At 50.1% G+C, this 142,361-nt stretch overlaps 1 protein-coding gene and 1 non-coding gene across 3 annotated transcripts; one reads left to right on the forward strand and one right to left on the reverse strand.

Moving 5' to 3' along the window:
* Positions 1-23,305: 23,305 nt before the first annotated feature.
* On the reverse strand, positions 23,306-23,381 carry TRNAA-AGC (transfer RNA alanine (anticodon AGC)). Its single transcript has one exon. It is a non-coding gene; the product is annotated as a tRNA-Ala (tRNA).
* A 6,651-nt stretch (positions 23,382-30,032) lies between these two features.
* On the forward strand, positions 30,033-95,102 carry MGAT5B (alpha-1,6-mannosylglycoprotein 6-beta-N-acetylglucosaminyltransferase B). 2 transcript variants are annotated; one of them, XM_066237276.1, is made up of 17 exons: positions 30,033-30,619; positions 34,457-34,569; positions 41,601-41,748; positions 57,502-57,617; positions 58,122-58,225; positions 59,143-59,313; positions 60,032-60,196; positions 60,899-61,068; positions 69,870-70,001; positions 71,215-71,348; positions 75,343-75,473; positions 86,072-86,227; positions 87,476-87,622; positions 87,807-87,923; positions 91,499-91,573; positions 92,797-93,053; positions 93,517-95,102. In XM_066237276.1, exons 1-17 carry the CDS (start codon positions 30,552-30,554, stop codon positions 93,713-93,715), a joined length of 2,403 nt encoding a protein of 800 aa, XP_066093373.1. In that variant the 5' UTR covers positions 30,033-30,551; the 3' UTR covers positions 93,716-95,102. The 2 variants fall into 2 exon arrangements, with proteins under 2 accessions (XP_066093373.1, XP_066093374.1); XM_066237277.1 differs by having other exon boundaries at positions 58,152-58,225.
* Positions 95,103-142,361: the final 47,259 nt, after the last annotated feature.

Below are 142,361 nucleotides of genomic sequence, written 5' to 3' on the forward strand. Positions count from 1 at the left end.
GGGGATGGCTCTGTGGCCTCTGCCCCAGGCGCTAGAGTGGCTCTGGTCGCAACATGGCGACACCCAGGATGGGCAGAGCATCGCCCCCTGGTGGGCAGAGCGTCGCCCCTGGTGGGCGTGCCGGGTGGATCCCGGTCGGGCGCATGCGGGAGTCTGTCTGACTGTCTCTCCCTGTTTCCAGCTTCAGAAAAATGCAAAAAAAAAAAAAAAAAAAAACCAAGCTTACTCATCCCCATGGACTCTCCCTGCAATACCCCCATCTTTCCTGTTTGAAAACCTTCAGGGGCTATCACCTTGTACAAGACTTACACCTAATCAATGAGGCAATAGTTCCCCTCCGTCCAGTAGTCCCTAATCTCTACAAGTTACTATCACACATTCTCTCAAACACCACTCACTTTACGGTCCTAGACCTCAAGGATGCCTTCTTTTTTTTTTTTTTTTTTTTTTTTTCATTTTTCTGAAGCTGGAAACAGGGAGATGGAAACAGGCCCCCTATCCTCTGACTCCGCCATTTCTTTATCGCCTGCCCGAATCCAATGGGAACCTGCATGTGAATGGTCACGATGACGGTTCCTGGTCTTACAACTGGCGTAGTTTCCGGCAGGATTCAGAGATTGGTATGGAGCCACCACCCTTGATGGGTGGGATAGAGTACTGGTTGCTGCTCTGGCTCCCCATGGCTGTCCTTTTAGGGGCCATGGGCTACATGTTTTTTACTCAAGAGGAAACTGCCCGAGGTCAAAATCTTCAGCATAAATTGCAAACAGAACGGCAGAAAAGGCTGGAACTGGAGCGAGCACTGGAGAAGGAATTACGGGTTCGAGAGTTGCAGTTTACCCTGGAAGCTGAACGTCTTCACCGGGAGTTGTTGGAGAAACAACTCCGGATTCAAGAGCTCGAGTCTCAGCTTCTGGCCAAAAGCCAGCAGCCACAGGAGCCTAAACGGTCACCAAAGGAGCAGCAGCATCCGTTCCGGTGGATTGGCTTTGAGTCAGCGGGAGCAGGCGCTTGCGACTCCTCTTCTGAGGATGAGAAGGCTCAGGCTGAAGCTGCCATACGCACACTGAGAGCCCGACCAGTTGTCGCCAAGAAGGTAAAAACCCAGCAACAAAGAGTCCCTCAGGGGCAGCCACAGCCTCCTGCCCAGGTAATGGAACACTCTGTGGTCCGGCCCTATACCCAGGCAGAGCTGATGGAGTTGGGGGCACAATTTAGGCAGAAACCTACTGAATCCCTGGTAGCCTGGTTACTACGATTATGGGATATAGGGGTGGATGGCATCATGCTCTCCGGAACAGAGATGGAGAAATTGGCCGCCATTACCACACACTCTTCCTTGAGGCAGCGTCTTCAGAACTGCCATGGCAACCCAGGAGACCATACCCTATTAGAATGGGTGATGGCTGCCATTCGTATGGTCTGGCAGAATGCTGGAGAACTGCCGGGGGCAATGAGTCGGTGGCAGTGCTACAGTGAGTTAGTAAAGGTCCTTCGAGAACTAGGTATGAAGAATGCTGTTTTCAACCCTGGGTCTCGTGGGCCAGACGAAGAAGTGTTTACGGCCAAAATGAGGGAATTTGTCCTTGCTAGCGCCCCGTCAGCCCTTTTTGGGTCACTTGTGGCTATCTTGGGCCCCTATGTGGGGCAGCCCATCAATGCAGTTACACAGATGGTAGCAGATTTGGGAGAGCTGGAGGCCGCTCAGGATCATAAAGCAGTGAGGGCTGCTGCCTATGTTTCCCCCCCAACTAACAAGGGAAACGGGCCTGTAAAGGTTACCCGAACGCAGATGTGGGTAGACTTGATTGCGGCTGGAGCAGATAAGGGGAAATTGGATGGCCAGTCTAATAAAATTCTTTTGGAGCTTTGGCGGCAGCTTAAACCAGAACAGAAGTTCCAGCCACTGAGACGAAAGGCCCCAGCAGCTACCAATAAAACGTTTGGTGCGCGCACAGCTCGGTTACAAGATTATATGATAAAGACAGCCGAGGGAGAGGGGAACTCCCAAGACCCATTGTACCAGTTTGAATAGGAAAAAGGCCGAGGGACCTGTCTAACGGGGATGGGCGGGGACCGGAGGCCACATGTGGAACTGGCTATCCACTGGTCCCCTTCCAACGTACAACAGGTGTTGGCCTTGGTGGATACAGGTGCAGAATGTTCCCTTCTCTATGGAAACCCAGAGCGGTTTGCTGGGACCCCAGTGGCCATTGACGGTTATGGGGGCCAAACTGTCCAAGTGAAGCCAATAACTATTCCATTGGGGATAGGGAGACTGCCTCCTAAGCCATATAAGGTGTATGTATCTCCTATTCCTGAATATATTTTGGGGGTAGATGTCTTGCAAGGACTGTGGTTGGAAACTACAGCTGGGGAGTTCCGGCTGCGGATCAGGGTTGTGAAGGCAGTATTGCGGGGACATGCATCACATTCCCCTTTGCAATTACCCATCCCTCGACGTGTGACTAACACCAAGCAGTACCGCCTGCCAGGTGGTTATGAAGAAGTCACAGGGACAATCCTTGAACTAGAAAAGGTAGGGATCATCCGGCCAGCACACAGTCCTTACAACTCCCCAGTATGGCCTGTGCGCAAAGCAGATGGAACCTGGAGAATGACAGTAGATTACAGGGAACTTAATAAAGTTGTTCCCCCTTTGCACGCTGCTGTTCCCTCGATAGCTAACATGATGGATCGGCTAAGCCATGAGTTGGGGACATACCACTTTGTGGCAGACTTGGCCAATGCTTTTTTCTCTATTGATATAGCCGCAGAGAGTCAAGACCAATTTGCCTTCAGTTGGGAAGGGAGACAATGGACCTTTACAGTGTTACCCCAGGGCTATTTGCATAGCCCCACCTTGTGCCATGGGCTGGTGGCTGCTGACCTGGCTAAATGGAAACAGCCAGAGGTAGTCCGCATGTACCATTATATTGATGATATTATGCTAACTAGTGATTCTCTTTCAGAATTGGAGCAAGCAGTCCCTACCCTGCTATCCCATTTGAAAGCATGTGGCTGGGCAGTTAACGAGAACAAATTACAAGGACCTGGGTTATCTGTTAAATTCTTGGGAGTTGTCTGGTCGGGTAAGACAAAAGTTATCCCTGACGCAGTTATAGATAAGATTCAAGCATACCCCGTGCCCACTACGGTAAAACAGTTACAGGAATTCTTAGGTTTGTTGGGGTATTGGTGAGCATTTATACCGCATTTGGCTCAGTTACTATGCCCCTTGTACAACCTTATTCGAAAGGGGGTTCGCTGGGATTGGACTGAGCAGGCGCAAGGTTCATTTGCAGCTGCTAAGAGAGCTGTCAAGGTGGCACAGGCCTTGAATGTGTTTGATCCTGCCAGGCCCTGTGAGCTGGATGTTCATGTAACCTCGGAGGGGTTTGGATGGGGCTTGTGGCAGCGGACAGAGCGCCTACGGCAACCTATTGGATTTTGGTCCCAATTGTGGAAAGGTGCTGAAGTTCGTTACTCATTAGTAGAGAAGCAGCTGGCAGCTGTGTATGCTGCCCTCCTGGCAACTGAGAGTATTACAACCACAACACCAGTTACAGTCAAAACAACATACCCTATAGCTGGATGGGTGAGAGATTGGGCAACTAAACCACGTAGTGGTATGGCCCAAATGTCTACCCTGGCCAAGTGGGGTGCCTATCTGCAACAACGCTGTGCTCTTAGCACCAGCCCATTGAGGGCAGAACTGCAGGAGGTCTTGGGTCCAGTCACCTATGCGACCTTAGAGTCAGGTGCAACTGGGGCTCAGGAGGCAGAACCTGAGGTCAGTCCTTACCAGGAGGGGCGGGTGCCCATCCCCGAAGATGCCTGGTATACTGATGGTTCCAGCAGAGGCCAACCTGCCAAATGGACGGCTATCACCTTCCATCCGGCCACTGAGACTATTTGGATGGACACGGGTACAGGCCAAAGCAGCCAATGGGCAGAATTAAGAGCTGTTTGGCTAGTTGCCCATAATGAACCTTCACCTCTGGTGATCTGTACTGACAGTTGGGCTGTCTATCGTGGACTGACCCTTTGGATTGCTACTTGGCACATTAACCAGTGGATGGTAATGCACCGTCCATTATGGGGTCAGGCCATGTGGCAGGACTTATGGGAAATAGGACACCAGAAGCAGGTGACAGTATATCATGTCACAGGGCATGCCCCTCTAGCCCATCCTGGGAATGATGAGGCAGATACGTTGGCAAGGGTGCGATGGTTGGAGACTGTACCTGCAGGTGATGTGGCACAGTGGCTCCACCGGCGCCTGCTCCATGCAGGACAGAAAACTATGTGGGCTACGGTTAAGGCTTGGAACTTGCCTGTGTCCTATGCAGAGGTACTTGCAGCCTGTGAGCAATGTGCAGTATGTTCCAAGGAACACCCTCGGAGACCACTGGTGTCACCTGGACAGATCCAGAGGGGTCATGTCCCACTGACACGATGGCAGATAGACATCATTGGACCCTTACCAAAGTCAGAAGGGTACCAGTATGCAGTCACTTGTGTAGATACTGCCACCGGGCTGCTTGCTGCTTACCCCGCTCGTAACCCTGACCAGAGGGCAGTCATACAGGCTCTGGACCGCCTGAGTGCTGCATACGGGCGACCGCTGGTCCTTGAAAGTGACAATGGTACCCACTTCACTGGTTCAACGGTGAGGCAATGGGCTCAAAAGCTGGGGGTGGACTGGAAGTACCATGTTCTCTACCACCCCCAGGCTGCTGGCATCATTGAGCGTTATAATGGACTCTTAAAGCAGGGACTGCGACAGGAGGGGGGCACCGGCTCTCTTACTGGATGGACACGCCACTTATGGACAGTACTTCGGATCTTGAATGAGCGACCTCAACGGGGAAGCCCAGCTCCAGTAGAGGCCCTCCTGCATCGGACAGCTGCCCCTATTCAGTTGCAGATACGCACTAAGGACATTTTACTCAAGCCAGGTTTCGGACAGCAGGGCAACGTGCTCTTGCCTGCTCCAACAGCCCTTCTTAAAGGACAACGGCTTCAATGGACTTGGCCCTGGACTGTACAGGCCCCCCATCTGAGATGGGTGGCCTTGTTGGCACCATGGGGAAAGGGGTTAGAGGTGGACCTCCAGTTAATTCCTTGGGCAACCAGCACCTGGCCACCTAAGGTAGAAGTGTATTATCCCTTGAGTGCTCAAGGGGACAGCATTTTGAAGGGCACCTTTGTAATTTCTTTATGGCCAATAATGAGTTCCCCTATTTTACTACACATAGAACCAGCAGATGCTGGTGTATTGGCCAATAAGGTTTGGTACACCCGCTCAGGGCGGCCTCTGGTGCCAGCTACAGTGCTGTCTGCAGATAAAACTCTGGCCTGTATTCTGCCAGAGGGAAAAGATTTGCCTCTCTTGGTGCCACTGACAGCTCTCTCATTTCGCCCATAGTTTTTGATCTGTTAATCCTATTGCTGTAGTTGGTACTATTTCTGTTTATGCAATGTATCCTACTCTTTGCACAGTGACCATCATGGAAGATGCCTGTGGTTTAGATTGTAAAGCGAGCAAAAGGGGTGGAATGTTGGTCAAATAAGTTTGTAAACATGATATATATGTTTGCTCGCTTGTGACTTATAATGGGTGTGGGGGACAGGCTATAAGCAGGCCAGGCTGTTGTAGCCTGAGGTTTGGTTTTGGGACTAAGCTTTTCCCCACACCCTTGACTGATTGTATGATCTGGGTGGTGCACTCTCATGAGAAATCCAATTATGCCTTGGATAAGTGACTTTGTATTGGAGACTTCCTTGTTTGTATATTGGATTAAGGGATTTTGGTTTTCTACACTATAAAGTGGGACAGACCAGGAGCTCAGACACACAGTTCCTGCTATCACAATTGCAGGGGCTCCCCTGATCCCTTGCCCTTCATGGGAAGAGCTGGTTTTCTGCTTTTCCCTTGTCTTCTTTTGTGGTTTGCCTGTCTTGGTGAGACACCAATAAATAGGATGGCCCCTCATCCTCTGACTCCGCCATTTCTTTATCGCCTGCCCGAATCCAATGGGAACCTGCATGTGAATGGTCACGATGACGGCTCCTGGTCTTACAGTAAGCTGCCCCCTTTCTCCATGGAGGGAGGGTTCAGTCTCTTCTAACCCTGCTCCAGCTACCTGTGACCTGACCTCGCCCAGCGTGCTGGGAATTGCCACTGAAGGCCCAAGGACATCGTTCATGAGCCTAAGGTATTTCTTCCAAGTAGCAGATAAGCTAATCCCATTTCTTGTAAACACAAGGGCCATCTACTATGCCTTGCTTGAATATTTAAGTTTTATTTATCCCTCAAAGATCTCTACTGTGGGTATTAACAGTCTGATTTTGTTGCTTTATATAATGTATAGTATTTCCTTTATTCCTCTTGTCTCAATGCCCCATGCCTATTATAGGCTGGGACCTGCTGGTAATTCCAGCTAGAAGCAGTGGTCACTAGGACTTAAACTCTAACTGCAAAGTGTAGAAATGTAACACCCTTTCCCTAAGTACTTGCAGGTTTTATAGGTCACTGAGCAAACTGTTCAAACACTGTCCAAGAGGCACTTCCAGCATTACATCACCCAAGGACTGACTTTCACATGGATAGGTCCACACATCATGATCCTGACAACTCCCACTGCTGCTAAAATAGAAAAACGGAATGCCTTACTCCAATCACAAACCTGAAGCTGGTTGGTCTATGTATGGCAAATATATGAAAAAACTAAGGACTCTTTTAGTCAGGCTTTGGGAAAAGGGAAACTAGGATAAAAAGAAAGTCAACTTGATTGTCACTAGAGGTTAAAATTTTTTAAGTACCGAGAAAAAAGAATTTGTACAGTCAGAAAACTGTACAAATTTCAAAGAATGTTTAATCAGTTACCCTAGCTAACAATCCTCTACCCTCCCCACTTATTAGGATGACTCTTTCCTCCACCCTGACCATCTGGAGCTCAGAAACAGAGAAACAAAACCGACCCCTTGTCCTTCTATTCTCTATTCACCTCTCAGCCTGCCTCACCAAATCAGGAACTTTCTACTCGTGTGGGACCAACACCTATCTGTGTCTCCATACTAATTAGACAAAAACCTGTATCCTAATCTATCTCACCCTAAATATCAACCTAATCCCACCCCATGAGCCTCTTCCAGTTCCTAGTACACTATCCATCAATGTAAGGACCAAACAAGCTATACAGGTAATTTCTCTTCTTATTGCTTTAGAAATCTCTACAAAAGTAGATCTAGGGACAGGGGGACTAGCCACACTGCCCTGTCTTATTCCTATTTGCTCTCTCTCTCTCTCTCTCTCTCTCTCTCTCTCTGAAGCCCAGCGAATTCGTAAACATGGAATCAGTGGTTTCACACAAACTGGGCATCTTACTAGTGCCTTTCATTGGTCCACACACTCTCCTATTTACTTTTCTAACTTTTAAACCCTGCCTCTTACATTTGTTTACTAGTTTCTTACAGAACTGCATGCAGACCTTCACCAATCAGACACCTGGAAAATCTACCTAAACCTACATTCCAACCCTGAAACCTGCCCTTGCGAAACAGAAATATCTGAAACCCTATATCAGCAAACCTCCTAAATCCTATCTTTCAACCTCTACAGGTCCCCTAACCCTAAAGCTCTCCCATATTCCTGAAGAACTAGGAGAATAAATAGCAACACCTCTTAACGCTTCTCAGTCTTTTTCCCTTCACATAGTAAAAGGACAAGATCACTGGGTCTTCTTGGAGCCTACAAACGGACATGAAACATTTCTTTTAACTCAAGCTAACTACTCTCTCCAGGGCTGCCAGGAAAAAATATCTCTAACTTTACCATGGAAGAACTTTCACACACACACACCCCTATACAACCCTCCTTATCTGTGCATTGCTAATCTCCAAACTTGCCTCTTTCTTTATTAAGTTCCTACAGGCCGGGATGAGAGAAATCTCTAGGATTACCTACAATCAAATGCTCATACACTCCTATTCCCCAGTACCCCAAGGAGAACTTCATGAGGGAAATATCAAATAGGTAGGGATGACAGCAGGAAGAAGCTGCCCCTCAGCCCGAGAAGTTCCCTCCTGAATGTTCTCCAAACTCCCCCTTCTTTTTCAACCACACTTACGCAGTCCTTCTAAAAACTTATACCAACAGGTTCCCTGTCTCTAAAAATCTCCACATGTCCTCCCATTCAAGAGGAACCAGACCAGCACGTCTCATGAGACTCATCCAGGAGACCATGGATCATCACCATGTCACTCTGTCCACTCGGCACTAGCAGCAAGCAACTAACAATTATTACCCCGCAAAATTTTTTTACTTCCTCACTCAGGTTTTCAGAGACATCACCTGGTTCAGACCTCACAGCATGGAAATTGACGACCTTCTGAACTGGATGGAGGTCTTGGCTTGACAAGGTTCCCTTCTCGAGTTCTCTCCAGAAGAAGCAATAATTTTCCAATTGTTTCTCCTCTTTCTCCTCATCACCCCTCACCATATATTATAAAATTAATAACTACCTTTCTTTTATATGTGGCCACAGAGTCGAGAAATGATAGATACATGAATTCCAAACTGCCCTCTTGATGTTCCGCTTATCTGTCAGACCTCACCCTTACTGGACTATTGACCCTGAGACAGAGGAATTCCAAAAAGTTGACAACCCGCCCCAAGGAGGGGCTCCGGACACACCAGGACTTTTGATTCAACACCCACATGCTCAAAGCCCCCAAGGAGGAGCATTCTGGACATACCAGGACTTTTGCCTCAGTATCCCCTCAGGCTCTCCCAAACACTATATAACTCGCCCCTAGTCTGTAACCGGTGCTCTTCTCCCCCAGGAGGAGTGCCCGGCAGGGTTCCTTTCTTCCTTTCAATAAAGCCTGTTACTCTGGTCTTTCGGACTCCCATGGATTCCAACACTTAGATGAAGAGTTCTCTCCATTTCCACTGCAAGTCTCAGGTTAGGACAGACACTGTGAGATCCTGGCCTCATGGCCTCTGAGCTGTGAGACCTCGGTTTCCCCATCTGTGAAATGGGGATGATAATACCTCCAAACAGAGAGCCTTCCAAGCTGCCTCTCTGGAAGCTTCTGTCTTGCCCGGTGTCAGCTGCTATTCTGTGTAGTTACAGGCTGTCCCTTTCTGTTGGACGTGGTGACCCAGAGCCCTTGGATGAACAAGAAGCACCCATCTTAGGAAGAGGGGTCATAGTGCCTGACATTTGGTGGTCTCTCATGATTGAGAGGAAGGCACAGGGTCAATTTTGAGCCAGGACAAGGTGACATGTCTTTGGGCAGTCACTGGATTGTGTTCTTCTAATGGCCAGCTGCAAGTCTGGTTCTTGCAGAGTTCCTGAGGGCCTCTTGGAGGCTCAGTCAGGAGGATAGACACCCATCTCTGACCCAAGAAGGGTGCTCCTCAACCTGGGGGTGAACCTTGCCACTGATCCCTGTGGCTTTGGCAAGAACCACCAGAGAGTGGTCTCTCTGTCCAGTTGGTTGCCTTTAGGCACATCCATACCACGGAGCAGAGTTGGGACCCCCTCTCCCAGCCCAGCCCTGTCATTGCAGGGCCTTGAGGGATTCAGGAGGACATTGGTCCCCATCCCAGAGCTGCATAAGTTTTGCACCCCCCTAAAAGTTGGCCCCTTAGTTGCTAAACTGACTTTTGTCTTATGCGCACTGAATGATGCCTATTTTCATCCATTGCTTGTCTCTGACCCGGAGTGGAGAAGGGAACATAAATGGGAAACTGATTTGCTCTCATTGTGTTTAGAAAACACACGTTTTCTTTGTGCAATTGAAATGTCTGGAGTCTGGGTTTTGCAAGCTTGTCTTAAAAAAAACCTCATTGCCTGATATGAATCCTGGCTTGGTACTTTGCACTTGGCTTATCACAAATTTGAAATGGGTGGGGTTCTGGGAGGGGCACTTGCCTAACTGATGGATTTTTTCTAGCAAATCAAAGTTTGCTCTTTTGGGTCGAATCTGTCTACTCTCATTACTACCTTCCAACCTGTTGTTTCCAATCTTGTCACTTCCCATTGTGTCTGGGACCTTGTACAAACCATCCCTGTGCTGCTGAATTAGCAACAAGGCCAGCATAATCCCAACAGTGTCCCTGGAGGACCCAACCCAGGGGCACTGTCCAGCCTTGTCCACGAGGCAAAGATGCACATTTACTGGGAGCCTGTTTGTGCTGGAGACAGTGCCTGGGGCTTCCTGTAAGTCAGCAGTGCTCCAAGTAGGGTCCTGTGAGGCTCCAGGGGCTTTTCTTTATACGCTTCAGTGAAAACTGACCAAGTACAGAAACAGACATGAGACTCTAGCTGGTGTCACGTCAGCTAGACAGTAAAGAGACATGCACGGTATAAAACAGTATCTTCCTTCTCATGGACACTGTGTCTGTCTGTGTAGGAGGCTCTTTTCATCTCTACTGTTGGTTCTGCTCTCATTACCCCCAACACGCCCCTTTTCTTCTCCTGGCTCCCATCTTTTGGGTGAAGGGTCAAAGAAAGTTGGAAACCAGAATTCCTGAGCAAGAGAAACTGGCATCCCATCCTGGGGTGCTGTTGGGCAGATAAAATGTATTATGCTCACTTTGTTAAAAATGGCGCTGCCCACGTGAGGCCGTCACCCAGGTGATATTAATGTGTGTTGGGGATCATTGTAGCCTGGGGCTTGGTTTTGGGATTAAGCCTTTCCCATCCTTTTTGATGTGGGGTGGTACAATCCAATCATGCCTCAGAGAAGTGACTTTGTATTAGAGACTTCCCTATTTTGTATATTGGATTAAAGGTTGTGAAGCTACAGTATAAAATAGGGGCAGAACGGGAGCTTGTTCTCTTGGTTCCTGGGATGATTAGCATGAGAGAGCAGAGGGAGCAGAGCAGAGAGCAGAAGGAGGCCATGTGGCCAGGAGAAGCAGCCAAGATGGCAGAGTATTGAGTGAGAGGCCAGTTTGTGCAGTTTGACGCTGGAGAAGGAAGGAGATGGGGAACTGAGGAGAATAAGGCTGGTGAGCTAGAAACCTTTGATTCTAGGAAACTCGGATAAGTCAGTGGCTTTGTGAGCACTGAATGTGAGTGGGTTTTGGAGCCCAGTGTGTGTTTTTACTTGCCCGCCGGGTGCAAGCTAGAATTAAAGACTATGGCCCACCAGTTTGTGGCTCCGTTGTTTCTTTACCGACTGTCCGAATCCAATGCGAACCTGCATGGACCGGGCGGCTGTGATGGTGGCCCTGGCCGTGCCTTCTGGCTTTACAGGTGCCAAGCTGCAGTAGGGATTGGGTGCTCATGCTGAGGCAGAGGGTCTCCTCTGTGCTCCCTGACCTGGCCTGGCCCCACCCCCACCAGAGGCATCCTCAGTAATATTTCCTGTAGGACCCAGTGGGTCCAGAGTACCTGGATGGTCCTTGGTGCCTTTGGGTTCCAAACACCTGCTCTTGGAGTTTAGGGAGCAACTTAGGCTGTTCCTAAGGAGAGGGACCAACTGCACTCACCAGGTTGGGGGCTGGCAGCCCATGCTCCATGGTTACAGGATGGAGGGGGGACTTGGGGCTGTGCTTTGACAGAGGGCCATCAGGGGCTTCAGAATAGTCCCACCTTGACCCAGGTGTGTCCTGAGCCAGATGTGAGGATCTTGGCTGGAGCCTGCTGACTTCCTCTGTCCCTTCCCCTTATCACTGAACAGCAGCAGCAGCAAAGCCAAGCTTCCCCGCAGGCAGAGTGCAGCCCACCCTAATTACCAGGCAAGAGAGCGCTGCTTGCTCCCGTAGCTCTGGCTTTAATTTCTCTAATTATAGCTGAGGCTCCAAGCAGTCCTTCCGCTTTAATTTGCTTAGTGTAGATACACACTACCCCCCCCCCCCCACACACACATACCCTGCCTGCTATATTAACTCCATTGCTGCTGGGGGGGGGGTGTCAATTTTCTGAGTGGTCACCTGTTATGGGGTGAATTGTGACCTCTCCCCACATTCACACATTGAAGCCTTAACCCCAGGACCTCAGGATGTGATTATTCGGAGATAGGTCTTTAAAGAGGTAATGAAGTTAAAATGAGGTCACCAGGGTGGTCTCTGATCAAATAGCACTAGTGTCCTTATAAGAAGAAGGAATTAGGACACAAGCAGACACAGAGGGATGACAATGGGAAGATCCCACAAGCCACAGGGCTAGGAGTCAGAAGAAATCAACCCAGTTCACACCTTGATCTCAGACTTCTAGCATCCAGAACTGTGAGAAAAAAGATTTCTGTTGTTTAAGCCACCCAGGTGACAATACTTTGCTATGGCAGCCCTGGGAGACTGACCCAGCACCCTTGGCATGGCACAGCCTTGCGCCATTGCCTGACAAGCAGAATGAGCAACCCAGCCATCCCAGGAAGCCCACCCGGGAGGAGGGGAGGGCGGGCTCCAGAGCCCACCTGTGGCCAATCAGTCAAGTGCAGCTGGGCCTTCTCTGGCCTCAAAATATGGAAACATTAGGTGACATCCTGGAGGCTGGTCTGGCATGCAGGCGTGTGCCATTAGTATGTGTAGGCTTGTGTAAAGCCAGAAGCCAGGGTCACCATCACAGCTGCCCGGCCCATGTAGGTTCGCATTGGATTCAGACAGTCGGTAAAGAAACAACGGAGCCAAGAATTGGTGGGCCATTAGCTTTAATCCTAGCTTGCACCCGGCGGGCAAGTAAAAACACACACTGGGCTCCAAAACCCACTCACATTCAGCACTCACAAAGCCACTGACTTATTCGAGTTTTCTAGAATCAAAGGTTTCTACCTCACCAGACTTATTTTTATTTTTATTTAAATATTTTATTTATTGATTTTTAGAGAGAGGGAGGGGAAAGAGAGAGAGAGAAGGGGGAGGAGCAGGAAGCATCAACTCCCATATGTGCCTTGACCAGGCAAGCCCAGGGTTTTGAACCGGCAACCTCAGTGTCCCAGGTCGACGCTTTATCCCACTGCGCCACCACAGGTCAGGCGTCACCAGACTTATTCACCTCTGTTCCCCATCTCCTTTCTTCTCCCTGCACAAACTGCACAAACTAGCTTCTCACTCACTACTCCGCCATCTTGGCTGTTTCTCCTGGCCACATGGCCTCTTTTCTGCTCTCCTCTCTGCTCTCTCCTCTAATGATAATCTCAGGAACCAAGAGAGCAAGCTCCCGTTCTGCCCCTATTTTATAGTGTAGAAATCCAAACCTTTAATCCAATATACAGAATAGGGAAGTCTCTACTACAAAGTCACCTTCTGAGGCATGATAGGATTGTACCACCCCACATCAAAAAGGGTGGGAAAGGCTTAATCCCAAAACCAAGCCCCAGGCTACAAGGATTCTGCCTGCCCACAGCCAGTCGCCAACACACATTAATATCACCTGGGTGACTGCCTCCATGTGGGCAGTGTCATCTTTAACAAAGTGAGCATAATATATTTTATCCGCCCAACAGCGTGTCACATTAATGTGTGTCAGACTGATCAGGCTTAGTATTGAGGCTGAATTCTCCTCCACCCCATGGAGCATGCAGCATGCCCTTCCTTTCCTTAAAAACATCAACTTTATTGACGTATAGCTTTCAGAATTAAATGTACATGTTTTATGTGCGTCAACCAATATGTTCACACTGTCACTAACACCATAGTAAATATGTAAAGTATTCTTTTCTAGCCCTATTGAGGTATAATTGACAAATAAAATTGTAATTAAATTTTTAAAAAATGTATTGATTTGAGAGAAAGAGAAACATCAATTTGTTGTTTCACTCATTCATACCGTCATTGGTTGATTCTTGCATTTGCCCTGACCAGGGATTGAACCCACAACATTGGTGTTTCAGGGTGATGCTTTAACCAACTGAGCGACCCAACCAGGACCTAAAATTGTAATATTTTTAAAGTGTACATGTTGCTCAAATAAGTTTGTAAATATGATATATATGTTTGCTCGCTTATAGTTTGCATTGGGTGTGGGAGACAGGCTGTAAGCCAGCAAAATCATTATAATCTAAGGCTTAGTTTTAAGACTAAGCCTTTCGCTTGACCAGGAGGTGGCGCAGTAGATAGAGCGTCGGACTGGGATGCGGAAGACCCAGGTTTGAGACCCCGAGGTCACCAGCTTGAGCGTGGGCTCATCTGGTTTGAACAAAAATTCACCAGCTTGGACCCAAGGTCGCTGGCTCAAGCAAGGGGTTACTCGGTCTGCTGAAGGCCCATGGTCAAGGCACATATGAGAAAGCAATCAATGAACAACTAAGGTGTCACAATGCACAACGAAAAACTAATGATTGATGCTTCTCATCTCTCTCTGTTCCTCTTGTCTGTCTGTCCCTGTCTTTCCCTCACTCTGACTCTCTCGCTGTCTCTATAAAAAAAAAAAAAGACTAAGCCTTTCTCACTCTTTTAATACTAAGATCTTTTCAAAACTAAGCTTTTCCCCACACCCTTGACTGTTGCATGATGTGCGTTGGTGCACTCTTATGAGGAATCCCATTTATGCCTCAGATAAATGACTTTGTATCAGAGACTTCCTTGTTTGTATATTGGTTTAAAGGTTTTGATTTCTACACTATAAAATGAGACAGACCAAGGGCTTTCTCTCTTGGTTCCTGAAATTAGCATTGCAGAGGAGAAGTAGTCAAGATGGTGGAGTGCTGAAGAAGAAGCCAGTTTGTGCAGAGTTTGTGCAGAGAGGAGGAGATGGGGAACAGAAGTGAATAAGGCTGGTGAGGTAGAAACCTTTGATTCTAGGAAACTCGGATAAGTCAGTGGCTTTGGGAGCCCTGAATGGAAAGGACAGTGTTTTCCCACTGTGTGCATTTCTTGCCCACCGGTGCAAGCTAGGATTAAAGCTAATGGCCCACTAGTTCTTGGCTCCGTTGTTTTATTACCGTCTGTCTGAATCAAATGTGAACCTGCATGGGCCAGGTGGCCGTGATGGTGCCCAGGACTACTGGCTTTACAGTATATCATGGTGATTTGATATATGAACACATTGTGAAAGGCCTCCTATCATTGTAAGTGACATATCCATTACCTCACAGTTGCCTTTATTTTGTGAGAACACTGAACTCCTACTCTCAGGAAGTTTCAACCATGCAATGTAGTTACCAACCGTAGTCACCGTGAATGACCTTATTTATTGTATAACTGGAAGTTTGTACCCTTTTATCAACTTCTCCCTATTTTCCGCACCCACCTGACACCTGACAATCACATTTCTACTCTCTGCTTCTGAGAGTTTGACTCTTTTTTTAAATTGGGCACAAAAGTAATATCATGTAGTATCTGTCTTTTTCTGTCTGGCTTATTTCACTTGGCGTAATGTCTTCCAGTTTCATCCATGTTGTTGTAAATGGCAGGGTTTTCTTCATTTTAAAGGCTGAATGATATTTCACAGTGGATATATATATATATATATATATATATATGTATATGTATATATGTGTGTGTGTGTGTGTTTCTTTATCCATTCATTCATTGGCAGATACCTAGATTGTTTCCATACATTGGCTATTGTGATTTATGTTGAAATGAACACGGCAGTGCAGCTATCTCTTTGAGATAGTTGTAAGGTATTTTCCCTGCTGAGGAGGAAAGAACAGTGTAGCCACGAAGTGTGGAATAGCAAAAGCTTTATTTAGTAGAGCGCATCCTGGACGAGGTTCTCTGCTCCGCAAGATGGGGGCCAGAGAAATTGGACAAATTCTTCCGGGGTGGGGGTAATTTATAGCATTGGTAGGGTGGTCAGGTTGATATGACGTGGCAACATTTCATTGGCTGACAGACAGTCGTTCTCTTTCAAAGGGTTCCTGGGAAGTTTCTTTTGGCGGGCATGGGTGTGGGCAGTTCCTGCCAAAGTTCCCAGGCCTGGTTCTGCTCGTGACCCTCCCCCATTGACAACCGACCTCACATTCTGACTTTTTATGTTAGATAGGGGTGCTGCTATTTGTCTGGCTACTTCCTGCTGGTTAGGGGTATCATGGGGAGGGGAGGTTGGAAGGTGGTGGCTCTGAGGGGAGTCGCATATATGGGTGTATGAGCATCTGTTTGTGATTCAAGAAACTTTGCAGATGCAGTTCTGTAAGGATTTTTTAAAGAGAGGAGCCAATATGAGTAATATGCTGATAATTAGAAGAGGACCTAGGATAGGGGCAGCCCAGGTGAGGATGGGTGGCTGCCACCAGGAGTTAAGTGGGTTGTAGGAAGAAAGGTCCTTATGCAGTTTCTCTTGCAGACATTGGAGGTCCCCGTCTTCCATTGGGCCAGTCTCATTGAACAGCATTGCTTCTTACTTTAACTCACTCTGGCGGCAGGTTCCCAGTGGGAGGGACAGGAGCAACAGGAGGATCTTCAGGGCCCAACCTTTTGGTGAGCTAAAAACGGGTGGACCTAGTGGTTCCGACTGCCAGCAGTCCTGCATGGGGGCAAGCTTGAGGTGAGAGACATGGTACCAAGGTGTTTGCCCTAGGAGCTTGGCTGCAGTAGGAGTAGTCAATAGTACCATATGGGGTCCTGTCCACCTGGGCTGTAGGGAGCTGAGCTGGAGCTCCCTCAGAAGAACCCTGTCTCCTGGCTGGAGAGGGACCGTTAAGTGTGCTTCATCTGGACCCCCTGTGGGAGGAAGGGTCCGGTCTGCGTGTTCCCTGAGAAGATGGCAGAGTAAAGACAGAAAGGGGAGGTAGGTGGCAAGAGGAGGGGGGTTTGGCTAAGAGAGAAAATTGGGAATGCAGTGTTGAAAGAAGCCTGTTAGATTGAGGAAAGAAAGAATCTGAAGGAGTGCGAGAAGGGGATTCCGTCCAAACTGCATGTCAGGAGTGGTGCGCGAAGGGGAAAAGAAGGGGTCCCATCCACTCCCATAACCAAGACCTGTGAGGGAACTAGAGGTCCAGAGTGTGATGGAAAACAGAGAAGATAGTCACCGTGTCCACAAGAAATGAGATGGACTTACCTACTACCTGCAGCATTACCCTGGGCTTGGCAAGGGTGATGGGTGTCTCTGAGTCTGGGCCGCGTCAGTCGTCCATGAGGCCGAGGAGTTCAAGCAGTGGGCCCACCTGGCTGGCTTGGCCTCCCATTTGGGTGGCTTGTCCTCTGCGTGGAGGCGCTGAGGAAGAGCCTGTTGCCCAAAAGGGGCAATCGCTCCGCCAGTGACCGGGCTACTTGTAGTCAGGGCAGGGCTTAGTGGGTGGCCTCGGGCAGGGGCACTGCAAGGCCCAGTGACCCTCCCTGCAGTCCGGGCTTGTGTCAGGCACCTCCTATGCCTTGCCCCTGTTGCTCTGCTGGCCTCAGGGCTGCCACAAGAGCCTGGGTTTGGAGCTTTACCTTCTGCTGCATACGGGTCTGGTGAGCAGCCTCGGCCTTTTTCCACTAGCTGCGACCATTAAAAATGTAAATGCCATGTTCACAGGTCTCAGATAAGGGTTTGGGGGTTGAGAATAAGAGAAGGGGGCTCCTGGGGAGCCCGGCACCCAGATCCAGCCGGAAACGCCAGAGCCAGAGGCGGGACAGTGCCAGGCCTTCCTGCAAGAAGACCAAGGCTGAGCTGTGGGGTCAGGAGCCCTGCAAACCCGAGTGAGGGCCAATGGCCCATGGAGGAGGGCCTGACAGGGGAGGGGCTTAAGAACACAGCGGAGAAGGGAGGGGCTCCTGGCCGGCAGGGGAGGGGTCTTCCTGGAGGGAAGAGACCCAAGTGGAAGAGCTCCACAGAGGGACCAGAGAGGGGCACCCCCTTGGGGTCAGGCAGGGGGGGGAGAGTGTTGGGATTCGGAAAGGAGGAAAAATCAGGAGTGGAGGGTTTAGCTGAGGTTTCTCTGGCCAAAAAGGGCCTGAGCCATAGAACAAGTGGCACAGAGATTAAGATGGGAGCAAAAATACTAGAAGCCCTGGATGTAAGGGATCTCCAACCATTTTCCAGTTTTTTTGGCGATAGTTAAATTGGTGAGGATGTTAAAATAGAAAGTCCCTTCAGGAGGCCACCTGGTTCAATTATCCAGTGGGTTCTGTGGCCTGGTCACATTGGAGAAGATCAGTTTCTTCTTCTTTAGGGAGGGAGAGATTTCAGATAAGGTACGCCAGGAGTGTTTTTGAGTCAGGTTTAGATTCCTGTGCCTCCCATGGCCGCCCGCAGCCCTTGGGGTGATCAGAGATGAGAATTGGCGTCCCACAACTCAAGCTCTGGCCCCTGGATGGTCAGGTAGAGTGGGTGTGTCCGGGATGTCTCCACGGGCACAGACGCACTTGAAACGGATAAGAGGTCCCTGACACAGCTGCTATTATGGACAGGGAGTCTCAGCAGAAAGAACTAAGGGGAAGATGACAGCAGGGGACTTAACCGCATCACGTGCCGAAGTAGGTGGGAGGTTAGAGGTCCTGTTGATCCTGTTCTTCCTCAGAAGGGAAGGGGAGAGGAGCGGCCCCAGTGGGCTTCAAGCTCCTTCCAGGTTTTGGCACCAAATGTAAGGTATTTTCCCCGCCAAGGAAGAAGAAAGGGCATAGCCATGAATTGTGGACTAACAAAAGCTTTATTTAGTAGAGTGCATCCCGGACGAGGTTCTCTGGTTTGCGAGACAGGGGCCAGAGAAGTCGCATGGATTTTCCCACCTGGGGGGGTAATTTATAGCATCGGTAGGGTAGTCGGGTTGATATGACGTGGCAAAATTTCATTGGCTAAAAAAAAAAAATTTCATTGGCTGACAGACAGTTGTTCTCTTTCAAAGGGCTCCTGGGAAGTTTCTTTTGGCGTGCATGGGTGTGGACGGTTCCAGCTAAAGTTCCCGGGCCTGGTTCCTCACGTGACCCTCCCCCATTGATAACCGACCTCACAATAGTGATTTTGTTTCTTTTGGATATGTGCCCAGAAATGGGATCGCTACATCATATGAACTTCTATTTTTATTTTTCTGAGAAATCTTCACACTATGTTAACCATAGTGATTATAGCAATTTGCATTCCCAGCAAGAGTGAATCAGAGAGTTTCCTTTTCTCCACATCCTCATCAACACACTTACCTCTTATCTCTGTTGCAATTTATTTATTGATTTGAGAGAGAGAGGAAGGGGGCAGAGAGAAAGAGAGAGAGAGACATCAACATCAATCTCTTTCTGTATGTGCCCTGACTAGGGATCGAACTGGCAATCTTTGTGCATTGGGATGATGCTCCAACCAACCAAACTATCAAGCCAGGGCTTTTATCTTTTTTTTTTTTTTTTTACAGAGACAGAGAGGCATAGATAGGGACAGAGAGACAGGAACGAAGAGAGATGAGAAGCATCAATCATCAGTTTTTTTGTTGTGACACCTTAGTTTTTCATTGATTGCTTTCTCATATGTGCCTTGACCGTGGGCCTTCAGCAGACCGAGTAACCCCTTGCTCGAGCCAGCAACCTTGGGTCCAAGCTGGTGAGCTTTGCTCAAACCAGATGAGCCCGCGCTCAAGTTGGCAACCTCGGGGTCTCGAACTTGGGTCCTCTGAATCCCAGTTCGACGCTCTATCCACTGTGCCACTGCCTGCTCAGGCGGCTCTTATCTTTTTGATAATAGACAACCTAAGATGTAAGGTGACATCTTATTGTGGTTTTGACTTGCATTTCCCTGGTAATTAGTGATGCTGAATACCTTTTACACACCTGTTAGCCATTTGTATGTCTTCTCTGGGAAATTATCTATTCAGGTGTTTTGCCCAATTTTTATTTTTATTTTTTTAAATTTTTTTATTCATTTTAGAGAGGAGAGAGAAAGGGAGAGAGAGAAAAAGAGAGGGAGAGAGAAAGGAGAGAAAGACAGAGAGAGAAGGAGGGGAGGAGCTGGAAGCATCAACTCCCATATGTGCCTTGACCAGGCAAGCCCAGGGTTTCAAACCGGCGACCTCAGCATTTCCAGGTCGACGCTTTATCCACTGCGCCACCACAGGTCCTTTTAGCCCAATTTTTAATTGGGTTATTTGTGTGGGTTGTGTTGTTATCGAGTTGTATGAATTCCTTTTTTATTTTGGAAGTTAATTCCTTCTCCGATACGCGGTTTGCAAACGCTTTCTCCCATCCATTGGCTGCCTTTTCACTTTGTTGACAGTACTCTTTGCCATGCAGAAGCTTTCAGACACCATGGTCCCCTTGTTTATTCCTGCCTCCATTACCTTTGCTCTCACAGTGTGCCATTCCTGTGAAGATGTCAGAAAATCAATTGGCATCTGGTCAGGGCAGGAGCCCCTGAGCTCAGCTTGTGTTTCCTTGAGTGTTACTGTTCCAGTAATTCATCTTGTGATGAAAGAAACAGGGGCAGAGCCTGTATGGAGCTGAGGATGACTCCCAGCACCCAGCAGGCCACCATGCTCTCTGGGACTCTGAGTCACTCTGTTGCCACCATGCCCTGTGGTCACCATTGTGCCTGCTGGGTGCTTTCATTGTTGGAGACCTTTTGAGGGTCACTGCCACAGTGTGATGCCCTGAATGTATTGTGGGTCAAGGTGAGCCTTCCCCTGGACAAGAGGAAGCACGGGAGAAAGACTGTATTCTGTGGAGGAGAGGAGGGGTAGGATGCGGAGACAAATGACTGACTGACTGGGAGACCTCCCTGGGGCCAGCCTAGAAACTACTGACCTGGAACACAGTGGGGATATGAGCAGGAAAGGCCTGCAGAGGGGAGTATGGTCAGCCCACGTGGCCTGGAGCTGCCCGCAGTTACTGAGGGTGAGTGCGGAGTTCTGCCCTGCAATGCTCTTTTCCTAACAGTGGAAAATCGCCGGTGGCCCACTCCCAGCAGACCGTATGCCCCATGCCTGACTCATAAGTGGGGTGCTGGGCAGTTCTGTGAGGCTTGACTCCCTACAATAGTTCCCTGGGACCCCACTGTGCCTTCTGACATTGCAGACCTTCCCACGTTCCAAACTCTTGCCCATCTCCATGCCCTCTCTGCAAGGGGAAGCCAAGTTTTCAGACTGTTGTAACCAAGGAAATCCATAAATACAGGTAGGCTGATTCTGTTTTGGATGGAGACAGTTTTTATTAGATTTCCACTTGGCATCATATTTCTCCTGGGTCCCCCTCTTTCTCTTTGGTTCCCCTGGGCTTCAGGGTCCCTGAGACTGCCCTCACATTTGGTGAGTCTCACTAGAGAGACTCACAGAACTCAGCATGTAATTGTTCCCGTGGCTAAGATTTATTCCAGTGAAAGGACACAAAATAGTATCAACAAGAAGAAGACACAGCAGAGTCTGGAAATCCATGCACAGGCTTCTGCCGCTGCCTTGATCCTGAGAAGGATGAAAAATGCAGGACACCTGTGTGATGTGCCTGCCCAGGGCTGCCCATCAGAGACCAGCTTCCAAGGTTTTCCCTGCGGGCTGGTCATGTACCTGAGCAACTCTCCCAATTCCAGACTCCTTTAAGCAAAGCAGGTGTTCGTTGCCAACTGCACTGTATAGACAGTGCAGGCACAGTGAAGGGGAGGGAGAGGATGTGCCACATGCCCAGACACCTACACTGGGTCCCAGCCAGGCTTTCTCAGAGAGCTGGTCTCTCCTGTCCTAACCTTGTTTCTCCTAAACCACAAAATCATGATGGGCTCTTAAACTTCAGAGGCTTGGAGTTGTCCTTGTGGAGGCTTACAGTCTGTGAGGGATCTAAAAGCTCAGACAACTCAGGCCGAGCAGTTTGGGGACAGCACCCATGTGTCCAAGTGGTCCCTCCCTCTGTAGACTGCACTCTTTCCTCCAAAGCAACCTTGAAGGACAAACTTAGAAAATTCCACCACCAAGTTCATTGAGCCCCCTTTCTGGTCAAGGCTAAGGTTGGTCTGGCCACGGTCGTGAGACAGGAGTCATGGGTGGGGCTGAACTCAGCCCAGGAGCAGGGCTGGGGTTCTGAGACTTCCCAACATGGTCCTGGAAAGTTACACAAAATGCCTCCTACTCCATTAAGTGGGGGAAGAGGAGGGGGTGCAGTTCTGGAGCCCCCCAGGAGGTGGGAGAGAAACAGGCAGAGGGTGGAGTCAGGGGGACAGGTGGGTGCTGGGCCTCACAGGGGAAGGATGGGCACCCTGGGGTCCTGGAAGAGAGTTTATGCAAAGGTGACACGTCCCTGTCACTTTCTCCTTTTCCTCAATGTCACCTCCCCGAGCTGCCTCTTATGCTGACATTCCTGAACAAGACCCAATTCATTATCATCCTAAAAATTGATTAAAAAAAAAAAAAAGAGCCTCAGCTCAAGAACTGCTGAGATCTGGGGTGACGAATAGCTTTATTAGCATGCTTCCAATTTTATATTTATCAAATTAAAACAGCAGCCAAAGGGCACTTAATTAAGATTCTTTCTTGTCAGTGGGAGGAGAGAAGATAGGGAGAGAAGGGCTGGTGACCGGGTTCCAAGGGGAAAGTTTTAAATGCTTGAAATAATGTGCCAGAGGCCCTCTTGGGGGCTTGGTGGATTCCAGGCTGGAACAAGGCTTGTCTCATGCTAGGAATCCTGGGACCTGGTCCACATCTTGTGCTCCTTAGGCATTTGCCAGTCAGAAAAGCAACATTTATTCAGTGCCTGGCCCCCAGGGCATCCTTGGTGCTATGTGTGCAAAGATGTAAGAGCACAGAGCAACCAAGGAGGCCAAGCTTGGAGACCGAATCTGGGTTCAAATCCTGGCTCTTCTCTTTACTGATTGGGTACTTGTAAGCATGTTTCTTCATTTCTGAGATATAATTCACATTAAGTTTCCCCTTTTAGAGTGTACAGTTCAGTGGTTTTTTAGTCTGTTCATAAGAATGTGCACATATCACCATTCTCCAGTCTAGACATTTTCACCAACCCAGAAAGAAACCCCCTACCCATTAGCAGCCACTCCCCATTCCACTCCCTAGCCCCTGGCAACCATAATTCACTCCTGTCTGTGTGGAATTGCATTTCTGAACATCCCTTATAAATGGGATTACACCATGTGTGGTCTTTGTGACTGGTTACATTCACTGAGAATAACATCTTTTTTTTTTTTTTTTTTTCCATTTTTCTGAAGCTGGAAACAGGGAGAGGCAGTCAGACAGACTCCCGCATGCGCCCGACCGGGATCCACCCGGCACGCCCACCAGGGGCGATGCTCTGCCCACCAGGGGGCGATGCTCTGCCCATCCTGGGCGTCGCCATGTTGCGACCAGAGCCACTCTAGCGCCTGAGGCAGAGGCCACAGAGCCATCCCCAGCGCCCGGGCCATCTTTGCTCCAATGGAGCCTTGGCTGCGGGAGGGGAAGAGAGAGACAGAGAGGAAAGCGCGGCGGAGGGGTGGAGAAGCAAATGGGCGCTTCTCCTGTGTGCCCTGGCCGGGAATCGAACCCGGGTCCTCCGCACGCTAGGCGGACGCTCTACCGCTGAGCCAACCGGCCAGGGCCAAGAGAATAACATCTTTGAGGTTCATCCATGTTGTGGTGTATAGCGGCATTCCATTCCTTCTTTAAAATGTTTAATTATGGTAAAGTGCACATAATATAAACTTTACCGTCATCACCATTTCTTAAGTGGACAGCTCAGGAGTGTTAAGGACATTTGGATTGTTGTGCAACCATCGCCATCATCCACTGTCAGAAATCCTTTCATCTGGCAAAATGGAAACTCTCTACCCAATAAACAACTCCGCCTTCCCCTTTCCCTCCTCCAGCCCCTGACAACCTCCCTCTTACCTTCTGTCTCTGAATTTCACTCCTCTAGGAACCTTGTATAAGTAGAATCATACAGTCTTTGTCCTTTTGTGTGTCTCATGGATTTCATAATATCCATGTCAAGGTTCATTCATGTTATACACATGCTAGGCTTTTCTTCCTTTTTAAAAACTTTTTTCCACTGACTTGAGAGAGAGAAAGAGAGAAAGAAAGGAAGGAGAGAGAGAGAAGCATCAACTCGTCGTTCACTGAGTTGTCCCATTCAATTGTGAGCTCATTGGTTGCATTGAGCTGCACAGTGTCTGACAGTGGTAGCTCTAGAAAGATGATATGTGAGTTTTCTGTTGCTGCTGTGACAAACAGCCACACATTTAGTGGCTTAAAACAGCAGAAATGTATCATTTTATGCTTCTGGAGATCAGAAGTCTAAAAGGTGTCTTACAGGGCTAACATCAAGGTGGCAGGAAGGCTGTGTTCCTTCTGGAGGTTCCATGGGTCGGGGGAGAACCTGTCTTCTTGCCTCTAAGAGTCCACCTGCATTCCTTGGCTTGTGGCCTCTTCCCCTACTTTCAAAGCCGGCAATGGCTGGCTGACTTCTCACACAGCATCATCCTGACGCTCACTTTTCTCCTGCCTCCCTGTCTGTGTCTAAGGACCCTGTGATTACGTTAGGCCCACCGAGATTATCTAGGATGATCCCCCTTTTTAAAGGTCAGCTAGTTAACCACTTAATTTCATCTGCACCCTTAATCTCATTTGCCATGTAATGCAACATGTTCTCATATTCCGGGGCTTGGGGTGCGGTCGTCTCCCGGAGTCCAGGTGTCTACTCCCACTTCCCTGCAGTGTGACCTGTGATGCAACTAGGGGAACTGTCAAGCAAGGAAGGGGTCACGGTTTTCAAAGTTGCCCTGCTAAAGCAAACTTAAATAAAATAGCAATGTAAACATGGTAACATATTCAGAGTCCCTGGGTCACTCCCTGGCACGTAGGAGATGCTCCATAAACAGAATCTCACGACCTCGTTAAAGGATGAGCTTGCTTGTGCCCCCAGTGCTGGGATGGAATGAAGTCCACTTGGGAGGACCCCCTGTCTGTCCTGTCCCTGGCTTCCCTGCTCATCTCATGAACACACACATGCACACTCATACAGGAACACAAACCAGAAGCTCACTTCCCTACAGCTCAGAGAAAGTACAGTGGCTGTGCTCCCCGCGCTCGCAAGCTGTGCGGCAGTACAGCCTTCTGGTGTAAATAAAAATAAACCCCAGATGTGGCTTTTCAATCGAGGAATTAGCCTAGATGTTGTAAAACAGAAAAGCATGATATATGCATTGGAGAAACAGCTCTCCCCACCTCCCGGCCTCCCTGCCTGGCTCCAGTGGCTGGCGGCTGCATGGGGCTGCTTGTTCCTGCCCCACCAGGCTGTTGACGATTTGTGCACAGTGTCAGTAAATGCTGTTATGACATTATTAATGCGCGCACTCCAGCAAAGGACAATGGCCTATTGCCTCTTAATGTGCTGTCTGCTGCTGAAGTTGCAGCACATTAAATGGGGATTTCAAACAACACTGTGAATTGCTTGTTTCTTTCTTGCCTCTTCCCTCCCTCCCCTGCCCCCAGGCCCAGTCTATGAGCTCCAGAAGCAACCTAGATGGCTTGAGAAGGTGGGGGCGTGAGAGGGCAGCCAAGGTTCCCATTCCCCTGGGAGGTTAGGGGAGAGGGACAGCAAGGGGCAGGGAGGCCCCCGGGAAGGGACTTCCCTCTGTGGGCAGGGAGGTGTCGTTTCAGTGCAAGGATGAGGGGGGTAGACTTCAGGAAGACTGGATTTGCTGGGTGGGGCTGGCGGGCTTCCTGCTCTGCCCTCTGGGAACCCAGATGGTGGACTTGCCAATGGATTTTATTATCTTGCACAATGTTTTAAGAAAGAAAAAAATATTAAGTCTGTATTTTAAAATTACATGACTTCACATGAGAAGCCCATTTCTGACTCTTGAAATAACTGGGCTCACGTTCACTCAAAACATGTGGACTGGGCCACTTAACTATGCTTTGCCTGAATAGTCAGGTTTTTTATTCTTCCCTCGAAGATCTCTGTTGTGGGTGTTGATAGCCCTATGTTCTGCTGCTTTGCTTAATATATAGTGTTTCCTTTATCCCTCCTACCTCAATGTCCCACTCATATTTCAGGCTGGGACCTACTCCTAATTTAGAGCTCTCTTTCCCCCTTTTGCCAACTTCTATTATGAATCTACCTTTGCCACCCAGCTTAGTGTATCCCAAGGTTCTCTTTACCATGCCACAGTCGCAGAGCTTCAGGGAAAAGCTACCTGGTCTCATCTCTCCAGGCAGAGGAGAACAGAAGCTCCATATCCACGCATGCTGCAAATGGCTTCTCCAGTCTACCTGAATCATTACCAGCTAGAAGCAGCGGTCACTGGGACTTGGACATGAGCTGCAAAGTATAGAATGGTGACAACAATTCCAGTGCCATGTGGACTTTTCCTGGATGTGGACTTTTCCTGGACTCCTGCTCCCTGTGACAGATCCTACAGACTGAACTGTGGTTGGGTTGCATTTTTCAGGGATTTGATATGGTGATGGGGCCAACTTGGACTTGGTGAACATGTTAAGGACACTACTCTTTTATGGATTCTTGCTGTATTGGCCAAGAGTTGGCTTAAAGGCTTTAATCACTGTAAAAAAAAATAGAAGGCTGGATAAAGAAGATGGGGCACATATACACCATGGTATACTATTCAGCTAGAAGAAATGATGACATCGGATCACTTACAGCAGATTGGTGGAATCTTGATAACATTATGCGGAGTGAAATAAGCAAATCAGAAAAAAACAAGAACTGCAGGATTCCATACATTGGTGGGACATAAAAGTGAGACTATGAGACATGGACAGGAGTGTGGTGGTTACGGGAAATGGGGGGGAGGGACTGAGGGGGGGGAAGGGGAAGGGAGGGGGAGGGGTACAAAGAAAACTGGATAGAGGGTGACGGAGGACGATCTCTCTTTGGGTGATGGGTATGCAACAGAACTAAATGACAAAATAACCTGGAAATGTTTTCTTTGAATATATGTACCCTGATTTATTGATGTCACCCCATTTAAATAAAAATTTATTTATTAAAAAAAAACAAAAAAAAAACATGTGGACCTCCAGTTCTCACCCTTCTCTAACTACTCTGGCCCCTTTCCACTGGGCCCCTAGGTTGAACAATGCCCCCGCCACCCCAAAACTCACGTCTACCTGGAGCCTCAGAATGTGATCTTATTTGGAAATAGGGTCTTTGCAGATATAATTAATTAAGATGAAGTCATTCTAGATTTGGGTGGGGCTCATCTAATGACTGATGTCCTTAGAAAAGGAGGGGACACAGAGAGGTGCACACAGGGGAGAAGCCGTGTGTCACAAGCCAGGTCATGCTGAAGCTTACTAGCCCTTACCAGAAACTGGGAGAAGAGACATTGAATGGGTTCTCTTTCAGAGCCTCCAGGTGGAACCAACTCTGCTGACACTTTGATTTTGGATTTCTGGCCTCCAGACCTGGGAGAAAATAAATTTCTGTTGTCTGGAGCCCCTTGGTCTCTTGTAATTTCTTCTTCTTTTTTATTTTTAAAATTTATTGATTTTAGAGAAAAAGGGAAAGAAACAATTTGTTTCTTGGGCTGCTGCAGTCTGAATTCCGAATCCCCCACTCTATGAAGCCTGTGGTTCTGTTTATAGCCTCAAAAGAGAAAAGAAAGGAATAGGAGAGGGTTTGGAATATTGGATGACCTGACTTGTCAATCCTTGAATGTGTTCTCCAGCAGAAGTGACCCCCATGACTCCTGCTCCCCGTTTTCCTCTCCCTTGTTTAGGATCACTCTGCTTCCTTGTCAGAAAGCAATGGATGTTCATCTAGAACAGTGGGTGGGTCTCCACTCTGGCCATTTATGTTGACATAAACCGTGGCAGTAAAAAGCAAATGTGCCCAGGCCTCTCCTTAGTTACCAAGTGAAGGTAAAGACTCTGCTTTGTTACATTCTGCAGGTGGTTCGTGTGAGCCTGGGCTGAGGACCACTAGCCTGGAGGGTAGGGTGCTGATTTGGGTTCACCAGAACTACATTCTGAGATAATGATTTGGGCGCAGTAGTTTATTTGGGAGGTGACCCCAGGCACATGGCCAGAGGAGGGGAATGAGTCAGGGAAGGGAAGGAAGCCAGCCAGCAGGCAGTGTGCCACAGAGCTAGCATGGTACACATCTGAGTATCCTACCTGAGGAGGATGGGTATTTATTCAATCCTTGAGGGCTGCTTCTAGGTCATTAACTCCTCGCCCCTTTTGTCTTGCCCCTGCGTGTTTGAGCACATTCCTGCAGCCAGGAACACAAGCCTCAGGCATTGTCCCATGTGTGCTCAGTCATTCACCTTGGGCATATAGAGATGAATGCCCAGGGAGCAGGGCAGGCACCCACAGCATCTGCTGCAGGTAGACAAAAACAAGACAAACCACCACCACCATGCTGCAAGGGCTCAGGTGCAGGCAATAGACAATTTACCTGCATTGCTAGGCTCAGCTCTCCTAATGGCTCTGTGAGGCGGGCTAGAACTAGCCCGATTTACAGCCATGGAAAAAGAATCTTAGAGAGATTCTGTACCCACATGGTTGCATGACACAGGATTCACAAATTTTCTCCTAATACCTACAGCCCAGTGGAGAGTGAGCAGGTGTGCTGAGCTCTGCCGCAGACAGAGGCTGACTAAAGGAAGTGGACCAGAGAGCAAGAAGCTCAGAAAGTGGCTTCACTGTCCTAGGCCTCCCCTGCATGGCCTGAGCCTGTGCTCCCCGTGCTCACCTCAAATCCCATACCCAAGACTGCGAGCCCAGAGGGAATGGGGAGGCCCCTCTCTCTCTGAATTCTGGATCTGGCAAAGGGAAGGCTGCCTCCCGAGGAAGCCACACTGGACATGGCCATGCCTTCAGGGAGACCCGTTTTCTCCCCTCCTCTTTGGTCTAAAATGCCAACCATCCAGTGTAAATGTGACCCCCTGAGCTTGCATGAGAGACACACACATTTGGAAGGGCCATCTCATCCCTTAGGGTAGATGTGGCTTTTGCCTTGACATCCAGAGACTAAATTACAGCATGGCAGATGCAGGCACCCAAGCATGGGGTATGATTTAGAGCCCGGCAGACATCCCTGTCCTCTGATAGCTCCTTGGCCAGCCTGCTGCGATGCTCAATTTTCCCGCTACCACACATCAGTCTTCTGCACAAAGGCATGGTCAGCGTGTCCTTGTTCAATGCAAATTTGTTACCTCACTAGAGTAACACATTAGTCCGCCAGCACCAATTCATCATTGGTTTTCGCACTTGCAGAGAGCAAGGCGATGAGATCATGGAACATGGGACAGGTAAATTTTGATGAAGAATGAGCAGGAAAAGCAGGAGCATGAGTCACTACTAGTGAGAAATGGCTCAGAAGAGGGCTTGGGAGGTGGGCTAGACCTGCAGCAAAGGGGGTGGGGGTGGGGACAGGGCAAAAGCCAGGTAGACAAGAACAAAAAGGGCTTTCTCCTTTCCTAAGCCAGGCTGTAGAATCATTATCTGGGATGGAAAGGCCCTCAGGGTTATCCATGTCATGTTGCACAGGGCCTGAGGCCCCCTGTGCATGGGCGGGCACATAAATGTTTTATAGAGTTGAAGGGGCCTTGGAGAACTTCTGGTCACTCTCATTTCATAGTGGAGAAACCGAGGTGGAGGAGTCACCAGTCATCCACTGGTTATTGGAGGAGCTGAGTCTAGAACTCAGGCCCACACAGAGTGCCCCTGTTTCTGGGCTCAGTCAAGAACCAGCGGGGCACAGGCCAAGTCTGAGCGCAGATCATTAAGCAAAGGGGAACCGCGGCAGCCTCTGACCAGAGAGAGCCGGAGGATAGGTGAAGGTTGCAACGCGAAATCAGAGAGGGTGTGCAGGGGCTGGTGCAGGGCACAGGGGAACCAGAGGCCAGAGGCCGGAGGGAGGGCCCTGGCACCGAGCAAAAGCGGGGGTCTCTTCTCAGCGTTGACCTCCTCGGTGCTCTAGAGGAGCCCAAGCAGATCCTGGCTCTCAGCGCTGGTAGCACCCACGATGCTTCTGAAGACGGGGCCCGGTGAAGTTGCACAGCTGGAGGGAGGCACAGTGAACCCCGCCCGCCAGGCCCCAGAGACCCACCCCGGGCACAGAGGGTGCGCTTCTGGGCCTCTGCCACGAGGTGGCACCGACGGGCCGAGAAATCGCGGCCGCGGCTCCTGAGCCGCCCCAGCCGCGGCTCGCCGCCTCCTCTGAGGAAACAATGCGGCGCCTCCCCGCGTAGCGCGACGCGGCGCGGGCCGGACGCTGGACACCCGTGCGATCGCGCGGCAGGGCGGGCGCAGGGCGCCCTCGCCGAGAGCCATGGGCGCTGCGCGGCGCGGGGTCCGGGAGCGACGCGGGCCGGAGGCGCTGGCGGCCGGGCCGCGGGCCCGGGCCGCCTCTAGTCGGCACTGAGGGCGCGGGCCTGGGGATGAGGGCGCCCGCGGTGGGGAGCCCATTTGCGCGCAGTGGCGCCGTCCCGCCCAGCGAGCGAGCCGGAGCAGGCAGACCCGCGGCCGGCGGTCTGGGGGCGCGCCGCCTTCCGGCCCCCAAAATGTGAGGCGGGGAGGGCGGAAACGCAGAGACGGCCCGGCCGGGAGCCCTCGCCGCCCGCCGACAGCCGCGTCGCTCCCCTTCCTCAGTCCGCCGAAGCCGGAATAGCTAAGCCGCCGACCCCCGCTACCCCCGCTGAGCTTGGACCTAGTTTCCGATAGTAGCGGGTTCGCGGCCCCGACGCGGCGGGACAGGGCCCGGCCTCGCCTGAGGCTCCTCGCCCAGGCAAGTTTGAACAATGATCACAGTCAACCCCGATGGGAAGATAATGGTCAGAAGATGCCTGGTCACCCTGAGACCTTTTCGGTAAAGTTCTCTCCCGGTTGGCGCGGGGAGGTCTTTTTCCTCGAGGGGGCGCGGGTTAGGGGTGCGCGAGGTAGGTCCCTGCGAGGGTGCATGCCCAGTGGCCGAGGGGACGGCCGGTGAAGCTCGGGAAACATGGAACCAGGGGTTCGCGTTCGTGTGGGGCGGGGTCTGTAGTTCCGGAACGTGTCCCGAGTTGGTCCAGTTTGGAGAGGACTCCGGGTGCAAAGGTGGGAATGGGGGCAGGAAGCACCCATGTTATGGCCCTGGGCTCGGGAAGCTGCCCAGCCAGGGCGCCCCTTATCAGCGCTTCTAGGTCCTGCCCCTCTTCGCGGACGGCTCCACCTGTTAGCGGCGTCGCACCTCGAGGACCGGTCTAGCCCTGGGTCGGCCCGCCCACCCTCTCCTCCTGTGCCACCCCTTCCCTACTCCTTTTCTTTGAACACTCCTCTTCTCGCAGCGGGGTGCGGGCCGTCTCCAACGGCAGTGTCCCGAGATTGAGGCAAGGACCCCCTCTGCTGGGGATTCACCCCTGATGGCGGGCGGGGGCGTTGCGGGGTGGAAGGGTGGCGGAAGCCGGGAACGTGCCAAGCGCATGGAGGCAGGATGCAAGCGAAGACCGATCCCCCCACCCCAATCTCAGGCAGCCAAGACCGGGGACAGCTGGGGCCGTACGGGGGCCCTCGGGCTTTGCTGGTTCACCCGAGAGGCCTCCAGATCTGGGCAGGGTTGGGCAGCTCCCTCCTTTCCCAAGAGCCCGTGGAGTCCGGCCTGCGGTTGGAGGAGGTGCCAGGCGAAGGGAGCCCCGCGGGGTCCGAGCGCCTCCTCACCCGGGAGTGGGGGACAGAGGGTGCAGAGGGAGTGTTGGAGGATAGGGTGGGGGCAGCACTCCGGATGCGGCCACAGGTGAGGGTCCAGTAGCTTTTAGGAGCCCACGAGGGCATGAACTGGACTAGCGGGGCTTGGACTGTGGGAGGGGCCGACTTTGAGCCCCTCCCCTCGAGGCCCCTGACCGGATCTCCCCTTTGCCCTGCCCAGCTGGTGTCCCTCCCTTCTCCTGACTTGGAGAACACGGCGCCCAGGCTTGTTGTGCGGGCCTGGGGAGACAGCCTCTCTGACAGCTGGAGTCATGCTGTACCACACCGTCTGGAGGATGCGGGAGGACCTTAGGGCTGGGGGACTCGGAGGGCAGGACCCTGAGCTGGTGAATGGGAGGGATTCAAGAGCCCTGACATAAGGTTCCCAGGGGAAGCGAGCATCTTTGGAAGGAGTCTTGCTCCTCCAGGAAATCTTCTATCTCTAGCTGACCAGTAGGTTGGGAAGGTCCTTACCCTGTCTCATCTGCCCTATGTCCCACCTGCCCCTATGTCCCACCTGCCGTCCAGGCTGCAGGAAGCCCAGCCGCTTACATTTCCCAGTGCAATTTGACTGTAGGGGTGGGGTAGGAGTGGTGGGGACTCCAGCACCATGGACAGCGCCTCCTGTTCTCCCCCCCCCCCCCCCCCAATCCCTCTGGGGTCCTGCCCTGGGTCTTTCAGGCTCTGGGGTTGCATAGGTTCCCCTCCCCCAGCCCCCTGAGTTATGTATCTTCACCTCAGGGTCTCCCTAGACCAGAGACTCACAGCCTGAAAGTGGAGTCTTTGTGTCCCATTCAGACCAGGGGGACAGCCCTCCAACCATATCATCCTTTCTTGTAATTCTCAAGGGCAAGCTGGAATGGCCCCTTGTGGGCGTCTGGTAAAGAGAGTGCAAACAAGGTATGTTGGAAACTTCAGCTCCTGGGCTAAAGGCTTAGATACACTTTCACAGCAGGTCTTTGGGCCCCACAGCAGAGTGGAGGTTCCCATCTCTAAGTACAACCCCATAGCTGGGGAAGGGAGTGGGGGAAGGGAAGGATGAGAAGGTTGAGGGGTCCATCCTTGTCCTCAGGCTGGGAGGACGAACAGCTGATTTCCCCAGGACCCTCCTGGGTGTACAACCACCTCCTCTCACAACAGTCCTGAGACCAGCCTGACTGCATCTTGGGGGTCCCAGGGCCTGAGCCCCACTCTGGGCTTGGTGGGATTCTGTGAGAGGTCCGTGGGGGGGGATGTGAGGGAGCAGTGTCTTTGTGCCATCCTGCCTGCCTTCCCTGTCATCTCCTGGAGGAAGCTTTCAGTCCTCTCTCTGTTTTTGGGCTCTATCCTAGCCCCCCCTTCAATCTCTAACAGCTTCCTTTAAATAGGGGTTGGGAATTTTGTTGCGCTTTTATTTTCTTCCGCAATTATGTGTTTTCTTTAATGCAGTGGTCCCCAACCTTTTTTGGGCCACGGACCAGTTTAATGTCAGAAAATATTTTCATGGACCGGCTTTTAGGGTGGGACGGATAAATGTATCACATGACCGAGACAAGTGTCAAGAGTGAGTCTTAGACGGATGGAACAGAGGGAATCTGGTCATTAAAAAAAAATAAAACATCATTCAGACTTAAATATAAATAAAATGGAAATAATGTAAGTTATTTATTCTTTCTCTGCGGACCGGTACCAAATGGCCCACAGACCGGTACTGGTCCGCGGCCCAGGGGTTGGGGACCACTGCTTTAATGGATCAAATCTTAATTAAATACTGCTTTCCAGTTTCAAATAATGAAGATTAAAATGCATAAAGCACGTCTTTTCTGGAGAGACAGACATGTGTGGGGTTTGTGGATGGGGTGGGGTGAGAGGTCTGGAGGTCCCTGGTGTGACTTGGGCTCCCCGTGGTAAGCCTGGCTCCATGCAAGATGGAGCCCCTCACTCTGACTTGTGAGGGGAGAGGGATCCCCTTTCATCGCTGTAGCTCATCAAGTTCTCCGATTGATTTAAAGTCCCAGAAGAGCTGCTACCTCTGCCCACCCCAGGGCTATGCCAGGGAGCTCGGTTCTCCTGTTTGGGGCCCAGGATCTAGTAATAGAAGCAGCAGGAATCTGTGGCTGGGGACTTGAGGGTGGGTTCCCTATTGTCCGCCTGGGACTACTTTAGTGCCTGGCACCTGGTAAATAAGCAGTGCCTCTGTGTTGAAGCAATGAACAGCAGTCGTCATATTTTGGCCAGCTCTCCAGAGCACCGTGACAGCACACACCCGTATAACCCCCACAAACAGGTGTTGACTCTGACCAGTCCATGGCACTGGTGGACAATCTTCTGTATGCCTGCCTGGTGAAGATATGGGTTAGGGAGAGTTTGGGCACTGAAGGCGGCCACAGGGCCCTACACTTCTAGATCTTACTGTCTGGTAGCGAACCCCTTGAATATGATAAGGAGGTGTCCAAGCACACCCATGACTGCTGCAGCAAGGCCTGTGTGCACAGGTGCTGAGCAGACCCGGATGACTGATGGGATCCACGTGGGTGTCGTTTTACTCTGGCTGGAATCGAGTCATGCTGATTCTGTACTAACTGGTTCTCAAATTCTGGCATGTGCCAGGATCACCTGGAGAGCCCATGAAAACAGTGCTTGTCCCTGCCCCAAAGTGTCTGATTCAGTAACCTGTGTGGAGTCAAGAGTTTACACTTCCAGCATTTCCAAAGTGATGCTGCTGCTGCTGGTCTGGGATTAGGAGAGCTCTGCCAATGAGGCTGGAACCTCACGCCCACGTGTGCAGCCTTGTCCCTTGTGATCTTGTCGCAGTTTGTGGCCAGTTTCTTGTCATGGAGCGGTCTGTCTTCTGTGCTGATGGAAGACCTGGCCCAGTCCCTGACCCTTCATTCTCCTGTCCATGCTCCCACCCACCCCTTGTTCACTCAGTTGTGTCCCAGCCCTCACTGGGTAGGCATGTGTGTCACTGACTGCCCCTGACCCGCCCTGTCGCTCTTTGCAGGCTTTTTGTCCTGGGCATCGGTTTCTTCTCACTCTGCTTCCTGATGACATCTCTGGGAGGCCAGTTCTTGTCCCGGCGTCCAGGGGACTCCCCTTTCACCATCCGCACAGAAGGTATCTCTCTGGAGAAAGGGGAGTTAGAAGTGGTGCAGGCAGGTGTCTTTGGGCAGGGGAGGGAGGGCTTTGACCCGGGCACCGCAGACAGCTTTCTGGGGCCTTGTTCCAGGCACCGGCCCCCTCATCAGTGGATGTGTGAGTGGAGAGGGGCCTTGGCGTGGGCTGCATGACCTTGCCTGCTGCTTTGACTTTGGTCCTGGTCATGATCATCAGGATCCCTCCCTCTAGGCTGGGGAAGGGTCTTTGAGCCATCAGAAAATGCTGCCTGAGTTGCTTCTTTAGTGTGGGGGGGGTCCTGAATATGAAACCGGTCTCTTAAATTCATGCATTCTCTGTCTTTGGTCCAGGCTGTGGCCACAGCAGGGTGCAGAGGGCAGCCCTATCTGTGGGCTGATGTGCCTTATCTCTGGGCTCTTGGGACACAGCCTGGATCTTTACAGTTTTTTTATGTACATGGTACTTACAAGGGCATGGAATGGAGGTTCAGAGCATGGGCTTTGGGAACCAGATGGCCCTGGTTTGTACCCTGGCTCACCATGTACCAGCTGTGTACTGTTGGCCAAGTCACCTACAGGGAAGGAAGTAATAATCATCTTCAGGGGTTGGGTTGGATGAGCTCACATGGCATGGGGGTGTGATGGGGTGATGACCTGGGCACCTTCCTCCTTTATCCAGCTCAGTGTGTCACAGAGGGGAACATAGGACAGTGGGGAAACTGAGGCAAATGGGGTTTCTGGAACTGTCCAGGAGCTGGCTCTGTGGGCTTTCCCTGCCCCTCTGGGAAGTCTGTCTTTGAAGTCCACCCTCTTGGACCCTGTGGGTTCCACTGACTGGCTCCCTGCTCCAGATGACGACAACTACACCCTCTAGTTATAGTAGAATGGTTGTCATCCAGCGGGGTGCTCTGAGGGATACTTACTATGCCATCTGTGTCTCATTATTAGAGTCATTCCTGTGTTTCACATACACTTCTTTAAACTTGCAAGGGCTCCCAGAAGGAGCTTCACATTTATTAGTCATTCAAGCCTGAGTGTAAGTTAATTTATTCCCTGTCTGTCTTGCAGAGACCGTGTGGGCTCTGAGCCTCTGTTTTCTCCTCTGATAAATGGGGATGATAGTGTCTGCGTCATGGGGAGGTATTTAGAGAACATGTACACAGGGCCCAGCATCTGGCAACTAGCATAAGCACATTCATATTTACTGGAGGTGTCAAGTGTGAGATAGGGATGTTGCAAGAAAGGGAAAGGGAAAGGGGCCAAGGTGGTGCCGGAATTTCTACATAGGAGACACCTGAGGATGGAGGTTGGAGGAGCAGTTGGGCCTGTTGTGAAGGTGCTGCGGAGGGAAGCTTGGTGGGGGAACTGGAGGGGGTGTAGGGAGTGATGCTCTAGCTCCCTGGGTAACATCCCTGGGGAGGGGTGTGTCTGTCTGGGTGGGCTGCTATAAGGAGCTTGAGGAAACTGGGCCTCCAGAAGGGTCAGGGATCCAAGAGATGGAAGTCCGAGAACCAGAGAGAAGGGTGTCAGGTTTCTCTTCAGCTCCCAGAGGGGTGGGGAGTGGCCCCTTGGCAGGGGTGGGCCCAGTGGCCCAGATTACCAGGGCCGTGTGGGAGCCCTGCTGAGCACTGCACTCTGCACTTCTGCCTGCTAGATGGGGTAGGAGCCCAACTCCAACCTAGATGTGTGTCTTAGGGGTGGACCAAACCATAGAGGGGACTTGGCCAACATCATGCGGTTAGAGTAGAGGCATTTGTGTGTGTGAACTTTCCACTAGAGTATAACATGCACAGACAAAACACGTCCATGCAACCAGTGACCCAGATCAAGAAACAAAATGTGATCAGCCCCTAAAACTGCCCTCGTGCCTCCTCCCTCTCTCCAGTTCCCTAAGAGCACCAGGATCCTGACTCGAGCAGGATCTAGCGCAGAGGAGTTTTGCCTAACTTTGGGCGTTATGAGAACGGAACTATTCAGCATGTGTCCTTTGTGGGTGCCCTTTGCTCTCGGTGTCACGTCTGTGAGCCTTGTTTTCTCAGGTGTGTGGTTGGCATGGTTTTCACCACCGTGTGGCATTCCATGCTAAGAACGCACCGCGGGGTAGTTACCCTTTCTACTGTTGGGGGGCTTTCGGTGGTTTCCAGGTTGGAGCTTTTGTGAATAGTGCTGTTCTGAGCATTCTAGTACAGTGTCTGGTGGACACGTGGGCGTTTCTGATGGGACGCCTAGGAGTGGAGTTGCTGGGTCTCCTGTTTAAAGCTAACGGCCTAGAATATGGAACTAAAAGTCCCAAAGGAGGTTGTGGACAAGGAGAAGGACCTCTGAGAACCCAGGAGAATTGACCCCGATTTGCTTCATATCTCATTTCTTACTGACTTCCAATTTCTTTCATGCCCTTGAATTAATCTGATTTTTTGGAGAGACCCAAAGCGGAGACTTGGAAGAGCCCCAAGTTTATCTTGGGGGTTTAAAATCCTGATCCTTCAAGTGCCACCCCACACCCTATCTGAGCAGCTCACAAACCTAAGAGGTGCCAGTGATTCTGCTTAGGGGCTGTTCCAAGGGCCTGGGGAGGGATTCCGAGGTCATGGGTAGGATTGGGTTTGTTCTCTGCAGTCCCAGGGAAGAATCAGGAGCTGGGAACCCACATTTCAGGGGGAAAATCCTTGCACTGGTCAACAAAACCATCTGAGCACAGATGGAGAAACACTCCTGCCCTTCCTCAAGCCCGAGGGAAGTGTGGACCCACAAAGACATGGCTGGGGAAGGAAAGGCTTTCTCTGAAAGGAGAGTAGACCCTCCCACAGCTGGTATGGACTATGGCCTCCCCAGGTTCCCCTCCGGGCTGGTATACTTTGTGTTCAAGTTCTCTAGTCTGGGGATAAAATGTGACAGGCACCTCATTGCATATTCTGCTCACTCATCTTAAGATTCAGGGAGAAAGAGGCCGAAGGGAGAAGTATAACTCGGAGGAGGTCTAACCTAATTCTCTCTTGCTGCAGCTGGGCCTGGCTTGGGCCCAGGGGGAGGATTTTTTGTGTGTGCTCCCTTCCCACCCCAGTCCCTCCTCTCTGCCTCCTGCCTCCACTGCCCTCTCTTGTCCTGAGGAGGTCCTTGCTCCCCCCAATGACAGGGGTTGTGACAGTGTGTCTGAGGCTTCCTTTCCAGAGCATGAGTGGCTGTTCCTGGCTCCCTGTTTTGTCTTGAAGTAGAGGTCCAAGGCTGTCTCTGGTGGGTGAGAGGGTGGACGGGGTCGGGTCTGCATGCTGGAGGTCCTTGCGTTACCTGCATGTATCCGCCCAGGTTTCTGCATGGCCTGACCTTGTCAGACTGCCTGGGCTCTGGCCAGGATTGAAACCTGGGTAATACTTGCTCTGTAGCTGTCTCTGGCCCTGGATCTCAGTACCACAGGGTTCTGGGCACTTCCTCTTAGTCAGTTCTTCTGTCCTCCGCTGCCCAGACCCTGGAGCTCCTGTGGCTTCAGCTGGTTTCTGAGGTGGCCACGTGCAGGGTCAGGTGTGCTCACATCTCCAGCTGCACAATGTCAAGAGCAGGGAGGTCTGTCTTATCTGCTCAGGTGGGGGCTCCTTCCATTTCCAGATGCAGTGGGAAAGGATGGGGGTGGGGACAAGAAAGGAGGACAAGGGAGGATGGGAGAGATCGAGAAACAGAGCGCATGTCTGAGGAGGGGATGAAGCCTCGGCAGGCAATAAAACACCCATCTGTAAATGTGAGGAGCCATTTGTATCTCTTGTCCCAGCTCTCTTTATTTATATGGAAATATGGAGGGAACATGTGTGAGTTCTGAGATGTGTCACTGGGGCCTCACATTAAATATGTTTCAATTTAGCTGATGCCAAGAGTGGGGAGGTGACTCCTGTCAAGCCAGGAACTGGCTCTGCTGACAGTCTCAGGGCAAGTGGTGGTATCCTGGGAGCACATCACATGGGGAGGGTAGCCAGACTGGGTGTGTAAGCCAGCTTCCCTCCCAGGGACCCAAACCCTGCCTTGTGCTGGGCAGAAAATGTGGGGCTGCCTTCTGAGGTCTCAGCAGCTTCCGGAGTCTTCAATCTGCAGACGATGTGCATGGCCTCTGGACTCCAGCAGCTGGGGAGGTGTCTGTGGCCTTGGTCCAGTCTGTTGAGGCTGCCTTGCAGATCTATCTGCAAACAGGAGCTCTGTTTCCTTAGGGCACCCATAAGCCCTCAGTCTTCTGGAGTCACTCATTCTGTTGACAGTTTAAAGAACTGACTTAATTCCTCCTATGAAGGGCAATGCAGAATCCCAAATGTCTCCAAGGACTCTCAGGGGCTGGTCACCTCTTTCTCAAATCTCCTGCTTCTGTTGAATTATCCTGCCTCCCCTGCCCCCCACTCTGACCTGGCGGGGAGGGCACCCTGTTCAGCCTTAGTGCCTCCTCCCCCATGCAGAGGTGGAGGTAATGGGATGGGGGCTTGGCTCCTTGCTCAGCACAGCAAAAGGATGATGATTCCCCCTTGTGCCCTTGCCTTTCAGAGCCCTCCCTCCTCCGTCATCATCATCGTGCAGAGGAAGCCACCCCTCCTGTTAGCCCCTCTGGCCGTCCTGCCACCTGCCCCTGTGCCTTGTTCTCTCTGCTTGTCTCTCAGGCTGAGCCAGGAACTCCAGTCTTCCCGCTTGTATGCGCAGTCATTTAGCTTTCTCTTTGTCTCACTGCTCTGGGCAGCTAGACTCTGCTGTGGCCCACCCAGGGCTTCAGCAAAACAAAGCAGAGCTCTCTCCTTAGGAGGATCCTGTCAGTTTCTCCAGGAATAATACTGACCTTTCCCATCACCCTCATCTCTACAGGCAAGTAGGGGAAAACACTGGCCTGCAGAGACTCAGGGGTAGTTAATCCAACACCCCCTTTTTACAGGAGGGGAAACTGAGGCCCAGAGAAGGAAAGTGATGTGCCCATCCATTTAATGGCCGTTTTCTCCAACACCAACCTTACCCCGTGTCGGTCTGTGTGTGTGTATGAGTGTGTGTGAGTGAGTGTGGGCCTCTTTCTCTTCCTGTTGCTCTGCTGTCCTGCCCGCCCTTGGCCCCTCCTTCCCTCTCTCCCTCCCTATTCACTCCCATTATTTCTTTGGAGCTGGAACCCTGGCTCTTTAAGGAGACTGCAGCTCCTCCCTGCTCCAGATTTGGTGCCCGGCTGGCACTGCCATGACATGTGAGTGAGCCTCCCTGGCTCCCAGTGGCCTCCCTTCTGACCGCAGGTGGGTTCAGCTGACAGGGGAACCCAGCCAGAAGGTGACTTGGTGTGAGAATTGGTGACATCCACTGGGCTGGGCCCAGACCTAGGGGATATGGGAGACAAGCAAAGCAGAAATGTCATAAGCAGCCCTTCTCAGCTCAATCCCAGACTTGAAGCAGAGGAGACCAGTCCTCTCATGCTCTCACAGCTCCTTGTTTCTGCCTCTTGTTCCCAGTGGCCTGCCATGCTCTCTCTTGCCCCCTCCTAGCACTGTAACATTGAGTTGCAGTTGGATTTAGTATTGTTGCCTTTTTGGGGATGCTGAGCCGGAGAGTGTTACAATGACTCTTTAACACCCCGTGGCCATATGGGTGTGTATGAGTGTGGCAGAAGCAGGTGAGGGCCCAAGTGTCCCACCCAGCCCCTCTGAGCCTCCTGGGCCCGGACTCTTTCATGAGCAGAGACTTGGTGCTCACACCTCTTGGCCCTTAGGATTCCCATGTCTGGGGGCTGCCCTGTGGTTCTTTGTCTGGGGGCTTTCCTACTGCCGCAGAAAAGTACCAGAGCAGGGCTGTCCCAGGAGCAGCCCTGGAGCAGTGGCGGGTGAGAGATGGTGTGTACATGCCCCCGCTCCCTTGCCTGCGGGGTCAAGTCTACGTCGGGTCCTACACCTGCTCGTTTAACTAGTGTAGCGATACCCTTTCTGGGCTGTCTCCCCAGCCCTGTGTCACCTCCTTACTCCCCAGCCAGGGCTTCCTTCATCGCTCAAATAAATGAACTTTGTTTTGGGATCTGCTTCCAAGGAACCCAACCAAAGCAACCCTGGCTCTCCCAGGAACCCCAGAAGCATTGGGTGTCCTCTGACTCAGCTCACGTGTTTTGAGTGACTCAGAGCCTGTCCCTTGGAGTCCAGAGAGAACCAAGTTGGGAGTAGTGCCCGGAACTGAGCACCTATGGACTGTTTGGATGGGCTGTTTAAAACAAGATTTTATGAAAGAGTCGTGTGTAGTTATAATGACAGGGAATGAATAGAAAGGAAATGGCTGAGAATCTCTGGCTGGTTAACGGGATCTTGGCTGAAGCATCTTGTTTTCATTTAATTTTATTCTTCACAAGGTCTCCCTGGCCTTTGGGAACCCACATATCAGTTTTAGAATCAGGACAAATTCACAATGGTTTTCTCCAGTGAGGCCTAGGGAAGGGGGTGGGGGAGGGATGTGGTCCAGCCTGAGACTTAGCAGAACAGGATCCTAAACCCCTCGAACAGGGACTCACAACCTCTCCTGTGCATCTGAGCCATGTGGGACGCAAGCAAAGGGCAGGGTCCTGGGCCCTTGTCTTAGAGATTCGAATTGACAGATATAGACCAGGGCCCAAGAATCTAGATTTTAAGTCTGGCCGGAGGTTCAGGTGTGGGGTGCATGGTTGACAATTTAGAAACCCTGATCCAGAAGTTCTGTCTGGAGCTTGGCAGAGGGGGCTTTGAGGTACCTGTCCCACTACTGGGCCTTCTCTGTCATCTCACAGACCTGAGGTTATATCTAAAGCTTGATTTTGTAAGCAACCAAACGGAGGCCCAGAGAGGTTGAAAAATTATACCAGTGCCACACAGCTGGTAGGGAGTGGGGTTGGCTCACTGCTCTCTGGATTCCTGTCCTGCAGGTGAGGGATAGGACAGGCTCCCTTTCCTGACCCCGACTCTTCCTGGGAAGATGGGAGTGGGGCTGGGGTCTGAGCCGCTCTGGCCTGGAGACTGGCCTCAGGTAGCCTCTAGGCTGCTTGTGCCTTGTCTGACTGTGACCGCCCTCTGCCCGCAGTGATGGGTGGGCTGGAGTCCCGAGGTGTCCTCCGCAAGATGAGTGACCTGTTGGAGCTGATGGTGAAACGCATGGACACGCTGGCCAGACTGGAGAACAGCAGCGAGCTGCACCGGGCTGCTGGTCATGGGCACTTTGCCCTGGACAGGTGAGGGGGACATGGAGTAGGGGAGGGCTGGTACCCCAGGTGTGCAGCTTCAACATGCACTCCTAGCACTCAGCATTGGTCATCTTTTTTGTTATCCTGGAGAAAACTTGAAGGATACAGGGAGCCACACAGCATACAAACCAGAGCACCTGTTTACCTCTCCAGATTCAATAGCAATTAACCTGTGTCACTCTGGTGGCCTGTCTTTCTTTTTTCATTTTAAATAAAACATCACAGAGGAAAGCTTAAGGGTCCTTTAAGTGCTTCCCCCAGAGACAAGTGCTTTCCTGAATTTGGCGTAAATTCATTCTGAGTACTTTTCCACCTGCATGTTCTACACCGACACGTCCGTTCTGAATGCACGGTGTGTGGTCCTTACAGATCTTCTGTAGGTGGCACCCCACCCACTTCTTTTCACTCCATGTGGTGATTTGGAGCTTTGTCTGTTTTTTTGTTTGTTTGTTTGTTTGTTTGTTTTGTTCCTTTTTATTTCATATATGAAATCATAGCGTTCTTTTTTTTTTTTTAAGATTTTATTTATTTATTATAGAGAAGGGGGGGAGGAGCAGGAAGCATCAACTCCCATATGTGTCTTGACCAGGCAAGCCCAGGGTTTTGAACCAGCAACCTCAGTATTTCCAGGTTGATGCTTTATCCACTGCGCCACCACAGGTCAGGTGGAGCTCTGTCTGTTTTGAGGGGCATGTCCACATGGACTGTGACAGCCCTCTGTCCCCCACCAATGGACCTGTGCTCTCTTTACCCAAAAGGATTGTTGGGTTTATTCACTTTGAATATTCCCTTGCTGAGGCTGGAATGTGCACTGATTCCGCAGTGCCCCAATGACCCCAGGTAGTATACATCCAAATTGTCTGTTGTCAGTATGTGCATGGGCTCCAGACTCCAGGGAATGAAGTCAGGGTGTCTAATTGGGAGTCCTGGCCCTCCCCACCCTGATGCAGCTTTTGGAGGAAGGGGCTTGTGCCCCACTATCCCAGCAACACGAGCTGTACCTGACTTTTTAGATCCTGGAATCTTTTTTTATCTTTTTGAATTTTTCTGAAATGAGAAGCTGGGAGGCAGAGAGATAGACTCCACATGCACCCGACCAGGATCCACCCAGCATGCCCAATAGGGGGCGATGCTCGGCCCATCTGGGATGTTGCTCTGTTGCAGCTGGAACCATTCTAGGGCCATGGAGCCATCCTTAGCATTCAGGCAACTTTGCTCCAATGGAGCCTTGGCTGCAGGAGAGGAAGAGAGAGATAGAGAGAAAGGAGAAGAGGAGGGTGGAGAAGCACCTTTCCTGTGTGTCCTGACCGGGAATTGAATCCAGGACATCCACATGCTGGGCTGATGCTCTACCATTGAGCCAACTGACCAGGGCTAAGTCCTGTCATCTTTTAAGAGGTAGAGTTGCTTGGTGTGTTCTAACTGTGGAAGAATTAGTTAGAAATCCACACTTTGACACAGTTTGGAAAAAGTTGTACCTCAGCCAGTGTGATTTGCTAAAAGTGTTCTGTGAAAAAATATGTTTGAAATCCACACTATGAGGCAATTTACAGAAAAGCTGTATCTCAGCCAGTGTGTGTGATATACAAGCCAAAGCTCCAGGCCTTTCCGAAGAAAGAGGCGGGCACTCCACATTGGAACGTGGCAGGGTTAGGAGACAAGGGAACCTATGAGGCTTGTCTTGGGTGGCCAGACAAGTGAGTCTTAGAAGTCTATGGAGAGGCCTCAAGTGGCCACAATCTTAGAAGTCTATGGAGAGGCCTTAACTGGTATAAGTCATGTGACACTGTCCAGATGGTCTCAACAATGGATGGCTCTCAAGGCTGCATCCTGGAAACAGCTCCCACTGTGGGAATGGTGGGATGAACATATATTCCAAGGGCAGGGGAGGGGAGAGGAGCCCAGCCCCAGCTCTCAGGTCAACAGTGGTTATGCCCTCTTGATGACCTCCAACAAGAAGGAAACGGAGGCACAGAGGAGTTCAGGGCCTTGCTCAAGGTTGCACAGCTGTGAAGGATCTCAGCCTGGGTCTGGGCCCAGGCTGGCTGTCTCCAGAGCCCATTTTTCTGACCACGGTGCCCCTGATGGCCGTTCACTAACCGTGCAGCTCATGTAGGTTAGTTATTAATCCTTTAGCAAGACTTTTCATAAGAAAACCCATTGTTAGACCTTTGCTCTGTTTTTTTTGGTTTGGAAAATGTAGACACTAAAATTACAGTCCTGGAGCCTGGATTAAACATGTTATGGGAATTGAAAGTGCAGCACAGTGCTTGGATCCTGAAGGGAGCTCTTTGCCCACAGGAAGTCAGACGTCTGGGTGGGCTTTCTAGCCATGTGCTGGGTTCCCATTAGATACTGTCTCACCATCTAGGGTCTGAGAATCTGATCAAATAAACTAAAGAGATCCACTCATGAGATATGTATTGGACCTACTACAAGTGCTGCTACAGGTGCTGGGGACTCAGTGATGTCAGTTGTCCTCATTCCTGTGGGGGAGCCTGGCAGCATCTGAGGAAAAGAAATAAATGAGATAATGTCATATGTCGATTCATGCTCTGAAGGATTGGGGGTAGGTGACAGGGAAAGGGCTATTCAGACAGGGTGGTCTGGGAAAGCCCTTTGAGTTGGTGATATTTGAGCTCAATTCTGAAGGATGGTAAGGAACCAGTCACAGGAGGAGCTGGGAGTAGAAAATTTGAAGTAGGGAGAGCAGGAAGAACAAAGGCCCTGGGGTAGGTACAAGGTTGATATGTTAGAGGTAAAGGACAGATGTAAAGGTTAACATGGCAGACTGGTGAGGGATGGGAGAGTCAACAAGGCAGGTGGTGTAGGGCTTTGGCAGCCATGGTAAAGATCATTGGGACACTATTCTGAGAGCTGTGGGAGGTTGTTGGAGGGCTTTAAATCAGGGAGTGATGGGATATGGCTTCTTTTTTTTTAAAGGTTACTGACTATTGTGTGAAGAATGGATTGAGGGCGGCAAGAAGGGAAGCAGGAGGGCCAGTGGCAGAGAGTCAGGGAGATGGCGGCATGGGCATTGGGCTCCCCTGGAGTTCCCTCTTAGGCATGAGACCATTTTCCTCTCCATGAGCAGAGGTTAATCTTCTCTGATGCTGTCTTTGTCCCTTTTGATCCAGCCTCTTGCCCCCTCTTTCATTCTTCCCAGTTTCCTCTCTGCCCCCAGCTGTGTGGCTGCCATTCTGGGCTGCTGATCCAGCCTTTGTCCGCAGATCTCTTCATTGGGGCAAGGGCAGAGGACCCAGCTGGCTCTCTGCTGAGTGTCCTGCTGTGGGTCAGGTGTACCTGGGCTCCAGGTGCTATTGCCAGCGCATTCACTGTGTCTCTTGATTTCTTCTATTTCTGCCCTGCCCTGCCTTCCCCTCCCCTGCCCTGCCCTCATCCCCTCAGGGGGAGCTCACACCACCTCCCAGCTCCATCCCAAGAAATAGCAACAATCCATCATGGCCAACAGAGCCTATCGAGCCCCAAAGGGAGAGCCATACATGCCAGAAACAGTGCTGCTTCTGGTTTGAGAGACAGAAGCTGTGGGTATGTCCTGGGCTGGCAGGCGGCTCTTGCTCACCCTCCCCAGGTTGTTGCTGTGCTGCCTCAGGGGCCCTGAGCATCTCAATCCCAGGGTGCTAGCTGCTGTTGGTGCAGAGTCGTGAACACGGTCACACCCTTGACCAGAGGTGGCTATAACGGCAGGCGCACTGGGCTCGTGCCCTGGGCCCTGACTTCTGAAGGGCCCCATAAAATCCCAACTTCACACTTTTTTCTAATGACACCAAGTTTGGTTTCATATGTGCAATTTTAACATAAATAGTACAAATATATTTTATTTATTTAAAAATATGGTTAACATGTATTTTTATTTTCCCTCTATTTTTTTTAAGGGGCCCAATATTTTCTTCTGTGCCCGGGCCTCAACCTACCTTAATCCGCCTCTGTCCTTGTCCTGGTCATTTCGTCCTGGGGGTCCGTCCTAGAGAAAGAATCTTAGCTTCGGAAACAGTTCTTTGGCACTGTGGTCCTTGTGTCCTTTTTTATAGTGTTAGAAAGATGGAGTGACAATTTCAGTTCCTGCTAGTGAGGGATCTGTTAGACAGGGCACCTCTGCCAGTGGGCTTGGGTCGCTACGGAGAGTACATTGACGGGGAAATGCGGGCATCGTGATGGAAAGGGAAAATGTGAAAAGAGAAGTTATGTAATTATAAATAGAGTTGAATTACACAGCATGTAAAACTCAGTAACAATAAAATACTGCGGAGAAGAGCGGAAAGGAGATACATCAAAATTCTTGTCTATAGGTAATGAGAGGAGGGTTTTTTCCTCCTAAGAAATTTGTTTTTAAAAAGAACCTTATTTAAAACTCAAAAATGCTTCTAGATGTCCCCAGCTGTCTCTGTGCTGTCAGAGTAGCCTGGCCTGAAGGGTAGCTTCCCCGGGGGGGGGGGGGGGGGCTGTCTGCGTGGGAGTGTGTGTGTGTGTAGGTGGCAGGGCAGGGGACACTTTGCTTGTTAAGACAACTTTGGGCTCAATTTTAAAAGACACGCCTCATTTCTCTCAGAGCCTGTACTGGTCCCAGCTCCGAGATTTGCTGCTCACAGGACAGCCTTGTGGTGAAGGGAGTGTGCCTGGCTCCAGCGCTGGAGGGAGACCAGGCTGATGGGGAGGGATGGTGGCTGGGTGAGGTCAGTCCTCCAGGGTGGAAACCTATCAAACGTAACAATAAATATGAATGGGTTAAACTTTCCTAACAAAGATACACAGAGTCTCAGTATTCAGTTATATGCCATGTGTAAGACAGGCCTAAAACCAAATGACACAAAACTGCCCATAAAAGGAAAGGAAAATGTGTCTGGAAAACACCAATGCAAAGGAAGTTAGGGTGGCAGTGTTTATATCACAAAACGCAGAATTTGAGGCAAAAGAACACAACACAATGAAGAATATGGGGAAAATTTCAACATCACTAATTATAAACATTCCACTTTTAAGAAACAAACTTATCAAGTTGGCAAATATGTTTTAATTCTAAGACTTTTATCATTGAAGGTACAACCTAATAGACACATCTGCTTCTACATTACTATTAAGAAGACAACAGGAAGAGGGTCAATATAGTACAGATACCCATGATAGGAAGAAATGTAACCATCAACATCATATTTAAAAAACTATTTAGCCTGACCAGGCGGTGGCACAGTGGATAGAGTGTCGGACTGGGATGCAGAGGACCCAGGTTCGAGACCCCGAGGTCGCCAGCTTGAGTATGGGCTCATCTGGTTCGAGCAAAACCTCACCAGCTTGGACCCAAGGTCGCTGGCTCGAGCAAGGGGTTACTCAGTCTGCTGAAGGCCCACGGTCAAGGCACATATACATATGAGAAAGCAATGAATGAACAACTAAGAAGTTGCAACGCGCAACGAAAAACTAATGATTGATGCTTCTCATCTCTCTCTCCTTTCCTTCTGTCTGACCCTGTCTATCTCTGCCTATGTAAAAAAACACACACACACAAAAAAACAAAAACAACTATTTAGCCTGACCAGGCGCAGTGGATAGAGCATCGGACTGGGATGCAGAGGACCCAGGTTCGAGACCCCAAGGTCGCCAGCTTGAGCGTGGGCTCATCTGGTTTGAGTAAAGCTCACCAGCTTGGACCCAAGGTCGCTGGCTCCAGCAAGGGGTTACTCGGTCTGCTGAAGGCCCACAGTCAAGGCACATATGAGAAAGCAATCAATGAACAACTAAGGTGTCGCAACAAAAAACTGATGATTGATGCTTCTCATCTCTCTCTGTTCCTGTCTGTCTGTCCCTATCTATCCCTCTCTCTGACTCTCTGTCTCTCTCTTTATATATAAAAAAAAATTTAATGAATGGCAGTGTGCTTATCATATGATCTAAGTACAAGAGGCACAATACAAAGCATATGCAGTAAGATCTCAATATGTCTTAAATAAAATACACAATGGGATGTTAAAAACATCCTCCAGGAGAAAGCTGGGTCCTGGCATGGGGTTGGGAATGGGTGTTCTGTTACCCCCAGCCTGTTTTCAACACCTGGTTTTGCCCCATTAATGGCACTGATCCCTTTTCCAAGTGATGAAATCGCACACAGCCCAACTTTAGCTCTGTTTCTATCAATATTGGGACGACATTTATCATCTACCTACCTACCTAGCTATCATAAATATGTGTGTCTGTATGTGTGTATGTGTACTTCTTGGTGTAGGAGAGAGATGTTGCTTCTGCTTTTGCTTGGGGAGGAGCTGGTAGATCCCCTGTCCTCTGTTTGGAGCCCCCCCACACACATTGGGGGCTCTGGATGGGTGTGAAGAGGGGCTGAGAGAGGAGCAATAAAACCACAGGGAAGGCTGGACCCTCGGGTGGTGGTGGTTCCCGTGTCCTGTGTGGAGTGTGTGAGAGGGAGGCAGACACAGAGGACACATGTCCCACCTGTGAGGATTCGTTTATGGCTGTATTGCTGTGTCTCTCGATACATGTGTCTGCAGGCACCTGTGTGCGGGTGTCTCTGTTTTTAAAGGAAAGTGCTCAGTTTCATAATAAAAGTATGCTGGCCAGCTGTGTCGAAATTGATACCCGGTTAATCGAATGCAACCCTCATAAATCATGGGAGGACCTTGAAATTAAACCTCCTTCCCGAGGTGTTCTAGAGAGCTCTTCTGGGGGCCAGAAGAACACAGACTGGAATTGGTGATTGCCTCGAGGGGCTGGGAGGATGGGCTGGAGCCTCAGAGGACCTCTTGTAGCCACTGTTGGGAGAGAAGTGGCCATTGGCCACTGGCAGGAGCCCAAGTTCCCTGCTCAGTCCTGGCCCATGGCTCTTGGCCCTGGGTTGGGAGCAGAGTACTCTGTGGCTAGAGTTCAGCCTGTGGTGTTGGCTGCCTCTTTGAGGGGGACCTGGGGCAGCGCCAAGATGCTGGCTACACCAGGTCAGCTTTGGGGGCCAACTGGCTGTCCAGGAGGCTGCTTGTGCCTGAGCAGAGGGGCTGGTGGTATGGGCGTGAAGTGAGGGATGCTCGGGCAGGAGAACTTCAAATACCATGGATACTTAGAACACCCCAGGATGACCCCCGCGGTTGGGAATGGCTGACCAGGGCCTGGCTTGTCCTTCTTTTACTTTGCCAGTAAGAAGTGATGGTTATGGTGGGATTTCTGGCACTTAGTAGGTGTGAAGAAACACTCAGGCCCAGGTCTCACATGCTGAGGACATTTACTACTTTGAGATGGCGTGGGACAGAGTAAGGGCTGGCACAGTGGGAGGTTGGTTTTACCTGCGCCTGGCCATTTCCCCTCCTAAAAGTAAGGGGCGGGGCCAGGACCTCTAGCTCAGAGGTCCTGGGAGTTGGGAGTGCTCTCCCTGACCCTGGACAGGTTCTCCAGGCTACAGTGCCCCCAGGAGGGCAGTATGAAGGGTTTGGGCACACTGAGGGGTTGGCTCCACCAGGCAGGGCAGGTGAGAGCTCCCCAGGGAGCACCTGTTAGCCCTTGTCCCGTGGGCCAGGGCTGCGGTGGCCCCCTTAGGAGGTGCCAGCAGATCCCAGGCCGTTGCTTTCCCCCTCACACCCTGCCCAGCACTGTTGGCAGACCCTTGTGTCTCAGTCTGATTTGGGCTGCTGTGGGCACCTTTATGGAAGAGAGAGGGTCCTGTCCAGGTCTGTAATTCCCAGATGAAGGAACTTTGCTCAGGCAGGGAGAGGACTAGCCTAGGTCATGGAGACAGAGGGAACCAAGCCCGGCCGTACTGAGAGTTGGAGCAACCTCATGACTGTGAGGGGTGGGGGGTAGAAAGGTCCCATGATTTCTCGTGGGTCCCTGACTAGCTGGGAGGGATGGTGGGACCCCAGGCTGGCGTCAACCCTGCTGACCCTACAAACTTCCTGCTAATGCAGCTGGCTCGACTGTTCTGCCCCGGCCCGGCACATATAGCTTACAGGTTGGGCCAGAGACCCTCAGTGACCTTTAGCTGGTGGGGCCTGTAGGTACCCCCTGCCTGGCTCAGGAATAATTTCCTGCTACAGGGTTAAGTGCAAAGGCCTGGGCCAGACTTGCTTCAGCTAGGAACCAGGCCCACACAGTCCTGGACCTGCAGGGGGACATCATGGGACTGGTCTCTTGGTCAACCTCCCAGCAGTGGCCAAAATCCTCTCCTTAGCCTCAGACCCATCTAAACCTGCGGGTCAGCAGTTTTGGGCGACTCACCACTTTCAGATGTGGTCCATTTCGTGTGGGGCATATCTAATTGGGGGCTTCATCCTATCCACAATGGGTGAGACCTAACTTGGAGTGCCTACTGCAAGTGATAGCAATAACAGGCACCATACACGTGCTGAGCTCTACAGGTGAGGCTAAGTGCTTTAGACCAGTGGTCCCCAACCTTTTTTGGGGCCACGGACCAGTTTAATGTCAGAAAATATTTTCACAGACCGGCCTTTAGAGTGGGACGGATAAATGTATCACGTGACCGAGACAAGAGTCAAGAGTGAGTCTTAGACAGATGTAACAGAGGGAATCTGGTCATTTTTTAAAAATAAAACAACGTTAAGACTTAAATATAAATAAAACGGAAATAATGTAAGTTATTTATTCTTTCTCTGCAGACCGGTACCAAGTGGCCCACAGACCGCTACCGGTCTGTGGCCCGGGGGTTGCGGTCCACTGGGTTAGATCATTGACCCCTCAAAGCAGCTGTGTGGGCCTGCCTGTGACTCTCCTGCATGTCTTGGTGCCCAGAGCAGAGCCTGGCGCCAGGCAGGCACATATCAGTGGGACTTCCGGGGCATCTTTTCTGAGGCCCTCGCCTGCCCCTTACCCCATTCCCGGGGGGTCTTCATTCACGCCGCCCTCCCAGAAGCCCACCAGTTCAGGCTCATCTGTGTTAACCACCTTCTGCTTTTCAAACACACGTTCCAGAGATAAAAAGGGAAAGAAATGAAGGAAGGCCGCAAGTAGGAAGAGTGAAGGGCTCTCAGTCATTTGTGCTAGTGGAAGGGAGACGAGGGAGCATGGCGGTGGGGCAAGGTAGAGGGCATCGTCCCCATCGTCCCATGTCTGGGCAGACAGAATTCCAGGTTTGTACCCTGGTAACAAGCTCTACAGGGTTAGGGTGGATGTTGCCAGGGAAACTTGTGTCGGAACTTTTTCTGCCTTTATTACCTGCCAGGAGGGTGTTGGCTGTTATCCCAGGAGAAACAGTAGTGAGGGTCCACCCTCATGTTGTCACTTTGTAGACTGGGGATGGCCTGTGGTCTGTGGTCTTTTTTTTTTTTTTTTTTTTTTGACAGAGACAGAGAAAGAGTCAGAGAGAGGGACAGATAAGGACAGACAGACAGGAAGGGAGAAATGAGAAGCATCAACTCTTTGTTGCGGCACCTTAGTTTTTTATTGATTGCTTTCTCATGTGTGCCTTGATGAATTGAAGGTTACAGCAGAGCGAGTGACCCCTTGCTCAAGCCAGCGACCTTGCGCTTCAAGCCAGTGACTTTTGGGCTCAAGCTAGCGACTATTGGATCATGTCTATGATACCACGCTCAAGCCAGTGACCCTGCGCTCAAGCTGGTAAGCCCGTGCTCAAGCTGGCAACCTCAGGGTTTCAAACCTGGGTCGTGGCCCTGGCCAGTTGGCTCAGTGGTAGAGCGTCGGCCTGGCGTGCAGGAGTCCCAGGTTCGATTCCTGGCCAGGGCACACAGGAGAAGCACCCATCTGCTTCTCTATCCCTCCCCCTCTCCTTCCTCTCTGTCTCTCTCTTCCCCTCCCGCAGCCAAGCCTCCATTGGAGCAAAGTTGGCCCGGGCGCTGAGGATGGCTCTGTGGCCTCTGCCTCAGGTGCTAGAATGGCTCTGGTTGCAACAGAGCGATGCCCCAGATGGGCAGAGCATCGCCCCCTGGTGGGTGTGCCGGGTGGATCCCGGTCAGGCGCATGCGGGAGTCTGACTACCTCCCCGTTTCCAACTTCGGAAAAACACACACACACACACACACACACACACACACACACAAAAAAAAAAAAAAAAAAAAAAAAAAAAAAAAAAAAAAAAAAAAAAAAAAACCCTGGGTCCTCTGCGTCCCAGTCTAATGCTCTATCCACTGCGCCACTGCCTGGTTAGGCTGTGGCTGTGGTCTTTTGCTCATCATGGCCTTGGTCCTGATGTCCTGTCCCTTGCCCAGCTGTAGGCATAGTCCCCTTCCAGTTGCACTGCCTCACAACCTGCTTATGGGCACCACCTGCCCAGGATGGAGGGGATAGGCATTGGGTTTTCCTGATGCAGTCCAGCTATGTCCCAGGACAGCCTTTTCTGATTGGTTGAGCCCAGTGTTCCATCTGGGGCTCCAGGCTGCATCTCATTCCAAGGACACAGGACTGGGTCTTTGTATGGGCTGTAAACTCTGCATGTGTGTCTAGAGGGGTCTGTCTGGGAGGCAGGAGGACAAGGATTCCGCCTGTTGCTTGGCCTTCCCCAGGAGCAGCTTCTGACATCCACCCTTCTGCGCTGCAACAGCCGTTTCAGCAGGAGCCAGGCTGCCTGGCTGGATGTGTGACCCTGAGCAAGTAACTCAGCCTGGCTGTGCCTTGGTCTCCTCCTCTGTGCAATGGAGCCATTAAAAGGAATCATGATGTCAGGAGAATAAAAAGATGGTGCATATAAAGAGCTTGGCAAGGGAGTGCCCCCCCATGTGGCTGTTTTATTATCATTATCATTCGCAGAATGTCTTTTCCCTGCTTTCCTCACAAGTCTGGGAAAGCCCTGCCTCCCCAGCTGCACCAGGACTTCAGGGGCCCTCCCTCTAGAAAAATTTTTTTTTTTTTTTTACAGAGGCAGAGATAGACAGGGACAGACAGACAGGAACGGAGAGAGATGAGAAGCATCAATCATCAGTTTCTCGTTGCGCATTGCGACTTCTTAGTTGTTCATTGATTGCTTTCTCACATGTGCCTTGACCACGGGCCTTCAGCAGACCGAGTAACCCCCTGCTGGAGCCAGCGACCTTGGGTCTAAGCTGGTGAGCTCTTTGCTCAAGCCAGATGAGCCCGTGCTCAAGCTGGCGACCTCAGGGTCTCGAACCTGGGTCCTTCCGCATCCCAGTCCGACGCTCTATCCACTGTGCCACCACCTGGTCAGGCTAGAAAAAATTTTAAACTGTATTTGTTTTGTGCCTGACCGGGCAGGGCGGTGGCGCAGTGGATAGAGTGTCGGACTGGGATGCAGGGGACCCAGGTTCGAGACCCCGAGGTCACCAGCTTGAGCGCGGGCTCATCTGGTTTGAGCAAAGCTCACCAGCTTGGACCCAACGAGCAAGGGGTCACTCGCTCTGCTGTAGCCCCACAGTCAAGGCACGTATGAGAAAGCAATCAATGAACAACTAAGGTGTCGCAACAAAAAACTAATGATTGATGCTTCTCATCTCTCTCCGTTCCTGTCTGTCTGTCCCTATCTATCCCTCTCTCTGACTCTCTCTCTGTCCCTGAAAAAAACAAAACAAAACAAAACTGTATTAGTTTCCTCAGCCGCTCTTACAAAGCACCCCACTCTAAGGAGTTGAGACAACAGGGACATACTGTTCCATAGTCTAGAGACCAGAAGTTTGAGGTCAGGGTGTCGAGAGGGTGGTGGCAGGACCATGCTCCCTTTGAAGGCTTTTGGGAAAGATCTGTTCCAGGCTCTTCTGGCTGCTGGTAGTTGCTTGGCTCATGACAGCATAACTCGTCTTCCCTGGCCCTCTCTCTGTGTGATTGTTCGGATCCAAATCCCCCCATTTATAAGAACACCAGTCATATTGGAAATGGGGCTCATCCTACTCCAGTGTGACCTCACTGTAACTTCGCTATTTCTGAAATGGCCCTGTTTTCAAATAAGGTCACATATGAAGGTACTGGGGGTTAGGACTGAAACGTACAAATTGGTGGGTGGCAGGGGCGGTACAATTTAACCAACAGCAAAATTATATCATTTTACGACTGTGTTGGTCGAAAGACAAATAGATCAATATTACATTTATTTTATCTATTTATATTTTGGTCAAAACTAGCTTTTCCTAGATGAATCAAATCCTTTTTTTCTTTCTTTTTTTAAAAAATATTTATTTTATTGATTTTGGAGAGAGGAAGGGAAGGTGAGAGAGAGACAGGAACATCAATCTGTTCCTGTATGTGCCCTGACTGGGGATTGAATCAGCAGTCTCTGTGCTTTGGGATAGTGTTCTAACCAACCAAGCTATCTGACCAGGGCACATCTTTGTTTTTTCCCAAGCAACAGTGATATGTTTAATGGTTTACATAAGTATTTATTTTTATGTCTCTGACTAAATTCTTACAGAAACTCTGTCAAAAGCTTGCTGCCTGGCAGCCACATGAGTATGCCTGAGCGTCCCAGCCTTTGCTTTGGTCTGAAAGGGCTGGGCCCTGTCCTTAGTGTATTTGCTGAGGGCCATACCCCTCCCCCCTGCACTGCTTCTCACCACTGGGATGGCTCCAGCAACTTTGTCCTGGTTCCTTTGAAAAGTGGCTTCCAACTGCTTCTGCCAATAGAGGGCAGTGCTGGGAGACTGGAGGGCAGACAGAGGGAGGGAGCCAAGTGTTCTGCCTCCCTTGGGGCTCCATGCTGCCTCCCTGGCAGGGCCGGTCTGCCCTGTGCCTCTGTGCCCACTGTGCCCCGTGCTGTCCTCGAGCCAGCGCGGGCCTTTCTGAATGCAAGCAGGCACCCCCGTCCTCTGGCTCATAGCAAGTGTGCCAGTGAAACCCAGCAGTTCCGAGACTCAGATACAGCAGAAGAATGATCTCATCTTGAGCAATGCTGTCTCCTCACCCTCTGGCTAATATGACATGTAAAACAGTTCTTTGACCTACTTTTTAAAGGAATTAAAACATTTTCATGGATCCCCAAAAACCCATGGGCCCTGGCACAGCACCTCCTAGGCCTGATGCAGAAGTCAGCCCTACCACCACCTTGACCCCATGGTGACAGCCCCTCAGCTCTGGGGTCTCTGGGGCCCCACCAGCTGGAGGCAGCTGCAGGCCATCTCCCAAGTCCATCATGCCCTTTGCCTTTGTTTCCCTTATGGCGCTTCCTCTGGGCCGGGATGTACTGTGGTTTGAGGTCTCACAGCATCTACTTTAATTGTCATGTTAAAAAAGTAAAAGAAAAAGAAGCTTTTGGAGACGTCTAATCATGCTTTATTTGAAAATAGAAAATGTGTACAAATGCTAAGGCTAGTATAATCCTAGTGACACCAAGAACTCCGTTTTGAACAAGTTGAACTTGTTACATTGGACAGATGCCGTCTGCACTATTTAAAGCCTGAGCCAGCAATATGTTTTATTCAGAAACGTGTGTTGTATGGAAATTGCCGAGTGCCTTCCCCCCAAAAGTGAATTGCTTGGCTCTGTAGTTAGATTCATGACACTTTCTCTTGAGGACAGGGTAACTGCTATATAGGTAGGGAGTGAGAGCAGCTTAAGTGATCCCACTCGCTATGGATCATCTTGCATTCAGCCTCATGTCTAACCCTGCCAACCGCTCTGTGTGAGTCAGCTGAGATTGTTCAGCTTTGATGGGAGCCAACCCCTGAGTTCAGAGAGGTCCAGGCACTTGCCCAAGGTCACACAGCTGTTCAGTGGAGTCAAGATTTGAATCCAGGGCCTCTGACTCTGAGGCCCTCAGTCTTCCCAGTAAACTTAAGAATAATGTAGAGAGTCACTGCCCCAGGGCTTGAGAGGTCAAGGGTGTCCCATCTATTCTTCACCCCCAGTGAAGCCTAGGCTTCAGCCAGAGGAGCACAGGTTGGGAGAAGTGGGGGGGGGCAGGGGACAAAGAGAGAACCTGAACTCACTTTTTGTGATGGATGAAAGCCATTTTTTCCCAATTCTGTAGATGGTGATCATATGGGTGCCCAGGGTGTTGACATTCAAGGGGGGAGAGTGACTAAGGGAAAGATGTCTGAGAGGGCTCCGTGGGGGGCAGTGATGACAGAAGGATGAGAAACCCTGGTCAGTGCGCGTTCCTTTCACTGCAGCTCCAACCACACCACAGCCGCGGTGGTGATGGCTGAGACACACAGGGCTGACTTTACCTAGGTGCTGCTGCTTGGTGCCGTTCTCTTCTCCATCTTCAAAGAGAAAGACACTGAGGTACAGAGATGGCAAGTGACTTGCCCAGGGTCACACAGCTCATGCGAGGCAGCCCCCCAGCTCATCTCCTCATGTATCACTATGCATTGAAGGCAAGCTGGCTATTCTCTTCCTGCCAGCATCTGAAGACTGAGGAGAAGTAATCTTACTTCTTCCTGCCTTGAGATCTTTTAAGCAAAAGAAGCATTTGTCCTTTACATCTCTTCTCATTCTTATTTGTAATCTCATGGAAGACTATTGTGGGTCAAACTGGGTCTTCCAGAAAGATATGTTGAGGTCCGAACCTACAGTACATATGAGTGTGCTCTTATTTGGAAACAGGATCTTTGCAGGTGTCATCAGGTTAAGGTGAGGTCGTACTGGCTTGGGGTGGACCCTAAGCCAATGACTGGTGTTCTTATAAGAAGAAGAAATATGGATACAAGAAGCCAAGTGAAGACAGAGACAGAGAGATTGGAGTGACACAGCCAGAGTGACCTCCCTGGACTGCTGTCCCCTACCTCCCCAGAAGCCCGGACAGATGCCTGGGACAGATTCTCCCTTGGAGCCTTCTTAAGGAGCCAACCCTGCCCATGCCTTGATCTGGGACTTCCAGCGTTCCCTGGTGGGGCAGCTCTCCAGCTCAGAAGAGGTGGGAAGGGGGTTTTCCAGAGGAGCCCAGGTTGGGGGAAAATCCTCTTTCATCTAATTCCAATTATGCGTGGTGATAAAGGCCCAGTTCTTGTAAAGGATAAACAGAGCTTAAAGTGGGCCTGCAAAGCCAGGGGACAAAGTGAGAATCAAAGGAAATAGAATTAATGTGCTCAGAACAGCAAGCAACTTCCTGGAGAGAGGCCCTGGAGTCCTCCCTGCATGGAGACCCGCACACCAGCCAAGTGAGATGGATCTTGGTAGGAGTGTTTGCCGTGATTTAAACAGTGCATACAGTGTCTGGTAAACTTCTCAGAGTTCAGTAGTAATCAACACAAGGAAATAAATTCTCTCCCAAATAAAGACCATGCAAGCATTGATGGGAGAGTGGAGGGCCATGGTGTTTGTGGCAGCAAATACATTTAAGATCCTGGGAAGAATTCATTCTCAGAACTCAACAATAATTTACTAAAGGTTTAATGGTTGGCAGGTCCCCAAGGCTGCTATGGGTAGAATTTATTTTTGGCATGATATGGTCCTTCTGGGAGGAAAGAGAGAAACAGACTTGGGGCTGCTGGTTGTGCCTGGGAATAGGGCCTGTGACCTGGAGGTCCCTGGACTGGACCCGTTCTGGTTCCTGAGTGGAGATTCTCAGGCTGCTTCAGCCTCAGGCGCTGCCCTCTGACACACATGCAGACATGCTGGCTCATGCCCACGGGGCTTTGCATGCGGTGTAATGTCTGTGCACTGGGCAGTTAGCCCCTCCAGCCCGGGCTTGGGGCAGGCAGGCGGCTTCATTTCTTGGCTGGGCTTTATCTGTCACGGTTTTGCTGTCCATTGCAGGGTGGCAGTGGTGGATGCTGGGGAACTTTGCAGTCTTCCTGCTTTGCTTGCTGGCTCAGGTCCCTGGGAAGGCCACCAGGGCAGGCTCCCCGCTCAGCCCTGATTTCTCGCACTCAGGTTGCCCCCTGGAGCCAGCCTCTTGGAGCGGATCCAGGCTATCGCACAGAACGTCTCAGACATCGCTGTGAAGGTGGACCAGATCTTGCACCACAGCCTGCTCCTGCACAGCCATGGTGGGGGCCAGGGCACCCCTCGATCCCCAGGGTCCATTGCACTGGGTGGGACATCTGGGGTGGGGCCCTCGACTTCTCCCACAGTAGCTCCCTAGGTCTCAGCAGGGTGACTAGGGGTCTACCCTCACCTGGCACGGGGCAGGGGGGGGGGGGCTGAGGACAGCGGGGCTCTCTGGAGACTCAGGCGCCCTCCTCTGTTCCCCTTGGTGTGGGAGCAACAGTCTGCCTTATGAAAAAGGTGGGGGCACATTTGGATGGGTGCATGAGGTCTGCTCTTCCAAGCTGCCGGTCCATAGCTCTTCAAGCCAACTCCTCAGTGAGTGTGAACCAACCTCCTATGGAGGGCAGTAGTGGTGGCAGACAGGCAGCCCTGGCCTGGGGACCCCTGGCAGGTGGCCTTTCAGGTAAGAAAACTCAGGCTGACAGCGAGCTCCAGCCCTCTGCCTCCCATTTCAGACTAACTACTCCTCACATCTCTCTCTGCTGGGCTATGTCCTGGACCAGGTCCTCAGCGAGATGACCTTCTCTCCCTAGTGTCTGAAGGCCGGCGGGACCAGTGTGAGGCTCCCAGTGACCCCAAGTTCCCTGACTGCTCAGGGAAGGTGGAGGTGAGGCCTGGGGCTGAGGGTGCCCAAGAAGGGCGGGCTCCATGGGGACTGTGCCCCAGACAAGCTCTGGGCTTTTGCTGCTGACAGGGCCACCTGCTAGCTAAGGCCTCACTGCCCAGGCCCCTGAGCTGGACCCTGGCACTAGCTGGTGGAGGCCAACCTCAGGGAAACTGCTTTTCTGCCTGGGTCGTCTGCCTGGCCCACCAACCCATAATCCCCCCGACGGGCCATGTTTCAGTACTTTTTTATAGCAAACAAGCTGCTAAACAGATGCATGCTACCGCCAGCAGCCTAACTTCCATTGAATTCAGACAAGTAGTGGACTTAGTCTCTCCCTTCATCCCTCGTGGTCCAACCAGCTGGACTGAGAGCCCCTTGGGCCCCACCTCCTGGGACCTATGGCTAAATGAAGTCTATCCATTGGGGGCCAGTGTGTGGCCATAAGAGCCAGCTCTTCCCTGGTTCTGAGCTCCCTAAGAGGGTGGGGCGACAGCATGGCAGACCCCTCCCTCTGACTGTGTGGGATCACTGTGGGTGGGCTCTGCCCTGGCCCAAGCCCTTGCCTCCTCGGAGGTCACTCCTGACCTTGACTTCAGTCAAACCCAGCCAGGCTTTGAGCTGCTGTCCCTCCCACTGTGTCCTGACATGGCTTTATTTTCCTTGGGTCTGTCTCCTTCTGGACCTGGAAGATGGTGGTCCAGCCTGGCCTTTCCCGAGGTTCTCAGCAGCCAGGACAGGGTCCTGTGTTTCTGGTTCAGTCTCTTCTCCCTGCTTCTGTTCCTTGCTGCATCTTTAGGGTGGGCCCCAGAGGCCCCATCCTGGGGGACCTCGGGATCCCCACGGTCATGCATGCGGGGACCACCGAGGATGTGGGTGGGCTGGCGGGGGCTCCCTGGCCCAGGCTGGCCTCTTTGCAGTGGATGCGTGCTCGCTGGACCTCGGACCCCTGCTACGCGTTCTTCGGGGTAGATGGCACCGAGTGTTCCTTCCTCATCTACCTCAGTGAGGTTGAGTGGTTCTGTCCCCCGCTGCCCTGGAGGAACCAGACGGCCACCCAGATGATCCCCAAGCCCCTCCCCAAAGTCCAGGTAGACCTGGGAGGTGGGTGGGCCAGTGAGGGGTTGGTGGGTGGGTCATCTGGCCTCTGCAGGCGGGACATCCCTTCACCCCTGGTAAAATGAGGCCAGACAGCTCTGCTGGGACCTGCCTACCCTACTGGGGCCGGGGGAAGCCAGCCTGACAGTATCGGTCCTACTTTCTGGGGATGCTGCAAAGCTAGGCCTCCATAAGGGGCGGCTGGGGCCCTGAAGACACCCCCTCAACAGACTAGAATAATAGCAATAATAGCTGTCACTCTTGAGGGCTTCCTCAAGATACTTTGTTTGTACTTGAGCCTCCCAGCAGCCCTTATGTGATGGTGTTTAACCAACGATGGATCAGAAGTCTAAAGAGTTGAGCTAGTTCAAGACATATTTGCTCTGGCTCCACTGGAATGCAGCCTGGCCTCTATGGCATTTGAGCCCCTGCCCTGACCACTACCTTCCCTGGCCCTCAGACCCCTGGTTGCACCAGATGTCCCTGAGAACTGTCACAGCTGAGCTCCTCTGGAGGCTCAGCATAGGCCAGCTTGGCTGAGGAGGTAGAACAGGGAGCCCCACTGTGGGAGCCAGTGGGCTTCTTAGAAAGGGTGAGAGAAGCTAGAGCTGGCCCCTGCCTCACAGGGGGTGCCAGCCCTGTCCTCAGGGCTGCAGGTGGTGGTGATGGGATAGCTGCGTATCTGAGAGAGAATCAAGGGCTTTCCTCCAGGCGGTTTTCCGGAGCAACCTGTCTCACCTCCTGGAGCTGATGGGCAGCGGGAAGGAGTCTCTAATCTTCATGAAGAAACGGACCAGGCGGCTCATGGCCCAGTGGGCACTGGCCACGCAGCGCCTGGCACAGAAGCTGGGGGGCATCCAGAGGGACCAGAAGCAGGTACCTGACCCTCTCTGTGAGCACTTAGGAAATGAGCACAGGGTCCCAGGGTTCCAAGTGAATACTAGGTCTGCCCTTGAAAGAGTTTGTTATTTTATTTGCATTTGGTCAGAAGGGTAAGGGGAGGCAAAGTCAGATTAGAGGCATGTTGTGGCCCTTGGCATTTTCAGGTTTGGGAAAGGACAAGCTTCTACCCCCACCCCGTAAAGGTCCTCCATTCTATAGACATCTTGTTCTTGTTGGGAAGAAATGTCAGGGCATTTTTCTGGAAGGCATTTTCTTCATTATCATTAAAATAATAAGAACCTTCCCTGTTTGGGGAGGGTTCACTGCTCCATCCATCCATCCCTCCATCCATCCATCCATCCCTCTGTCTCTTGTCCAATTAACTTACCTGACTCTGACATCACCCTGTCTATTTCTTTCAGAATCCTTATCATACCATGAAATTGTCTCTTGTCTGTGTTCACTGTTGTCTCCTCTTCCATCTGGAATGTAAGCACTACAAGGGCAGGGTGTGACCATCTTGTTCGCCTGTGTCCCCAGTACACAGGTGGTCACTCTGCCTCTGGGTCCCTGCTGTGCCCAAACATGCCTGCCCAGGGTCAGCTTGGAGACAGCATCTGCTGCTGGCCGGGTCTCTGGGGTGGCAGGGCTGAGTACTGTTGCTTTTTCGTGCTGACCCTCTGTGTCCACCCCCAGATCCTTGTCCATATTGGCTTCCTGACGGAGGAGACTGGAGACGTGTTCAGCCCGAGGGTGCTGAAGGGCGGGCCCCTGGGGGAGATGGTACAGTGGGCGGACATCCTGGCTGCTCTCTACGTCCTGGGCCATGGCCTGCGGATCACGGTGTCCCTAAAGGAGCTGCAGAGGTGAGTGCTGGAGGAAGGGAACCCATCCTCCAGGAACTCCTGCCCCATGTTCAGTCAGCCACCCACCCCCTCCATTCCCATGGGGACACCTGTTCCCATTAGGGATTCACCAAGGAAGTGTATTTTCATTGTGCTCATCACACCGTTGAGTTCTTCAGTCGAATTCTCCATCTCTGTGCTGGCGAGTGCCTAGAGTTTGTGCTGAGGGCGGACAAATACTGGCCCATGAAAGTGAGTCATGTACAGATGGGGTCCCTTCCGCCTGCCATCCTGGTGTCTGGGAGTTTCTTTTCCAGCGCTGGGCTCCTTCTTGGGCCTCTCAGGGGCCCAAGGCCAGTGAGACCTGGGGAGGGGTGAGCGGGCTGGTGGTGCCTGCCCTGCCCCAGAGTCCCTCTGATGCTGCCGGGGATGGGAGACTGGTGACCAGAGGGACGGGAGCTGCACGTGCGTGAGTTGGCATGAATATGTTCATTTCTAAATATACTAGATCTGTGGGGTTTTTCTTCTTTATTTATTAGTATTTATTATTTGACACACACACAAATATATGTGACACATGAGGCACAGGCATGGGAACAGAGTGACACCCCATGATTCCACTATCCGACTTGAGGATGAGGGTGTTACCAGGACTCTTGTTCATCTAGGGGCTCCTCGTACCCATCCCTCTGCTGCCCCTGGAGGAAAGCTGTGGTTTGGATTTTGTGTTTGTCATTCCTTTACTTTTTTGGAAAAAAAAATTATTTTTAACATACTCATATATCCATGCACAATGTATGGTTTAGTTGTATTTTGATTTGGTTTTGAGCTTTGTAATAATGGCATCTACTGTATGTCATCTCTGAGACTTGCTGTCTTCACCGTTAATTTTTTTTTTAAATGTCCTAATATATTTTTTAATTCATTTTATTTTATTTATTCATTTATAGAAAGGAGAGAGAGGGAGAGGAGAGAGAGACAGAGAGAGAGAGAAGGGGGGAGGAGCTGGAAGCATCAACTCCCATATGTGCCTTGACCAGGCAAGCCCAGGGTTTCGAACCGGCGACCTCAGCATTTCCAGGTCGACGCTTTATCCACTGCGCCACCACAAGTCAGGCTTCACCGTTAATTTTTTTAAAGATTTTTTTTTTTGTGTGTGTGTGTGACAGAGAGAGAGATAGAGAAAGAAACAGATAGGGAAGACAGACAGGAAGGGAGCTTTGTGTGACACCTTAGTTGTTCATTGATTGCTTTCTCATATGTGCCTCGACCAGGGGGCTAACTTAGACTGAGTGACCCCTTGCTCAAGCCAGCAACCTTGGACTCAGATAAGCCTGGGCTCAAGCCGGCAACCTCAGGGTTTCGAACCTGGGTCCTCCGCATCCCAGTCTGATGCTCTATCCACTGTGCCACCGCCTGCTTGGACAGGCTAAGATTTTTTATTTATTGATTTTAGAGAGAGAGAGAGAGAGAGAGAGAGAGAGAGAGAGAGAGGTGGGGAGAGGAAAAGGAAGCAAACTCATAGTAGTTGCTTCTAGTATGTGCCTTGACTGGGCAAACCTAGGGCTTCGAACCGGCGACCCCGGTATTCCAGGTTGTTGCTCTATTTACTGCACCACCACAGGTCAGGTGTGTCTTCAACTGTTATTATGTTTCCAAGAGTCATCATGTTGTTGTGTGGCTCCCTTTCATTCATTTTCATTATGTGACATTCCACTGTGCAGATATGCCATAATTATTGATCATTGTTTCCTGTCTGGCTGTTTTGTCCTGGTTTTACAAGTTACTCCGGGTGATGCTGTGGTGGACGTTCTTGTACAGGTGCCCTTTCATGCCTGAGTCAGAGTTTCTCTTGGGTATAAACTGAGGTGACCATCTGTTGAGAGGTAGGATATGTGAAAATTCAGCTTTATGAGATAATGCCAGTGGTTTCCTGAGTGATTGCACTCATTCACTGTGTGTAGGCTTCCAGGGCCATGTTCTCACCCCCACGTGGTGTTAGGAGGCTCCCTGGTTGAGCACCCTGGCAACTCACGAGGCCCAACATCCTGTCATATGTCTGTCTGTCTTCTTTCCTCTTGAAGAAATGCCCTTGTATGTTATTTGACCACATTTCTGCTGGGTTGTTTATCATTTCTTTATGGAGTTGGACTTCTTTTTATATATATATTATGGATATATTCTATGTGAGTTATGTGTGTTGAATCTTATTATTTGTGGATTGTTTTGGTAATTTCTTTGTGGTCCACACCCCCAAGGAACAGAAGGCCTTAATTTTAATGGGTAGGAATTTTGTGCTTGGTGGGTTTCCATTTCATTGGAGGAGAGTGCTCAAATTTTGCCCCCGGCATAACTAAGGAACACTCTGGTTGTTGGCCTGCGAATTGACTTTTGTCATCAGCCCATTACATTCCTCCCTGGTGGTTTTTAAGCTAAAATGCAATTCCTCTCCAGACCCCGCCCACTATCTTTACAGTCTGTAGGTCTAGGTGCCTCTCTCTTTCTGATCAGCGTTTCATCCTGCCACGAAGCTGATGCTCTGTAGCACAGGAGTGTTGGAGAGAGGAGGCTGCCAATGGGGACAGAGCCATCAGCAATCTTAGGTCAGCTGTCTGCTAGTCACTTGTGACCACAGTCAGCAGAAGGTACCAGGACCAGCCATATCGAACTGGGGCAGGAAGAGGCTGATACTGGGTCTTGTTGTGAGATCACCACATGACTTGGTGATTTGAAGGTTTTTATTCCTGTGGCTTGAAATCCACACCACGAGAGTCGTTCGCTTAGGCTGATGCACTTGTTTCGGTAGGTGTTCCACACGTTAGTGAGGATGGTGACAGGGGCTGGGGAGGGCTGCGCAGTTGTGGCAGCATCTGTCAGGAAGCCAATCCCAGGTTCAGGGGGTTGAAGTACCACCTTGGAATAGCACCTCCGCCCCTTCAGGCTTCAAGTCACCTGAGCTGGAAGGAACTGGGCTGTCCCCAGAGCTGATGCTGAACCTTCAGACTAGCTATCCAGTGCTGAAAGAGGGAGCCGACGCGTCACTCACTCTGTCTCTCACCCCAGTGGTATTTTGTTGTCAGGCCAAGCTGTTCACACTGAGCAGGCCACTTCCCAGCCAGGTGTGCCCACTTGCCGCCCGCCAGCGCACCGTGCTGCTCACTGTGCTGTGCCCACGCCCAGCTCCCTCTGAACAGAGTGGCAGCACTGTCTGTGGAGCAGAATGTTGCAGGGGCAGCTAACGTTTGCAAATCATGAAAAGAGGCATCTTTCCCTGGCCTCAGAGATTCCTACAGGAACATCAGATGCAGTGAGCGAGAGGAGGAGGAAGGGGAAAAGGGACCCAGTGTGTGGGCAGCCAAAGAAGTCTTGGATGACTTGTAGATGGCACAGCCAGTGGCTGTGGGCAGCTGTGGGCCAGACCTGCCTCAGGCAGGGTGACAATCAAGGATCTGGGTCCCTTGTACCCTGGGTCACCCGAGACCCCAAGGTGCAGTGGAAGAATCCTGAGGTGGGGAATGTCCAGAGCCCTCATCCCACGCTCTGCCACACACAAAGTCCCTTGGGGGGTATAGAGCAGCCCTGGTCAGCATCGCCAACACCTCGCTTCCCCTCAAGGCTAGATGAACTCACATTTATCAAGCAGCATTCAGCTTGATCCCTCCCTTCTGACCATGCATCTTCTGGGGCCAGAGAGCTGAAAGCTTCCTTCCTTTATCCCTTCCTCAGGGCGTGGGAAGGCTTGTCCTGGGCTTGTGACAGTTCAGCATCATGCTTAGAGAACCACCTTCCGTGAGAGCAGGTGGATTTGACAAGTCTCCCTCAGAGGCAGGAGTTTAACTCAGGTGTTCTGCTTCTCAGCCCATGCTGAGGTGTCTCCTCTTTCAGTCTTCACCCCAAATCCTCACCTGCCAGAGTGCTTTCTCCCCCCCTGGCCACTCCTGAGGCCTGGTGCCAAGCTGTGGTCAGCGAGACTGGCATTGACCATCACAGGGCCAGACAGTGAGGGGGAGATCACTGTACTTGGGAGCCCCTGAAATCGAGGCTCCGGTATAAAGTACCAAGATCTGAACTACTCCCTTGCCTTGTTTCTCCTGCGACACATGTGCACCCACATGTATGCACATGTGTACCTGCATGCATACCACTGTGCTGAACCACAGATGCCCACCCATGTATGTGTTCACACATGCGTGTGACTGTACACTCTGTGCATGCACCATGCATGTATGTACACACAAACACATTCCTACACACTTGTATACACCTCCACACACATGCAAACACACATGCACTCCCCACAGAGAATCATGTCTTCCCACCAACGCATCACTTCCTGCCAGGTTTGTGTGGATTGGAAAGTCCTTGAATCAGGGGCTCCAGGGAGAGGTCACCTCATCTCCACCCAATCTTCAGTCTGCAGTTTGTTGAGTGGGCAGGCCCAGGACCGTGCCCAGACGGCTCTGCCTAAGGTCATCTGTGGGATCAGCCAGGACAGAGTTGTGTACCCTCAGGGAGCAGTTTCAGGAAGGCACTTTCAAAATTTGTTATCAGATGTACTTTTAAAACAATTAAAATCATAAAAATAAAGAAAGGAAAACCACCTTACATAGAGGACACTGTACAGTTTTGTCTAAAAAATCAATAGCATCACCTGTGGTTAGAGTATACCACCTTAGAAAAACACCAGCATTTGGGTCTCACTCTGGGTGTCTCTGATTTAATGGGTCTGGGGTGGGACCCAAGGGTCAAGTTTTCAAAGCTCCCTAGGTGGTCTAATGAGCAGTGAGGGTTGAAATGTGGAAAAAAAGGCTCTGGCTTCTCTAAGCACCCCTCCCCCCCCACACCTCGCCTGGTGGGGGCAACTGTGGGGCCGGGACACTGTGGAATGTGTGAATGAGCCTGCATGGCTTATTCTAAAGAGCTGTCCTCTGGGTCCCCAGTGCTGATCCTGAAGGACAGGAGGAAGGCCTGGAGTGGGGGTTCAGGGCCCTGGAAGGTTTGTAACAAGAGTGTGCATTTTCCTCCCAAGCCCACATCTGCATACCCTCAAAACAGTCATGACGTTCTTGGTTGCAGGGGTGGGGCCAGGCAGAGGGGGCTGGCCAGGAGGGGACCCTCAAGCTTCTCTCAGGGCATTGGGTGGGAACCTGCCAACGTGGCACGTACTTCGTACCACACCCTTTCTTGGGTGTACTTTTTTCCTCTGACGGGCGTGGACCAGGGCAGTGAGCTCCTCCAGCTCACTCTGTGCCCTCACAATGCACGGATTCAGCCTTTCCTTCCAGTGGAGATTCCAGTACAGATGTTACCAGTTTGCTAGAGTTGCCATAACAGAGGACCACAGGCCGGTATGATAAATGGATATTTATCATCTCTCAGTTCTGGAGGTGACGTCCAAGATCAAGGTGTCAGCAGGGCTGGTTTCTTCTGAGGCTGAGGATGCATCTGTCTCAGGCCTCTCACCCAGCTTCTGGCCGTGGTCTTTGGCATGTGGTCTTTGGCAATGGTCTTTGGTGTTCACTGGCTGGTAGGAGCATCACCCAGATCTCTGCCTTCATCTTCACATGGTGTCCTCCTGGCATGTGTGTCTGTATCCAGATTTCCTCTTCTTATAAGGACACCCATCATGTTGGATTAGGGCCCACCATATAGCCTCATGTCAACTTGGTTACCTCTGTAAAGGTAAACTCCAAATAAGATCACATTCTGGAGGACTGAGGGTTAGGACTCCAACATATGAGTTTGGGGGAGGGCATAGTGCAACCCACAGCAAGATGGTGACTGAGCCAGAAGGGGGATGTGGGTAGAGATACCACGGAATACACACATGGCATTGCCATGGGTTCTGCAGGAGGAGGCAGCGTCACCTCCCAGCCTCAGGGAGCCATTCCATACAAGCTGCATCAGGTTAATTTGAAAATAGGTCAACAGGATGTGAAAGTAATCTGAAGTCTGAGAGTTGCAGCCTGGCTCCTGCGACAGAAACGTCCCCCGGGGGCAGTGAAATGACCTGTGCGGTGAAGGCTGTGGGTTGAAGATGCTGCTTGTACATTTGTTGCAGTTTATTCACAGATGTTCGCGGCAGATGTCCTGACCACTGATGGAGCCGCAGGGCTGGACGGATGAGCCGCTTGTCTCTGTTCCTCGCATTTCAGTGTTTTAATTAACTGGCTCACTGGCGTGGTGATGGGGACAATGCCCAGAACCCACATCTGGCTTTGCTGCTGCACGAGGTTTCCAGGGTGAGAGAGGTGATTAGACTGCAGGTAATGTCAGACAGCCTCCTGCCCGTGAGCCATCCATCTGCACATGGTGGGAAGGAGAGGCGAAGCCTGGACCCCTATCAGCCGTACCTCGAGTCATCCTTGTGAATTGATGGCTGTGCTCATCAATTTTATTTGCATAATTTCAAGCATCATTAATAGTACATGGCATGAGGAAAAATTACTGAGCTCTTCCTCCATCCATGAGTGAAATTGGGTTTAGTGGAACATTAGTTGGCTTAACTGGCAAATGATGAAAGCTGGAGGAGATAACGAGCAAGTAAGGGGTGAGGAGTGAAGCGCCTGGCTGTCAGCACGCGGCTCCAGGGCAATCGGTGTCCTGGCCTTTGTATTCATTCTGTTTTTGTTCAAGGGAAATACTGGTGGGGGTCTCCAGAGAATGACAGAGGCAGGGACCAAGCTGTCTCCAGCCCATCAAGGCAGCCCTCAGGCCTGGAACCCGTGCAGGTCTGGCTGCGATGGGCTCCAGCAGGCCCGCACCAGGCTGAACTAGCAAGCTCAAAGCAGTCACCAGCTGCGTGATGGTGCGGCCATTCTCTGAGGCGGAAGGAGAGAAAAGCGTTGGGTTTGGGGGGGTTCCAGGAAGGCCTTGAATTTGGACTTAGACAACCTTGAATTAGAGGGCTCAGAATGGAAACAGCACCTAGGCAGTTGCCGGTAACTGAACTCACGTGTCAGTGAAAATTGCCAAGGGACAGGGAAAATGGTCTAAGAACAAATTCTAAAGAACTGCCACATTTCAAGGCCTCGTTAGTGAGCCTGCCTCCCCTTCTAAAGCAGCTCATTAGATGCCCAGTTAACTCCCTGGCTGCCTTCTTTATGTGCCCTCATGCTGTTGGGGACAGGCAGTGGCCCGCTCTCATAATGGGCCGTGGGAGAGAGGCTGGGCTGCTGCTGTGCTCGGGGAGCTGTGAGGGTTGGAGGGCAGCTGCGTGCCACTGTAATGAGAGGCATCTTTGAGCATTTTGCAAGAATACTTTTTAATTAGGTCCTTCCCACACAGAAGAGAAAGAGAGGGAGAGAATCGTTTGTTCCAGAATTTGAGCACTACCTGGAAGGTTATTTCCCACCACAGACCAAAAGCACAAGGAAAAATAAAACCAAAGGATGTTTAGCCTAGAAAGGACCATGGAAATCTGCCCGCGTGTCACATGTAGGAGTGGAGGCGGACACCAGGATGATTCTATGTCTCTGCAAGACTACCAGCAAGTTCGGACTCGAGCTCATGCCTGGAAAGGCTTGTTATCATGCCAGAACTCACACCCTGCCTGAGTTTGCTCCCAGCATGGATCCCTGGGTGGGGCTCTCTTCAGCACCTTCCAGCAAGGCATCTGGACCATGAAAACAGGGGAGGTGGGAATGAGGGGAGGTAGGTGGGCAACTGCTGTGGTACCCCCAGAAGAAGGAGGGCCTGGGGCCCTTGTACCCTGGGTCACCAGAGACCCCAAGGTGCAATGGGGTGAATCCTGAGGTGCGGAATGTCCAGAGCCCTCATCCCACGCTCTGCCACACACAAAGTCCCCCATCAGGCTTGGGGGCTCAGTATATGAATGAATGATCTAAAACAGTGGTTTTCAACCTTTTTACACTTGGAGACCATGAAAATCAGAGAGTTATCTTAGGGACCACTAAGGCAGAAATCACCCTCAGAGTAGGCAAATTCGACTAAGATCATTGGGTCTATAATATTAAAACAACATCAGACAGGTTAACTCTTCTGTGGACCGGCATGAAATTTCTGGTGTACTGATCCATGGACTAGTCCTGATCTAAAAGCCTGATCATTCCCTGCAGGGGGTGGGGGTGTTGGCAGGCTGAGCAGAAGCTCCTGCATGGTGAGCAGGGGTGGGGGTCCTAGTCAAAGGAGTTTCACAGGCCATGTCCTTCAAGCTCCAGTGAGATGACCCAAAGGCTCTGGCGCCAGAGGCAGCTCTGGCCCAAATGAAAATGTTCATGTGATGATCTGGCAGCCAGGGTGCCCTATGGGGGCAGGGCCAGACATCTCCGTGGGCCAGGTCCCTGTCAGCAGAGCAGATTATATTTCTAAGGCAGATGGGGTGTGGATGCTTCAGCTCCAGACATTGCAATTGTGGAGAAGACCATAGTGGGTATTTATGGCTCCTTGGGAACGTTGAAGATGCCCCCTCTAGGCTGACACCATCCTGCAGGGGAAATGTTTGTGGGAATTTGCGAAAGGGGCTTCTTCCTCCTGGTAGGTGGCCCGGGCTAGGTGCCTGGTGTGGAAGGTGAGCTGGGCTGGATCTCAGTCTTACCGGCCCCTCGTTGGGGTCTGTTGTGTGGTGAAGAACTTCTACCACTGTACTGTACATGGTATACACAGCCACCCTGCTCACTTCCTTCCCACGAGTCGGCCAGTACCCATGTGCCACCCTCACGTCCTACAGTGCCCCCATGTTTATCCTGGGCTGTAGGAACTGGGGTAGGTCCCAGGGCCTCCAGACAGGGGGCCAGTTGGGAAAGTAGGTTCTGCACATGTGGGTCTTTGGGGGTTCAGACTCTGACAGGCTTTTCTCTCAGTAACTTAGGGGTGCCGCCAGGCCGAGGCAACTGCCCACTTACTGAGCCCCTACCCTTCGACCTCATCTACACTGACTACCATGGCCTGCAGCAGATGAAGCAGCACATGGGACTGTCCTTCAAGAAGTACCGGTGAGAGGGCTGCCGGAGGGTAGTGACACCCACAGCAGCGCCCCCACACGCCCTGCCCCCTCGTCTAGCTGCCAGCTGGTTCCCAGCCTGGGAGAATTGCCTGGACCCAGGTTCAGCGTGAAGGAAAGGTCTCCCTGTCTTCTGTCCCCCACCCCTACATTCCTTTTCCAAGGAGCTCTGTCTCTGGGCTAACTCATGTGACAGTGAACCGTGGTGAGTGGTCCCAGTGCCCCTCCACCGCGTGGCAGGCTGAGCCACTGCTCTGGTCTCTGCAGCCGGGGGACATGGATTAATTTAGCACAGAGCCCTGCTATTTATTACATTTGCTCCAGCCATTGATGATCGCACATGATTTTATTAGGAAAAAAAGTGACAGGCAACATTATTGCTTTTATTATTAATGCTCTTCTCCGTGCTCTCGGTGCCTTCTCCTCCCCCATCCCCCCAACACCTTCTCTGGGGGAACAGTGCTGACCTCAGCAGTCTGTGGATGAGTCTGGGTCCCCAGGAAGGAGACAGCGAGAGGAGCTCCTTGTGGGAGTGCCTGAGTCTCCACTGCTCACTCCAGGAGGTGGGATGGATGGATGGAGGGGCTGTGGCCATTGAGAACAGCCTCAGGCTGGGACAGAGCCTGTGCTTATCTGGAGGTCCCCTTGAAGTGACCAGACCCACAGAGGGGACTTGTGGCACTGCCTGCCAAAATACATACCCGTGCAGTGGCTGGTCCCCCCAGGGTCCTGCCCTATTGCCTTTCAGCTGGGATAGACCAGGCACATCATGGGGGTAGCAGGCTCCTGGGCAGAGGGGCTGTGGACATGAGTGACTGCTGCTCCTTGGGAAATGTAAATGATACAGGTGATCCCTGGGGCCGTGTGGAGGGACCCCACCCACGGCAATGCCTCTCCTAGGCTCCATTGGGCAGCCATAATAATCAACCATTCCTCAGTTAATGGTCCATGGTTCAGGTGTATCTCAGGCCCTGAGACAGTTGGGCTGTTGTTATCCCCGCCTGACAGATGGGAAAGCTGACCCAGAGAGGTTACCGTGCCTGCCTGTGGTCACACAGCTAGGTAGTGTCTGAGCCTAAGCTCTGACCACACATTGTACTACCCTGACTAGCCACTGGCCAGGTACAGCGCCCACAGCCTGGAGCAGCCCCAGCCCAGGGAGGTACTGGGGGTTTCTGACTCTGGTTCCTGGTCCCTTGGGGCAGGTGCCGAATCAGGGTCATCGACACCTTTGGGACAGAACCAGCGTACAACCACGAGGAGTACGCCACACTGCATGGCTACCGGACCAACTGGGGCTACTGGAACCTCAACCCCAAGCAGTTCATGACCATGTTCCGTGAGTGTCCTAGCCTCAGGGTGCGGGCGGGAGTGGGGCAAGTGGGCCTCTCGTGGTTCCCAGAGGTGGCTTTGGAGGAGGCTGGCTCTCATTCCTCCTTCTCTCCCTCCCGCTGTGGGAGGTGGGATATGCCAGGCACAGGCCGCCTCCAGGAGAGCTTTGCTCCCCTCCTAGCAAATGTGAGCTCAAAAGGACTAGCCTGCTGCTGTTTGGGCAGCAGGGAGCAGGGAGCATGGAGGGAGCAGCCTAGTGGGGCTCCAAGCCTGGCTTTGGAGAAGCCTGGTTACCTTCCAATGCCAGCAGGAGCTGGCCTTTGCTCTCTATGACCAAGAGGCTTCTGTGGCCTTCTAGAAAGAGAGGCCCATAATGGCCTGGGTTGGGAAGAGGCAGGGCAGGCATGCTTTCCTAAGCAGAGGGAACAGATGTAGTGAAGTGGATGTGGGCAGAACTGGAAGGTTCTAGAAATGCAAGTGCTCCAACATTGGGGATGATGGGCAGTGAGGCTGTGGGTGGAGGCTAGGGCCTCTGTGTGTGGAACCCTCGGACGCTAGACTTCAGGCCACCAATGTCATCAGAGCTGAGTTTAGCCATTTTTAATGAGGCTCTAAATACATATACATGCTGACTTGTCCTCTTAAATGCAGCATGCTGGAAATAATTTAACCTTTTCTTGACAACTCAGGGTCAATTCTATATCTCCCTGGCACAGAGGCCTGCCCTCTGGGGAATAGCAGAGGTGTGCAGAGCTGTGTTCCCTACTCCTGTCATTGTTTGAAGTGGCGCTTTTTCTCCCTGTTGGGAGGCTGTCGGCTGTCACTTTTAATTGTCAGTGTATCAGTCTCCAGCAGCACTTTGCATGTCTAATCTGCAGCTCTTTGAAGGCTCTGGGTCAGAAAGCCAGCTAAGCACCCTCACCAGCACTATGTCTAAATTAAGAGCAAACTAGGTTCTGAGCAGGGTACCGAGGAACCTGCTGCACTCAAAGCAGGTGATCTTTATTTAGCCTGTCAAGTGAATGCATCTCTTTTGGGTTCTCAGGGTCTTTTTTTTTTTTTTACTTACTCTATATGTTTAGGCTGGGCTTAGAGGCAGATACGGTTTCTGGGAACATAAGTAGTGGCTGGGAAGGCAGGCATGTAACTTGGAACCGAGATGAGGAAACTGAGGCCCAGAGAGGCAGAGTGTCCTGAGTTCACACGGCTCCGTTGGGGTCAGACTTCTTCCCCAGGGACCACTGCGAGGTTGTAGGAGGCTTCTCTAAAAGAAGAGTGGCTGTCCCAACAGGTCGTCTGGTAGTGTGCCCCTGGGAGAGTGACTGGAGTCAGGTGGGTCCCAAGGAGCAGATTGCTGGAGGGAAAAAGGAGGGAGGAGGTGGTGGCGGTGATGCTCCAGCTGTAGGAACAGCTACGGAGTTGAGAGCTTTGGGTAGTCATCACCTCACTCCGAAGGGAAGCAGTGAGCTACAAAGCTGGTCAGAAAGGACACGAAGACCCCGGGAACAGAGGGGCAGGGTCTGAGTGCACACTGGATACTGTAATTCAAGGATCACTGTACGTTCTTGAGCTAGAAAATGCCATGGAGAAAAGGTTTTTTGAGGCACATTATTCTGATCAACTTCCAATGACCAAGGGGCATTGGTAGAGGAGGCAAAACCAGAAGAGACATTAAGAGGCTTCTGTGATAATCCACACTGAGAAAATAGGACCTGTCCTGGGGTGGAGCCCTCTGGATGTGGAGGGCCAAACCTGGCAAACTCCTGCTCATTCTACAAAATCCCAACTCAAATATTTCCTCTTTACCATTATATTCACTGATCCCCTCATCTCCTATTCCAGGCAGAATGTCTTTTTATAACTCTTAAATATACCTAATTCTCTTAAAGCATATATTAAATTATATGAGTTATTTGCTAATACATTTATTTCCACTGATAGATTATGAATCACTCAAAAAGGAACCAGGGACTGATTTATCTTTTATTTCCCTAGAGTCCGGCAAAGTTCTCAGAAAATGCTAATTGGTTGAATAAATTAAAGAAAGAAAAAAAAAAAGAGAGGCTTGCCGGTTTTAATGATATACCGAGTGCAGGCAAGAATTCACAAGCAGACCTCTCCCTGTCTAGCCCATCAATTTCCCCGATGAGCTAAATGGGGGTCTGGCTGCCTCTCCCGGCTTTACCCTAGCCCTGGCCCCAGAAACTGTGCTTAATGGTCCCTGTGATTTTAATTGGTTGCAGAACTTCCTGTTCCACGTTCACTAGCTTAGCTAGTTGTGTCCTAAACCTGTCCCTTCTGATGCAGTTGGTGGCATGAGGGATTCTTCAGCTCTGAGAATAGGGAGGAAGTGGCAATCACTGAGAGGACTGGGTGACAGCCCCAGCTGGAGGGCAGCAGGGGGCGGGGGTGGATGTGGGCTGGGCAGGCAAATGGAGTCAGGGAGGGGCTGGCCCACCCTCCCGGGGCCTCTCCTGGCCTAGGCACAGTCTCCTGGAACAAAGGAGCTGCCAGTGCCCTGACCATCACAGAAATAACTCCAGGCCTCAGGAGCCCCTCCTCATGCCTCTGAAAGTCTAGAAAAGGAGCTCTTGTCCTGTCACCAGCAAACGCCCCACCATGCAGTGGTCAGATTTTCTGTCCCAAGAATCTGTGGGCTTTCTGGGCAGTTTGACAGAAAACCATCAACAAACATTGATTACAACTTTTGTGGGTGTCGGGAGTGGGATCAGAAATACTACATTCAATTGACATGTTTGATTAGAGTCTACAACCCAGTTTCAGAAAGACCCAAATGTGGAAACCGTGCATCTGACATGAAGAAATTGGGCGTTTGGGATCAGGGCTGTCTGGGAAGGTAAGGAGGTTGCTACCAACCACTTCACCACAACCTCTCCCACCCAGAAGGTAGAACAGATTTAATGGGCTCCAATAAATATTCTATTCAAGGTCTTCTACGTGTGAGGGAGGGACTTGTGTTTTGCAAACGATGGCGCTTGTGCCTCCGTGGCAGCGCCGCCACTGCAGACAGTAGTCGTGGATGGCACTCCAGCGTGGCGGAGCGGTTGGAACACAAGCTGAAACATGTCTCCCACCCCTGGTGCGCTGGGTTCTGGAGGTGGGGTGATGGCCAGTATGAAAGGGAAGATGCATCACGTTGGTGACCCGGGGGCTTGGTCTTCCCAGATGCCCGGAACACAGATGTGAACAAAACAGAGCTCCCTTCCTCATGGGGCTTATATTCTGACAATAATGCATGAACACATCAACATATAATACAATGTCTGGTCAGCGAGCACCATGACGCAAAACAGGGTAAGGGCACAGAGTAACCGGGCCAGTCAAGGCCCCTCAGCAGGGCCATGTGAGAGGGAGAACATGGTAGAGTCTGGGTGAAGGGGTATGAGCTGCTGTCGAAGGGGCTGGGGGCAGATCCTGTAGATGGCGTGGGACTTCAGCTTATGGGACACTGTGGGCTTTTGTGCAGAGGAGGGACCAGATCACATCTAAATTTGAAAGGTTCGCTCAGAAGAAAAGGCAATGCCAAGAGAACCACAGAGTGGGGGCAGTGGCACGGCCCCAGTGGTCCTGGCCAGGGGGCAGTGATGAAGGAGAGGGGAGGAACCCCACCTTGGGTACTGGGCTCTGAGTGAGAGGAAAGGGTGGAGCCTAAGCTTCAGGCCTGAGCAAACTGGGGAAGGCAGACTGGGATGAGAGCAGGGTCCTAGCTGGGTCATGTGGGCCCTTGGCTGTGCCTGCCCTGTGCCTCAGTTTCCTCATCTGAAAACAAGCTAGGGGAACTAGGCAACCCTCAGGTTTCCTTCTGCCCCAAGGCTTTGTGACCATCTCTGGGAGAGGGAGACGCCAAGGCGCAGATGGATAATCTATACCCTGCCCCACCCCTGCCAACTGGGGGCCCCTCCCATGGGGCCAGTTCCCGGAGACCCAGGTGTGTCCTCGGCCATCTGGGGCCTCCCCCCTGACCTGTGGTCTGGCTGCAGCTCACACCCCGGACAACTCCTTCATGGGCTTCGTGTCCGAGGAGCTCAACGAAACGGAGAAGCAGCTCGTCAGAGGTGGCAAGGCCAGCAACGTGGCCGTGGTGTATGGCAAGGAGGCGAGTATATGGAAGGTGAGCAGGTGCTGTGCACGCGGGCCCCAAGCCCCAGCCGGCCCCGCCGGCCCCAGAAACTGCCACCTCCAGGAGATTCGGCCCTCATCTCCCACCCCAGTACTGTATGGTGGGAACATCCCCCACTAATGGGTCAGAAAAGAGGTCCCCAGCTGCCACAGGAGATACCGGCCTTAGGGGCTGATCACTTGTCCTTCTTCCTGCCTCCACTCTGCCAGAAACTCAGATGTCCTTTACAAGGGATTGTGACTTATTTCCACCCTCCCTAGAGTGGGTCAGCAAACACTGTAAGCCTGGCAATGGGGGTTTAGGCTGGACTTGGGGACTCTGTGGGATGAGAGGCCCTGGAGAAGGCAGGAGAGGGCCAGGGATTGGGATCCCATTTTCAGGATGGGGTCCTGGGGAAGTGGGGAAGGGAGGTTGCCAGCTCACCCAGTCACTGACCTGTTCTTTCTCCTCTTTTCTCTGCCCCCCTGGCCACGAGGCAGCTGCAGGTATGGTGATTGCTTTTCGCCTGCTCTCTCCTCCTCCTGCCCCCCCACTCATATGGTCTCCCCAGAGGTGCTTCTGAGGGGGCTTGCTAGGGTTCAAGGCTCCTGTGGATGGACCAAGGTGGGGAGGAGGGTGATAGGGTCTGGATTGTGTGGTGTGGGGCAGCTCCTACGACAGGTTACTGACCTAAGGCAGGAGCGTGAAGTGAAGGTTAGTACAAAAGGAAGATGCCGACTATGGGAAACAGATTGAACAGCACCTGTGCCCTGTGTCATGCTGTTTGTCACGTGGTCATCTTATTGAATGGTTTTCACACTGTGTTGGTTGGGATGAGGTTCAGTGAACAGGGACTGAGACAAGATGGACGTCTGTATTCCTCCCTACTCACACGTTCTAGAGGTGTCAGGCCAAGGCTGGTGTGGACCTCCTTGGGTCCTCTCGCCTTGTTGACCAGGTGTCAGGCCAAGGCTGGTGTGGACCTCCTTGGGTCCTCTCGCCTTGTTGACCAGGTGTCAGACCAAGGCTGGTGTGGACCTCCTTGGGTCCTCTCGCCTTGTTGACCTGCCAGTCTTGCCTTGTGGTTCAAGATGCCCACGGACATTGAAGCCATTTCATGTGCACGCCAGCTAGTGAGGAGGAGGAAGGGGACAAGAAAGGCTACATTTAGGGATGTCTCCCAGATGTTACATGTCTCTTGTCCCCTTGCTGCCCCCGACTGGATCCTAGCCCCATGGTCCTACCTGGTTTCAGGGGACGCCGGAGGTGGCTCTGCCCAGGTTGCCACGTGCCCAGCTCAGTTCTGATGTTCTGTGACTGAGGAAGGAGGAAGGGAGATTACGGGCACACCTCATGGTCTGTGCCACCGGAATCCCTGCTAGCTAATAGTGGTAGTAAGTTTTGTTCACCCCGGAGCTCATTAGGTGCTCACTTACCTGCCACACACACTATTGTGACCATTTGCAAATGAGGGAATCAGCATAGGAAGTTAGAGTGACAAGCTACTCACAGCTGGAGCTGGGATTTGAACCCACTTCTAATTCCAGAGCCAGAACACTTAACTCTGACTCTACGTCACCTCCCCAGGTATGAAGCCCTGGAAAGGAGACAAATGGTCCCAGACCTGGGCTGGGACATCAGTGCCCCCCCCCCCCCCCCCCGTGGGATGTGGGAGAGGGATCAGATGTCATTCTTTAGGATGGCTGATGAGCTGGCTGCCACAGAAGCCCAGGTTGCTGGGGAAGGAGCGAGCACAGATTGTGTCTGCTTTTACCAGAAAATGCTATTAAGAAACTTCCCCAAGAGAATGAGAGGTTATGAAGTCCAGGAAAAGAAAGGTTTTATCTCCAGCCAAGGAGCCTCTGTGATCACTGGGAGCAACACGGTTGAGCAGAACCTCAAAGCAGCTGCTTCTAAAAAGGACAGCTTTGTCCTGGTCTTCATGACCCAATGAGTTCAGAGGTGGCTAGATGAGAGAAGAGTGAGAGCAGCATCCTGGGGCCAAAGCCGCCCAGAGTGCAAGGTCTAGGCGGCTGAGGAGTGGAGGAGGGAGGGTGGAGGATCTCAACAGGCCATCACATTCTGTGGGAGTGGCAGCGAGAATCAGGGCGAGAGTTTTGGTGGTGGTGGTGGTGGTGCTAGGAGGATCATCTTATCCTGGGTCCCTGGGAAGCAGAGCTTGAGGCTCAGGCTTGGATGCTGCTATGTTATTAAAGTGTAAAGTCCCAAGGAGCAGGAGTGAGGGACGGGAGAGAGGCAGCTGGTCCTATGCAGGGCAAACCCCCCTTTCTGCTGGAGGAATCATGAAGACCTCAGGGAGCCATCCACTGGAGCAGGAGGGTTTTCACACTGCAGGCTGCAACCCATGGATAGGTCATGAAATCTACTTGAAGCTCTGGGTTTGTGCTCTTCAGCTTTATTGATGTATTTATATAATTGACAAAGAAAAAATAGTATACACCTAAGGTGTGCAACATGATGGCTTGATATACATATATATTGTGAAATGAGGGCCATAATCAAGCTAATCAACATACCTATCACCCCATGTGGTCCCCCCCAACCCCCGTTTTGGTGTGGTGAGAACACTTCAGAGTCTCTCTCTTAGCAAATTTCAAGTATACACTACAGTGAAATCACCCAGACTTAATCATCTTGAAGCTGAAAATTTGTGCCCGTTGACCAATGTCCCTGCATCTTCTCCACCCTGGGCCACCACCATTGTACTCTGTTTCTATGAGGTCAGCTTTTTTAGATTCCAGGAATAAGCGAGATGATCCAGTATTTGCCTCCCTTTCTCAACTCCGAGAGTCTTAACTAGCCTTTTGAAATGAAATCAAATAACAAAGAAATCATAGAATTAAAGAATCTTAGAGGACCTTAAATGTATTGAGTAAATACAGTTTTGTGAAACTTGAAGTTTACAAGTGTGTGTATGTGAGAGATTAGGTAAGAAAAGGTTGCTGAACAGTATGTGCAACATGAGCCCTTTTGTGCATGAGTGCACATTCTAAAGGATGTGTACATACACTGATAATACATAAAGGGGTCTGGGGAAGGTGCCCGGAAACTGCTAATAACAGCTGTCGCTGGTAATGAGGTTAGAACGTTGAACAGGAGGATGCCGTGACATTTTCTTCATCCTTTGTTGTTGATTTGATTTTTTTTTTCTATGAGAGTAATTCAGTTTTAAAATAAATAGTCCTTTTATATTTAGTGTGATTGCTGACGAATTTAGCTTTGACTGTATCATCTTCCTGGCTGATTTTTTATTTTTCTTTGGACTGTTCTATGTTCTTTTCCCTCTTATTTCTTATCTTCTTTTACATTGACATATAAATATATATATCTAAATCCGGTTCGCATTAGCTGACTAATTATACTCTTAAATTTTCTTAGCGGCTACCCTAAAGATTATAATATACTTTCTTGATTTATCAAAATCTAACATCAATCAACTTTTACCTTTTGTGAGGCAACAAAAAGAACCTTAGAATACTTTCATTGTCTCCCTCTATGTCAGTGATTTTATACTGGCATGCCACAAGAAGTTTTAAGACATGCAATACCTGGCTCTTTAGTCAGGGGCACTGACCTCTTTCCCCTTAGATTGTTAAAGAACGACAACAGCCAACTCAGCAATAGCCATCTGGTGTGAATGAATCAAAATTATACCTGTTTGATTTTTGTGTTTTTCTTGTCAGATCAACAAAACATATTTTTTGGTGTGCTGCAGAATTTTAGTAATGAGTTTATGTGTGCCAAGAGATGAGAAAGGTTAACAGTAGCTGCTCTAGCTTATATGCCTTTATTGTATGTTCGTTTTCTAAAACTTTTCTAAAAATGTCCTTATTCCACCTCAATTTGGGAAGGATATGTTTGCAGTGCACAGAATTGGAGTTTATTTTCTTTCAGCATATTAAAATATTCTGTTGTATTCTGACTTCTGTCATTTCTGTTGGGGAGTCAATGTGCATCTTTAAAGGTAATTTTGTCTTTTGTCTCTACCTCTTTTCTGACTTCTTGTTGGGTGTTCAGCAGTTTCACTGTGATATGCCTCAGTGTGGGTTTCTTTTGATGTATCCCACATGGAGTGTGTAGATATTTTTGAGCTTGTGGTTTGATCTTTGGCTAGTTTTAGAAAATTCTAAGCTGTTCTCTTTAAATAGTGCCCCTGGCCCAGTCTCTCTCTTTTGCTTCTTAGAATCCATTCACACGTCCATTAGAGTTAGGGTCTTGTCTGTAATCTCCACCTCTAATTTCTCTGTACTTTATTCTGGGTGTATTCTTTTGTTCTTCCACCAAATGAATTGTTCGTCAGCTGTGTGTAATCTGCTGTTAAATCCGTCCATTTAGTTCTTAATTTTAGTCACTGTAGTTTTAATTCCCAGTATTTCCATTTGGTTTCAAGCCCTTAGCCTCTCTTTCCTTGGCTATATTCAGTGTATTGATCTTCAAGTCCTTATCTGGTAACTAACTCCAGCTTCTAGATTGCCCACAGATCTGTTTTGATTGTCTCACTTGTTTTTTGTTTTTGTTTTTAATATTTTCTTTATTCAGTTTTTTTTTAGAGAGGAAAAAGAGAGAGAGAGGGAGGGAGAGAGAGAAAGGGGGGAGGATCAGAAAGCATCAGCTTGCCTTGACCAGACAAGTGCAGGGTTTTGAACCAGCAACCTCAGCGTCCCAGGTTGACGTCACTTGGTTTTTGGTCATACAGTCTTGCCTCCTCAGGTACTTGATTTTTTAAAATCAAGGTATTTAAATTTTTTTTAATTAAAAGATCTAGTTTCTTAGATTTATTGGGGTATAATTGATAAGCAGTATACTAAACATGTTTAAAATGTGCAATTTTAATTCTGACCTGATAGCTCAGTTGATTAGAGCATTGTCCCGAAGCACAGAGGTTGCTGGTTCAATCCCCAGTCAGGGCATATACAGGAAGAGATCAATGTTCCTGTCTCTTTCTTCCTCTTTCATTAAAATCAATAAATAAACAGTTTTTTAAATGTGTAATTTTATGTTTTAACATACACCTGTGAAACCGTCACCACAATCGTGATAGTGCTTGATCCACTTTCGCCCCAGTTTCTCTTCTTCCCTTTGTCACTCCTGTCTCTCCTCATTTCCTCGTCTCCTATCAACCAGTGATTTCCTTTCTGTCACTGGCAGGTTAGTTTTTATTTTCTATAATTTTATATAGATGAAATCATATAGTATATACTCATTTTGGGGTGTATTTTCTCACTGAGGGTAATTATTTTGAGATTCATCCATGTTGCATGTATCAATAGTTTACTCCTTTTCATTGCTGAATAATATTCCATCATATGGATACAGCACACTTTGTCTATCCATTCTCTTAATGAACATTGGGTTGTTTCCAGTACAGCTAGTGCTCGACTTACGACCACGATTGGTTCCGACAGACCGGTTGTAACACAATTTGGTCATAAGTTGAGTAGGCTATGTGTACAGTACTGTGAAATGATGTTATAAAAATCTTTAAGTCATATTTTGTCATAGTTTTCTTTCATTATTGCTATATATCATAATTTTCTTTGTTCATTTTATGCCATTTGTATCATCTCTACACCATTTTGTTTCTTATTTTTACATTCATCAGGTTTAAGTAAAACACTGCATTACCAGTACAACTGGTTTAATATTTGCAAAGACAAATTGCACCTCTTGGTAGACATCTTGGGAGGGGTTTGATGAAAAATATCCAAGACACAAAACACAAATTGCTGTACCGAGTCTGGGATAACAGTTGAAATGGTGCATGTGGAGATGGTAGTGCTGCTGGAAGCTGGTCCGCACTGTCGTAGGCCCAGCTGGGCAACACTTGCGCTGCCAGACGTGGAGCAGTCATGGCTAGCAATTGTGGTCGTAAAGTCGAATGGTCGTAAGCTGCACAGGTCATAAGTCGATCAATATTTGTATTTGGCTCTTGCCAATAAAGCTGCTATAAACATTCATGTACAAGTCTTTGCATGGAGATGTGATCTCATTCCTCTTGGTGAAATACCTAGGAGTAAGATGGTTGGGTTATATTGTAGAACTATTTAACTGCTTAACTTTTTAAGAAAAGTGGTCATACCATTTTACAATCCTACCCGCGATGATGAGAGTTCTAGCCCCTTCACAAGTTTATCAGCACTTGGTGTGGTCAAGTCTTTTTCATTTTAGCCGTTCTGACTATGCGGTGGTATTTTCTTGTGGTTTTAATTTGTAATTCCCTGATGGCAAATGGTGTTGAAGATATTTTTGTATGCTTATTTTGTTTTTCATATATCTTTTTTGGTGAAGTATCTTTTCAAAGCTTTTACCCATTTAAAAAAATGGGGTTGGCCTGACCTGTGGTGGCGCAGTGGATGGGGCGTCGACCTGGAAATGCTGGGGTCGCCGGTTCGAAACCCTGGGCTTGCCTGGTCAAGGCACATATGGGAGTTGATGCTTCCAGCTCCTCCCCCTTCTCTCTGTCTCTCCTCTCTAAAATGAATAAATAAATAAAAAAAAATTTAAAAAATAAAAATAAAAAAAAAATTAAAAAATGGGGTTGTTTGTTTTTTTATTATTGAGTTGTTAGAGTTCTGTACAGATTCTGGGTATGTCCTTTATCAAATACATGCTTGCAAATATCTCCTCCGAGTCTGTGGCTCGTGTTTCTCTTCACAGCATCTTTCAAAGAGCAAAAGGTCTTTATTTTAATGAAGTCCAATGTTTTCTTTTATGGATTGTGCTTTTGGTGTTGTAGTTAAGAAATCTTTGTCTAACCCATGGTCGGCAAACCACAACTTGCGAGCCACATGTGACCTAATATAGCATGTGATGTTTTTAGCAAAGGCCAGCTTAGGAGTACCCTAATTAAGTTAATAACAATGTAGCTACCTATATAGTTTAATTTTTAAAAATTTGGCTTTCGCGGTAGAGCGTCGGCCTAGCGTGCGGAGGACCCGGGTTTGATTCCCGGCCAGGGCACACAGGAGAAGCGCCCATTTGCTTCTCCACCCCTCCGCCGCGCTTTCCTCTCTGTCTCTCTCTTCCCCTCCCGCAGCCAAGGCTCCATTGGAGCAAAGATGGCCCGGGCGCTGGGGATGGCTCTGTGGCCTCTGCCTCAGGCGCTAGAGTGGCTCTGGTCGCAATATGGCGACGCCCAGGATGGGCAGAGCATCGCCCCCTGGTGGGCAGAGCGTCGCCCCTGGTGGGCGTGCCGGGTGGATCCCGGTCGGGCGCATGCGGGAGTCTGTCTGACTGTCTCTCCCTGTTTCCAGCTTCAGAAAAATGGAAAAAAAAAAAAAATTTGGCTTTCAAAATAAATTTCAATCGTTGTACTGTTGATATTTGGCTCTGTTGACTAATGAGTTTGCCGACCACTGGTAACCCAAAGTCAAAAAGACTTTTCTCCTATGTTTTTGTCTATAAGTTTTATAGTTTTAGGTTTTATAATTAAAGCTATGATCTATTTTGAGTTAACTTTATATATGATATGAAGGATGGGTTGAAGTTCTGTTTTTTCTTCAATCTTTTTTGCATATGGATATCCAATGTTTTATGCCCTTTTTTTGAAAAGACTGTTCTTTTTCACTAATATGTTTTTGCACCTTTGTCAAAAATGAATTGATCATACACATTTGGGTCTGTTGCTGGGCTCTTTATTCTGTTCCATTGATCTATCTGTCTTGATGCCCATATCACACCATCTTGATTACTGTAGCTTTATAATAAGTCTTGAAATCAAGTAATATGCCTGCTTACACACTTGTTTTCTTCTTTTTCTTTTTTAATTTTTTTCCTTTTTTTGTGACAGAGACAGAGAGAGGGGCAGGCAAGGACAGACAGACAGGAAGAGAGAGAGATGAGAAGCATCAGTTCTTTGTTGTAGCATCTTAGTTGTTCATTGATTGCTTTCTCATATGTGCCTTGACTGGGGGGCCATAGCAGACTGAGTGACCCCTTGCTCAAGCCAGCAACCTTGGGCTCAAGCCAGCGACCATGGGGTCATGTCTATGATTCCACACTCAAGTCAGTGACCCCATGCTCAAGTTAGCGACCCCGCACTCAAGCTCAAGCCAGATGAGCCTGTGCGCAAGTTAGCAACCTTGGTGTTTCAAACCTGAGCCCTCAGTGTTCCAGTCTAACACTCTATCCACTGCCCCACTGCCTGACCAGGCAAATTATTATTATTATTTTTTTAAATGAGAGGAGGGGAGATAGTGAGACAGACTCCCACATGCGCACTGACTGGGATTCACCTAGCGACTTCTATCTAGGGCTTATGCTCCAATCAACCAAGCTATTTTTAGCACCTGAGGCTGACACTCAGACCAATGAACCATCCTCAGTGCTGGAGCTGATGCTTGAACAAATTGAGCCACTGGCTACAGGAGGAGAAGAGGGAGAGGAGGGGGAGGGAAGCAGATGATTGCTTCTCCTGGTTGCTTCTCCTATGTGCCCTGACCAGGAATTGAACCTTGGACGTCCATATGCCAGGCCAACACTCTATCCACTGAGCCATCTGGCTAGGGCCTCTTGTTGTTTTTCAAAATTGTTTAGTATGTTCTAGGCCCTGTCCATTTAGAAGTGAATTTCAGAATCAGCTTGTCATTTCTATGAAAAAACCTGCTGGGGTTGTGATTGGGATTTCATTGATTACTTTTTATATTTATTTTTTGGAGTTCTGGAAAATGAATATGAAAATTCTTGAAATCATTTGAGGTCAAGATGATGCTCTTTTCTTCCAGAGAGGATTTGCTCTTCGTGTGTACATAGGACCCTTGCAACTCCGAGTCACCTTAGTCTAGGATACTGATTGAAATTATTCAAAATAGAGTCAGCCCCTGAAAGGATGACTCTGGTCTTCCTAGTCCACCCCTTCTGCCAGGTGTCATTCCTCAGAGTTCAGCCAATGTGTGGGGTTCCCTCTCTGTCAGGCCATGCATCCTTCCTTTTGTCCCCCAGCTCTGCAAGGGTCACCAGGAGCTCTGCTCCCTTCCCGGGTACGCCCAGGGGCAAGGGTCACCAGGAGCTCTGCTCCCTTCCCTGGGTACGCCCAGGGGCAAGGGTCACCAGGAGCTCTGCTCCCTTCCCTGGGTACGCCCAGGGGCAAGGGTCACCAGGAGCTCTGCTCCCTTCCCGGGTACGCCCAGGGGCAAGGGTCACCAGGAGCTCTGCTCCCTTCCCGGGTATGCCCAGGGGCAAGCCAACCCCCACGCTGGCCTCAGCAGGCTCCCTTCTTCCTCTTAGAGCTTGGCCTAATAATTCGTCACTGTTTGTTAGATTTTTAGGGCCTTCACATATGTCATCACATGTCCCCTTCTTTCCTGGTTGTTCTCAGGGGCAGGGCTGATCTGCATTGCCTCATGGACTATTCCTACAAGTGGGAGGCCTCCTTATGAAAAATCTATAGTTCAGTTTCACAATGTGAATTGTTAATTATGTTGATGTCCATTGATAACATTCTTCAAGAGCTGTGGTTTGTGGACTAAACCTGGGCTGACGCTCCTGCTGTCTGACCTCATGGTCAGCAGGCCGTGGGAGAACCATGGGCTCTTATTCTCTGAGCTCCGTCTCCTGCCCCTCCCTTCTCCATGATCTGAAGGTCCTCTCAGCTTCTGTCTTCCTCTGTTCTTCAAGCCACCCCTCACCCAGGAGTAAAACCCAGCAGCAGATCTGTGGTTCTCCCTGTAGGGGTCCTACATCCTACACTGACTGCAGCCCCAAACTCAGAGCCCTAGGTGTAAGGTCAGATAGGTGTTCAGATGCTGAGGTGCTATCTATTCAGCTACGCTCTGCCTCCCTTTCTTTCCTTCCCCTATAGGCTGGGTCTCTTTCCAGCCCCCTTGGGCTGGAGGGGTGGCGGAGCCTGGATTTGAGACTTTCAGGTCTAGAGTGACAGGAGCCTTCGCTAGTTGGCAGGGTTTTCACTCCCGGGTGTCTTCCATGAGGACAAGTATTCTGTCTTGTCCCTGCTGGGCTCGCAGCACTGAGCTCAATGCCAGTGCAGTGCAGGTGCTCAATAAATATGTGCTGAATGATGTATGGATGGATGGATGGATGGATGGGGGATGGGTGGGGGATGGAGGGATGGATAGAGGGATGGATGGGTAGAGGGAAGGATGAAGGAATGGAGAGAGGGTAGATTAACAGGGTGGGTGGAGGAAAGCAGGGATCAATAGCTGGAGGTGGGTAGATAGATACGAGTGGATAGAGGGAAGGATGAAGGGATAGGTGGATGAGGGATGGGTAGATGGATGTTCTGGTCTCCCACCCCTCCTTGGAGGTCCTTGGAGGTCGTCAAGGGTTCAGCAGAGGCCAAGCAGCTCCATCTGGAGGCATTAAAAGGTTGGTCCCCATAGTGTTCCTCTGGAAAGAAAATAGTTTATGGCTAAAAAGAGTCTTGAAGCCCCTGGTCTAGTCTAACTTCCACAACTCACAGATAAAGAAATAGAGAGTCAGTGAGAAGAGGGGATTTGCCCTGGGCCACAGAGCTGGTTAACGGCCGACCTGAGACTGGCTGCGCATCTCCCAGCTGCTGGACCAGGGCTGTCTCTCTGCTGGCTTTGCCCTCCTTGGTGAGACATGGCTCCCATCTCGTCGCCCTCTTCCAGGGGAAGGAGAAGTTCCTGGGCACCCTGCACAAATACATGGAGGTCCACGGCACCGTGTACTACGAGAGCCAGCGGCCGCCGGAAGTCCCGGCCTTTGTGAAGAACCATGGCCTCCTGCCACAGCCTGAGTTCCAGCAGCTGCTGCGCAAGGCGAAAGTGAGCCTGCCTCTCTTTTCCTCCCTTGCTCGGCCCTGGACACCGTGGAGGCCACCCGCCCCTACGTGCCTGCCATGCCCCTGCCATGCCTGCCATCATCACCCTTCCTCGTGTGGACCCTCCTTGCTCAGCTGTCCTGAGCTTCATGCCCAGGCCCTCTGGGGGTGGGAGGGCGTGCCCACCAGGCAGGAGAGGCTCCACAGCGAAAGGTTCAGTGATGGGAAGAGTTGCTGGGCTGCCCACCTGCCACCTACCAGCACCAGTCCAGCCTGGGGGAGGATGGAAAGGCAGGCTGGGGATGGGGGCTCCTGGCTGGAGTCCATCAGGCCGTCAGTTCTTTCGGACTGCTCTGGGGGTCCCTGAGCTGTATCCATGGGGCAGCAGCTGGCCCAGTGCGCTACACTGCCTTTGAGCCCTGTAGTGTCAGCTGGGTCTGCAGAGTCCCCAGCCAGCGTCCAGGCTCTCTGCCACCTCACCGTAGCCCCTCTCCTTAGGCTTCTTGAGTGCTCACGTGTGTGTGTGTGTGTGTGTGTGTGTGTGTGTGTGTGTGTGTGTTGGGGTGGGGAAAGGGTACCTCTGTGCGGAGCATCCTGAACGACCTCCCGCAACCCTAGGTGGATTCAGAATCACTTATTAAGCACCTTCTGGGATGCAAGTTAGGTGCTGAGTTAATGATTTTAGGATGAAGGAGTAAAGGTCCTTTGAGGTGAGCTGTAGGTGTGGGTTTGAAGCCTTCTAAACTTGAGATCCTCGCCTGATCCGTGGTGGCACAGTGGATAAAGCGTCGACCTGGAAATGCTGAGGTCGTCGGTTCGAAGCCCTGGGCTTGCCTGGTCAAGGCACATATGGGAGTTGATGCTTCCTGTTTCTCCCCCCCCCCTCCACACCTCTCTCTCTCTCCTCTCTATTTCTCTAATAAAAAGGAATAAATAAATAAAATTCTAAAATAAAAAGTCTTAAACTTGAAACCCTCACTCTTTCCCTCCCCTCCAGAATCACAGCCTGTTAGGGCAGAAAGCAGCCATTGATGTTTTCTGACTGGACCTCCTCATTTCATAAATGGGGATACTGAGGATTAGACAGAGGAAGTGCCTGCCAGGATACCCCGCTGGTCTGGACTGTCTTTCCTGTCCCACCCCTGCTCTCTCCTGTGAATAAATATCCCAACCCCGACCTTGCCCCTGGCTTCCTGGGGCCACTGTGTGGTGCCTCGCCTTCCCTGACCCAAGCGCCATCTTGCCTGCTCAGCTCTTCATAGGGTTTGGCTTCCCTTATGAGGGTCCCGCGCCCCTGGAGGCCATCGCCAACGGCTGTGTCTTCCTGCAGTCCCGCTTCAGCCCACCCCACAGCTCCCTTAACCATGAATTCTTCCGAGGCAAGCCTACCTCCAGAGAGGTGAGTGAAAGGACCCTGGTCCTGATTGGGAGGGTCTGAAATGGGGACCCTGCAGTTCCTAGAAAAGGGAGACTGCGGCGTGGAGTGAGGGGACAGATGGGACAGGTGAGTGGAGGCACCTCCCCCCTTAGCCCAGCCCGCAATGGCGGGCCTGGGAGAAGTCACCTGTATCTCCGCCCGGCAGCTGTTCTCCCAGCATCCCTATGCAGAGAAATTCATCGGCAAGCCCCACGTGTGGACTGTCGACTACAACAACTCGGAGGAGTTTGAAGCTGCCATCAAGGCCATCCTGAGAACCCAGGTGAGACTCAGGTCCAGTCCGGACTGCCACTGGCCATCCTGTGGATCTTCACTATAATTAGAAAAAGACGCTCTAACTGACTGGGCTATCCGGCCAGGGCCTGAATTTTTTTTTTTTTTTAAGATTTTATTTATTGATTTTACAGAGAGAGAGAGAGAGAGAGAGAGAGAGATGGGGTAAGCAAGAAGAATCAACTCATAGTTGCTTCACTTTAGTTGTTCGTTGATTGCTTGTCGTGTGTGCCTTGATCAGGCAACCCCAGGATTTTGAACCAGTGACCTAAGCATTCCATATCGACAGTTTATCTACTGCACCACTACAGACAGAGCCAGAACTTTTAAAATTTTTATTTATTGACTGATTTTTAGAGAGAGAGAGAGAAACAATTATTGTTCCACCTATTTGTACATTCATTAGTTGCTTCTTTTATGTGCCCTGACTGGGATCAAACACAGCCTTGGCATCTGGGTACAACACTCTAACCCACTGAGCTACCTGGACAGGGCCAGGATAGATTGTTAAATTAAACTAAATGAATAGGACCCTCAGCCCTGTGGAGGGCATGGTCCCATCTGCAGAACAAATCAGTGGGAGAAGGTGCAGGGGGTGGGTAGTGACTGCTGGCCTACCACACTTTATTTCTGGTTGGACACACACGACATTGATAACAGTGGCTTCCCCCAGGGACGGCGCTGGGTGTCTGGGTTGGAAGGAAAACTTCCTTTTCATTTGTTTTCCTTTTGATTTTTTTTTTACATGAACATCTGTTTAATTTGGTTTATTAGTTAATTTTTATTTTTATTTTTATTTTTTTTTGTATTTTTCTGAAGCTGGAAACGAGGAGAGACAGTCAGACAGACTCCCGCATGCGCCCAACCGGGATCCACCCGGCACGCCCACCAGGGGCGATGCTCTGCCCACCAGGGGGCGGTGCTCTGCCCCGGAGTGGCTCTGGTCACAGCATCGCTCTGCCGTGACCAGAGCCACTCTAGCGCCTGGGGCAGAGGCCAAGGAGCCATCCCCAGCGCCCGGGCCATCTTTGCTCCAATGGAGCCTTGGCTGTGGGAGGGGAAGAGAGAGACAGAGAGGAAGGAGGGGGGGGGGTTGGAGAAGCAAATGGGCGCTTCTCCTGTGTGCCCTGGCCGGGAATCGAACCCGGGTCTCCCGCACGCCAGGCCAACGCTCTACCGCTGAGCCAACCAGCCAGGGCCTATTAGTTAATTTTTAAAATTACAATAACAAAGGGGTCAAATAACCAAGGTGCTGGGAATCCACCAAGCTGCCCCTTGTAGCTTGGCCCCAAACCAGCCCTGCCCTCTGCCTTCATGGGCCCACCTCCCCTCTTACCCAAGGTAGGGGGGTGGAGGTGGGAACAGGGCAGGCTTTGCCCAGCCCTAGAGCTCAGGTCTTGCCTGACCTCCAGGATAGATGGTTTGCCTGGGGAGATGTTTGCAATGCAGATTGCTGGGCTCACCCTGGAGGTGGCCATGAAATGTGCATTTTAAACACATTGGGTAATTCTGATAATCCTATTTTAGAAAACTGATTTAAGGACGGCTGACAGCAGCTGAGAGAGCGAATGAGGCCCACCCTCAGCTTGTTCTGCAAGTCAAGGGGCTTCTCTTCTCATAGGGAAGGGGGGCGGCCAGGAGGGGCTGACAGGTGAGAGTGAGAGAGACCCAAGGCACCCAGCCCAGCTGTCCCGCTGCTCCAGGGTAGGGGCTCTTTCCATTTGCCTGTTGGCACCTGCCTGTCCTGGGCGTGGCCAATCAAGGTGAGAGGAGAGGAGGCCAGGCAGGCACCTGCAGCTGCCTCCCCCTCTCATTATCACAGCCTGCACTTCTCGGGGGACCAGCAGCTGCCATTCTGTCAGGACTGATTGCTGTGCACACCTGTAATTAGACCTAGTGTGGGTAATTTCCAGGCAGGTTGCCTCCTTTGGCGGGAGATTCACGGCAGGCGGGACGTGGCTGGCTGAGGGTGCTGCCCTCAAATGAGGGCCTTTGAATTTCCGTGTGACATAGGTTTTCTGTGGAGCAGGCAGAGTAACATTTGGAGAGAATCTTCTCTGGGGGTTTTATTTATAACCAGGGCTTGAACCTTTGTACCCAAGAGATTGTCCCCCAACATCCTGGAACTGTGGGCAGGTTGGAAGCTGGCTGTGCTGAGCTTAGGGCTGGAGGCTGTCCCCATTGATGGACTATGACATGGTGGCTGAGTTCAGGACCCTCTGGGGATCCTCTGAGAATGTGAAACTGGCCCTGCTCCTCATGCAGGTGAAGTCAGACTGAGGACAGGGCCAGGCGTCTAGGGCCTTGTCCCTTGAGTCAGCTCTGGTGGCAGGACCAACTTCAAAGACAGCGGCAGCTGCTGCTCCCGTGGGAGCACCAGCCCTTCCAGGTGGAGTCTATAGGAAGCAGCACCCACCCAGTGCACCTGAGTAGCCATCTGACACCACCCACCTCTGATGAGGAGGAAGGAGAGGCGTACAGATGTGGGCAGAACTCAGACTGAACCACCAGGGCTAAACCTACAGGATTTCCAGAGCTGTTGACAGGACCATGGCCAAATCGAGATGGGCTGGGCCAGTGTGGCACCAACACACACATGTTGGGGGGTGGGGAGGTCGAAGGCTAAAACACACCCTCCCTTTAGTTCAGGGTGGGCCACCCCATGTCATTGTCTGCTGATGGTTTCCTCCAAAGTGGCTGGCTGGCTGGCTGCTAGGCCTGTGAGAAGTGGGGGGGGGCACTTGCTCATTGGAGGTGGACAACCCTTTTATCAACTCTCCCTGTCTCCCCTTGCTCCACTGGCCCCAGCTACTCATGACACCTGCTCCCGTCAGCCCCAGCATGGGCTGCTTTCAAACTCATATTTAGACCGATGGTGTGTGGCCTCCATCTGGGGTGTGCATCTTAAGTAGCTCCAGGTGTCAGGTCCAGGCAGGAAACTTTACAGAAGTCATCCCACTCCATCCGCCTGGGAGATGCTCCCAGGTTCCTTTGTGTGAATATTCCGTGTTGTGGGCAGGACACAGGCAGAGCTAGGGATGCTATTGCCTGACCTCCTACTGTGTTCCAGACACTGTGCGAGACACAAGATTCATTGGTGAACACCATGGTCCCAGCTGTCAATGTGCTCACGACCTGAGAGACACGGAGAAATGATAACAGGCGCCGGGGGATGGCTAGGGTGTCAGAAAGGAATGTGGGCCTGTCACAGTGGGGGCCCTCTTTCTGGAGGAAGTGCGGCCTAAGAGGGGAGGATGAACCCATCTGGGCTGGCTGTGGGAAGAGAGGCATCATGGCCCAGGACCAGATGGAGTGCTTCATTTATGGAAAGGGGAGAAGCCCAGTGAGGCTGGGACCAGCCCTAAAGGTTCTGAGCCCTAAGAGGCCCTGGGGGTGCCCTTGGGGACAGGAAATCTGAGCAGAGGGGCCAGGTGGGTAGGTGGTTGGCTCCCTTAGCTCAGGGTATGAAAACCCCCAAGATCGCTGCCCCCAATACTGAGCATGGCCAGGGCCCCAGCTGCCACATCCCCTCCTGTCCCATGTGTCTGCCTGTCCCTTCCACAGGTAGACCCCTACCTGCCCTATGAGTACACCTGTGAGGGAATGCTGGAGCGAATCCATGCCTACATCCAGCACCAGGTAGGAGGACCCTCTTCTCTCTGCCCCAGGGATGGGGTCCCACCCCAAACCCCATCAGACCAGAGGAGGAGGCTAAGCCAGCGCTATTGTCTGAGGAGACAGCCCCTTTCCAGGGTGTGGCATCCATTAAACTCCTGTTCCTTCTCTGGTCTGTCCATTTCCTTCCTTTCCCACCACAGCGGGTGGGGTTGGGGGGGCTGAGTGGGGGTGGTCACAATGTGTTGCTTTGTCCAAAGCCAGGCCTGAGGGGCCCCTGCCCTGGGTCCCCAGCTTTTAGAGCCCCAACCCCATATCACGACACAGAAACTTTTCATGTTATAAAGAAGTTGTTTAAATGTTTTGTAACCAATTAAGTGAATGTTAAGTATGGAAGACCCGCTCACCCACCCCTGCCCCAAGGATGAGTTGGTGAGACTGGCGTGGGGGATTAAGACCTCTGCCCTGAAAACCCCGGGAAGGGCCTCAAAAGCAGAAGTCCTGCTCCCTATCCCCCACAGGGGATTGGAGCCCCCACGAGGGCGCACAGGTGGCCCAGGCGGAGAACCGCTCTTTCAGGCTTCGGGTCTCTGGGGTGATGCCCAGAAGCCAGCTGCAGACAGATAGATAGTGTGAGTGCCTCTGTTTGCACTTTGACCCCAATGCACAAACATCAGGGGCTGAGAGTGATTCTAGCCCATTGCTTGACAGACAAATACTGAGACCCCCAAAGGGAGGACTTGTTGGGTCTGGGCCAGGGCCAGAACCTGGGACTCAGCTCCCAGCCACCCAAGGGATGTCATCATGAAGCTTACAGAAAAGCATCTGCTTGGCTTTGCCAGCCTCTGGTCTGACCCCTTCAGGGAGAGCCCCAAGACAGCCCCGGTCCCCTTCCCACCATGGGCACCTGGAGGAAACCCTGATTCTAACTCTCGTGTGACCAGCCACCAGGCAGCGCACGTTGGACAGCACAGAGACAGACCTGTGTCCCTGTCCTGAGGCCCTGGGGTGGCTCCCTGACCACCCCCTCTGTCTGTTTCTCCCCATAAAATAGCCAGAGATATATCAATACCCACCTGGTGGAGCTGCTGCAGGAGTAAGTGTGATGTTGCCTGAAAGGCCACCTGGCTCTCACTAAGAACCCAAGCGTGATCGGTTCCCATTGGAATTGCCAGGACCCCATGTGGCATTTGTCCTTCTGTGTCCCATTTATCCTTCTCATGCTCACACTGCTTTCCTCCTGGCAGGACTTCTGTACAGCCCCCAGGACTGCCCCACCAGGGTCCCGAGCTCCACAGAGCCCCTTGGTCTTGGCACCCAATGCCACCCACCTTGAGTGGGCCCGAAACTCCAGCTTGTTCCCTGGAGCCTGGCCCCCAGCGCACTCCCTTCAGGCCTGGCTGGCCGCCACTGGGAGGGCCTGCACAGATGCCTGCCTGGACCATGGGCTGGTCTGCGAGCCCTCCTTCTTTCCCTTCCTCAACAGCCAGGATGCCTTCCAGAAGTGAGTGAGCCCCACCCGGCCCCGTTCCTCTGTTGTCCAGTGGGGCTCACCTGTCGCTCCTCATTCCCACAACCACCGGACCCCAGCCTGCCAGCAGGGGGGAGAGAGGGAGGACCAGAAATGACCTTCCAGAGGGGTATCCATATTAGAGCTGTCACACTCTTGGAAACCATGGAGGGAAACCACATCTCTGCCCTCCTCCATCCCTCCCTATCTTCCCAAGGTTCTTCCTGATGGGTCAGCCTGGGGTGGCGGTGTGTGTGTGGGAACCACACCATCCTCCTGGCTACTCTCCTCTCCACCTTTCACAGCAGGTGGGAGAAGGAGCTGCAGGCCAGGTTTGTCCTGGTGCCTCCTAGAAATATCTTCTGTGGTTTGGGATGGTATGGGCCAGGGCGGGGGGGGGGGGAGTGGGCAGCCTGCACCCTGCCACTGAGTGACTGCCACCCGTGATCTCACCCAGGCTGCAGGTGCCCTGTGACAGCACTGAGTCGGAGATGAACCACCTGTACCCGGCCTTCGCCCAGCCAAGCCAGGAGTGCCTCCTGCAGAAGGAGCCCCTGCTCTTTAGTTGTGCCGGCTCCAGCACCAAGTACCGCCGGCTCTGTCCCTGCCGAGACTTCCGCAAGGGCCAGGTGGCCTTGTGCCAGGACTGTCTGTGAGGGCATCCAGCAGCTGGCCCTCCTGCTACAGGAGAAAATACCAGCAGATTCTGAGCTCCAAAACCTGTCCTCCCCTGGACACCCCAAGCTGGAGCTTCCTTCCTTGCCAGGAAGTGGGCGGAGCAGGCACAGGCACAGGGTGAGGGGGAGGGTAGCTCATCCCAGTGCCAGGTGCCCACCCTAGGTAGGCTTCCCCTCCCCCTCCCAAGGGCTCATGGCAGAGGCATGGCCAAGCAGCTATGGGGTTGTCGGAAGGTCCCACTGGCCCAGGAGCAGATGGCCAGAGGCCCCTTGCTTTGTGCAAGGCCAAATCTGGACCAGATGGAGAGAAGATCTTGGTCCTCCTTGGGCCCAGGATGAGGCCTCTTGCTGTACAAGGTAGGCAGTAGGGGTGAGCCTGCCCAATGGCCCACTGAATGGTCCAGGGCGTGAGGGACCAGCCTTGTCTCTCTGGAGTTGTTTGGGGGGTGGCCAGAGAGGGCAGGGGACCGTGGGAAGGCCAGGCTGAGGGACTATGTTCATGCCTCCTCTTAGCTGTACCCCTCCCACGTCCCCACACTTCCCTCCCTGCTGCACGGGGACCATAGTTGGAGGCATAGGGACCACCTAGACTCCGGACTGAGTTGTTTTCCTCGCCTGCTTGCTCAAACTTTCTTCACTTTGGACTTCTCCTGAAACCCATCCTGGCATGACTGTGATTCCAGACCATGGATTTGTTTCCAAAGCCTCAGTTTCCCTCCTCCCTACCCCCACCTCTCTGGCCTCCGAGAAGAGGCACTCAGTTCCCTTCCCAGCATCTGTTTTAGGCAAAGGCTTGGGGTGGAGGCCTGGAGAGGAGCTTCTGGCCCATTGCACCCCTGCCACGGTTTCTGAATGCCCGAGCCTGCTAGCCCCCAATGTAACTCCCACCCCGTCAATGCTGCATCCGTGTCCATCCAGCTTCAAACCACCTCTCGACCCAGCTGTCCATTCTGTGCAGCATGCCTGGTTCGGCCCCAGGACGCCCCTTCCCCCAACTCCGCGCCCAGAGCCCTGCCTGATTGAGCAGGTCAGGCCTTCAGAAACACTGCCACCCATCCTGTTTTATAATTCCATGCCCTCCCTGGGCAACTCTAGCCCACCCTCCCAGGCTGCCCCCACCCTTCCAAGAAGGCAGCCCCTAGGCCCTGAAAGCCTGGGGGTGGGGCAGCCCCACTCTGGGCTGAGGGCAGGGTCCTCCCACCTGAGAGCCCTCTCAGCCCAGGCTGCCCCTGCGGCCCCAGAAACTAAATAGTTACAAAGGGCCTGACCTTCGAGAGGAAAGCAATAGAGACTTTTTTCTTTCTCTTTTTTAAAGATTTATTTCTTGAAATAATAAATATTTTATTGGGATGTGGGGTGCAGAGGAGGAGCTGTGCTGTTTCTCATCTTTTCCTGGGACACCCGGGGCTGGAGGAGCGAGGGGTGTGGATGTCTGGTGGAGCGGTGGGGTAGGCATCTGGGGCCGCAGGCCCCTGCTCCACTTCATTACTCAGAGCACAGAGTCTGCAAGGCTGGTGCTCTCTGTCAGGCTGCTCTGCGGGTGCCAGAAACCCGTGGGCCCCTCCTCCTGCCCCTGAGCTGTAACTCCAGGGACCCGCTTGGCCAGCTGGGCTGTACCAGGTTCTGCCCACCTCAGGCTGGCCTCCCTGGCTGTGACAGTATATGAGGTTAGAGAACACAAGTGCATTATGAGGCGAGTCTGCACCAGTCGTGCTAAGATTTACTGGGCATTGACTATGCTTCAGGCACTGGGCTAGGAATTTGTCATTTTATGTGCTCAGCCGTCCTATTCGGTAGGTACTATTAAACTGAGGCACAGAGAGTTTTAATAATGTTCCCAAGGTCACACAGCTGTTAAGCAGTGAGGTGGGACTTGCTATGAATTGGGTGTCGTTTCCAAGTTGCTGTGTGGATCAAATGGCCCAAGAGAGTGAGAGAGAACCCAGCACAGCACTCTGAAATGGTGGGAGGTGCTCACCACTTCACGGGACCCTGTGTGTGAGACGCTCCACAATCAGGGTCTTCCTTCAGCCAGGGGTTCCCAACTGGGGGCAGGTAGCACTTTCTGGAGGTAGCTGTGATTTCAATAACTAGGGGGTGAGAAAGTAGCTGCTGTCATCTTGTGGGAAGAGGCCAGGGATGCTGGTCAACACCCAACAGTGCATAGGACGGTCCCCACCAATGTGAATGAGCCAGCCCAGTGTCAGCAGTGGGGAGGTGGAGAGCCCCCCCCCCCCCCGCCCCCGCCGCTTTCTCAGAGCTTGGCAGTTACCTTCACCTGGTGCTGGGCTTGTTAAGCACAGGTTGCTGGACTGCTGGACCCCCACCCCCCACCCCCCTGTTCTAATTCAGCAGGTCTGGGTGAGGCCTGGGAATTTTGGTCTTTAATAAAGATGCTGCTTCTTCTGGCCCAGGGCCCACACAAGCCACAGGGCTAGACCACGCAGGTACTGGTAGTTAGGAAAACTTTTTAGTTGATTCTTAGTTTGTAATTTCCTGATGACACAGGAAATTACATGTGGAACATCCCATGTGCTTATGTGCTGTCTTCTTTCTCAGGTGGTGACTGTTCAAGTATTTGCCCATTTTTCAATTGGCTTGTTCATTTCTTATTTTTGAGTTTTCAGAGATCTTTGTAAAGGAACCTACTTTTGAATCCTGTCTTAAACTGTTAAGGTGGAGGGGATGGTGGAGTGGAGGGGTGGAAAGGCAGGCTAGTAGCAGGAGAAAGAGAAGTCTGAGCTGCAGCCCAGCTGTCAGGCCAGATGGTGTGGGCGGGGCCCTCCAGCCCTTCCTCCCTAAATTGAAACTGTCCTGAAAGGTGACTTCCTCTTCCTACTTATAGGTGAGGAAACAGGTCTGATGAAGCCCCCCGCCAGCCTTTGGAAACACCTGGGTAGCCATAGCCATCCACACCCAGGCTGCCCCCAGACCAATTCAAGCAACGTTTCTTTTATTTTTTATTTTTACATTTTTATTTATTCATTTTTTTAGAGAGAGGAGACACAGAGAGAGAAAGAGACAGAGAGAGGAAAGAGATAGAACAGAGGGAGGAGCAGGAAGCATCAACTCCCATATGTGCCTTGACCAGGCAAGCCTGGGGTTTCAAAACGGCAACTTCAGCATTCCAGGTCGACGCTTTTACCCACTGCGTCACCATAGGTCAGGCCATGGACATCAGACATTTTAAAAAGCACTTCTAGTGTGAATCTAACCTGAACCACTGGGTTCAGGGCAGTACCTGGCAGCTCCTATCTGCCCCCCAGCTCTGCTCTCAGAGAGGTGGGGCCAGACTGAGGACAAGCTGCAGGGGGCCTCTTTGAAGCCTTGTCCCTCTCACTCCCAACAGCAGGCCCAGGCCAGAAGCTCCTGACAGCCCAAGGCCAAGAGGCTGCAGGTGCTAATGAGCCCAGGAATGAAGAGGGAAGAAGCTGGCTCCAGCCTGGGCCTGGGCAAAGAACAGACACACAGCTCTGCTGAGGTTGGAGGGCAGGAGAGCGGCAGGCTGTTGACAAGCACCCGCAGAGGTGGGGGGTGGCAGGAGGGCGGCAGAGGGGGCAAGCCTGGCTGTGGTTTCACCTTATTTCTGCACCTTTGTTTCTCCTGTGTAACATAAAGGAGGTGATTCCAGGGCCATGGGGTTGAGTACGAATGCGAATGCGGTCAGGCAGCTAACACACGGGGTGCGAGGTGTAAGATGATATGAGTGTTGAGTAAACTGGAACTGGGCCGTGGACCTCAGGACTGCCTGCCTGCCTCCAGTGAGGCTCCAGGGAGAGTGGCTCCCAGCCTGCTGCTGCCCAGATCAGACACCAGACATTCTGCCCAAAACTGGAGGGTCTTCTCTGAGCCATGGCTGTTGGTGGAAGGGTCATCCTTGGGTAGAACACCACACAAGGTGTTATGGATTGAATTGTGTCCCTAAAAAGATATGTTGAATTCCTAACCCCTGTGCCTGTGAATGTGACCTTGTATGGAGAAAGAGTCTTTGCAGATGTAGTTAGTTAAGAAGAGGTCCAGCTGCATGGGGGTGGGCCCATCCAGCTGGACCAGTGGCTGGTGTCCTTATGAGGAGAAAGGAATTTGGACACAAACACACAGGGGAGATGGTCATGTGGAGATGGAGCAGAGACTGGAGTAATGCATCTACAACCCAAGGAAGGCCAAGGACACTGGCAGCACCAGGAGCTGGAAGAGGTAGGAAAGACCCCCACCCCTGGCCCCCCACCAAGGAACACGGCCCTGCCCACACCTCAATCTGATCCTATGAGAGAATCAGTTTCTATCATTTTTAGCCACCCAATTTGTGAGAATTTGTTATAGGAGGTCTGCTGCCTTTACAGATAATAACCCAGAGGGCTGAGCTGAGTGTCCTCAGAGTCATGAGTCCAGTGGCCCCCTGGCCAGGTCACTGACCCCAGCACATAGCTCAGTTCATTTTTTCTCAGGAAAACAAGAAGCTTGCTCAACAAAACCCCTAAAGGAGAAAGACCGCTGATCCCCAGGGGTTCAGACTATGGTTTATATCAGTACCCTCCCCCCAAATAAACAACCCAATGCAGGCCCTCAGGGCACCTGGGAGCAGCAGTCAGGGCTCACAGCAGCAGAGGGGACTGCCCCCCAGTCAGACTCTACATCTCCTGCTGCCTCCTGCCTTAGAGCACCTTCCTCTGCTAAAAATAGCCTGGCCGACTTCTGCAGTTATTTGAATACTGGCCTCAAGAGACAGATTCTGGAGAAGCCCGCAGCTGCCTTCCACATGCTGGGTGTGAAGCAAACAGGACTGCGGACATTTGCTGTCCCCAGGGAATGCCCAGCCACCCCAGCTGGCTCTGGTTGCCCCACCTGAACATTGGCCACCTCTTTCTTCAAGAGCTTTTGGGGGAGTCTTCTCTAGTGGAGAGCCTCTCCCTAGACTCACCTTAGTCCCTTAGAACCCCTTCCCTGTGCCTGTTCCATTCTGGGGACCTCAGAAGGTGGGATGGTGGGGTGAGTAGAGATGGCAAATCCCCAACCTCGTCTAAAGCTGGAGTGAGGCGCCCTCATTTCCCACCACGTTGCCCCTTCCCATCATTCACTCATTCATTCAACACTCAGTGCAGTAGCTGGCCCAGAGTTACAGCCTCTACCTCATGCTCATGTCCCTGGCACCAGCGTCCAGGACCTGGACCTGCTGGGACTCCCTGGGCTTCTTGAGTTCAATGGCAATCACTGTTCATCAGTTCTGGGAACCACCCAGCCTGAGTTACCTTGGACTTCTCCACACAAGCAGACCAAGCTCCTTGGCTCCAGTGTTTCCTACTCCACTCTGTCCCCAAGGCTGCAGGCCCCACAAGACCTGGCCTAATGCAGAGGTCTGGGTTCCCCACCCCAGTCCCAAGACCATGGTGCTAAAATTTCCAGTTTTTACAAGCCAGGTGTTAAATTGTGGGTATCTTGAAACTGGTAATGATGGGAGTGTTTGCGCCTCAGAAGCTGGCATGTGCAACCAATCAGGGCTTTTCACATCTATTAGCATTTTGTTTTCCAGAAACTGGGTTTATCCCACATGCCAGGAGCCCCAGTCACTGCTCAGTAAATGGTGACTCCCTTCTTTTTCCCCCTTTGCTGAAGACAAAAGTCCTTGACACCTGATGGAAGGGCTCTCTGCAAGTGACATCTCACCCATGTGGAGGGTTACTTTTTTTACAGTGTGGCCCTCACCCCACCCCTCTGCCCTCTTTCTGCCCTCTCTCCCACCAGGCCCTCAGAGACCCCATCACCCAAGGTTTGACAGCAGGGATTTGCCTGTGGGCTGCCACAGCTCAAGGAAATAACTAATAATCATTAATTATTGTGTTTATTGAGAGCCATTTACCACAAAAAGCCTCAGGGCACATTGCACTCAAACATAACTAGAAGTGGCATCTTTTAACTTTGAAGCAGAAAGCCATTGCCCAATACTGGTGATCCCACATCTCCCTCTGATCCCAGCTTTGTGGGTGGAGCCCGAGAAAGTGGGAACAGGGGTCCTCATCATGAGGGTTAAGGTGCAGCCAGAAGTGTGGATAGGACCCTGGGGAATGGGTACTGATGAGGGTGGGCCTTCCAAGTCTGAGAGAGCTGCTGCAGCTATGGCCACCAGCAGAGAAGGAACCTGATGGCACAGAAGCAGGTAACCATCCTCCATGAAGGGGTAGGACAAAGGCCCTGGTGTCAAGCTCAGACCACTTGGCCCTTGTGTGCCAGTCGAGTCCAAAGGGAAGTTTTTCCCTGCTTAGACCCTATACCCTGTGCTCCTTCCCTAGACGGCAACATTCATTCAGCAAGTGTTTATTGAGAAACTACTATGTGCCGAGTACAGCTGGATATAGCTATGCACAAAAGAAGGTGCCTACTTTTTTTTTGGTAAAATTTTTTTCTTTTATTGATTTTAGTGAGAGAGAAAGGGGTGGGAGGAAGACAGGAACGTCATCTGTTCCTGTATGTGCCCAAACTGGGGATTGACCCAACAACCTCTGTATTTCAGGATGATGCTCTAACCAACTGAGGCATCCAGCCAGGGCTCACTTCTTTATACTTTTTAAAAAATTTTATTTAAGTTTATTGTGTTTACATAGATTCTAGTGTCCCCCTGAATGCATCCCCCTGTGTTCCCCTCAACATCCCCCATGACCCCCTCCCCACAATGCCCTCCCCCTTTCCCTCCAGGATTTGCTTTTCTGCTCTCTATAATGCTATGTTATGTGTGTATCATTTCACCAATCTCTTTCCCTTCTCTGATCCCATCCTATCTTCCCCTTTCCCTCTGTCTGCTTTCCCTCTGGTCCCTTTGATCCCGCCTCTGTCTCTATTCCATTCCTCACTTCACATTGTTCATTGGATTCCTCAAATGAGTGAAGTCATATGATATTTTTCTTTCTCTGCCTGGCTTATTTCACTTAGCATAATAGTCTTCAGGTTTATCCATGTTGTCGCAAAAGGTAAGATTTCCTTCTTTTTCATGGCCACATAGTATTCCACTGTGTATATGTATCATAGCTTTTTAATCCACTCGTCCACTGACGGACACTTGGGCTGTTTCCAGATCTTGGCTATTGTATACAATGCTGCCATACACATGGGGGTGCATTTCTTCTTTTGAATCATTGATGTGTTGTTCTTGGGATATATTCCTAAAAGTGGGATGGCTGGGTCAAAAGGCAGATCCATTTTTAATTTTTTGAGGAATCTCCATACTGTTTTCCACAGTGGCTGCACCAGTTTGCATTCCCACCAGAAGTGCAGGAGGGTTCCCTTTTCTCCACATCCTTGCCAGCACTTATTATGTGTTGTTTTGTTAATGAGCACCATTCTGACTGGTGTGAGGTGGTATCTCTATGTGGTTTTAATTTGCATTTCTCTAATGATTAGTGATGTTGAACATTTTTTCATATGCCTATTGGCCATCTGTATGTCCTCTTTGGAGAAGTGTGTATTCATTTCTTTTGCCCATTTTTTTTATTGGATTGTGTATCTTCCTGGTGTTGAGTTTTACAAGTTCTTTATAAATTTTAGTTATTAACCCCTTATCAGATGTATTGTCAAATATGCTCTCCCATTGTGTGGTTTGTCTTTTTATTTTGTTCATATTGTCTTTAGCTGTGCAAAAGCTTTTTAGTTTGATATAGTCCCATTTGTTTATCCTGTCCTTTATTTTACTTGCCCGTGGAGATAAATCGGCAAATATATTGCTGTGAGAAATGTCAGAGAGCTTACTGCCTATGTTTTCTTTCAAGATGCTTATTGGTTTACGACTTACATTTAAGTCTTTTATCCATTTTGAGCTTATTTTTGTGAATGGTGTAAGTTGGTGGTCTAGTTTCATTTTTTTGAGGTAGCTGTTCAATTTTCCCAACACCATTTGTTAAAGAGACTATCTTTACTCCATTGTATGCTGTCACTACCCTTGTCAAATATAAATTGTCCATAAAGATGTGGGTTTATTTCTGGGTTCTTTGTTCTGTTCCATTGATCTATATGCCTGTTCTTATGCCAGTACCAAGCTGTTTTGAGTACAGTGGCGTTGTAGTATAACTTTATATCAGGAAGTGTGATACCACCCACTTTATTCTTCTTTTTCAAGATTGCTGAGGCTATCTGTGTTCTTTTTTAGTTCCATATGAATTTTTGGAATATTTATTCTATATCTTTGAAGTATGTCATTAATATTTTAATAGGTATTGCATTGAATGTATAAATTGCTTTGGGTAATATAGACATTTTAATGATGTTTATTCTTCCTATTCATGAACATGGTATATGCTTCCACTTGTTTGTATCTTCCTGGATTTATTTTATCATTGTTTTATAATTTTCTGAGTACAAGTCTTTAACCTCCTTGGTTAAGTTTACTCCTAGGTACTTAATTTTTTTGTTGTTGCAATAGCGAAGGGGATTGTTTTCTTAATTTCTCTTTCAGACAGTTCGTTGTTGGTGTATAAAAATGCCTTTGATTTCTGAATATTAATTTTATATCCTGCCACCTTGCTGAATTCATTTATCAGGTCCAGTAGTTTTTTGTCTGAGACTTTAGGATTTTCTATGTACAGTATCATATCATCAGCAAATAATGATAGTTTTACTTCTTCTTTTCCAATTTGGATGCCTTTTATTTCTTCTTCTTGTCTGATTGCTGTGGCTAGGACTTCCAGAACTATGTTTCATAAGTGTGGTGAAAGGGGACACCCCTGACTTGATCCTGATCTTAAGGGGATTGCTTTTAACTTTTGCCCATTGAGTATGATGGTGGCTGTGGGTTTGTCACAGATGGCCTTTATCAGGTTGAGGTATGTTCCCTGTATTCCCATTTTGCTGAGAGTTTTGATCATAAATGGGTGCCTGGATTTTATCAAATGCTTTTTCTGCACCTATTGATATTATCATGTGGTTTTCTCCTTCCTTTTGTTTATATGATGAGTCACATTGATTGATTTGCGAATATTGTACCAGCCTTGCCTCCCCAGAATACATCCCACTTGATCATGTTGTAGGATTTTTTTCATGTATTGCTGGATCCAGTTTGTTAATACGTATTTTGTTGAGAATTTTAGCATCTAAATTCGTCAGGGATATTGGCCTATAGTTTTTCTTTCTTTGTATTGTCTTTGCTTGGTTTTGGAATCAGAATTATGCTTGCCTCATAGAAGGAGCCTGGAAGTCTTCCCTTCTCTTGAATTTTTTGAAATAGCTTGAGAAGGATAGGAATTAGTTCTTCTTTGGATATTTGGTAGAATTCACCTGTGAAGCCATCTGGCCCAGGGCTTTTGTTTGTTGTCAGTTTTTTGACAACTGTTTCGATCTCATTTGTTGTAATTGGTCTGTTTAGGTTTTTTGATTCTTCCAGATTGATTTTTGAAAGATTATATGTTTCAAGGAATTTATCTATTTCACCTAGGTTGTCTTAATTTTTTGGCGTACAGTTCTTCATAGTGTTTTCTTACAATCCTTTGTATTTCTGCTGTGTCAGTTGTTAGTTCTCCACTCTCGTTTCTAATTTTATTTATCTGAGTCCTCTCTTTTTCTTGGTGAGTCTGGTTAAAGATTCATCAATCTTGTTTACCTTTTCAAAAACCAGCTCTTGGTTTCATTGATCCTCTGTATTGATTTTTTAGTCTCTATGTCTTTTATTTCTACTCTGATTTTTTATTAATTCCTTCCTTCTACTTCTTCTGGGCTTTACTTGCTGTTCTTTTTCTAGTTCTTTTAGTTGCAGGGTTAAGTTGTTTATTTGAACTTTTTCTAGCTTCTTAAGATATGCCTGTAATGCTATGAACTTCCCTTTCAGGACTGCTTTTGCTGTGTCCCATAAATTTTGAGTTGTTGTATGCTCATTTTCATTTGTTTCAAGGAAATTTTTTATTTCTTTCTTGATCTCATTATTGATCCATTTGTTATTTAATAACATGCTGTTTAGTTTCCAGGTGTTTGAGTGTTTTTCATTTTTTTTATTGTAGTTGATTTCTAGTTTCATGCCATTGTGATTAGAGAAGATGATAATCTTCTGGCCTCAAGTGTTTCTGTTCAAAAGTCGGATGTCATCCTTATGGGGGCTTCTTTGTAGGTGATTGATTGCTTTCATCTTGCAGTCTTTAATATTCTTTCTTTATCTCTTAGCTTTGGTATTTTGATTATGATGTGTCTTGGTGTAGGTTTCTTTGGGCTTTTTTTAGTGGGTTCTCTGTGCTTCTTGAATTTGTGTGACTCTTTCCTGCATCAATTTAGGAAAATTTTCAGCTATGATTTCTTCAATCAGATTCTCTATCCCTTTTTCTTTCTCTTCTCCTTCAGGAACCCCTATGATGTGGATATTGTTTCTCTTCATGTTGTCACAGAGCTCTCTTAGAGTTTCCTCAGGCTTTTTGATCCTTTTTACTTTTTGCTGTTCTGCTTCTGTGCTTTCACTTATCTCAGGGGTCGGGAACCTATGGCTCACGAGCCAGATGTGGCTGTTTTGATGGCTGCATCTGGCTTGCAGACAAATCTTTAATAAAAAAATAATGTTAAAAATATAAAACATTCTCATGTATTACAATCCATTCATTTCCTACCACTCATGTTCATGGTTGCAGGTGGCTGGAGCCAATCACAGCTGTCCTTCGGAACAACACCAAATTTTTATTGGATAATGCATAATGTACATGGGTCATTGTATGGCTCTCAAGGAATTACATTTTAAAATATGTGGCGTTCATGGCTCTCTCAGCCAAAAAGGTTCCAAACCCCTTACTTATCTTGTCCTCTAAATCTCTGATTCAGTCCTCTGCTTCATCCAGCCTGCTTTTAATTCCTTCTAGTGTAGTCTTCATTTCTGATATTGTGTTTGTCATTTCTGTCTTGTTCTTTTTTATGATTTCAATGGCCTTTTTGATGCTTACAATTTCTTTATTTAGGTGCTCATTAAGTCCATCCATTGTAGCTTTGAGATCCTTAAGCATCCTAACAATCATTATTTTAAACTCTGCATCCAGTAATTTGATTACTTCCATTTCGTCCAGTTTTTTTTCTGGAGATTTTTCTTGTTGATTCATATGGCTTACTTTCCTCTGTCTTCTCATTGTTTCTGTGTGTGCAGGCTTGTTAGAGTTGTGGGTCTGAGGTTAGTTTATTTAATTTGGCTTCTCCTCCAGTCCTTTATTCCTCTGCCTCTGCTGTTTACTTGGATTTAATTCTTCTTAACTAGTAGAGCCACTTTAAAGTCTTGATTTGCCTACTGTCTGTTTGCTTAACCCAGCAGGGAGCTTATATTTGCTGATCTCAGCAGGGAGCTTAGTTGAAATTGTATCCAAGAATGCGGTGTGTGTGACCTCTGAGAATCTGAAGGTGTATTCTGCCAGTTAACCTCTGAGAGCTGGTACGTTCTCAGTATGAAGGGGGAGGTGTAGCTCAGGTCTCCCTGGAAACCTGAGTCACTGCCCCTCCTCCTTACTTCCTCCTTTCTGAAGTGTCTTTTGTGCTGATTGAAGCTGGAGAGCTTTTTGGAGGTGAGACACCTGGTTACACTTTAAGCTTGTGCTGGGATGAAGGATCAACCCCTCCCACAGCTATGGCCATCTCTGCACTGGAGAATGAGTCAGCTCAGCTCAGGTCAGCCTAGGCACTCCTCTTCCCATCACCGTTTGTCTTGCTCTCCCCACTTTTCTCATGCAAAACCAGTCAGTCCTCTCAGCCCTCCTCACCCCTGGAGCCCCAGGCAAGTGGTTGTGAGCGATATTTTCTGCTGTCCCTTTAAAGCTCACCAGCCACTTCCCACAGACAGAACTTTCGCTCTTCTTCCCAGTCAATGCTGTTCAGCTGTCTCCTCTAGTCTCTGGGTTTCTAGGCTGAGTCTCCAGATCTGAGACTGAGGGCCCTTGCTTCTCAGGGTCTCTCTCCTTGTAATGAGAGCCCTTCTGGACCCTCAACCTCAGCCTCCCCTTACTCCTGGGAGCAGGGGAGCCCCCACCACACCCCCACACTCCCTACCAGGATTGGTGTGGATTCTTCTGTGCTCCTTGGTTTTTGAGTCCTGTTCTTTTAGTCCAAAGTTGGTTTTTCACGATGATTGTTCCTAAATTAATTTGTAATTCAGTTTGGTGGTGGGAGGTGGCAGTCTGTGCATCTGCCTACTCCACTGCCATCTTGGAATCCAGAAGGTGCCTACTCTTGTAAAGCTTATATTGCAGGAGATGAAAGACAGACAATAAACACATATTTAATACCTGCTATAGAGAAAATTAGAGCAGGGAGGAGAGGGAGTGTGAGTGGTGGAATGGTGGTTAGTGGTTTACAGAAAGACTCTCACTGAGATGACATTTGGGAAGGAAGCTGGGGGAAGTCAGCCAAAAGGAAGAGCAACTCAGGCAAAGGGAACAGCCTGTGCAAAGGCCCTGAGGCAGGTGCAGCATGGAGGAAAGAGGCTAGTGTGGGTGGAGCAAATATAGGGAGGGGAGAGTAGTGATCAGACTCTATTCTCTACAGAAAGTCCTAAACTCCAACACAGCACCTGGCCTTGGGCTAGACTATAACAGTGGCTGACCCCAAATGTAGATGCATTCAGACAGCAGGAAGAAATGTAGCAATAGAACCCTGACCTGTCAGGGCTTCTGATGGTCACCTAGGTGGGGGACTATACCCTAAGGGGTCTAGGCATTTCAGACTGAACAAGACAGGTGGAGCCTGGAGAACCCTTCCCTCTGTCTCTCCTACTGCTCCAGCTCCCCACCAAGGCAGCTTTCCTAGGACTTTGCCTCCCACTTAACCTTCCATCTCTCTCCCTCTGTGTCTTCTCCTTGCTTCCCTGGCTGAATCAACCTCAATCTTTTCCTATTGAGACCCCATTGGAAAACCTTCCCCATGAGTCACTGCTGACTCTGCATGGTGACTATGTCCTTCCCTTCTGCAGGGGACAGGTTGTAATTAACAGGACACATCAGGGTGTCAGCCCTCTCTTAGGGATCAGCTGTGAGGACATGGACCATCTGTAGTTGCCCTGCTTGCTTGCTCTTTATGTCCCTCTAAAATCAGGAGACATTTATTCTTCTGTATCCCAAATAAGGCTAAAGAAAGCTGCATGGGGATAACACTGAGGACCCCAGTTCCTTCCAGGAGCAGGAGAAGTAGTAAAAGGGAGTTGAAGGTATCCATACCTGCTAGAGTGATCCTCAGGGAGGTCACGTTGAGGGCTGAGGGCCAAACTTCTGCCTCTGCTTCATTCATAAGCGTAAGCATGCTCCAGTGCCCTGGGAGGGGCTGGTGCTTTAAAAATCCTGCCTTTGGGGGAAGCCTAGAAGCAGGGAAGGCAACATGGAGATGGGAGGTAGTCTGGCATTGGGTAGGAAATACAGGAAAAGCAAACCTTTGGGCCAGGTTCTTGGTCTCTTAGTGTTCTGCAATTTCCATTCCATTTTGATAAAAAAAACAAAGTTTGTTCTAGCCTAGAAAGCAATAGGAGTCATCCCCAATTTTGGAAGCTTCCAGAAAGCTTTATTAGATCTTTGGGGTCCTTGTTTTTGTCTAACCACCCACCCATCACCTACCCATCTATCACCCACTCATCTAGCCACCTATCTACCACACACCCATCCACCCTTACTCATCCATCCACTCCCACTCATCCATCCATCATCTGTCTATCTATCTATCTATCTATCTATCTATCTATCTATCTATCTATCTATCTATCTATCATCTATCTTTCTATCCATCCAATAGTTAAAAAACAAGACAGAATGCACAGCCTGAGCCAAGCACGGTGTTTTAAGCACTCAAAATATAGCTTTGTCCCTTCTGTCTCTGGAGAATGGCTCACTTGAATATTTAATGCTCCAGTGGAATTACAATTATAAAAAGTGCACACATTGCAATTTGGGTTTAGGTTGAACGTATTAATTTCCTGGTTTTAATTATTCAATAGAAATTAATGAAAATGTGAAAGAAACCTCACAGGAGCATTAGGAGTGAGGTGGGCAGAGGAAAGGTCACATACAGATAGTGAAATCTAGGAAAGTAGTGTGAACAGAAAGGCCCAGGGCCTCTGCTGCTGCCCCCAAACCAGCAAGACTATGAGCTTTCCAAGGAAAGGAAACCTCCTGCATCAAACCAAGACTGGGTGTTTTCTTGTTCATTCAGGGGTGGGGATGAAGGATGTATTTCACCCCGTCTGTCCAGGTGCAATGCCAGATGTTAAGGAGATGCATAAGACCCAAGCCTGGCCTCAGAGAACTCATGACCCACGGGGGAGACAGACCAGTGACTCCCACCACTGCAGAACAAGAGCTGAGGGCTGTGCCCCTGGTATTCTGGCAACAATACAGGGTGGCTCAGCCCAGAGTAAGCAGAGAACGACCTGAGCGCAGGAGAGGGAGAGCACATTGTAGGCTGGGCTGGGCAGGGCAGGTGACATTTAGCAATGTCTCCGATTCCGGAAGGTGGGCGATGTCACAGAGGAAGAACATGAAGCACAGAGAGGGTAAGTAGTTTGCTGAAGTCACACAGCTAGTGGGGCCAGGGTTTGGACATGGGAATCTGGCTCTAGAGTCTGTTGTCTCTAACAGTACTTGAGCTCTATTATCTGTTATCTAATTGCACAAAATAGGGACAATATTTATGGATCAGAGCAGGCAGGCACAGAGAGGTTAAGTAACTCATCCCAGCTCCCAGGTCGGTAAGCAGCTGATTCTACCAAGACAGCTGTCCAAGGCAGACAGTGGACTCTGATGTTGGCGCTGGGGGAGGTGCTGATTGAATTTCAATGCAGAGTGTGGCTAACACTTGGGGAGTGCTTCCTGGGTGCCATTAGATCCGGTCATCTCCTTCACTCCTCACCAAGGCCCTACAGACAGGAACACTTCGAGGCCTCCACAGGAACTTTCTTCATCTCTGGCGTATTTGGGGTGGAGCTCTATGAGCTCCACTGGGCTCTTCCTAAAGATCTGTATGTCCCCTGGGCTCCCCAGCCCCCTCCAACTTCCCAGGGTTCCCACCTCCACCGCCAAGGCTGACTTGTGACGCAGGCACCAGGCACAGCCTGACCTACTCAGCTGATCTCTCCACCTGGGATAGGTTTTGGGGTCTTGAAAATCTACTAATTATCCTTGGGGGCGGGCGTCCCAGTGCCCCGGCCTCTGCGGACAGGAGGTGCCCAGTGCTGGCCTCCTCTGTTTTCCAGCGACTCGCCAAGCTAATTGAAATGTACCAAACAGCTGCCCAGGGCTGGGTGAGCTGAGGGGCAGCGGCTCGGTTCCACTGCTGCATTGATGGGTATGGGAGAGGAAAGAACAGGAGCCCAGGCTTCATCTGCAAGGGAAATGACTTGATGCGGCCCTTCATTTGCCCTCTCTGGGCCAGAGATGTTGATTAGTTGCAGAGGAAAATATCCCTCCTGTTTTATGCATGAGGCCTGTGCCAGGGGTTGCCAGGGGACACCAGGGTGTCCCCTCTCAGCGGCCAGCAGGCCTCCTCCCACCTTTCTCTTCTTCCCAGGCAAGGGTTCCCAGAGGGCAGGGTCAGTGCCAGGCTTACACCACCTATTGGTGGTGAGTATGGAAATTTTCTGAAGCGAGACTGTCCTAGTCTGTCCAGTGGAGTCTGCAGGACCTCGTCCTGGGGCTGGGGGGAAGTTTAATGAGCTCAGAGGCAGGCGCTGGCAACAAGCCCAGCAGGGAGCAAGAGCTCCTTTCTGGGTCCATCACCAAGCCTAGGGATTCTGTGCTAGCCTCTCCCTACCCAGAACCCTGCTGCACCCCACCTCCTTCCTGAAGCCCCGTCCCTTCCTGAAGCCACACAGTGTCTACTTTGAAACGGGACCTCCAGTTTTGGACTCTGTGGCTCACATCCTTGCTGGTAAAGTGAGGGCATTGGGGCACATTGAGCTAGATGCTCCTCAAAAGTTCTCTCTACCAATTTTGGGGACAATTCCCCTTTAAATGCTAGAAACTGCTTCCTGTTCCTTGCCTTCCCTCCTTCCTTGGGTTTTTCCACCTCCTGTTCTGCAAATGTGATTAAATGCTTCATTAAGCCCAGCTCCCTGCAAAGGGCTGGAGGCACACTCCTAGCCCAGGGCAGCAGTTTTGGGTCAGGTCCGCAGAACCAGGCAGGTGATGGACGACAGATCCAGGATCTTGATCAACAACAAGTTGGCTGTTTCTCTCTGACAGTGGGTTAGGGGGTGGGGGTGCCCAGAGTTCACCCTTCAAAATTCCTGAGATTCATAACCCAGGGACCTCGAGACGCCCAGGCTGGGGGCCTTGAGCTCAGGCTTTGGGCCTTGACTGCCCCTCAGGGCCATGCCCGGTTGTGGTGGAGGTGGGAATCCTGTCAGTGTACATAGGACACTGCTGTGAGCACCTTCCAGACCCCAGTTAAAGTCTAGCTCTGCCACTGACCAGCTGGTGGTCTTGGACAAGTTTCTTAACTCCTGAACTTCAGCTTCTTCATAAGAATGAGGATGAGCATCTCTACCCGACAGGTCATTGAAGAACTAGAGAGATGTGCATACTGCACGTGACACGTAGGTTCTAATACACAGTAGCTATTGCTCTGACACTCATCAGGTGGCATTACCTGCAGACCAGATGGAGAATGATGGGAAGCAGCTTTGCCTCATGTTCAGGTTTCCTTGCCCCACCAGGCACCCACCCACAGGGAGATCTCATCTTCCTCCTCCAGCTGCCTCAGAGCTGGAGGTATACCAGATGAAGCTGTAATTGAGGTCTGGCAATAACATGGAACGGAGGAAGAAACTACCCGAGGGTTGGTCAGATGGCTCCAGGGAGCCCCTCAGGGGGCAGTGTGACCCCTGGAGGAAGCCTGGTGTTCACAATTATCCTGAAACACAAACATGGGTGGGGATTGAGAATGCAGAGGCCCAGGTGTGTGGGCACAGCTCTACTGCTTGGCATGGACCTCACTGATTTCTGAAGGCTGGGGCTGTGTTGCTCTGTGACTGATGGTTCCTACGGGGCCATGAGGAGGCTATAGGGCCATTGACAGCTGTACCTTCTAGTCAAACAGGTTGGAGTTCTGCTCCACCATTCCTAGGCACATGAATTAAGGCAAGTTACTTAATTTTTGTCTCAGTTTTAAACTATGAAGGTAACAAGAACTAAATGAGATAATGTATTCAAGCACTCTGCCTGGCGTATTACAAGTATCTATAAATGTCCAACTTCATTCATACCATGAGTGCTTCTATTTCCTGCCAAGCCCCTATTCAATCTTGGGGTGAGTCTTTTGTTTTGCGATTCAAGGAGTAAGGTTTCCTGGGGGGTAGAGTGCTGGTAGAGTTTATAGTATGATTGAGATATGATTAAAGTCAAACTATGGAAAAAGCAGACAAGACTTGGTTGTAGTTCAGAGACAGATTATGGATGTTAAGAACTTTGACAATGTCTACCTGAATCATTACCACCTAGAAGCAGCGGTCATTGGGACTTGGACGTGAGCTGCAAAGTATAGAATTGTGACAACAATTCCAGTGCCATGCGGACTTTTCCTGGATGTGGACTTTTCCTGGACTACTGCTCCTTGTGACAGCTCCTAACAGACTGAACTGGGGTTGGGTTGCATTTTTCAGGGATTTGGCATGGTGTTGGGGCCAACTTGGACTTGGTGAACATGTTAAGGACACTACTCTTTTATGGATTCTTTTTTTTTTTTTTCTTTCATTTTTCTGAAGCTGGAAACAGGGAGAGACAGTCAGACAGACTCCCGCATGCGCCCGACCGGGATCCACCCGGCACGCCCACCAGGGGCTACGCTCTGCCCACCAGGCGGCGATGCTCTGCCCATCCTGGGTGTCGCCATGTTGCGACCAGAGCCACTCTAGCGCCTGAGGCAGAGGCCACAGAGCCATCCCCAGCGCCCGGGCCATCTTTGCTCCAATGGAGCCTTGGCTGCAGGAGGGGAAGAGAGAGACAGAGAGGAAAGCGCGGCGGAGGGGTGGAGAAGCAAATGGGCGCTTCTCCTGTGTGCCCTGGCCGGGAATCAAACCCGGGTCCTCCGCACGCTAGGCCGACGCTCTACCGCTGAGCCAACCGGCCAGGGCCTATGGATTCTTGCTGTATTGGCCAAGAGTTTGCTTAAAGGCTTTAATCACTGTAAAAAAAAAATTAGAAGACTAGATAAAGAAGATGTGGCACATATACACCATGGTATACTATTCAGCTAGAAGAAATGATGACATCAGATCACTTACAGCAGAATGGTGGAATCTCGATAACATTATGCAGAGTGAAATAAGCAAATCAGAAAAAAACAAGAACTGCAGGATTCCATACAGTGGTGGGACATAAAAGCGAGACTAAGAGACATGGACAGGAGTGTGGTGGTTACGGGGGGTGGGGGGAGGGAAGGAGGGAGAGGGGGAAGGGGAGGGGGAGGGGTACAAAAAAAAACTGGATAGAGGGTGACGGAGGACGATCTCTCTTTTGGTGATGGGTATGCAGCAGAACTGAATGACAAGATAACCTGGAAATGTTTTCTTTGAATATATGTACCCTGATTTATTGATGTCACCCCATTAAAATAAAAATTTATTTATTATAAAAAAAAAAAGAAAGTAGAAGTCAAACAATACTGTCAAAAGCTGATTATGAGGACCCAGCTGTAAGCTAGAGCCCCGAGCGCCTGCGCAGTAGCTATGCCAGAGGAAATGACCCGGGAGAGGGAGCGCATGCGCAGTTGCTCCCACAGTTGTATAACCTGACTTAGCTATAGTTTACTTCAGCAGAAGGCGGGGCGCACATGCGCGAATTCCTCTGCACTGTATAAAACTGGCCTTGGAAAAGAAAGTGTGTAACAGCTTCTGTAACCTCTACCCCCATGTGGGTGCCGGTGCATTCTTTAACCTTGGCACCTCACCTCCCAAGGGGCCCCAGGACTCCGACACTGATGCAACATGAAGCAGACTTGACTGTGTTAGAGCTAGAAGGTAATTCAGTAGAAACAAAATAACAAGAACAACTTCCAAACTTAGAGGCAGAGGGGGAAAGAGAAGGGCGTGAACTAAATCCTTATGCTCATTAAAAAATCACGATATAGACTTGGAGAAGATATTTGTGAAGCACTTACCTGAAATAGGACTTGTATCCAGAATATGTATTAAAAAATGTAGTAATTCAAAAAGAAAATAAACAATTGGCCAATAAAAGATTGGGAAAAAATCGAACAGACACTTAACCAAAGAAAGGAGAATGCTGGCCAATAAGCACGTGGAAGGGCACTCAACATCTGAAGCCATCATAGAAACTCACATTACATTAAAACCACTGGGAGACACCATGACACACCTATAGAATGGCAAACGTTAAAAAACAAAACAAGGCCCTGGCCAGTTGGCTCAGTGGTAGAGCATCGGCCTGGCGTGTGGAAGTCCTGGGTTCGATTCCCGGCCAGGGCACACAGGAGGAGTGCCCATCTGCTTCTCCACCCCTCCCCCTCTCCTTCCTCTCTGTCTCTCTCTTCCCCTCCTGCAGTGGAGGCTCCATTGGAGCAAAGATGGCCTGGGCGCTGAGGATGGCTCTTTGGCCTCTGCCTCAGGCGCTAGAATGGCTCTGTGGCAACAGAGCGTTGCCCCGGATGGGCAGAGCATCGCCCCCTGGTGGGCGTGCCGGGTGGATCCCGGTCGGACACATGCAGGAGTCTGTCGACTATCTCCCCGTTTCCAGCTTCAGAAAAATACAAAACAACAACAACAAAAACAAACAAACAAAACAAACAAAAAAAGCCAAAACAGAACTGACGATACCAAGTCCCAGTAAGGACACAGAGCAATAGGAACTTCCTATGGCTGGTGCACAATGGTGCAGCTGCTCTGCGAAACAATCTGGCTGGTTATTACAAAATTAAGCACACATTTAGCATCTCATTCCTAGGTATTTATCTGGGAAAAATGAAAACCTATGTCTGCATGCAGACTTGTATGAGAAGGTTTCTAGCAGCTTCGTCTATAATCACCAAGAACCGGAAACAGCTCAAATGAATGCCCATCAATTGGGGAATGGCTGAGCCAATGCTGCTGCACTCGTGCAGTGGAATGCGGGTCAACACTAAAAAAGAATGAATTCTTGTTACATGTGATAACATGGACAACCCCCAAAGCCTATGCTTTCTATGTTGGTTGTGGTAGTAGCTACATAACTGCACACACTTGTCAAAACGTATGCAACAGTACACATAAAAAGCATGAATTTAACTGTATTTAATTTATGCTTCAAACACCCTAAGGAAAAAAAAAGGCCATTAGAGACTTAGTTCAACATTTAGAGAAATCCAAGTCTCAGGGGCGGGGGACTCAAGCCCCAGACACTGTTCTATTGTGCTCTGTTGTGGGCACCCTTTCCCCCTAATTGTCTAATTAAATTTTTACTGATTTGTTTGTTGGAATAAGACATGCGAATGATACAAAATTCAAAGGTACAAAAGTTATGCAGTAAAAGGTGTTCCTTCCTGCTACCTCTGCCCAGTGACTCCTCCTTCTCTTCAGAGGTAAGTACTGTGATACTGTTACCAGTGTCTTATGTAGACTTCCAGAGATACACTTAGAATGTGCGAGTGTGTGTGTAGAGATAGAGCTATCTATTTGTAGAGAGGAGGGTTTTCACTTATTACTCAAATGATCCATATAATACTCGTCCTGCACCTTGCTACTTCCACAGTTGCCTCAGCCTTTGTAACAGCTGCACAATACGCCCTGGTGTCTAAGCACCATAATTAATTCAACCAGTTCCTCACCAACTGACACTAGTTTCCAATATTTTTTCTCTTGTAAGCAATGATGCGTAAAGGCTTTTGTATATATATATGAGCTAGGTGCCAAAGTTTAATTCTCAAGAAGTGAAAAGCGTGATTCTTATACCAATATAATGTGTTTAGGCATCCAAGACTTAGTGAACTCCTTAATTAAGGAACCAGCAGGATGGGGAAGTTGGTTCAGAGAGAATTCTAGAAACTGGATGCATGTCCTCACTGTGAGGAAGCTGGGATGAAACAGCTGTGTGAGACACAAAACTGGTTAATGGCTAAACTCCAGGGTAATAAAACTGTAACCTTCGGGGATTAGCTTTTCTGTCGGAGAGAAACCATTTGCATCTCTCCCAGACAAAATTCAATTTAATTGTTATTAGACAAGAATCATTTGCATAGCTGACAGTTCTCTACAAATTGACATCTGCCCTTCAGAGTTGTAAAGTACCCTGATCCATAGTAAAAAGTAGGTCAAACTGAGGTGCACATGTCTGTAAAATTAGAGGACCCTAGTGTGGGCTTGTTAGACAATTTCCCAGCCATACTGAAAGGGCCAGCAGCCCCCACCTTCCTTATTTCCCAGTATTAGGTTCTTCTCCTTAGGTAGGACAGCTGTGCGGTACACCCACCCCCGCATGGGTGTGCTGGGTCCTAGGAGCCGTACACTTGTGATTTCCATAGATATGACCACAGAGCCCCTGTGGAGCTCAAACCCAAATGGCTGCAGCCTCTGGGATGTTGCTGCTTTTAAGATAATTTCACCTGTGGAGAGTGGGAGATCAGGAGGGGAGTGCTGGGTCCTTTCCCTGCATTGCTGTCAGTGAGGGCAGTTGGGAAAGGTGCGTCCTGCCGTTTGCCCTGGCTACAATCAAGTTCCCACTGCACCTCCCTGGAGTGCTGGTGCCTTCTCACCAGCACATTTTTTTACTGGTGTGTCCTCCAGGCCCTTCCGTGATGTATGCTCTCTGGTGGTTTTCTGTCCTCAAACACACCCCCTTCCTTGGCTATTGACCCCTCCTTCTCTCATCTGTCACAGATGCTGGCATTTCTACCTCACCTGGTTCAGGCCATTGCCTGGGTGCCATCCTAACGTGTATGCCATCATCTCCTTGCCACTCGATTGAGCACCTTCAGCCCAGTTCCATGTGTGCTTGTCTGGCTCCCGCAGGGACAGGCTAGCTGCCCAGCCCCTTTGGGGTGCGATCCTTTTCCTCTGATCAGGCCCAGCGCGTCCTTAGCTGAGCTATGTCACAACTTTACCCCACTTATTGGTGGCAAGGAGGGGGTAGGGGCAGTTTCTGAAAGGTATGCGTATTGTTCTACAGAGGAGAGGCCTCCACATGGTCTTCAGGGCCATGACCTTGGCATGGCAGATCTTTCTGGATTAGAAGTTTAACCTTCCATGGAGTTCTGCCGTTCATAGGGTTGAGTCTCGGGCCTTGACCTGCTTGTTGAGGTCTCATCGCAAAAGACATGAGCCTCCTTTTGCTTTACCAAGAAGGTACCCCATCTTTCACATCTAGTTTTAATTGCCAACTAATCACTCTCGGCTTTTCACAATTTGCCCCCCAAGCATCGCTGTCCTTACTGGTTAAGTGTTTCCTTCATGTTTACCAAATGCAGGTATATCACACCCCTAGGCCAGCTCAGCACGGGTAGAAGCCAAACAGCTTTTGCCACCTGTGCCGGGATCTGTCTATGTTTCAGCCACCAGCACTGCTGGACTGCGCATTGCCAACCAGGTGGTGGATGAACCAGCTTCAAAATCCAACCCCGTGTGGGCACTTTTGAATCACTTTTGGCACACACTGTCACAGGTTGGGTCCCCCAGGAGGCAGGTGCTGAGTCAGGGATTAGTATCACAGATTGTTTTGGGATCTCGCCCATGTGATGCTATTGGAGATTAGGCCTCTGAGAGGTGGTCAGGTCACGAGGGTAGAGCCCACATATGTGGGATTATCACTGTTTCAAGAAGAGGCCAAAGAACTCACATGAGGGAACCAGAAAGTGGCCATTTACAAGTTGGAAGAGGGCCCTAATCAAAACCCAGCCCTGCTGGCATCATGATCCCCAACCCCCAGCCTCTGGAGCTGTGAGCAATCACGTCTGTTGCTGATATGCCTTCTGGGTTTTGATAATTTCTTATAGCAGCCGGAACGAACTAACGGCAGGGTCAGCCCAGAAGAACAAGTGTGGGGCTGTCTCAGGGCAGAGGAGACAGGAGACAGCTCCAGAGGAGAGTTCAGACTTCCTCCTTTACAGAGTCCCAGCTGACAGCACACACAGGGCCCCCCCTCCCCAGCACATGCAGCAGGCGGGACTCCCACACGTCTCAGCTCTAGGACGCTAGTCACACAGGGTGTGTGCACTAGTCACAGCAGGGCCGCATGTGGGCTGGGGAAGCCTGCGGGTGGTGTTCCTGCACACCGTCTGGGTGGGTCGCGTGCATAATTAGGAAACAAAGCCTGCCCCGGCTTCACTCGGGACCCCAGCCCCCAGCCTGAGCTTGGAGCGGAGTGGCTGTGCTGCCTCCAGCAACTCCAGCCTGGGTGACCCGACCTCCTTCTAGAGAGTTTTTCAGTTTGGTTTTTTGAGGGGATGCCCCTTGCATAGGCTAAACTTTGACATTTGCTCACAACCAAGTGGTCAGAAAGATTTTTTCTTGAACATGCTTCATGTTAAAGAAGCATCAAGCCGGCTTTTGCAAACAGCCAAGAGCTTCCTGAGGAGGCAGGAAAGAGGCCCACTGCCAGCCTTGCTGGTGGGTAGCAGCGGGCCCTGTAGTCACCAGGACACTAAGGGAGAGTCAGAGCTCCCAGGGGCAACAGCGACTATAAAGAGAAGTCAAGCCAAGTCTATCGGGAGGAAGGCAGAAAACAGGCAGAAAAAATAAACCAAAAACCTCCCTTTACTTTCTGAACCAAAATTATGGCCCTGGTCTCCCCCCTTCTCCAACTTGAGAATATATTTAAATAAAATTGATGACAACAGCTATGTCTGGACCACATGAGCAGCTAGTTCCAGCTCTCACCAGCCTGGGGAGGGGGGGTGGGTAGCTATACCAGGTGCACCACAGTTCATTCCTTGTAATAATCACCCCCACTCCACAATACCCGGTAACCACAGTGCACCACTGGAGTGCCACCAAAACAGCTATAAATGTTAAGTCACATTCTGTTGTGTATTTAACGACTCTCCTTTATTGAAAAGAATAAAATGTCATGAGCAGAAATAGAAAATCCTGCAAAAAAAAATACATATCCATTAACATAACAGTTGAAATAGCAAGGGTTTAAAAAACAAACAAACCCTGGGAAGAATATCTGTCATCCTGGGCACCCTGCCCAGGGGGCTGCCTGATGGGTGAGGCACTGACATCTTCCACTTCCACCTCCACTCCCCCCAGGTCACCTGTGGGGTCCAGGTTGACGTCAGAGCAGTAGGGGGCCTGATTTTTTTAGTTGAATCTATTTCAGATATCTCAAGAGCATTTGTTATTTAAAAAGAAAATTTACGCATGGTAAAAAGAAATGATTATAATATAATTCAGCCCTCTCCATTCTGTCCTTTTTCTTTTTCGAAATCAGATTTTCCACTCCTCTCTGTGCTCAGGGTGGGAAGAGTGTAGTCATATGGACTGAGGAAAAGCGCTGGACTGCTCCAGGGAGCTTGTTGGTGGGTGATGAATGGTCCAACTGGATGGTCTGGGCAACAGTGTGCTCATAGGTGAAGCAGGTGATGCAGGTCACACAGGTGATGCAGGTCACACAGGTGAAGCAGGTCATGCAGGTGAAGCAGGTCACACAGGTGAAGCAGGTCATGCAGGTGAAGCAGACCATACAGGTCATGCAGGTGATGGCCCTATTTGTACTGCTTCAGGGAAGGAGCCACAAGGGCTTTGAGATCCTCAGGTCAAGGGAACTAGCTGGCTACTCTGTGGATGTGACCTTTGCCCCCTGACTCAGGTTGCCCCATGTGATGGTTTAGTGGGGTCTCACATCCCCTTAGCATCTTCATCTCCTCACTGTTCTTGTTCAGTCCCTTATCTGCCAGCTGGACCAGTTGCTCCCTACCAGTGCTATCTGTGCACTGTCCCAGAGTGAGTTATCCCAAGTAAGCCATCCCTTAAAACTCAGATCTGCCCATAGACACAGGCCAAGGAACCCCTGCCCTGGGCCCCATACTTGAGAAGACCCCACTCTGGCCCTCCTCTGGGGAATCCCTCCCAAGGCAGGGTCTACCTACAGTTGAGCCATACTTCACAGGCTTGGGTCCCATCCATGTCTGTGAAGGCAGCTGCCACACCAGGAATGCCTCTGAGGTCTCCCCACCGCCTCACCCCAGCCCTGCTCTAGGGAGCTCTTTCCTTCCAATTTGTCCTCTGGGGTTGGTGGATGTTTCTTTGTTTAAATGTACAGATTGCACATGTGTGCACCTCCCAGGAGAGCTGGGAACAGACTGCATCACATAAATATATTTGGAAAGAACTGGGAGCCAAGAACATCACCAAACCAGGGCCCCCCAGTGGCCATGGGCAGTTTTCTCATCCTGCACAGGCCCCTATTACGCTGGTACAGTTCTGCCTCTCCCGGAGCTGATGGGAGGAGAATGTGAGACACTGCAGTCATGCCAACTCCTGCCGAGGGTCAGCGACAGCCCCCACTCTTTCTCTACAAATTAATAGAGTGGTCCACCCCTGGTCACTATAGCAACTGCTCCCTAGTGCTTTTGTGATCGAGAAATGGAATTCATCACGATTGCCATTCAGTGAACTCTTTTCCAGACAAATAGATGGAAGAAAGAAATTACCGGAAGCCCAGCACCTACAAAAGGAAGTTTGTTTCTGGAACAGATCAATTGATGAGAGACCCAGATACCATTGCACAAAAGGACGGCTATTAACTAAGGAGCATTCCAGAAGTTGCCTGACTAGGACAGAAGAGTATCCAAATGGTTCAAAGACAATGAGGTTTTATTTTTCTCTCCTACTACATTGAGCTCGATGTCACTATTCCCGACCTCAAATTGCCTTCACTGATTCCCATCTCTCTGAGGGATGTGAATGGGGGATGGGGAGGATTCCCTCTTCCCCTCTTAGTTCTTCTAGCTGGGTCCAATGATTAAAATTACATAAGGCAGATTAACAGAAGAAAGCCAAGTTTTAATGCACAATGCAAGCAGAATTCACAGAAGCATGAAAATTCCAAAAATAGTAAGGTGAAATGAGGTCTGTGTGTGTCCTTCTGGTATAAGGAGGAGGGAGGGACCCAGGATCTCAAGGGGAGCAGTAAGGTGATTCCCAGAGAGGTGAAAGAGTCAGTGTTATTATTATGTTTTTTTAGTATATATATATATTTTTTTTTTTTAAATGTTCACTTTACTGATTTTAGAGAGGAAGAGAAAGAGCAAGAGAGAGACAGAAACATTGATCCATTCCTGTATGTGCCCCGACCAGGGATCGAACAGGCAACCTCCACACTTCCAGACAACTCTCCAACCAATTGTGCTATCCAGCCAGGGCAAAAGAGTCAGTGTTTAGCCTGACCAGGCAGTGGCGCAGTGGATAGAGCATTGGACTGGGATGTGGAAGGACCCAGGTTTGAGACCCCGAGGTCGCCAGCTTGAGCGCGGGCTCATCTGGCTTGAGCAAAAAGTTCACCAGCTTGGACCCAGGGTCGCTCCAGCAAGGGGTTACTCAGTCTGCTGAAGGCCCGCAGTCAAGGCACATATGAGAAAGCATTCAATGAACAACTAAGAAGTCGAAATGCGCAACAAAAAGCTAATGATTGATGCTTCTCATCTCTCCGTTCCTGTCTGTCTATCCCTCTCTCTGACTCTCTCTGTCTCTGAAAAAAAAAAAAAAGAGTCAGTGTTTAATGAACAAATGTCTCCTGGGTCATCTGGAGACAGTGGGTCACAGAGGGGACTTAGATTGAAAGGGCCTTGTTGGTCTCCTCCCCTGGCCACACCACACCAACTTGAAGTTCCAGTATGGTTAGCTACACTACAATGATAGTTCTACAATGATAGTTCCACCTTCACTTCTTTTCCAAAGTTCTGGGAAGGTCATGGATTCTTCCTGAGTCTTCTGCTTCTTAAAAGTAGAATCATCTTCGTGCCAGAGTGACACCTTATGGGTGGCAAATTTTGCTCCCCACCAGATGCCACACGAAGGAGAGCAAATGCAGCTCCAAAGCAGAAAATCCAGGGGCCCCAAAGCATTGGCCACCTTGACTTTGATGGGGGTCAAGCAGGCAGGCTGGTAAACAGGCTTTACCTGATCATCATCACAAAGCTCCAGACCTGGTCACAAAGAAATGCTCCCTGTTCTGCATGTGTTCCTTGACCTGCTGCTGTATCACTCCGACCTCTGCCTTTGTCACACGGGGCAGGGTTGTCACTGACCCACTATAGACACTCAGCATGAGCAAAAAGCAAAGCTTGTTCACAGCCAGCCACCAAGAGCTGGGGGCGTGAGCAGCAACGCACAAGGCAGCCTTGCTGAATGATGCTAAATGTTATGTGACACCAGAAAGAGGCAGCTGCGTGCCTCGAGGCATGGAAGGCCCGCGTGGCCAGTGACCAGGTGACTTGAACAGTGACAGGGGACCAAGCACACTGAAGAGTGCTGTGGCCATAGGAAGCTTTGCTTTTAATATTCCAAAGGGATCTGATTTTCTCCTACTGTGTTCTTTTATTTTTTCAAGTGTGTTAATTATGGTTTTAAGAATCGAGATGTAAGCTGTCGGTTGGGCTCTGTGGGACAAAAGCAGAGACCAGTTCAGTGTTGCTTTGGGAAGCAATCTGGAGCACCCCCTCAAAATAAACCAAGGGCTCACCCTCCCAGTTCCTGCTCCGAACTGCACCTCTTCACTTAGCTTGGGGCCTGGCTGGTCACCAGCATGATGCCCCAGCAAGACTGCACATCTATCTGAATTCACATGGGGATTCCCAGCTTCTTCCCAACCAGGGAAGTTTGCTCCTGGCTTGCCGATTACCTGGAGGTCAGGCCGATCGGGCAGGTTTTTTCAGAGCAGCTTTCTGGGTCTCAGGGGTGGCACAGGGTGGGAATTTAATGATGAAAGTTTATGATCTTGGCAGGGGTAGGGGAATGTGCTGGTCAGAATTATGGAATGAGGATTCCATTTGGAACTCTGTCACAGACTGTTCCTTCTAAGGGGCAAGATAGAAAACAAACTTCCAGTTTCTTCCTGTCCATGTTCTGGAATCCTCACCTGGAAGACAAGCACCCCCCCCACCTCCTCAGGTGTCTTGCTCCCTCTTCCCCCCTCTGGCTAATTTGACCTCTCTCTTTTGAGGCTGGGCTGGCCTGCTTAATGACCTTCACTGATTTGCCTGTTTAATAATTATATTTCTTCCTTCTGACACGGACTCGATATCTTGCTCATGAAATATTGCATGACGAGTCTCCGTCCCAAACTGGAAGTGCTGAGCAATCACTCAGCAGTGGTTCTGGCCCAGTGGCAGCTTGGCGAGAGCTGCTTCCTCTGCCTCCTCGGTGTGACGGGATTGGAAGCATCAGGCTTTTCTGTTTTATGAGAGATGGATGCTTTCTCAGTTCTCTGAGAAGTTCTCCCTCCAGTAGCCTCTTTCTATCCTGAATTCTAGAGCCGTGGGTCTCAGTGTGGTCCTTGGGGGCCAGAATAGGCTGCAGCCTGGACCTCCATCAGAGGGAGGTGGCTCACCTGGCTGGACAGTGGTGCGGACATATGGCAACCACAGCGTTGATTCCCAGGAGGTCACGCTCCAGTTAAAAAGAGATAGTGGATTCAGACATAGGTCATGTAGTCTTTGCAGAGATCTCTCTAGTCAGTCCTCCAGGGTTGCTTACTTAAATAGGCCCTTCTCTGACTTCAAACCAGGGCTCCCCAAACCCATTCCTTTAGAGAGTGCCCTGTGGTCACCCAGGCCATGTGTCTTTCCACCATTATTTTTTTTCTTTGTGGTATACTAGAATCATCTTGGGAGCTTTCTTTTTTTTTTTTTTTTTTTTATTTATTTTTTATTTTTTTCATTTTTCTGAAGCTGGAAACAGGGAGAGACAGTCAGACAGACTCCCGCATGCGCCCGACCGGGATCCACCCGGCACGCCCACCATGGGGCGACGCTCTGCCCACCAGGGGGCGATGCTCTGCCCATCCTGGGTGTCGCCATGTTGCGACCAGAGCCACTCTAGCGCCTGAGGCAGAGGCCACAGAGCCATCCCCAGCGCCCGGGCCATCTTTGCTCCAATGGAGCCTTGGCTGCGGGAGGGGAAGAGAGAGACAGAGAGGAAAGCGCGGCGGAGGGGTGGAGAAGCAAATGGGCGCTTCTCCTGTGTGCCCTGGCCGGGAATCGAACCCGGGTCCTCCGCACGCTAGGCCGACGCTCTACCGCTGAGCCAACCGGCCAGGGCTCTTTCCACCATTATTCACTCTCCTCTCCCTTGCTGGTCCTTGACTTCCCCCCACCTCCTCTAGCTAAAGGACCTTTGAAACATGCCTATGTCAATGTTTGAACCAGGTGAAGGGCAGGTGGATGGAAGGAGAGAAAATTTCCCAGCGCATGGAATTTCCCATACCAGTGAACGGACAAGGATAAGCAAGAAAGAATACAATACAACTACCCTAAGAGTGAGTATTCCCACTTAAAAGAGAGAGAGGGAAAATCTCCAGCTGGGAAACAGAGAGCTACCTGCTGGGGAGGAAAGCAGAGGCTGACCTTGACATTCCTAGGCTTGGGGGTGGGGTCTAAGGTTCTAACATGGGGACAGCAGGTGACACTTGGAGCTCACTGGAGGTGATATAGCTGAAATGGAACCTCAGCCTAAAACCTTGCATCTTCAAGGGCTGCCCACTGGTGCCCAGAGGATGGTACAAAAGGGGGCTGGAAAAGCCAGTGATGCTGAGGAAGACAAATGCACAGAGAGTTCTTTACATCAATAAAAAGAGCAGCAGAACCAACTTTCTATCTAAACATTTTAAGTTTTAATAGATGACATAGACCAGGGGTCGGGAAACTTTTTGGCCGAGAGAGCCATGAACGCCACATATTTTAAAATGTAACTCTATGAGAGCCATATAACAACCCGTGTACTTTACACATTACCCAATAAAAATTTGGTGTTGTTTGGAGGACAGATGTGATTGGCTCCAGCCACCCGCAACCATGAACACGAGTGGTAGGAAATGAGTGGTGTGTGTGTGTGTGTGTGTGTGTATGTGTGTGTGTGTGTGTGTGTGTGTGTGTGTGTATATATATATATATTTTTTTTTTTTTTTTTTTTTTTTTTGGTATTTTTCTGAAGCTGGAAACGAGGAGAGACAGACAGACTCCCGCATGCGCCCGACCGGGATCCACCCGGCACGCCCACCAGGGGGCGATGCTCTGCCCCTCCGGGGCGTCGCTTTGTCGCGACCAGAGCCACTCTAGCGCCTGGGGCAGAGGCCAAGGAGCCATCCCGAGCGCCCGGGCCATCTTTGCTCCAATGGAGCCTCAGCTGCGGGAGGGGAAGAGAGAGACAGAGAGGAAGGAGAGGGGGAGGGGTGGAGAAGCAGATGGGCGCCTCTCCTGTGTGCCCTGGCCAGGAATTGAACCTGGGACTTCCGCACGCCAGGCTGACGCTCTACCACTGAGCCAACCAGCCAGGGCCAAGAATGTTTTATATTTTTAACATTATTTTTTTAATTAAAGATTTGTGTGCGAGCCAGATGCAGCCATCAAAAGAGCCACATCTGGCTCATAAGCCATAGGTTTCTGACCCCTGATATAGACAAATGCATGGAAAAAAAAATAGCAATGATCAAACGATCTCAAATAAGGATAGAAATCCTGGGAGCATTAAGGATATTACACCACAAATCTACCTACAAGAAATGCACCAAATTAGACAGTGTGACACTTTTTACCAAAACCTTCAAGGAGAATATAGCCCCTTTCAGACACAAACTTTTCTGTAGGAATTTTCTGGGACAGCAGCAGGAGGAGGGGCTCCCAACTCCTTTTATAAGGATGCAGAACTTTGCTGTCCAAAATCAGGTGAGAACTACCTACAAGGAAAATACGAACACAGATACACAAATCCAATATCAGAATTAGCAAACCAAATCCATCAATCTATATATAAATACTTTATCCTGAGCATGGAGTCTTCCACTCGAGGACATGAAGAGTTAAACACTAAGGTATCTGCTAAAGTAATTCACCACATTAAAAGATTAAAGGAGAGAGTCCATATATGTGATCGTCTTATCAGATGCAGGGAAGGTGTTCAATAAAATGTAATTTCCACTCATAATTTTTAAAAGAATTCTCAGCAAACAGAATAGATGGGAATTTCTTTAAACTGATAAGAAACATCTCCTCAAAAGACCTTCACACTTAATGGTAAAACATTAGAATTATTTTCCTTAAGGCCAAGACAATAAGGACACCTGCTCTATCATTTTGGTTCAATATTTTAACAGGCTCTTCAGCTCACATCATGAATAAGAAAAAAATATTGCTCAAGATAAATATTTGGCTGTCTTTAATTGAGGTCAATGCAAGTTGATTGCGACTTCCACAAAATGGGTGTTTTCTTTTCACATGAGTATCTGGAGGTGGTCCAGGGCTCATGCTGTGGTTCATGAGGTAGCCCAGGGACCATGATGCCATCTGTCTTGTTGATCTACCATTCCTCTTGTGCTGCCCTCGTCCGTGGCCCACGATGCCTGCCACCATGTCAGTACAGAAAAGTCCCAAGAATTGCTAAGACAGTTTTGAAGATGATAAATGAAAGACTTGCCCCTCCAGGTGTTAGTGCTTACTATACAGGACTATGTAGTAATAAAAAGTGTAGTTTAGATCAGATACAAACAAACCAACAGGGAAGGATAAGAAAATCAGAAACAGACCATCAGTTTGTGGAAACTTGGCAAATGACAGAGGTTTCAGCTCAAACCAGTAGCAGGAAAGAGAGTACTGTACAGTTGTGGTACCTGGTTATCCAGGTAGGAAAACACAAAATTAGCATTTACCTCTATCATGTGAAATTGAGCTCCAGAAAAATTAAAGTCCTACACAGGAAAAAGCAAAACTTCACATCTTTTAGAAGAAAATATAGGTGAAATTCTTTATGATGTTAAGATAGAAAAGGACTTCTTAAGATCCAAAAAAGCACAAATTATACAGAATACGTATATTTGACAACAGTAAAATGTAAGACTCCTAAACTAAAAAGATAATGTAACAGAGTAAAAGAGATAGGCTTTGCTGTGGGAGATGTTTTAAAATCACCATATTGCTCAATACATATTTGATGGATAAAGGGAGGGAGGGAGAAAGGGAGAGATAGATTGATGGCTAGATGGATGGAGGGAGTGAGGGAGGGAGGAAAAGAAAGAGGATTGGGTGGATGAAGGGACAATGAAGGGATGAATGGATGAAAAGAGAGGCATTTGCATTTGTTTAATCCTGCCTATCCCGGCAATGGGCAGAAGGCTTGGTGTCTGTTGCTGTTTTAAAATATAATGTATTAACAGAAAATTTGAGGTGTGATAAGGACAGCGGGCCAGGAGATGACTGCCATTGGAAAGATAGTTAATTATTCACAACTCCCAAGACAGGGCGTACCACCTACCATGCCAAGGGGACTGCGTGGGGAGGCGCCAGGGTGGGTCACGGGTCAGAAGGAGCAGAGAGAACAGCAGGCAAGTGCCTTTATTATGGTTTTCGAAGAAAAGGGTGAGCAGGCGAGGGTAAGTTGGCTTGAATTGGCTGCTTTGAATCATTTCAGTGGCTCTGGGGCTTGGGGCTTCCCCAGTCCTCTGACCCCTGGCCCTGGAGTGTGAGAGCCTGGTTAGATATGTGGTTGGGGAGTGGGCTCTGATTGGTTGGTTTGTATTTGAACAGCAGGCCCATGGGAGGAGGACTCCCCTCTGAGTGGGGGTGAGGAGGATAGATGGCGGTGGAAGCGGGGAAGGGCAAGAGGCCAAGGCAGGTGGCGCAGGCATGCATGATTGTCCAGGGCCCGGTGTCCCGCATGCATGTGTCAGGCAGATGTGAAGACATCGAGTTTACAGAAACTAGAAGTGTGGTGACATAGTCACACCCTGGGGACTGTTCCCACCCCCCAGTCTTTTGTTACCCTGCTCTGAATTTCCTGTAAAGGGCTGCTTGGTCTGGAGCCTTAGGGGGACAGGATGAGATTAAACTGCCAAAACCAGGAATTTATTTTTGGCACCTTATTTTTGGTGCCCGGCATGCAAGGCCTCGCAGAGCAGGCCGGAGCTCTGGTTCGTTACCTCAACCAGCTTTGTCTGATGGGAAGACCAGAGCCCTCCCAGTCATCTGCCAGAAGAGGGGATACAGTATCCTGCTGGGACAGTCAGGATACTGTATCCTGATCTGTTTGGATCACCTTAGCTCTCGTCCACACTCCTCATCACACATACAGCCCAGTTTGCTCCCAGAACATCTTCCTGCCAAGCTCTCTCCATGAGCAAAGTAACATTCATGTGCATGTGTGAAAATCTACCGTAGCCTAATGTCATAGCAGCAGTTTTAGGATATGTAAATGCCAACCCTGTTAATCCCTTCCCCAGGAGTGGTGTGCAGGACCAGACACTCACTCTGGCCTTCAGTGACCAGCTGATAGGTTGCGCCAACCTCCCAGCAGAGGCGTTGACCCAAAGCCTGAAGGAAGAGTGAACTTTGAGCCCACCTGGCCAGTCTCTGCTGCTCGGACACCTCACCCATCAGCCACACAGCCACACGTACAGGTCTCTGTGAGAGCAGGCACTTCCTGGGAACCCAAGCATCAACTGAGCAGAGGCGCAGAGCTGTGTGTCTCTAGTCCAGGAGAGAGAGATGAGGAAGCAGGAAATTCTAATACAGAAGCAGCAGGACCAGCTACATTTTGTGGCCCCTGGTGCCACATGGAAATGCAGGGCTCCATGTTCAACAATGGTTAAGGTCAAATTGGTGACAGCAGAGCCTCACAGCACACTCAGGCCCTCCAGGCAGTGGGCCCTGGAAGAGGCCAGGTTGGGTGCTGTTGGCCGGCTGGGCTGAGGGGCAGCACTGCCCACAGGGAGGCTGAGCCACTTGTGCTGGGGCAATATGATCAGTGGAAGGAAGGGAATTCCGAGCTAACCCTGGTCTCAGCATGTGTTCTATTAAGATGTCCCTGTCATTTGATTCACCAGCCCTAGGTCTTCTCTGGGTTTAAAGTTGTACAGAGACGTGGACCTGGCCTGTTGGCTCAGTGGTAGAGCGTTGGCCTGGCGTGTGGATGTCCCAGGTTTAATTCCCGGTCAGGGCACACAGGAGAAGTGCCCATCTGCTTCTCCTCCCCTTGCTTTCCTCTTTCTCTCTCTCTCCCCTCTCTGTTCTCCTCCCACAGCCATGGATCAGTTGGTTCAAGCATATCAGCCCCAGACACTGAGGATAGCTCCACAGAGTCTCCACCTCAGGCACTAAAAAAGCTCAGTTGTGAGCATGGCCCCAGATGGGCAGAGTATTGGCCCCAGACGGGGGCAGGGGGTGTTGCCGGGTGGATCCTAGTCAGGGTGCACGCATGAGTCTATCTCCTCTCCTCTCACTTGGAAAAAAAGGAAAAAAAACGGTTGCACAGCTATACAGCTATGCCCGAAAGACCTTCCCCTACCTCCAGGTGGTTCCCTCTGCCCCCCCCCCCCATTGCTTGCCTACCCTACCAGCATTTAGGTGCTTTCCTGGGATCTGTCTCTGTCCTACCTAGTGGCCTTTACCCTTTGATGGGTGCTCTGACAGCAGAGGCTCCAGGCCAGCTGCTCAGTCCCCCATTAACCAATTCCTGCCCACCACTGACTGATGCCAGGTGACAGGCTGGGCCAGGCTGAGTCAGAAAACTGAAGCTCCAGTCTGTGTAGAAGTAATTGCGGAAAGTGTGTGTTAATTAATTCAGAGTAGTCTGTCTTTTGAAGCTATTGTATACCAATGTTTGTCTGGAAATCTGGTTTACCATTTTTTATTGGAACCTCTTTCTGGGCCCTAACTGGTTAACATAGTCACAGGCCAGCCTTTGCCTGAGGCCTGCCTGTCCTGTCACTATACATATTCTTTCAGAACTAATGTTTCAAGTGCTGCCCTCAGAAAGGTCTATGGAAAAGAATGTACTAGCTCACACTTGAGCTCAGCTAAGCAAATTCAGGAATCTTAGCATGTTGGAAGGAAGCGCAGAGATCAACCCCCCAAACCCGCAGACCGTGCGTGCACACAGGAGTGTTTAGGTGAAATAACGGACGCCCTACCTTTATCTACATGCTGGCGTTATGCATCTTCTAATCTCATTTATTTCTAATGTGCACAAATGCACATCAATCAAAATTGCCAGAATCTAGGTCACCTCACTGTCCCCTTTAGATTCCCAACTATTCTACTATCCGTGTATCTGTAACTCTCAGCAAATGACAGCTGTTCCCACCTTGAGGGGAGGGGCCCACTGCTGGAGGACCCACTGCTGGAGGACCCACTGCAGGAGGACCCACTGCAGGAGGACCCACTGCAGGAGCCACAGTTCCAGGATCTCATCCCTTGCAGGGTCCTCAGGTGTTGGAGTCACCAAGAAAGACATGACTCACACAGGACTGGATGGAACAGGCTGTACTTGTATAGACAAGACACGGGGCAAGACCAGCTTCAAGAGTGACCGTGGGTCCCCCATGGCCACAGGTCTGACGGCTGGCATGGAGACGGTCTGTGTGCAGCCCTCTGATGAAGCACCCCCACGCCTCTCCACATGCTTAAGCAGAATAAAGAACAACAAGCGAGCAAGAACAAGGAAGATTCCCAAACAGGGATGACCAGCAGAGGGCATTCATCTCTCTGCTGTGATATGTTCAGGCCCAAGCCCATTCCCATGACAGCATGGGGCAAGTCTCAGCATGCTGACCACCTTTCTCAGCATTCCCTGCATTCGATTCCCTCCAAGTTAAAAACCCGGAGTGCTTTCTGTCCTCCTGCTTGGGCCCTCATTCAAATAATATAATAAACAACAGAAAAAGGTCAGGCCCTGTCCAGTTTGCTCAGTGGTAGAGTGTCAGCTCGGCCTGTGATGTCTCAGGTTTGATTCCTGGTCAGGGCACACAGGAGAAGCACCCATCTGCTTCTCCACCCCTCCCCTTTCTCTCTTCCTCTCCTGCAGCCATGACTCGGTTGGCTCAAGCAGGTTGGTCTTGGGTGCTGACGATGGCTCCATGGCCTCTGCCTCAGGTGCTAAAAAATGGCTCTGGTTGCAACAGAGCAAGGGCCCCAGATGGGCAGAGCATCACCCCCTCATGGGCTTGCTGAGTGGGTCCCAGCGGGGGTGCATGAAGAAGACTGTCTCTGCCTCCCTTCCTATCACTAAAATAAAAGAAAGAAAAAAAGAAAGAAAAAGATAAAGGTCATGGAAGTGAAAAAACGATGAGTATTGGGTGCAGCCAAAGCTCAGACCTTGAATATTCTCTACACATTTTCACAAAGGGGTCATCCTTTTATACCTTTTACTTCTTTCCTCATCTGCTCTCCACCGGCCGTCTCCCCCAGGCTGCCAGGTCTTCCAGAGCTGAGCTCTCTTTATTTCCTCCAGAGACTTTCCTCATCTGCTCTCCACCGGCCGTCTCCCCCAGGCCGCCAGGTCTTCCAGAGCTGAGCTCTCTTTATTTCCTCCAGAGGCTTCCCAGCTACTGCGGCCCGTTCCTGCATCACGAGGGCAAGGCCGATGGTGGTGGAGGGGTTCCCCTGAGGCATGGCTTTGCTGTGGCCCACCACGTGCCCAGAGGCCAGCTCTATTCGGCCACGTGAGAACCATAGGCATGTGGAAAATATCAGAATGGCAGAGCACCATTAAAACAGCAGTCTGATAAAACTGTGTGTGGATGTCTTAGAGTGAGGCCCCAGAGGCAGGTGTGTGGCTGCACCCCCACCCTACCCTCTTACCCCCACCCCTGCCCCACGCATGACTCCAGCCCCCCCCCAGCCTGTGTGGCAGGTGTTCAGTCATCCAGGAAACTGAGGCAGACAGTCCACTTTCAGGGCGTGAGTGATGGTCCTTTGCCCACCTGTTTTTTTGTTTGTTTGTTTCTTTTTAAAGTCTGACAACTTCTTCTTGTGTCAACAAGAACATTGCTGGGTGACCATATTTTTCAAAACTCAAATTGAGACAGATGGTCTGTCCAGCCATGTTTTTCTGGCTGGGCTATTTACTTACACATAAAGCCTCACCTTAAGTGGATGCGCCAGTTTGCATTGGGTTGTCCATTTAATGAAGCACCTTTTGAGCAGGATTAAGCCTGGGCTGCTGGGACATGCTCCTTGGCCTGGAGGGGGCAGTTGGAGGGCCAGGAAGAGAGGATGGGTGAGGGGTCTGAGAGGGGCAGTTCTGGGGTGCCGGCTCCCTCCAGATGCGCCCCAGAAGTTCGGGACTGTGTGTGCAAAGCTGCGTGTGAGCTGGCTGCCGAGAATCCATCACCCTGGGCTGCGAAGGTGACAACTACCGGAGACCCAGGGGAAGTCACAGCTCAGCAGCTGCATTTTCACCCCCAGCCCTCACCCTGCAGCAGGTCGGGCCGGGGAGACTGAAAGGGAGCCCACGGAGTTCAAAGGCGCATCCCTGCAGAGGTCCAGTCATGGTGCCGGGCAGAGATGAGGCAGCTGCAGCCTGGAAGGGGGGCAGTTAGCACCCCACTGGGAGCTACAGGGCCACATATCACAGTGTATCTCTGTCCTGAATTCTAGATCGTGTCTTGGATATTTCCAGGTGCCCAGGCTGTACTTGGTGCTTTTGATGCTAGTGTCTTCTGTCCTAATGACAGCTAGTGAGAAGAATGCTGAGACTAATTCCTCATTTAACGGAGAGGCACAGAGCAGGCAGCAGTGACTTCACCAAGGCCTCACAGCTAGTAAGTGGTGGGGGTGGGCGTGGAACCCCGGCTGCTGCCACCTCGTCCTCCGGTCCTGACGCCTCATGCACAGGCCTTCTCAGTCCTGTCCTAGGCACCTCATGGCAGTGGGGGAATATCCCCTGGCTCCCCCTCCCCTACCATGTCTCATCTACTTCTCAAGATTCAGCTGAGGGATGAGGGGGTGCTGGATTCGGTAGGAGGAATGAGTTTTTCCTCCCCCTCAGCCAGGTTCCCCAAAAGCAGGACCCAAGGCAAGGAAGTGTTGTGGACAGTGTATTTGGAGGTGATTCCAGGAAGCAGGAGTAAAGGGCAGCCAGTGGAGAGTGTATGGAGAGCCTGGGCTGAGGCCTGCGGGGGCTCAGGAGCTGTGTGCACTGTGCCCCGGACCCGCCCACAGCAGGAGGCTGTGACTCAGTCCCAGGGTTGGAGGGCTGTCTCAGGGCTGTCTCAGGGCTGTCTCAGGGCTGCTCTGAGTGTGAGTTGATGGAGTAGACTGGTCATGGTGGCCCCTGGCGGTGGCCAAGTACTCGCCCCACAGCCTACACTTCCCTGTGAAAATTACCACCTGCTCACCACTTCTGTGAGGCTACCCTGACCTCCAGGTGGCCAGTCCTCTGTGCCCTGTGGCCATTGCACAGGCCACACATATGACAATAAAGCTCATTTAGCAGGAGCTCATGTTGTACCAACCACAGTGCTAAACAGTCTACTTATGTAGACTGTCTAAGCTCACGTAATGCCAGGATTTTCTGAAGTGGGTACTGGGTGGCTCAGGTTCAAGTTCTCATGGCTAGAAAATGAAGGAGGCATGGTTCAAATCAACTCCAGAGCCAAGCACATAGCCCGTAAGAGGCGACAGCACCCAAACTGTGGTGGAATGTCTGTCTCCTGCCTGGGACAACAAGCCTCTGGGGGGCATGAGTGCCCGTTGCACCTGGCACCCAGCGCGCGTGGTGTACACTCCAGTGGGAAGATGTGCACACACATCAACAGCTGGAGCCCCTAACTCTAATGCTGCATTCCCAACTCACACTCTCCTGGGCAGCCGCCAGGAACAATAGCCATCTCCTTTGAATGGAGTTCCAAGAGGAAGAAACAAGAACCTGAAGTCAGACGAATGGACATTTTTAGAAGAGAAAGGCAGCCGCCAGGCCTCCGGCGGAGCACAGCTCCAGCATGGCAATTTAGCATGATTAACTGGAGCCGCAGCCCCAGTCAATATAATAGTAGGCGCATTATCAGTTTTGCCACAAACCATTGTTCATTATCCCTGGGTTTAGCTGGCTCGCCCATGGAGGGCGGGAACACCGCTCCTATAGACAGCTATATTTTAATCAGCTACTTTATGGAAAATGTCCCTGGAGAGAAACATGGCATCACTTGGCATGTCAGCTGCTCACGGATCAGAATAGAAAGGTTCCAAGGTGCCTTAGTGTGGCAAGTTAATTTATAGAAAAATTAAACAGCATTTGGCGCTGAGTGTGGGAGTGAGTGGGGGACAGGCTTGGCTTCAGACAGTGTTTAAGTGGCCTTGGGTATTGATTCTGGAAGAAGTCTTTGCAGAGACTCATGGTGGTCTATGAGTGTTTATCCAGAATTCCTGAACTCAGCACAGGCACGGACACAGAAGACTTGGGAGGCAAGCTATAGTCCCCAATTTAAAAGCATTTATTTGGTGTCATGAAGGATGGGGAACTTAAAGGAGGGGTATGGGGAGCCTGAAGAAACCATCCAGTCCACACATATTTCCAGAGACTATTCCATGGGTCAAGCAAGGGGCTGGGCCACCAGGATGGGGGCACAACATCCCGACCTTAAGGAGAAGAGAGAGAGAGGTCTGACAAGAGCAGGGGGGGCGTCCCTTCTTCTTCACCTCATTAATGGGAAAGGAACCCCACACTAAATAATGTGAGATGGCTGAGCACATGACACCCCACCTTGGGCAGGTGAGCTTGTCAGCAGTTTATAGGTAACAGATACAGCCTAGGGGAGGAAGACACCACATGCCCTGTGAGGCCACATGGAGGTTGCTCTTGAGAGCAGGATCTGTGAGAGGTGACTTTGTAATAACAGGAGGGTGCGATGTCCCCTGGTTCCCACTGGAGGATGTAACTGAATAATCCTGCAGGTGGGAGGGAGAAATCTGCAAGGTTGAGAGCCAGATGGGGGTGGGGCGCAGCTAGTCTGGATGGCAGGCTGGGAATCCTTTCCTGCTGGGTGAGGGGACATCTGGTGAGAGTAGCTGAATTTAGTTAGGCCTTTGGGGTCTTGGGAGGCTCCAAGGTCAAAGAAACATTTAATATTGCATGTTCAGTTCAGGCTTTAAGCACAGGAGGTGAGAAGAGGTGGAAACAATGAGACAGGGGGGCTTCCTTCTGAGTGGTGAGGTGCCGAAGGCTTCCCTGAGCAGGTGGCATTCGAGGTTGGCCATGGAGGGGGAGTGGCATTTCAGCACATGCTAAATGAGAGGAAGGGCATGTAAGGTGTGGGAACTTCATGAGCGAAGGTGTGGGGAGGCAGGGAGATGCAGGGCTCGGAAGAGAGATGGAGAGTCCACAGAGCGGGGATGGTAGTAAGGGGCTGGGAAGGTGGGAGGAAGCAGATTGCAGAGGGCCAGAGGTGCCACGCTGGAGGGATGGGGAGTCTCCACGTGGAGAAGAAAACACTTAGAAGAAAGACAAGAACCAGCAGTAATGACCATAGTGATCAGATAGACTGGGAAGAAATGTCACAGAGAGGTTGGTACCTCGTTGTTGAGCACCCACCTGGATCTGGATGACCCCATATTGTGACTCCAGGCCAGCATTCTCCCTGAATGCCAGACTCAGATGCCCAGGCAGACCTCCACCCACCGTCTACTTCCTGAGTGTATGTGGGGCACCAGGCACAGTGGGTGAACCAGAGCAGGCCCTGCCCCACAGTGCTCCTCTGCAGGGCTTTAGCTCCCTTCAGGAGTTCTTGTGATGCCTGGGTGTGTTCACACGAGAACGGACATTGTCATTCCTTCTCCTCCAATCAGCGCCTCCTCCAGAATTCTTAGGTGTTCGGTGCCCACACTTCCCAAGCTGGAAATCCAGGAGGTCTGTCCTGGCTGTTCGCATCACACACGTCCCACCAGTTGCTATTTCCTCATTTCCTTCTAGGAAGGAGGAAGGAGACCATCTCCCCCTTTGAGGTTCAGCCATGGGAAGCAGCCGGGGGCTCCCTGGGCCTACTTGTTACGTGCACCATCCCAGGAATCTGTCAGATCCCAGTGTGTTTGCCTTCCTAGTTACCCTGTCAGTTTCTAGACAAAGACTTGTGTACTTGCTTCCTAAGTAAAACATAATTATGTGCTCTGGAATTTAACCAGATGCTAACACGTCCCAGGAAATATTGTATTTAGTAACTAGCCTGCCTGTGTTTTAATTTCAGTCTCTTTTCTCTTCCCAGCCTTTATTATGTGCCAGAGATTTTTGTGCAGACAAGACTCCATCCTTGATACACCTTTGGTAGGCTTGAAAATCCCTTTGCTGCCTTTGCCTGGTGGTGGTGGATCCTTACCCCTGCCACCCCCCCAGGAGTCTATAAATAGAGAGATGCACACATGGAGAGAAACTGTAATGCTACAAAACTGCACAGCTCAGAAAAGCTGCAGAAGCACTTTCCAAGCCTCCAGGTCCCCCTCCGCTCCCATGATGGCAGCCAGCAGCACTGGGTCCCTATATCCATTACCTCTTTCTGCCTCCTTCAAGGACTTAAGGAGGGCAGGAGGACCAGAGTCAGACCCTGCCTAGGCAATTGCTAACGGGCATGTGTGCTGCTGAGTCCCCCGCCACATACACACACACATCAATGTCTTTATCAGGACTATTCCTGTTAGAATACAGACCTTTCAGGTGGGGGGGGGTGATAGATTACTATTCAGAATTCATTACAACACTGGGCACAGCATACTTCCCTTGGGACTTGTCTTGACTCATAAAACATCAGCAGACATGATATAAGCAGTGGGTTAAAATATACTTGTGTGAGTTAGCTTGCCCTAATGCCTACCTGCCTTCCCCCATGACTAGAATGTGTCCTGAGGAACCCCAGGTCCAGAAAGGATGAGAGCACCCAAAGCAGGTCTGGACCTCACTCATATCTGGGAGCCGGTTCCAGCTGGGCAGAAACAAGATCAGTCAGATCCCCACTGACCAACAAAAGAGTGGGAAGTAAATGTCTATGGCTCAATGCCATTGGGTTTTGCAATTGGTTGTTAAGAGCAGTTGACTGATTGAAGAGGGCAGGCTTCCTTTCCTTCCACATTCTCCCTAGACACCAAACTATAAAAATCCTAGAAGAAAACAGGCAGTAAAATCTTGGACATTTCTCATAGCAATATTTTTTCAGATATATCTCCTTGGGCAAGGGATATGAGAGAAAAGATAAACAACTGGGATTACGTCAACCTAAAAAGGTTTTTCACAGCAAGGGAAACCAACAAAATGAAAAGACAACCCGCTGAATGGGAGAACACATTCGCCAATACATCTGATAAGAGATTAATATCCAAAATTTATAAAGAACTCAACACCAAAAGAAAAAATAAACACCTTAATTTAAAAATGGGCAAAAGACCTGAATAGACACTTTTCTAAAGAGGATATACAGATGGCCAGTAGACAGATGAGAAGGTGCTCAAGATCACTAATCATCAGAGAAATGCAAATTAAAATCACTATGAGATATCATCTTATATCTGTCAGAATGGCGCTCATCAACAATCCAACAGCCTGGACTTGGTGGTGCAGTGACTAGAGCTTCAACCTGAAATGCCGAGGTCACCATTTTGAAACCTCTGGCTTGCCTGGTCAAGGCACATACGAGAAGCAACCAATGAACAACAAAAGTGAAGTACCTATAGGTTGATAATTCTTACTTCCCCCTCCTAGGATGTGGAGGACTCAGGTTTGAAACTCTGAGGTTGCTGGCTTGAGCATGAGCTCATCTGGCTTGAGTGTGGGCTCATCAGCTTGAGCACGGGATTGCTGGCTTGAGTGTGGAATTGTAGACATGACCCCATGGTCGCTGGCTTGAGCTCAAAGATTGCTGGCTTGAAACCCAAGACTGCTGACTTGAGCCCAAGGTCGCTGGCTTGAGCAAGGGGTCACTCACTGTGCTGTAGCCCCTGGTCAAGGCACATATGAGAAAGAAATCAATGAAAAACTAAAGTGCTGCGGCTGTGGCCAGTTGGCTCAGCTGTAGAGCGTCAACCCAATGTGTGGAAGTTCCGGGTTTGATTCCTAGTCAGGGCACACAAAAGAAGTGCCCATCTGCTTCTCCACCCTTTCCCCTCTCCTTTCTCTCTATCTCTCTCTTCCCCTCCTGCAGCCAAGGCTCCATTGGAGCAAAGTTGGCCTGGGCGCTGGGGATGGCTCCATGGCCTCCACCTCAGGTGCTGGAATGGCTCTGGCTGCAATGGAGCAACGCCCCAGATGGGCAGAGTATCACCCCCTGGTGGGCATGCCGGGTGGATCCTGGTCGAGCACATGCAGGAGTCTGTCTGACTGCTTCCCCGCTTATAACCTTGGAAAAATACAAAACAAAACAAAACCCCCAAAAAACTAAAGTGCCACAATGAAGAGTTGATGCTTCTCATCCTCTCTTCCTTCCTGTCTGTTCCTATCTGTCCCTCTCTCTTACACTCTCTCTGTCTCTGTCACAAAAAATAAAAATAAATAAATAAATAAAATATTTGAAATAAAAATAAAGCAACAAACAACAAATGCTGGTGAGGGTGTGGAGAAAAAGGAACCCTTGTGTACTGTTGTTGGAATGCAGATTGGTGCAGCCACTATGGAAAGCAGTTATCTCAAAAAATTTAAAAGAATTGTCTTTTGACCCAGCGATCCCACTTCTGGGAATATATCCTAAGAATCCTGAAACACAAATTCAAAAGAATATATGCACCCCCTTGTTCATTGCAACATTATTTACAATAGACAAGATCTGGAAACAGCTTGACCTGTGGTGGCACAGTGGATAGAGCAGTGACCTGGAATGCTGAGGTCACTGTGGGCACCTATGGGAAGCAACTATGAGTTGATGCTTCCCACTCTTCACCCCACCTTTCTCTCTCTCTTTAAAATCAATAAATAAAATCCTACAAAAAAAAAAAAAGATCTGGAAGCAGCCTAAGTGCCCATCTGCAGATGAGTGGATAAAAAAGCTGTGGTGCATTTACACAGTGGGATACTATGCAGCTATAAAATAACTCACCTTTTGGGACAGCAGGATAGACCTGGAGAGCATTATACTAAGTGATATAAATCAGTCAGAGAAAGTTAAGCGCCATATGATTTTACTCATTTGGAATCTAATGAACAAAATGAACTAACAAGCAAAATAGGAACAGACTCACACGTAGAGAGCAGGCTGACAGCTGCCAGGGGAGGGGGTTGGTTGAGGGAGATGGAAGGATAGAGCAAAAAAGGACAAAAATTCACAAACATAGATAACAGTGTGCTGCTGGCTGGGGTACAGGTAGAGAAGGGTATAGGAGAAATAAATGATGATGGATGAAGACTTGACTTGGGAGGTGCACACACAATACAGTGCACAGAGATGTGGTGAAGAATTGGGCACCTGAAACCTGAATAATTATGTTAACCAAAGTCACCTCAATTCAACTAAAAAACATCAGAAAATAAAAACATAAAATTTGCATTGCTGATCAACCCCCAAAGAAGAGTATGAAGTTGGAGTGGATCTACCAAGAGTAAGGGTCTTTTTGTTGTTGTTGTTGTTGTTAAGTGAGGGGGGGGGTAGAGGGAGACAGAGTCAGAATCCCGCATGTACCGGACTGGGATCTACTTGTCAAGCCCCCTACAGGGCAGTGCTCTGCTCATCTGAGACCACTGCTCGGTTGCTCAGCAACCGAGCTATTTCAGCACCTGAGGCAAGGCCATAGATTCATCCTTAGTACCTGGGGCCAACTTGCTCAAACCATTCAAGCCATGTCTGTGGGAGAAAAACAGAGAGAAAGAGAAGGGAGAGGGAGAAGGGTGGAGAAGCAGATGGTTGCTTCTCCTGTGTGCCCTGACCAGGAATCAACCCTGGGACTTCCACATGCTGGGTGGACACTCTACCGCTGATCCGATCAGGGCCGTGCAAAGTTCTTTTAACATGAAGTCAGGCTTATTATCTTGGCCAGGCTTTCCAGCAAACAGCCAAAGGACACACCACCTATTATTGTACTTACCAATATGGTTATAAATAGAGCGAAGATAGCTCAGCTGTTCAAGCCAACTGGTCATTGCCAGGCTCCAGGCTGGGGCCTTGGCCTCATTAACATCATATGCTAAGCAGCTGAACTAGCCCCGCTGTAACAGGGACCATCCCAGCCCACTCAGAATGTGCAGGGTAGAAACAGAGCTTCCTGAGGCGCTGTCCAGCTGCAGAGGTGCTGAATCGGTAGCAGGCGCTTCTGGAAAGTCTTGGGCAACAGAGCTCAGGGGTTCAGTACTCAGCGGCTTTTACCTCCTGTCCTGACCACTGTCTTTTTACTTGCCATTGTTTTTACCCAACCCAGCCATTCTCTTCAATGTCTCTTGCTCATTTACTATCACAGCCATGATCAATCACCCAGGAGGAAAAATTGTTCATCCAGAGTCAAATCTCCATATCACCTAGATAATCAATTTTTTACTATTGTGCTACAGAGCAGGGGATCGATTTGCTGCCAGCCACTGCTAGGCAGCTAGAAGCCTTCACACCATCCTCACGCAATGAAGGAGCTGTGAAGAGTGGGGCAGCACCGTGGGGCCCACTCTTAAGGATCAGCAGCATGCAAGAGGAGGGGATCAAGTCACAGGGTGAAGAGGGACTTGTGCTTTCAGGGCTTCAGTGATGTTTCATCTGACACTCGGGCCTGAAGTAAGCCAGTCACTCAAAAATCCTTTTCATTGCAAAATATTTCAAATATTTATACAGAGAAATACTATAATGGATACCATGGACCCATCACCGAGCTTCCATAATTATCCACCCTTGGTGAATTTGGTTTTATTTTATCTCCCACCCACTGCCCCAGCCCTGTCATCAGGTTATATTTAAACAAATCCTCAACATCGCCCACAAGTGTTTCAGTAGGCATCTCTGAAAGGGAAGGACTCTCTCTCTCTCTTTTTTTCATTAATGAGCAAGAGAGAAAGAGAGAGAGAGAGAGAGAGAGAGAGAGAGAGAGAGAGGAAGGGAAAAAGATGAGAAGCATCAACTTGTGGCACCTTAGTTGCTTATTGATTGTTTTCTAATATGTGCCTTGACCAGAGGGCTCCAGCTAAGCCAGTGACCCCTTGTTCAAGCCAGTGACATTGGGCTCAAGCCAGTGACCTTGGGCTTTAAGCCAGCAATCATGAAGTCATGTCTATGATCCCACACTCAAGCTAGCAACCCTGTGCTCAAGCCAGCTACCTTGAGGTTTTGAATCTGGGTCCTTAGCGTCCCAGGTCAATGCTCTATTCACTGCACTACCATCCTGGTCAGATTGAAAGGGAAGGACTCTTAAAAAGCAAAACCAAAAAAAAAAACAAAGTACACTATTATCACACTTTAAAGAGACTAACCTTAATTCCTTCAAAATATCAAACATCCAGTATGTTTAACTGTCTTCAAATTAATTTCTTTTTAACATTTTACTTTAATCAGGATCCAAACAAGTTTCAAACATGGTCATCTATTGGGATGGTCCTTAAGTTTCTTTTAATCTACCTATTTTCCTTGCTGAAAGGAGGTTATTTGCACTGTAAAGATTCCTGTGAGCTGAATCCCAGGATTGTGTGCCCTTTACTATGTTCCTCCATCCCCCATATTACCTATTTATTTATTTATTACATGGGAGGTGGGGAGGCAGAGAGACAGACTCCTGCTAGCATCCCAACTGGGATTCCTGGCAAGTCACTAGGGAGTGATGCTCTGCTCATCTGGGTCTTGCTCTGTTGCTCAGCAACTGAGTTATTTAAGCACCTGAGGCAGGCCATGGAGCCATCTTCAGCTCCTGGGGCCAACTTGCTCAAGCCATTCAAGCCATGGCTGCGGGAAGGGAAAAGAGAGAGAGAGAGAGCAAGCAAGGGGGTGGGGGAGAAGCAAATGGTTGCTTCTCCTGTGTGCCCTGACTGGGAATCAAACCCAGGACTTCCACAAACCAGACTGACACTCTACTGCTGAGCCAACCAGCCAGGGCCCCATATTGCCTATTGATTAGTTAGATCACACAGCTTGGTCAGGTTCAGGTTTGCTGTGTATGTAAGACTACTTTCTAACTAGTCCTTATTGGTTGTCTAATGCCTGGTACACCCCCTCACACAGAAGTTTTGCAGCAGCTTAATAAGTTTGCTTATTAAGGATTGACAGTCTGTGAAAGCAGATATGTACAGTACATATATGTGACAAAGGAGTTATGTCTGGACTATATCAAGAGCCCTTAAAATTATTAAGAAAAAAGTAGGCACTCCAGTAGGGTGACACACCACTGTTTCTGAATAAAAGGTTTCTGATCCCCTTCTCTTAGAACCTAACTTAAACATGAAACTTAATTAACAGAAAAGGCTTAGACTGCATCTGAAGAGAAACAAGCAATGGGAGGAATGTAATGACAAGTCATCACCTCCCTTTGACCGTGGAAATGACCGTGTCACATGTCTATTGGAAGGGGGTGAAGGACTACTTTGGAGAAACCAGCTGATCAATTTCCCAAACCCAACTCACAAAGATTCTTGAATTACTAAGGGATTTGTCTGATGACAAAGAAAATCAATGTCAATCATTAATCTCACATACTCTCCTCATTGCCAGCAATGAATAGGGCAATCTTAGAATTTAGCGCATCTGCAGAGATCACTCTGGGACCAAAAAGCATAAACACCAGTAAATTACTTCAAAACATCTCTCTTTTTTAATTAACTGAAGTAATTTTGTAACAATCCCCACAGCTTGTGTCCTAAATGGAAATCAGTTAAGGATTGACTCCATCTTCTGATAATGTTTCCCTCATTCTGACGCTCAAACCACGAGAGCTCAACCCACAGAGTGGTGGGGACTTGAAGGCATCTTAAAGCACACAAAATGTTTAGACATCACTCTGACCTCAGCGGATGGGAACAAGTGTCAAAAGCATTTAATTAGGCCCTTCATTAGCTCATGACTGAATGAGCCTTCATTTAGTTGTGTATCTGTGATGTGTGAATCTGAATAAGCTTTTGAAGGACTATAAAAAGCTTTTTGAGAATAATGGGTTTGAGCATTTCAAGTTCCTAGACTGCCACAGAAGGAAAAGGCCAGTCCCCTGTTCCTCTTCACTGTGCACACACAGCAACTTTGCCTCCAAAGACAATGAATTCCACAGTCCCCAGAGCCATGGGGGACCACGGGTTGTGCACACAGCTTCATAGCATCACCTAGCCACGGGGATCTCACCCTCTTGGTGAGGACGTTCCGTACACCTGGAGGCGGTTGGCAAGCCATGTCTCAAACAATGAGCATGCTCTCTTGCTCTCTCGGGGAGGACCAAGCCAGATTCCTTCGTCTCTCTCCAGGGGAGAAGGCGTCTGCCACTCTCAGAAACCATCATCCCCACCATGGCATATTCACAGGGTGAGGTGTTCTGCCAGTGATCTCTCAGTGTCCCCAGATTCCAGGCTGACCTCTCTACTACAGTGAGCAGAAGAAGCACCCGAGTGTTTTCTGCAGGCTCACACTTGGAAAGTGCACCATGCAGCTTGGCCCCTCTCACTTGCTTACGAACAGTTCTCAGCCAGCTAGAGGGCTGTCCTCTGTCACTCCCTGGGTTTGCAAGGTCTGCTGCACTGGCAGAGTCGACAGAGGAAATGGTTTGGAAAAAAATGTCAGCAGCAGCAGCTGTAAGGGCAGAACCAGCAGTCTTGAGGCAAGCCCAGCCTGCCTCCCCCCTGGCTCCTCCAGGCGAAGCTTGTTTTACATCTTAAAGCTCCACGATC

The sequence above is a fragment of the Saccopteryx bilineata genome, chromosome 6 (assembly GCF_036850765.1).
Source record: "Saccopteryx bilineata isolate mSacBil1 chromosome 6, mSacBil1_pri_phased_curated, whole genome shotgun sequence".
Taxonomy (NCBI): Eukaryota; Metazoa; Chordata; class Mammalia; order Chiroptera; family Emballonuridae; genus Saccopteryx; species Saccopteryx bilineata.

What these genes read in the sequence shown, in the direction of transcription:
- MGAT5B (XM_066237276.1), top strand. Translation starts at nt 30,552, where the DNA reads ATGATCACAGTCAACCCCGATGGGAAGATAATGGTCAGAAGATGCCTG. An exon ending in GGGCACTTTGCCCTGGACAG is followed by an intron (nt 41,749 to 57,501) that starts GTGAGGGGGACA and finishes TCTCGCACTCAG; the next exon opens with GTTGCCCCCTGGAGCCAGCC. An exon ending in AGCCAGGATGCCTTCCAGAA is followed by an intron (nt 93,054 to 93,516) that starts GTGAGTGAGCCC and finishes GATCTCACCCAG; the next exon opens with GCTGCAGGTGCCCTGTGACA.